This window comes from Dendrobates tinctorius, unplaced genomic scaffold (assembly GCF_039654945.1).
Source record: "Dendrobates tinctorius isolate UK_male_01 unplaced genomic scaffold, ASM3965494v1 ptg000070l, whole genome shotgun sequence".
Lineage (NCBI taxonomy): Eukaryota > Metazoa > Chordata > Amphibia > Anura > Dendrobatidae > Dendrobates > Dendrobates tinctorius.
Window position 1 is genome coordinate 73,962,164 of NW_027361738.1, and position 121,896 is coordinate 74,084,059.

Here is a 121,896-nt window from a genome sequence, read left to right on the forward strand (position 1 = left end):
ACCTTGGGGTTTTCATTTCTTTGCTTTCACTTTATTAGATTGGTGTTGTGTTGGCAGCGGATTATTCAGGATACTCTCCGGGCGTGTGACAACAGAATTAGTGATGAGCGAGTATACTCATTGCACGGGTGTCCTCTGAGTATTTTGGCGTGCTCGGAGATTTAGTTTCTGTAATTGTCCGGCAGCTGCACAATTTGCGGCTGCTGGACAGACTGAATTCAAGCATAGATTCCCTAACAAACAGGCATTCCTCACATTTATTCAGGCTGTCTAGCAGCCACAAATCATGCAGCTGCGTCGACAGAAACTAAATCTCCGAGCACGCCAAAATACTCAAATGACACCCGAGCATGCTCGTGAAAACTCGAGCAACGAGTTATCTCGCCCATCACTAAACAGAACTTGTTTATTCAGGAACAATATACTTAATAAATCAGGAATAAATCATTTGTGTGTCTCTATCTGTGCATCATCTACAGCAGGCTGCTTCTCTCATACACAGACACATAAAAACAGGAAATACAGTCACATGCGCTCCCTGTGTGAGCCTCTGGGAGTTTTTTTTTGTTCTAACTATATGAAAAGCATACAAATCTAGCAATTAAACACTCAGACAGGAATGGAGTCGTTGCAGCAAACATATTCCAACATGTTGATTTGTATTCCATTTGACATCTATTTATTCGTCTGGGACAGCGTCTTGTGGACAGATGAAACCAAGATAGAGCTTTTTGGTAAAGCGCATTCTTCTGTTTACTGAAAATGGAATGAGGCCTACAAAGATGTTTTGCTGCCTCTGGCACTTTGTGCCATGACTGTGTATAAGACCTCATGAATTGTAAAGATTACCAAAGGATTTTGGGTCGCAATCTAGTGTGCAGAGTGTCAGAAAGCTGGAATTTTGTCCTAGGTCATGGGTCTTCCAGCAGGACATTGACCCCAAACATACTTCAAGAAGCACCCAGAAATGGATGGAAACAAAGCGATGGAGAGTTCTGAAGTGGTCAGCTGTTTTGAAAATGTAGCAACTCACTTGGGAAAATGAGTAACACACTAAAAACTGCAACTGACCCTGCCGATTCGTAAAGACTTGAGATCCTGAGCCCACAATCCTTAATGGTTCCTACGTGAGCAGGGATAACCCTAACAAACTAAACTATGGCAATTTGGACCTACGCTGTGAGAAAAGCCGATGAGCGCTTCACTTTCCTCCTAAAGAATCAGAGGGCAGAGCAGAGTGTAAATTACCTACAAAAGGGAAAGTGTGTTGAAATAGAAAGAGATCCCAGAAAGAGTAACGCAAACTACAAAATGCAAAATAAAGTATTAAACTGTGCAGACACCTAGGGCTTCCTAGGCACTGTGTGGTAGTACCTGGGACCTCTCCCATAGAACTTATCTAGTCCACTTGTCCTTCCTGAGATTGTGACTTTTTCACATATCATTAGATCATTTCAAGGAAGAGACATAGGAAGTGGCGTTCTATTGGAGTTTCTGACTGTTCATAGATATGAATAATCATAACAGTGGCGTATTGGCCTTTATTTGAGACTGTTTGTGTGTCATGGTTAGGACATGTTTAATGTCCTGTTTTCTCAGGGTTAATTTTTCTGGCCTCCCTTTGGATCTGGGAGGCATATTTATACTCACTCCAGACTAGGATTCCCTGTCAGCTATACTGTTATTCTGGGTGTGTATCTGACCCCTGGTGTGCTTGTATACTGCATTGCTTGTTTGATTCCCGTGTATCACCCGGTCTGTCCCCTCACTCTGTTCTCTGTCTCACGTTTTGGTACTATTGTCTTCTCCGGTTCTGACCTCCTGGCTTGGCTATTGTTACTCCGTTACCGTTTGCCCCTATTGTACCGTCTATTGCCCGTTCTGGTTTTCTGATCTATTGCTACGTCCTGACTATCCGCTCTGTCTAACCCTCTGGTATTGTCGTGCAATCTCGTGCTTTGACTCTGGCTTGATCTGGTTTACGTCCCTGTCTATGCCCCTTGGTAACTTGTCCCGTAGTTACCTTTCTATGAGTTTTCCTCAGCTCCTAGCTCTGTGGAGCTTAGGCCATGCCCCCAGCAGTCACGTGCTTCAGGTCCTGTTAGTCTGAAGCACGCATCGTCACCGCTGCTGCCCCGCTCCACAGGTATCTTTGAGCACTGTTTTTGTACTCAGGACACGTGCACTGGCTCAGTGAGCAAGTGCAGTGCGGTGTTCCTGACATTGTGTCTATCTAATGTTGCTGTGTGCTTAGACTTTTCCTTTTAGGTGTTTTTTATTATTCATTATTAAACATGTATTTTAACGGTTGTATGTACACACTTGTTGGTCTCTTATAGCCATCCTATACTTATAAAAAATACTATCTATCTATCCTAGCCAGGTGACACGGCATGGTCTAAAATAGAGCAAGCCGTCAGACAAGGCTGCATCCTGTCACCATTTCTCTTCAATTTATATGCAGAAGCTATTTTTAGTAAATAGGAAGAAGGAGTCAAGATTGCCGGACGAATCATCAACAATCCTAAATACACAGACATTACAACATTGATAGCAATGTCAAGGTGAAAATATATTTTCTTATATAACTTTTATACTTTTATACTGTGAAACAATAAGTTTTTCCTAATTGCTTGCTAATGCAAATGTAACTGTATTAAAGATGGCTGCCAGTGTTCACTTTCACTTAAATTCAGTGTCTAAAGAGTTAAGTTAAGTTTCATTTCTCCTAAAAAAAGATAACTCAGGAATGTGAAGAAGAAGTAACCATCGGGAGACTTTTTGACGAATCAGAGAGAGACTGGACACTAGATGTATACTGCATAAACCCCGCCTAATGCACGCCTTCCCCTAACACTCAATATAGTATTGTGTATTTGTAAATAAAGCCAGTTGTTGTACTGCTCCTGACAGGTGTGGATGCGGGACATTAGCTAAGACTGAATCAGCTGCGTGTCTGAGTCATTCTTAATTGGTACCAGATGTTTTGCGCTCGCACAATGATTTGGAATGACTGGTGAATGAGGATTTATTGTCGTTTACGACCCCGACAATTTGGCGCCCAACGTGGGGCGTGGACAGTGATCCGAGGCTCCTCTGGACCCATGCCTGGATGTCTGTGGATGATACCTGTAGTGGCTGACCTCGAGGACTGATCACCCTCCAAAACACGGTAAGTGAGATCATATACACTGTATGTGTCACACTTGCTAGTGTCTCAGCCGTTATTGGTTTGTCTGTGGTCTCCTTGGGTCTGAGGGGTGACCGGTCGAGTGGTGAGACTGAGTGCGATCCTGTGCCACGCTCTGAACCAGCAACTGAGAGACGTCGCATTCTGCGCGTCCTCGTGTACACCACACCTCCTCCACCGGTCATTGTACTCCATTTAACCACCCTACCCGTGACTATTGTCTAGTAGTGAAGTGGAGTGATAAATTGAGCTAGTTGCAGATTGTGGGGCAACTTAGAGGAAGGGATAGGAGACGCAGCCTCTGTGATATTGTACCAACTAGGTAATTAAGACGTCCTGAGAAGGGACCACCTGTATTTCTGTGGAGGGCTCTCACTAGGAGACCGCCTCCCGACTGTTGGAATATCGTGGCAGGATAATCTGTTAATCACTGCTGTTCAAGGTTAGGGAAAGGAAATATTGAGCGCGAGGCTCTTTTCCTAGTACGTCGAACGTGAGGCTCCGTACTGTGGAACATCAGTGTTGATATCGCTACCAGTGGTTTTTCTGCAGAGAACCATAGTATTCTGTAAGAGTCATGCTGCGTATCTTAAAGCAGAAGAAGTCTGTGCCCCACAAGTTAGATGAGGATGCTGTGGAGGTCAAGGCAATAGTAGCGTCACGGGAAGGCAAGAAGGCAGTCAAGAATGTTGAGAGATTGTATAAGCATGTAGGATTGCCCTCGTCAGGGAGATTACAGCCGGCTATGTGGCATAATCTCATAGAGAACAAACGAGGCATGTTGAAAGATAAAGGATTGTTAGAACAAGCACAAGCTCATCTGCGAGTTGCGCGAGGCTTGAAGAATGAAGGATGGAAAGAGATTGATGGGGAAGGAGGATCAGACAATGCGGAACCTGTGTTTGGTTATAAAATGCCTTTGAACTGTGATCTTATAGATTGTAAAATGGCCGCCGTGCCACTGATGATGAAAATGCAGTCCCAACCACCGCCCTATAATGGCGACAAGACGAGCTCTCCAGAAGCGTGGGTGTGTCCTGTTTGTGGCGTGCAGAATCCAACCTGGGTGGAAACCTGCCGTGTGTGTGGGGCGGGCCGTCCTTGGGGTTCCGCCCAGACCATGGACGGAAGTGGGGCATGCCACGCCTCCACCGGCAGCCATCTTGGTGCACCCGGAATTCCTCCCCAGCCACTATGTCCGCTGGTAACACTTTCCAGCGAGTACTATCAGGGACCACCACTTCCTGAGAAACCTCCGGCAGCGACCGATGCTGTTCCCACCTCTAATGTTCCTATTTCTGTTCCGGCCTCTGGGCCTAGTCTCCCGGTGCAACCCACTGTGATATTTGTAAATACACCTGGTCAAGGTCCCTTCACTCTTGATGCCCTGACCGGCAGTACGGCTTTCCGGTCCGTAATGCGTATGAGGCGCCAAGCTATCGGAGATGATGAGGGATCAGAAGATTCTGACAATCAGGTTGCTACAATTCCCCCTGCCCCGCCACTGCTATTAGGTCCGTTCGAATCCCCCCGGCCCGGAAGGAGCCCACTACCTACCCCTCTCAACAAATCCTCTAGGTTGCCCCATGACCCTGAAATCTGGTTCCCCTGTCATTCACGCTATTACATCACACCTCAGGGCTCCCAGGTTCTTTTCTCAGTGGGGTATGGGGACATAGTTACCCACCAGGTAGGAGCCATAGTGAACCCAGCTAACTCTACCCTGTCGCATAGAGGTGGTTTGGCCCAACAGATAGCTAAAAAGGGAGGCCCAGCCATAACCCAAGAGTGTCAGGCCTACCTTACCAATTATGGCCCCTTGCATCCAGGAGACGCTATGTCCACCCAGGGAGGGAATTTGCCCTGTGATATAGTGTTACACACTGCAGGCCCTATATATGATTACAGGACACCCGAGCATTGCCGTACAATATTGCAGACCGCCTTACAGACAGTGCTTATCTTTGCAGGACGGCTAGGGAGAGATACACTTCCTCGTAGAACTTTGGCTATACCATTGATATCTTCAGGACTCTTTGGATACCCACTGGGCCCCTGTATGAAGGAACACGTTGAAGTCATCAAGAATTGTCTCCAATCAACCCCAGATCTCGATTTACAAGAAGTTAGGATCGTCTGTTACCATGAATCCGGATTAGAGGGCATCATGCCCTTGGTAGCTGAATACATGATACCACTGATGCACACAGGTATAAAGCCCCTGGATGAGGTAATACCCACAGCACCCCCAACTGCCCCGAAGGATGAGGCAGTGACACATGACGAAGAAGAAGAAGGGCTGAAGCTGAAATACAAACCCTTCACTCCGGTACAAATTGATGCTATTGTTAACAAGTTACCTGACCCGGACAAATTTCCCATGCAGTATGTAAGGAAACTGGAACAGACTAGGAGCATCTACGGGGCTACATGGTCTGATCTATCAGGCATCACCTCAATCAAAGCCTCCGAATATTTTCTCCCCACCATCATGAAGGAATTGGACCCCACTAAAGCAGGACCTCTCAACAAGTTCAAGTCTGGAAAGGAGTTTATCGCTCAACTCACAAAGTGGGCCCAGGATCGTCTCTGTGACGAAGCAGGATCAATACAGGATATACAACAAGAATCTGGTGAAGCTGTGGAGAAATACGCTGCCAGACTAACTATGCAGTTTGAAGACTTGGGTTATTCAACTCATGTGAAGACGCAGGCAGCCTTGTTGGTCCGTGCTTTTATTGATGGTCTGGAAGATCCACTGAAGGATAAGGTCATGAAGCTTCGTCCCGAATTACCTGATGGTCCCCTAAAACAGGCCCTCACTGTTGTGAAGAGTTATCAGAAAATGCTTCAAAGGGAAGAAAAAGAAGCAGAAAAGGAAGCAGAGAAGGAAGCACAGAAGGACAAAGGCAAGAAGAAACCAGCCATGTATATGGCAGAAGCCTCAGAAGTACCTGTTATGGTGTATCAGGCTCAGGATCGGTATGGATCACCACGCTTGAGGCCGAGAGGGTCCCAGGGCCAAAACTACAGGGACAGACCAGTTCGTGATGACCAAGGGAGACCTCTGTGTTGGGAGTGTGCCAGCCCTGGTCATATGAGAAGAAGTTGTCCTCGCAGGGGGCACCCTCAGAGACCTCTTCCTCCTCCACACTCATGAAGTTCAGGCCAACCGGTGCCCACTTTTCCCGCCACCTGTACTTCCTCGTCTTGTGGTACAGTGACCCTGGAAGTGGACAATCAACCTCTCAAGTTCTTAGTGGACACTGGGGCGGCCACCTCTGTTATCTCGTCATCTCAGCTGCCTCCTACAATCTCCCTGTCTTCAGATTTCCTCACATGTATTGGAGTTGAAGGTCAACAAACCTCATCACCACTCACTGTTCCCGTCCCAGCTGGCCCATTCTCTGGTGTCTTTGCCAAATTTCTGGTGTCTGAAACCTGCCCCGTCAACCTTCTAGGAGCTGACCTCCTTCAAAGGCTTCACGCTACCATCATCTTCGGTGATCAAGGGATGGAATTGCAATTACAAGATCCTGCCTCACAACAAGGCACTGAAGATCGTTGTGTCCTTAAGGCTTTCCCTCTGATGATGATGACTCTGCAAACGACACCTTCCCCGGATTTGCCCAATCTACCTACCACTCTGTGGTCAACTGGACCTGAGGATGTGGGTCTGCTCAATGTGCCTCCAGTAAAAGTCCACCTCAAACCTGGGCACCCATACCCCAGACTACCTCAGTATCCGCTTAAGGCTGCCCAAGAGCGGAGCCTTGGAGTTCAGATTACCTCCCTCTTACATTCTGGAGTGCTAATCAGATGTGTTTCACCCTGTAACACACCCCTGTTTCCAGTGAAGAAGAAGACAGCTCCTGGAGACCCTCCGAAGTACAGACTTGTACAGGACCTCAGAGCAGTCAATTCAGCCACCATCTTGGAAACTCCTGTGGTACCCAACCCAAACACCTTGCTTTCTCAAGTGCCTACTTCAGCAACACTCTTCACCGTTATTGACCTGGCTAATGCTTTCTTCAGTGTCCCGCTTCATGAAGACTCACAGTTTTTATTTGCCTTCACGTTTCAAGGATCTCAGCTGACCTGGACCAGGACACCACAGGGTGCCCAGAACTCCCCTAACCAGTTCACTCATGCTATGAAGATGACCCTGGATCCGTGGGTGTTACAGAATCTTCATGTCACGCTTCTCCAGTATGTTGATGACCTACTCCTCTGTGGAACTGAAGAGAATCTGTTTGCTGCTTCTGAGTCCTTGCTCCTTTTTCTTCATTCTGCCAACTGCAAAGTCTCAAAGGCCAAGGTCCAGTGGTGCAAAGAGAAAGTCGTCTTCCTCGGACACTGCATCTCTCAAGGCTCGAGACACCTCACCGAGGACAGAAAACATGCAATCGAGGATATCCCTTATCCAAAGACATACTCTGCTATGCAGTCTTTCTTAGGACTCATTACCTACTGCAGACAGTGGATTCCGGATGCTTCAAGACTCATGCAACCTTTGTATGATTGCCTCAAGACTGGAGGACCGGACTGGGATCATGCTGAAAATCCGTATATCTATGCTCAGCAAAAGGACTGTCTCCTGGCTCTCAAGGAAGCTGTTGTCAGCGCCCCTGCTCTGGGTCTCCCTGACTACACTCAGCCGTTTCATCTCTTTGTTTCAGAATCTGAAGGACATGCCTCTGGTGTGCTGGCACAGAAACATGCTGATCGTTTCCGTCCTCTGGCCTACTACTCAGCCAGGCTAGACCCTGTTGCCAGAACTGCTGCTTCCTGCCTCAAGGCTGTGCATGCAGCCCATGTTCTTCTGGATAAGTCTGCTGACATAGCACTTGGTCATGACTTGGTCATTCAAGCTGGACATGATCTCTCTGCTGTCCTCCAACAAACATCTCCTAAGCATCTAACGAGCCAAAGACATCTCAGACTTCAGTGCTCTCTACTTCTGCCCTCCAACATCACCTTCCAGAAATGTACTACCATCAACCCAGCCACTTTGCTTCCACATTCTAGGGGGGAGTTCCCTGACGGGTATAAGGATTTACCAGACGGGAGGTCACCTGATGACCCGCATGACTGTGTAAAAGCACTGGAACAAGAAGCCTCTGCACCACAAAATGTGGTAACTCAAGAACTTCTCAACCCTGATTTGCAACTATGGACTGATGGATCTCGATTTGCAGACTCTTATGGCAAGTTCCACACTGGATATGCGGTCACCACTGAAACAGAAGTCCTTCTGGCTGAAGCCTTGCCACCTCACCTTTCGGCTCAAGAAGCCGAACTTGTGGCCCTACAACAAGCATGTTATCTAGCGGAAGGGAAGACGGCCAATGTCTACACTGACTCAAGATACGGCTATGGAATCTGTCACGATTTTGGATTCCTGTGGAAGTCCTGAGGGTTCATTACGGCTACAGGAACCCCTGTTAAACATGCACTAAGGATTAAAGCCCTGATGAAGGCATTGGAGCTACCTGTACAAATTGCGGTGATCAAGGTCAAAGCTCACGGGAAAGTCAATTCGAAGGAGACTAGAGGAAACCATTTAGCAGATCAAGCTGCCAAAGCTGCTGCCATAAAGAATGTCTCAGCAAAGTGGGAAGAAGAAGAAACAGCACCAGAAAAACCCTGTTGGGAAGGCACTGATACACCTGTGATGCCTGTGCTTACCAGAGCACAAACAAGAGAACAGGCAACCAAAGAAGCTACCCAAGCCGAAGAAGAACGAGACTTTGAGAAGTCCGAAGCCCGAAGAAAGAAGAGGGAGTTGATAGAAGACATGGAAATGGAATACCCTGCCACTGGATCTGTCTGGAAGCCAGCCCGACCACCTGAAGAGAGATTGTGGGAAGAACAAAAGTTGACCTCTAAAGAAGAAAAGAAGCAGTGGGAAGCTGCAGGAGCCATTCATGGGAATCGTAGTTCTGCCGGACAATACCAATTTCCTAGACTCTATAAGGTGGATGGGAAACCCTGTCTACCCAAAAGAATGTATCCAGCCGTTGCAGCATGGGCTCATGGATCAACTCATCGAGGAAAGAACCAAGCTCTGGCCTGTATCAAGAAGCTCTACTGGGCCCCAGGAATCTCTACCACTGTCACAGCCTACTCAAGAGCCTGCCCAGTCTGTGCCATCTGTAACCCAACAGCCACCGCCAAGGTTCCACTTCAGCATCTTGCCAAACCAGACTACCCTTGGCAGAGAATCCAGGTTGATCATATTCAGATGCCCAAGTCAGGAAAGTATGAGTACGTCCTAGTGGCTGTGGATATGTTCTCAGGATGGCCCGAAGCCTACTCAGTGACCAACATGACTGCCAAAACTACAGCTAAGAAGCTCATCACTGAAATTTCGTGCAGATTTGGAATTCCCGAAGTTGTTGAATCAGATCAAGGCCCAGCCTTCACTGCCAATGTCTACGAGGAATTGTGGCACATGTTAGGGACAGATTTGGGTCTGCACACCCCCTATCACCCCTCCAGTTCAGCCAAAGTTGAGAGAATGAACTCCACAATTAAGACCCAGTTGCTTAAAATGAGCCAGGACCACCCACTCCCATGGCCAGATTTGCTCCCCGTGGTCCTATACCATATCAGACACACCCCACAGGGAAAACACGGCCTGACTCCCTTTGAGATTCTTTTTGGTGCTCCACCTAAAATAGGAGACATTAGGCCACAAGAGTTGTCTGAGACAAATGATAAAGTTGTACAATTTGTGATTGCATTGTCTAAGGAACTGTCTAACACCCACTCTACAGTTTCTGCTTCTCTTCCAGAATCCACAGGTGACGTGGTCCATGACTTTGTGCCAGGAGATCTGGTGTATGTGAAAAAGTTTGTGCGCAGAGATTGTCTCCAGCCGAGATTTGAAGGACCCCACACGGTGATCCTGGTCACCCCCACTGCAGTAAAACTTGAAGGAAAGAGCACCTGGATTCATGCTTCACACTGTAAAAGAGACCGAACCAGTGTTTAGTCACAGTAGTGACTGAAGGGAAATGTTGCTGTTGTTTTTGACCTTGGGACTGGGGGCCATCCTCGCCCCTACCTCTTCGGCCCCTATTGTAAATAAGAATTCTGGTCCCTTTATTCTCTGGGTAAACCTGACAGCCCCGGTGAATATCTGGCGATTTGATTTCTGTGATGTAGTCAAGTGCCTTGAGACTGAACGGGTGGTAGAGGGGATCATCCAGTTCTATATGTGTGTTACCAGACAAGACAACAATAATTGTCATTATTGGACAGATGCTGCCTGGAGTACGGGGAATGATTGGGGATATAAACCTAGCGAAGCCATGTTCCCCAAGGATGGGACGGGTAGGAGTCTTCGTGAGAGAATGCATTTACAGCCCTTCTGCAACCATTTAGGGGCTGTAAATGGGGTAGAAGCTGTCACCCCCTTCTCCTAAATCTTGAAAGCCCTCAATCTGCTGATCTGCAGACGTTCGTACTAGGAAGGCATTATAATTATGTATTTAGTGCTGGACCTTATGCGTATTTAGGCCATATACGGCTTCAGGATATTAGCTTCAGACCAACCAAGGCCCCCGTTACCAGTACACCTAAAATAGGCCCAGGTGAGCGTTTGCAAAATGTAGTTAATGAAGTGATCCCCATTCCAGGTCTCAGTTGGCAAGAGGTTTTCTCCATAGAAACACAAACAGCCCCAAGGAAAAATTTGTGGTTAGAATGGGTGAGGTACAATGTAAAAGTCCAGAATATCTCTGTAGGATGTATTGCTTGTGCTGCTGCGAATACACACCTATACACACATGCATTGCTTTTCCCTGATGACAACACCACTGCCTGTGTCATGAATTTGTTGAAAGGTTTGAAGCCCACTGATTGCCCAGATTACGTCCCACTAATTCATAAGGAACCCAAACTAAAGGTCCCAGGAGAAGTAACTGTATTAGCTGACAATTACACCTGCTATAATTCCCACGACACCACAGGTACACCAGTAGGGATCTTCGAGACAGGTTTCTGCAAAGAGAATAGTTCTCTAGATACTGACTTGTTAATCAAACATACACAATATATGTATGACATTTATTGGTTATGTGGAGATGGTAAGCTCCGTCCTAGGTTGCCAAATGCCTGGACAGGCCAATGCACCCTTGTTAAACTAGCTATGCAGTTCAAGATTCTACCCTGGGATCCAAAGATACCTGATGAACCTACCAGGAAAAGGAGAAGCCTCGATCAGCTCCATATGAGTTATGAAGAAGATCCACTAGTATATATTGATGCTATTGGAGTGCCAAGGGGGGTGCCTGACCAATTTAAAGCCCAGAACCAGATCTATGCTGGCTTTGCTTCTATAATCCCACAGGTGCAGATTAATAAAAATGTTGAATGGATCAATTACATATATTACAGTGAACAAAGGTTTGTCAATTTCAGCCAAGATGCCTTCCAAGGTATAGTTGAAGAATTGGGCCCTAACACTAGAATGACACTCCAAAATCGACTAGCCCTTGATATGATATTAGCTGAGAAAGGAGGAGTTTGTGGGATGGTGGGAGAGGAGTGTTGTACCTATATCCCTCAGAACTCTGGAGTGAATGGAAATACCATGATAGCCCTTAAAAAGATAACTGGGTTAGCAGCAGAATTGAAAACTAATGCTGGAGTAGACACATCTTTCTTTTCCGGCTGGTTGGGTGGACTCAAGGGATTCCTTCAACAAGCTTGTATAGTACTGATTGCCCTCCTTGTAATTGGATCGATAACTCTTTGTTGTGTTATTCCCTTGTATAAAAAGGTTATTGCCAAAGCAACTCCGACTGGCACCTTCCTCAATCAAGAAGTAGACCCACCAGAGTACAATGGTACTGATCTAGGGGAGATCCCTAAGTATATTCCTCAATCAAGAGAGTAGACAAAAGCCCCCATTCTCAGATGATGTTAAGAGACTTAGTTTAGGGACAGCGGGAGAACTCCATGTGAGGTTAGTGAAGGGTTCAGCTGCCTGGAGGCCTCTCGCTAGGGGAGAGCTTCTGAGGTGTCTGGATGAAGAAATCCACCTCCCCTTTTCCCATCGCATGGACAGTCTCGAAGGATCTTTCATTAAGGGAAAAACTTAGTGTTTAGGGGGGATTGTCAAGGTGAAAATATATTTTCTTATATAACTTTTATACTTTTATACTGTGAAACAATAAGTTTTTCCTAAATGCTTGCTAATGCAAATGTAACTGTATTAAAGATGGCTGCCAGTGTTCACTTTCACTTAAATTCAGTGTCTAAAGAGTTAAGTTAAGTTTCATTTCTCCTAAAAAAAGATAACTCAGGAATGTGAAGAAGAAGTAACCATCGGGAGACTTTTTGACGAATCAGAGAGAGACTGGACACTAGATGTATACTGCATAAACCCCGCCTAATGCACGCCTTCCCCTAACACTCAATATAGTATTGTGTATTTGTAAATAAAGCCAGTTGTTGTACTGCTCCTGACAGGTGTGGATGCGGGACATTAGCTAAGACTGAATCAGCTGCGTGTCTGAGTCATTCTTAATTGGTACCAGATGTTTTGCGCTCGCACAATGATTTGGAATGACTGGTGAATGAGGATTTATTGTCGTTTACGACCCCGACAGCAACAAGTGTAGATAGTATGAAGAACTTATTACAAAGTGTAAAGAAGGAAAGCTCGAATATGGGACTGGTACTCGACACAAAGAAGACAAAGATATTGATTATTGCCAGGTACGACAGGACACATTTGAGGTGAACAGCGACAAACTGGGAGATGTAAAAGAACTTCAAACTACTCGGATCAATGATCACCCAAGATACAGTGATGACACCAGAAGCTATTGGAAAATATGCTATGGGTAAATCAACAATGAAGTCACTGGACAAGGTCTTCAAATCGAGTAGCATTTCACTAGTGATGAAGACACGGCTCTCACATAGTCTGGTCTTTTCTGTAGTAACATACGGATGCAAAACCTGGACGATAAAGGAACAAGATTAGAAGAACTGAGGCTTTGAAAATTTGGTACTGGAGAAGGATGTTATCATTACCTTGGATGGCAAGAACAACCAATAAATCAATTTTGTAACAAATCAAGCCAGACGTCACTCGAAGCAAGGATCACCGAGCTGCAACTTGCCTACTTTGGACACATCACACGAAGAGAGCAATCACTGGAGAAGAACATCATGGTCAGAAGAATAGAAAGAGTGAAGCTAAAAGGAGAACTAGCAACTCGATGGCTTGATACTATCAAGATAGTGGCAGAGAAGACCCTGGTGGACCTATCTAAGCTTACATAAGATTGATCTTCCTACAGATAATTTATCCATGAAGTATCTATGGCTCGAGATCGAGCTGAAGACCACTAAAATAATAATAATAATAATAATAATAATAATAATAATAATAATAATAATAATAATCTGATTGTCTCATACCTATTGTAAGGCTGGAGGGACTCCAAGGGTGAACCCACAGGACCGCGACGACGAACCTACCCCCGGGCGAGCGGGCCAGGTGTACCACCCCCTATACAGGGAGCATTTGGGGCAGGCCCGGAGGAGACTATCGCCGCGGAAGCTGATACCTTGGGGACAACTGGAGGAGTAGACAGTCAGTCACCGGGATGGAATGCAGACAGGACCGTCCGAAGAACACAGGAAGGACAGCTGCAGGGCTAAATGGAGAGGAGGACCGGGGCACAGGAGCAGGCAGGGTCACACAGGAGAGGCACACACGGGAGGAGGCAGGAACGGACTGGACCGGCGGGCTCTGGAAGAGAATGCAAAGGCGGTGAGAGTTCGGCTGGTGAAGCAAGGCGGTATGCTAAAGCAAGGCTGGGTGCTAGGCAGGATTTGGTGGACCCGAGAGTCTGTCATGGAATACCATAGACGATCAGGCAGCGATCAGGAGGAGAGGCTGCCTTTTATAGGGACATGAGTTCCGGGTCGATCAGCAGGGTCATGGAGGCGGAGAGAAGGGCCGGCTAGGCAATGCTAAGACCTGGGGTGTGAGTTTGCGCATGCGCCCCGGGCAGAGCAGTCAGGCTGACTGCGGGGCAGGAGGCTGGAGTGCCGGCGGGCGAGCGCCTGCTGCAGGGGCGCGCTGGAATGGCGGGCGCTCCCGGAGGTCACGGGCAGCGTGGAGCCAGAGAAGGAGGACACGGCAGGAGCTGAGATTGCGCTGGAGGCGGCGCGCATGGGACCAGCGAGAGCGGTAAGTGTGACAGTACCCCCCTCTTACGCCCCCTCCTCTTAAGGTCGGAAAGGAACTTAGCTAAAATTTGAGGGGCTTGAATGTTCTCCCGGGGCTCCCAAGATCTCTCCTCTGGGCCAAAACCCTTCCAGTCCATTAAGAAAAGGGTTTTACCTCGGGACCTTTTCATGGCAAGAATTTCCTTAACCTCAAAAATATCCTGTGCGGAAACGGGTGCGGGGGCACGGCCAGCAGAAGTGTGGAACTGATTAAGTACGACCGGTTTCAAGAGGGACACATGGAACGAGTTAGGAATCCGTAGCGAAGCGGGGAGTTTTAACTTGTAGGCAACATCATTGATACAAGCTAAAATCTCAAAAGGACCGATGTACCGGGGACCCAGTTTATAAGAGGGAATTTTGAGACGGACAAATTTTGAGGATAGCCAAACCTTATCCCCAGGATGGTACAACGGAGAATCTAGGCGTCTTTTGTCGGCATGTCTCTTGAATCTGTCACGTGCTCGTTCAAGTGCAGTTTTGGTCTCCTGCCAGACCCTGGAGAACTCCTCGGTCAGAAGATCGGCCGCCGGCACACCCGAGGCTGGGAGTACCGACAGAGGTACACAGGATGTTGCCCGTAGACAATAAAAAAGGGTGATTTGGTGGAGGATTCGCTGGGATGATTGTTGTAAGCGAACTCAGCCCAAGGGAGCAAGCTGGACCAATCTTTCTGGTGGGCGTTGGAAAAATGTCGGAGATACGTCACGAGAGTTTGGTTCGTACGCTCCGTTTGACCATTAGATTGAGGATGGTAAGCGGAGGAAAAGTCCAGCGTTACTTCCATCATCTTGCATAGGGCCCTCCAGAATCGCGAGGTAAACTGAACCCCTCTGTCCGAGACAATGTGCTTGGGGAAGCCATGGATCCGGAAGATATGAGATAAGAAAATTCTCCCCAGTTCGAGAGCGGAAGGTAATCTGGGTAGAGGGGTGAAGTGGGCCATCTTGGAGAAGCGGTCCACGACCACAAAAATGACGATGTGGCCCGAGGACTGAGGTAGATCCGTAATAAAATCCATGGCAATATGTTGCCACGGGGCCGAGGGAACCGGAAGTGGATGCAAGAGACAGAGGCACAAGATGGGCAAGAGGCGATGAAGCATTGGACATCTTGAGGCAGGGAGGGCCACCAATAAAAGCGAGAGACGAGGGAGAGCGTTTTCTTGAGACCGACTTGGCCTGCTAACTTGGTGGCATGACCTCAATGTAGAACTCGTCTCCTGTCGTTGTCTTGGACAAAAGTCTTACCGGGAGGTAAGGAAGTCAGGTTAATAGGAGCGACTGCGATAAGCTTGCTAGGCTCCACTATGTGTGAAGGTTCCTCCTCTTTATCAGAGACCAGAAATGATCGGGATAAGGCATCCGCTTTGAGGTTCTTATCACCAGGACGAAAATGGAGCTCAAAATCGAACCGGGTAAAAGAATAGCGCCCATCTGGCCTGCCGAGGGTTAAGCCTTTGTGCAGACTGAATATATGCTAGATTCTTGTGGTCAGTGAAGATCTGGAGTGGGTGTACGGCTCCCTCCAGAAGATATCGCCACTCCTCCAAGGCTAGCTTAATGACGAGCAGTTCTCTGTCTCCGATGGTATAGTTTCTCTCTGAAGGGGAGAATGTCTTGGAGAAAAAGCCGCAGGTGACCAACCGTCCGGAAGGAGATTTCTGGGAGAGAACCACACCGGCTCAGGTGGCAGAGGCATCCACCTCGAGGGTGAATGGCTTGTTAGCCTCTGGACGGTGTAGCACGGGAGCTGTGGCAAAGGCTTGCCTCAAGGTTCGGAAGGCGTTCTCGGCCTCGGTAGACCAGTGGTGAGGATCGTCTCCCTTACGGATCAAAGCGGAGATTGGAGCGGTCAGAGCGGAAAAGTGTGGAATAAACTGCCCGTAATAGTTGGCAAATCCTAGGAACCACTGGATTGCCTTGATTCCCTGGGGACGCGGCCAATTGAGTACGGCGGTCACTTTTCCAGGGTCCATGCACAAGCCAGAGTCAGAAATGATGTAACCCAAGAACGGCAGTGACGACTGTTCGAAGGCGCATTTTTCAAGCTTGGCATAGAGACGATGTTTTCTCAGACGAAGTAGGGCTTGGCGTACATCTTTTCTGTGCGTAGACAGATCCGGAGAAAACACCAGGATGTCGTCCAAGTAAACCACCACGCAGACGTAGAGGAGGTCTCGGAATATGTCATTAACAAATTCTTGGAACACTGCGGGGGCATTACACAAGCCGAAGGGCATAACCAGGTACTCATAGTGGCCGTCTCGGGTGTTGAAGACGGTCTTCCATTCATCGCCAGAGCGGATCCGGACCAGATTGTAGGCCTCCCGGAGATCTAATTTCGTGAAGATCCGTGCACCCCGTAGACGGTCAAATAGCTCCGGAATGAGAGGAAGGGGGTATTTGTTCTTAATGGTGATATCGTTGAGACCTCTATAGTCTATACAGGGACGAAGGGACCCATCCTTCTTCTTGACAAAAAAGAACTCGACTCCCGCGGGTGAGGACGACTTGCGAATAAAGCCTTTGGACAGATTTTCCTGGACGTATTCAGACATAGCGTGAGTCTCGGAAGGGGACAGCGGATAGATTCGACCACGAGGCGGCGTGGAACCGGAGACAAGGTAGATGGGGCAGTCATATGGACGATGTGGAGGCAGGGTCTCTGCTTCCTTCTTGTCAAAGACGTCCAAAAAGGCCCAGTAGGCGGAAGGTAGCTCGGTCGACGTCAACCTAGAACGTGAGGAATTTTGCGGCTGTACGGTGAGCAGGCACTTATTTTGGCAAGGTTGGCCCCACCGCAGGACGTCTCCAGAACGCCAGTCCAGGATAGGTTCGTGTGTTCTTAGCCAGGGAAGGCCCAACAGAATGGTATGGGATAAAGAAGGCAGCACATAAAATACTATCTTCTCCCGGTGCAAGGCTCCGACCTGAAGTTCCATTTCTTCTGTGACCTGAGTAACGGACTCCCGGAGGGGTTGGCCATCGACCGACGCAATCTGCCGAGAGGTCTCCAGGGATCTGACAGGAATCCGAAGTCTCCTAACCGCCTCAAGTTGGATAAAGTTACCAACTGCCCCAGAATCAATATAGGCCCATTCAGAAAAACGTTTAGTACCTAGATGCAAAAGGACAGAAAGAGTCAAGGGTAGAGAGAAGTCACAATTACCTAGGGAGGCCTCTCTTACCTGTTCTAGGTGGAGGTGTTTCCCGGACGTATGGGGCAGGAACGAAGAAAGTGAGACGCACTCCCACAATAGAAACAGAGCCTCTGTTCGACCCTTTCTCTCCGGCGCTCCTCTACCGGTTTGAGGCGATCTACTTGCATGGGTTCTGGTACCAGGACTGTGGAGGCTGACATTGGGCGGGAAAGGGGTGGACTACGGGCAGCCGGTGGAGCGCGAGGAGACCTTCTCTCTCTGGCGAGCTCTCGAGATCGTTCCTGAAAGCGTAGGTCGATGCGGGTGGCCAAAGAGATCAGATCCTCCAGAGAGGTTGGAGTATCACGACCCGCCAACTCATCCTTGATTCGACCTGAGAGACCCCGGCAAAAGGCTCCCACCAAGGCCTCATTGTTCCAGCCCAACTCTGAGGACAGGGTGCGAAACCGAATGGCGTACTGACCTACCGAGAGCGTGCCCTGGTGAAGATTGAACAGTGATTCTGTGGAAGAGGCCAGGCGGCCCGGCTCATCAAACACCTTACGAAAGGTGTCCAGGAAAGAAGAGAGTTGAGCAACTAATGGGTCATCTCGTTCCCAGAGGGGGTTAACCCAAGCTAGGGCCTCTCCTTATAAAAGGGACACAATAAACGCCACCTTGGCTCGATCGGTGGGATATTGTTGTGGCAGCAACTCAAAGTGTAGCTGGCACTGATTTAAAAACCCTCTACACGTTTTGGGGTCGCCACTGTATCGCAGGGGTTTAGCCAAATGAGGAGATGGAAGCGGGACCGCAAGCTGTGCCGGGGCTGCGGCCGCAGTCTGAAGGGCAAGCAGGCGGTTATCCACCGAGGCCATGTAATTCAGGATGTGAGCCTGAGTGTCGCGCTGCTGGGCAAGCTCCTGTTGGAGACCGGCGATCTGGGTGGCACTCCCTGGATCCGAGGCCTGCAACGATGAGAGGCGGGACTCCATGGTCTTGAGGAAGGACATGATTCTCGCCTGATTCTCCCCTAGGAACAAAAGTTCCTTCTGGGTCGGGGTCAGGGTACCAGCGGGGTCCATGGCCTGATCGTTCTGTAAGGCTGGAGGGACTCCAAGGGTGAACCCACAGGACCACGACGACGAACCTACCCCCGGGCGAGCGGGCCAGGTATACCACCCCCTATACAGGGAGCATTTGAGGCAGGCCCGGAGGAGACTATCGCCTCGGAAGCTGATACCTTGGGGACAACTGGAGGAGTAGACCGTCAGTCACCGGGATGGAATGCAGACAGGACCGTCCAAAGAACACAGGAAGGACAGCTGCAGGGCTAAATGGAGAGGAGGACCAGGGCACAGGAGCAGGCAGGGTCAGACAGGAGAGGCACACACGGGAGGAGGCAGGAACGGACTGGACCGGCGGGCTCTGGAAGAGAATGCAAAGGCGGTGAGAGTTCGGCTGGTGAAGCAAGGCGGTATGCTAAAGCAAGGCTGGGTGCTAGGCAGGATTAGGTGGACCCGAGAGTCTGTCATGGAATACCATAGACGATCAGGCAGCGATCCAGAGGAGAGGCTGCCTTTTATAGGGACATGAGTTCCGGGTCGATCAGCAGGGTCATGGAGGCGGAGAGAAGGGCCGGCTAGGCAATGCAAAGACCTGGGGTGTGAGTTTGCGCATGCGCCCCGGGCAGAGCAGTCAGGCTGACTGCGGGGCAGGAGGCTGGAGTGCCGGCGGGCGCGCGCCTGCTGCAGGGGCACGCTGGAACGGCGGGCGCACCCGGAGGTCACGGGCAGCGTGGAGCCAGAGAAGGAGGACGCGGCAGGAGCTGAGATCGCGGTGGAGGCGGCGCGCATTGGACCAGCGGGAGCGGTAAGTGTGACACCTATCTACAGTGCCTTGCGAAAGTATTCGGCCCCCTGGAACTTTTCAACCTTTTTCAACATATCATGCTTCAAACATAAAGATACCAAATGTAAATTTTTGGTGAAGAATCAGCAACAAGTGGAACACAATTGTGAAGTTGAATGAAATATATTGCTAATTTTAAAGTTTTGTGGAAATTCAAAAACTGAAAAGTGGGGCATGCAATATTATACGGCCCCTTTAACATAATACTTTGTTGCGCCACCTTTTGCTGCGATTACAGCTGCAAGTCGCTTGGGGCATGTCTCTATCAGTTTTGTACATCGAGAGACTGAAATTCTTGCCCATTCTTCCTTGGCAAATAGCTCGAGCTCAGTGAGGTTGGATGGAGATCGTTTATGAACAGCAGTTTTCAGCTCTTTCCACAGATTCTCGATTGGATTCAGGTCTTGACTTTGACTTGGCCATTCTAACACTTGGATATGTTTATTTGTGAACCATTCCATTGTAGATTTTGCTTTATGTTTGGGATCATTGTCTTGTTGGAAGACAAACCTCCATCCCAGTCTCAGGTCTTTTGCGGACTCCAAAAAGTTTTCTTCAAGAATGGTCCTGTATTTGGCTCCATCCATCTTCCTGTCAATTTTAACCACTTTCCCTGTCCCTGCTGAAGAAAAGCAGGCCCAAACCATGATGCTGCCACCACCATGTTTGACAGTGGGGATGGGGTGTTCAGGGTGATGAGCTGTGCTGCCTTTACGCCAAACATGGTTTGGCATTGTTGCCAAAAAGTTTGATTTTGGTTTCATCTGACCAGAGCACCTTCTTCCACATGTTTGGTGTGTCTCCCAGGTGGCTTGTTGCAAACTTTAAACAAGACTTTTTATGGATATCTTTGAGAAATGGCTTTCTTCTTGCCACTCTTCTGGGTCGCCCTCCCAGGGTCGAGGGGTACTCGGTACCGGGCCGGTGTCAGGGGAATGTGTCACAGCAGCGGTGACCCGGTCCATGGCCCTGGGCGCCCAAGTAATGGGAGAATGTAGTTAATGGAATGGAATAGTTCGTGACGCCACCTGTGGTGTTCGGCAAGGGAGGTGTTAAGCTGACGCTGCAAACAGATCCTCCGGGAAAGATGGTGTAGTGCAGCAATGATGGTATAGCCCTCCACAGGCAGGGCTGTAGTCTCAGGGCAGTGTAGATGTGGGGACATTTAGGTGGTGTAGTGTCCGGTGCAGGGGATGTAGCAGTGTCAGGCAGATGGACGCAGGAAGGAATGGAGGACACCAGGGCATGTAGTTCCAAAGCTTTACTCACAGTCAGTAGTGCCCACTTCTGTGCCGTGTCCTCCGGGTCAGGGACCTAGTTAACCTCCAGGCAAGATGGAAAGCTCCCCTCCAACACTCCGCCAGATTATGTTCCTTTCCTGAACGTCTCCTCTGCAGCGCCTTTAAGTGGTGTGAAGAGCTCCAGTACCGTGGTACGCTGGAGTTCCTCCTGACAGATGTTCCCAAGAACTCTACTTGTACGGCAGACAGCTGTAGCCTGCTTCGGGGACTCCCTTCTCTCTATTCAATTGCTGTTGTGCCCCAATTCTTAGATGGGGTAGTGCATTTACAGCCAACTACTCCACCGGTGTCTGCTGCAGGACCATAAGTGTCCATACAACCTCGGGGACCGGGCCCCGGCCTTGCGCTGAGAACCTATAGGCAGGGTTCCTCTTCTAACCCACGTCCTCTCTGTTTTTTCTACTCCTTCGTTCCGTACTTGTCTTTCTTTCTTATGGAAGCTTAGGTTTCAGTTCTACGTCTTTCTCCTTCGTTTCCTTTCCTGTGCCAGCTGACTCAGATCACTGAGGCAGCTGCAGTACTCCTTCCTCCATCCCTTCTTCCAGGGATCCTCACTCCGGTCTGAGTGACTTCCTACCCGACTGACCTTCTGTCAGACTGAACCTCAAATCCTACACTTTCCCACTCTTTTAAGTATCTTAACTCCACCCACCTCCCAGCATGTACAGTGTTCCAAGCAGGGAACCACCAAAGGTGCTCTGCTACCCTCTGAGCAAGGAGCCGCAATGTGGTTGTGCAGAACTACCCTGTTGTGTGGGGTGCGAGTGTTGGAGTGTGGAAAGGAGCTCCCACCTTACCTGGATGGTGGGGTACCACACCTTTAAGGAGAGAGGAAGGTGCAGTACGTCTGTGGCGACTGAGCCTCAGGGGCGCCACACCTCCATAAAGACCAGATTTGTGCAGAATACGACTGATTGTTGTCCTATGGACAGACTGTCCCACCTCAGCTGTAGATCTTTGCAATTCATCCAGAGTGATCATGGGCCTCTTGGCTGCATCTCTGATCCGTCTTCTCCTTGTTTGAGATGAAAGTTTAGGGTCTTGGTAGATTTGCAGTGGTATGATACTTCTTCCATTTCAATATGATCGCTTGCACAGTGCTCCTTGGGATGTGTAACGTTTTGGAAATCATTTTGTATCCAAATTCGGCTTTAACCTTCTCCACAACAGTATCACGGACCTGCCTGTTGTGCTCCTTGGTCTTCATGATGCTCTCTGTGCTTCAAACAGAACCCTGAGACTATCACAGAGCAGGTGCATTTATACGGAGACTTGATTACACACAGGCGGATTATATTTATCATCATTAGTCATTTAGGACAACATTGGATCATTCAGAGATCCACAATGAACTTCTGGAGTGAGTTTGCTGCACTGAAAGTAAAGGGGCCAAATAATATTGCACGCCCCACTTTTCAGTTTTTGCATTTCCACAGAAATTTAAAATAACCAATAAATTTCATTCAACCTCACAATTGTCTTCCACTTGTTGATTCTTCACCAAAAATTTACATTTTGTATCTTTATGTTTGAAGCATGATATGTGGGAAAAGGTTGAAAAGTTCCAGGGGGCCGAATACTTTTGCAAGGCACTATATCTGCATGATATTTTGTAAGTTTGGTGTAAATCACAATGACAAGGAACTGCCAAAATAAACAGCAAGAATTGTATTTATTTTTGTTACGAAACTGTTGCATTACAAGGTGCCTAATAGCTACCTAAATACATATACATCTTTTTTAAGTGTACATAAAACATGGTTTTTCTACTGCTTTTTCAGGTGTTTTTTTCCTGCATTTTTGGTGTGGGTTTTCTTTTACTTATTGTAGTTTAATGTGCACACATTTTAGTTGTGTTTTTTTTAATACACCGTAGTTGCATTTGGTAGATATCAAATGATTAAAAGATTTCTCTTGGAGTCACATGATATGTAATGTCAAAATCACAACATAAAACAGATCGGAGAAAAAAACAAAAAACGAAGAAAAAAAAAAAAATACACATATTAACACAAGTGGAAAAAAGAAGTCTGTGAGAATAAAATGACCACAACTTGTCTGAAAAAAAAAACCACCATGCGTATGCGATGTGCGCAAACAGAAAAAAAAGGAAGAAGGGTAAAAACAAATAAACAGCCCAAGAACAAATTGCAGTGTATGCAGTGCATTTAAGATTTTCCTATTGATTCACAGCAAGTATCCGGCCGCAGAATTTTTAAACAAAAAAAAGAAGACTTAAAAAATGTTGATTCTGCATTTCTGGCAAGATACATACTGTATGGCTGTACGACAAGGAATTCTTGTAAGACTAGAACTAATGATGTATTGGTTATTATCTAACTGTAATATAATCTTGAAAGAATAGAGCATAGTGGGAGAAATCTGATAATTAGTGGTGTGTGGGGGAAGGGGACTTCGGCCTGAGGAGCTTCGAGAGGGAAAGGTGACCCTAGGACTGCAGGAAGAGTTATGGGAGATGGTAAGGTAGGAAAGGCATAAGGTGGCAATCGGCTGTGTGACGGTGAGCTACTGTCTCCCCATACGATAGGAATTGGAGGTGGGGTGTGAAGGGTTTATTGAGGATGGTCAGATAGAGCGAGAGTCAATACATATTTTTTGCTGCTCGGGGGAGTAAAGTAATTGTGTAAATTAAGCTGCATACTACAATCTGTTTATTTATTGGGGTGCGGCGGTGAGTCTCTACAGGGGTAGTGCGTGTATGGATGGTAGGAAAGCCAATATTATCATCACCCTTACATGCTGGGAGCATAGCTAGAGCGCCTATGGGACTTTAACTTTTAGGGTGTGTGCACATGCAGCGGATTTGGTCCTGCGGATCCGCAGCAGTTTCTGCTGCGGTGTACAGTACCATTATAATCAATGGAAAACAAAAACCGCAGTGCACACGGTGCGGAATTTTCCGAGCGGATTTGCTGCGGTTTCAAAACCCCAGCATGTCACTTCTTTGTGCGGAATCCGCAGCGGTTTTTACACCTACTCCATTGTCCAGGTGTCAAACCTCAGGCTAATCCGCAGATAAACCGCAGGTCTTTTGACCTGCGGATTTTACAAAATCCATGCAGAAAATTCCATAGCAGAATCCGCAACGTGTGCACACACCCTTATTACTTTGATTGCTGGTATATTGCATCAGTAATGCAATGCATTATGCCTGTCAGTGCTGCAAAGAAGCCTACAGAAGCCTCTTAGGGTGAGTGCACACAGTGCGGATTGAGCTGCAGATTTGCAGGTAAAACCGCATGTAAAGTGACCGGCGATTTACCTGCGGTTTTTGCTTGTGGTTTGACACCTGGACAATGGAACAGGTGTCAAACCGCTGCGGAATCCGCAGAAAGAATTGACATGCTGCGGATTTAAAACCGCGGAAAAATCAGCAGCATGTGCACTGCGGTTTTGAAATCCCATTGATTTGCATTGTACTGTACAATGTCTAGGGATCTGCAAAAGAATCCGCAACGTGTGCACATACCCTTAGACAATGCTCTCAGCATGGTGTAACAAGGCCATCGGAGCTGGAAGAGTGGTAATTGGCGGCTACCTGCAGCTCAAACTTGACTCCACCATCAGAAGCTCCAGTGAACACCAGGTAGCCACATAGCTACGCCCCTCCAAGGCAGGCCCGGCCCCGTGGCACAGTGGGTCCAGGTACCACGTTCGCCACCTGCGAACGTGACAACAAGTTAAGTCTTGCTGTGTTTTTATTTATGCTAGAAGCATTAGAGGGGTTGTCCAAGTGTGTGATTAGTCTACAGCCATTCTATGCAGGGCTGCCACTAGGATTTTCGGGGCCCCATACTGGCAAAATTTTTGGGGCCCCCTTGAGACTCCGCCCCAGCCCCGCCTCCTCCTTTCGAACTGTCCACAGTCCCACCACTCTCTCTTGGAAAAACTCCGCTTCTCACCTGTCACACATTAACAGTTCCCATCTCCAGATCACACATATAGCCAGCAGCTCTTGTTCTGGCCAAAAGATTTTTTAAATCCACCACCACAAGGTAGACTCTTTTGGCCGGGCCCTACTCTACTCTAACCTATTAAACATTTCTTACAATATCCAATACAATTTATGTATATTTTTATTTATTTTTCAATTTTTAAAATGACCAATAATATCACATACAAGGAACAAATACCATCGCACCATGACCAGACCACATATTACCACCACATGGTGATTGAATACTATAATACTGATCATTAATGAAAAAAAACATAATACTATCACCATAAGTGCCATTATACACATGAGCTCTGTGCTTAGTATGCAGTGTCTGTGTACAGGTAATACAGTGATCACTGATGACATTATACACAGGAACTCTGTATATAGTGTCAGTGCACAGGTAATACAGTGATCACCAGTGACATTATACACTGGAACTCTGTATATAGTGTATAGTGTACAGGTAATACAGTGATCACTGGTGACATGTACACAGGAACTCTGTATATAGTGTATAGTGTCAGTGTACAGGTAACACACTGACTCACCAGTGACGTCTCTAGGTGAGGTCCTTCAGCTTCGCTTTTCATCTTTCATCCAGCACTGACCGTCTTCCAGCCAGGGCTTGTCTCTGCAGGAAATAACACAGTTATCTAGAGCTCCACTTGCAGAACACATTACTTAATTTTTCCCAACTTCTGCACTACACCAAGATGAAGAAAAAAAACAAAACAGTGTCGCTCTGCACAGTACCAGGACCTCCCCCCATTTAAAACAGCATCCTCAAAAAAATAAAATAAATTCATCATTGCAGTAATAATATCCCTTAATTAGCCCCTATGGTAATAATATTCCCCATCCTGGCCTCCTGTATCTCATTTCTGGCTCCAGCCATATGTTCTCCCGTCCTGCCCTCATGAGTATCCATTATGCCCCATATGATCTCCCAATCCTGCCCCATCTGTCCCATGATTCTGCCGCCCCATCCGTCTGCATTCTGCTCTATGACCCTGCACCATGTGTCTCCCATCCTGCCCCCTCCTGTGTCACACATTCTGCCCCGTGTTGTCCATTCTGCCCCCTGTGTCGTCCATTCTGCCCCCTGTGTCGTCCATTCTGCCCCCTGTGTTGTCCATTCTGCCCCCTGTCGTCCATTCTGCCCCGTGTCATCCATTCTGACCCCTGTGTTGTCCATTCTGCCCCTTTGCCTCCTTTCTGACCCCTGTGTTGTCCATTCTGCCCCTTTGCCTCCTTTCTGACCCCTGTGTTGTCCATTCTGCCCCTGTGCCTCCATTCTGTCCACTGTGTTGTTCATTCTGCCCCCTGTCTCGTCCATTCTGCCCCCGTGTTGTCCATTCTGTCTCAGGCTTGCTGCTTTCAATAATAAAAAAAGAACACTTTCTCCTTACCTGGCCACGGTCCTGCGGTGAAGATCCATGAACTCAGTCTCCATATCGCGCACTGCCGGCTAGCCACTGACAATGACGTCAGACGCCGGCGCCCGCTCACTAACGTCAGCTGCCAGCCTCCGATTGGCTGGCAGCTTTAACTATTGCCATGCGCGGGCCCGCGCACGGCAAGAGAGTAACTGAGCCTGCGTGGCCTTGCCCTGCCCTGATGGTGGCCTTGATTCTATGTGACTGCAGACTTCTGAATTCTCACAGTGCTTTCACGCTGTCAGGATTCCCTGGGGACGATGGTGAGAGTGGGAGGTCAAAAAACTTCAAGTTTGCGATTTGGATACATGCGGTCACATGCCATATAGACATGCATAGCCTTGCTCAATGTGAAAGAATTGAGCGAGACCGGACACGTCTATTTGGAACGTGGCCAGATGTATACAAGTCGCATACTTGTGCTCACATGACCGTCCACTCTTGCCACCGGCAATGGAGAATCCTAAGTGTGCAGTGCATGTGCTGGGAGAATTCAGAACCCTGCAGTCACCTAGCTTTTCTCCCTCTCTCTGTTTTTCACTGAACATTATTAGGAATTAGGAAGCATATGAATGATTGGTCACATGACTACTACTGAAGCGGCCAAATTGAATTCTTGCCCCGGGTGCTGAAAAACCTAGATACATCTTTGAATAACCTATTCTTGGACAATAACATATATTGTAGCTAAAGGGACCTTGATCTTGGTGCTTCACCTTTTTTTCCCTTGGAGATAAGCAGCTCTGGAGATGTCTGGCAGTTGTAGCCATTTATCCTTCTTCATTTTCCACCTTTTCCATTTTTTTTTACATGTTGACTCTGCAGTACCACAATCATTTGATACCCGATTGTAATTTTTTTTTTTTATAAATTTGAAAACAGATGACACTTGGACAACAATCTGATCAAAATAAAGATTTAGTTTTTCTTGCATGGGGAATAATCAAATGTCTGAAAGATCCCTAATAGGCAGTAAATCCAATGGTGTGATTAAAAAACAAAATTATCAATGAGATAAATTTTCACTGGATCCCTTATTGCAGAATTCTCCTTTAAAAAAAAAATGTGCAAAAATATTGGATAGATTTAACTCATTCCCTCCCGGATGATTCTTTGGAGTTTTTTTTTTGTCTGTGTTTGATTTTTCTTCCTCTTTTTCCAAGAGCCATAACTTTGTTTTTCCTTTTGACTTTTTTTTCTTTTGTGGATCGACACTAATGTGACAACGACAATGATTTTGTAAAAAAAATTTAGAAATCATGCAATTCCCACAAAGGTCATTGGGTCTTTTTTAGGCCGAGGTCAGACTTGCGAGAAACTCGCACGAGTCCGCACGTCAATACCTGGCACTTCTGCTGTCACTCTGGACCGGAGTGCTCAGCTGCACAGAAATACATACAGCTGAATGCTCAGATCCGAGTGCAGGGGCGGCAGTGCCGGGTATTGACGTGTGAGACTCGTGCGAGTTTCTCTCAAGTCTGACCCCGGCCTTAGACTAACTTCTTGTTAAGGGATGAGAAAGTATTAAAATTCTCAGGTGCTCATTGCTTGAACCGACCAATTCCTAATACTCGCATGCTCGTTTCAAGTATAATAGGAGTCAATGGAAAATCTGAGCATTTTTCCGGCAGACCCTACAAGGAGGTCTGAAAGACAGTGAAAATGTTGAAATGGATGGAAAAAGTGCTAAATGGATGGAGAACAGCATGGGGACCCATGGAAGCATCTCTGACTCCCAGATCCCTGCTGAGAACAATAGTGTCACACTTTTACTCTGCTTTAAGGTCTGACAAAACATTCAAAATCAACGAGAAATTGGAGTTTACAGGAAAAAAAAAGTTAAGAAACCTTCTTTGCTGTATAATTACTTGCATATAATGCAAAATGTATTTTTTTTTTAATGTAAACCACATTTTAATTTTTTATAAAAAAAGTGGAAGTTTCAGTGTCATTTATGAAGGGAGCAATTACTGCCAAAAATATGATGGAAGAGGGACTCAGATACATCCTCTATTAGACATAAAGCAGGGCCTCATACATATTTTGTTCAAATTGTCATGTAGTGGTACTGCTAGACTCATAAAAATCTATGCTTAAAGTGCAAAGTCTGTCAAAATTTACAAGCAGGGTCATCCATACACCATTGAAGGAGCACCAATTGTAGTACGTCATTCAGATATTGTGAACCTAAATATAGCTGTGGTACTCCTATACGCAATAGTTTTGCACAGTGCAAAGCTAGGAAAAAATTACAAGCAGGCTCATCGATAGACCCTTAAAAGGCAACAACTGGAGGGCCTCATTAAAATATTTTGAAAGTGTAGTTGATGTACTCCTACAATCATAAAGGCTTTGCCCAAAGTGCAAAGCCAGGAAAAAATTATAAGTAGGGTCATCCAGTCATCCATAGACCCTCGAAGGCAACAACTGGCGGGTCTCATTTAAATATTGAAGATTGAAAACACTTTGTGCTGCTGTCATCTGATGGTGTGGAAAAGTTGGGGCTACTTCAAACTTTGTTCATTTTTATTAGAATGAACCTGTCAGCACTTTCTCTTAACAGGCGAAGCTGACTGTCTGTTTTGACCACCCGGAGGTACTAAAACCCCGCTTAGACAAGATGATAGCAGCAGGGCAGCACAATATCTCCCAAGCAAAGGACAGCTCATGCATTGTGTCCAGCTTTGAGACCCAACAGCTGAAGGTAACAGAGGAATTACGGAGGACGCTGGTTTTGCCTGCCAAGTATTGCTTAACCATCTTTAACAACTTTTCCCACCTTGTCAAAAATAACCTGTCATCAGGGCCTTTACGATGGGATGGTGTCATGAAATTGGCCCGGCCTTTTCCCCCCTGCCGCTAGAGTTGTCTGATGGGAATTTTACCAATATATTTTCCACAATGACCTTCAGCTACAGCACCATTTTAGTAGACCTCTCTGCCTCAGGAAGGAGAGATGCAAGGTTCTCCTTGTAGAGTGGGTCTAGCAGGGTGAACAACCATTACTTTTTGGGGGCCAATATGAATGTAACAAAAGGGTCACAGGAAAGGCAGAGATACATAAAGTCTGCCATATGTGTCAAGGTCCCTACAGCCAATACTTCCCTGTCTCTACCATGATGACTACACTCCATCTCGTCCTCCATTTCTTCCTCCTCAGCCCATCCACGTAGAGACGGGACGAAGCTTGTGTGGGTACTAGCCCTCTGTTGCTCAGCCAGCTCCTGTTCCTCCCCCTCCTCAGCCCTCACTGTTACCCAATGAGCAGATTAGATGAGGCTGGGCAGTATCTCCATGTGTCATGTCTTCCTCAATCTCCACCTGGTCCGCATGCAAAGCTTCATGTTTTTCAGCAGCGACTGTATAAGTAGTCACAGGAGCGGGATTGTTGTGCTTATTATGGCATCATTGCTGCTCACCATCTTTGTGGAGTCCTGAAAGTTTTAGAGAACCGCACAAATGTCATACATCCATGCTCACTCTTCAGTTGTTATGTGCGGAGGCTGACCAGAATACCGACAGGCGTGTTGGAGCTGGTATTCCACAACTGGCCTCTGCTGCTCACAAAGCCTTGCCAGCATGTTCAGTGTGGAGTTCCAGCACGTGGTGACGTCGCACATAAGTCTGTCAGCTGGCAGTTGCATGCGCTGTTACAGCACTGCCAGAGCAGCGTCAGTTGTAGCTGACTTTCGGAAATGGCCGCTAACACGGTGTACCCTGCCCAGAAGCTCTGGCAAATATGTATAGGTTTTCAGAAATCACTGAACTACCAAGTTGAGTACGTAAGCCAAGCATGTTACATGTGTGAACTTGCCAAACTTCACAGCTGCCACCAGGTTACGTCTATTATCACACACGACCATGCCTGGTTGCAGGTTCAGTGGCGACAGCCACAGATCTGTCTGGTCTATTATTCCTTTCAATAACTGCTGCGGTGTGCAGTTTTTCTACTAGACAATTTAGCTTCAGAAGAGCCTTTTGCCACTTTTCTGAGGTAGTGCTGCAGAGCTTCCAGCTGATGTGGACGACGTGCTCTGATAGCACGTTGGAGATGGAGGATGAGGAAGTGCAGGGACTGATGTAAGAGGTGGAGGAAACCCTAATGGAAGTAGGGTCAGCAATCCTCAGCATCGCTAGCACATGTACTGTGCCAGGGTGTGACTCCACCTCAGCCTCTACAATGTTCACCCAGTGAGCCGATAGTGAAATGTAGCGTCCCTGGTTACAAGCGCTTGTCCATGTGTCAGTCGTTAAATGGAAAATCAAAGTGCGTTGAAAGAGGCACGGGTGATGTTCCTGGACCCGTGCTGGTACAAGGCATGGACACCACACCGAGAGAAATAGTAGCGGCTAGGGACTGAGTAACGAAGGAACAAATTGGTACACCTGTAGCAGGACAACTTTTTTTTTTTATTTCAAACAAATGAAAATTTAACTCAAAGCAGGTTCTATAGTGTATATAACAATAGTCAATTTTTTAAACAAAAATATTTTATGAACTGTACCAGGCCAAGCGATTTTTAAAAATTTGAACCCAGCATCATTTTACACAAAGCACGTTAAACTGTATGGATAAATAATTGAATCCATAAAAAATGTTTTAAGTGATTTGGGGGTAGTTTTACATACCACCGAAATTTTACACAGAGCATGTAATACTGTTTGGATAAGTAATTGAATCCAGATACATTTTTCAACTCTTTTTTGGAATGTAACATACCAACATAATGTAACAAGAACCACATTAAACTGTATGGATAACTAATTGAATCCAGAAAAAAAAAATTCCACGTAAATATTTTGAAAGTTTAGTTAATGTACTTGTACACTCATAAAGGCTTTGCAGAAAGTGCAGAGGCAGGAAAAATTATAAGGGTTATCCATAGAACCCTGAAAGGCAACTAGCTGGCCTCATTCAAATATTCACTCATAAAAGTTTTGCACAAAGTGTAAAGCCAAGAAAAACATTATAAAAGGAGAGTAATACTCTTCAGGTGTCTGCTTCATTCTCCTCCTTGCTCGGGAGGATGTGGGGGTGTGCCTCCACCTGCTTCCTAGTGCCATATTCCCATGTGCCTGGCCTGCAAGTGAGCCAGCTTCGGGTGGTGCCAGAGCCCCCAACACGTAGAAATGGGCAACAGCCTCCTGTGTCACCTGCAACATTGCCTGCTCCTGCACAGGAGGTGTTGAACCTCATGGACAGTCCAATCTCTTGGGAGTGGTAGTAGCCACGTCTCAAATAACCTCTCCCTGGCCTGTTTATTCCTCAAAAAGGGTTCATCCTGCTCCTTTCCTTCTCAGATCACACACCCCATACCAGCTATGTTGCTCCTCCATGTTGAGTAAAGTGACCCGGGTTCCAGCTGTCAGATCTTTCAGCCTTCGAGGCAAGTGTTCCGTCTCTACTGCCCTCTGGTTGAACAAAATGTGATGAAGAGTCCCAAACTCTTCAATGGATCCCCATTTCTGCTGCCGGTCATATTTAACGGCCTCCCCCCGGGATGCCAACTGTCGGTACCACTGTCAGTACCTTTCGGCCAGGAAGCACAATAGCATTTCTCCAGCCCTGGTCCTGGCTTGTCTCCTTGACTCTTCTGACCAGCCTAGGCCCTGCAATCCGCTCACCAGGTCCTGAATCCCAGCTCTCCCGTCCACAGTCTGCAAGAACCCCAGCAGTAAGTAAAGGCTGTGGCCTTGGTTTGGGCCTTTATGGTTCCGGGAAAGCGTCTGGTTCCGGACCACAAGCTCATGCTACTTCTGCTGTGACGCCACCTTAGTTTGGCTCAAATATTGCTCCGGCCACTCCTTCGAAAGTCTCGCATGATTCTGCCATCTTTGTCTTCCACTAAGAATGTTACACTTTATGGATGACTAATTGAATCCAGAAAATTTTCTCAAAGATTTTTCTTTGAGTGTTATATACCACCAAGCACGTAGTACTGTATGAATGACTAATTAAATCCAGAAAAATTTCACAACACTTTTTTGGAGTGTTATATGCCAATAAACTATACCACAGAGAACATATTACTGTACGGATGAGTAACTGAATCCAGGAAAGAAGAGGGGGTGCATCCTTTCTGAGGAAGAAATCATCAAAACGCACGTCAAGGGGTTACACTGGAACTCTCTTGACCCTGGGTATTTATACATCTACTGGCTTGGATTTATCTGTGCATCTTTAAATTATACTAGTTATCTATTTTCACCTTGAAATAATGTGCATTTTTCGACTCTGGATTCTCCTATGAATCACTTATTTTGTGTTATTTATAATCTACCTATTATACATGCAGTATAACTTTTTTATGGGAGTTACTAGAGAAACCCTAGCACTGTCCATTTAATTTATTTGTGTCCTTTTCTTCACCTTATTTATTTGTACCTTGCACTTTACATTAGAATTGTATTTTCTATTATCTCATGGATTTGCTTACATATGAAGGAAAAAGTTCAAATTTGGTCCGAAGTCCATTGCTTGCAGTGTCGTCACCTAGGTGTGGATTAGGATTGTTAGTTACGGAACAAACAGGTAACGTGGCAGCAAATCCGGAACGTGGCCTGAAACTGTCAATATGCCGATCTAACTATAAGCTCTATCCCAGCGTTGAATATTTTGGCGCCAGAATATAGTGAGGTGCATGCGCGGTTATTTACTGCGGCAGTGCGGTGGGCCTTAGTTTTCGTAATGATCCGGGTCTGCTCCGGACAATCAGTGCATACGTAGGGATGCGGGGCCCCTCCAGCAGGTGAACAGTACCGTTGATAACTCTGGCTTAACTCCTCAGCGACATCCAACACCTCTCACACTAGGTCCTGACCTTCTCCGTCTCTCAGCAGTGTTCCTGGTAGAAATCTCCTCACATCTGGACAGGTTCTGGTCATGGACACGACCAGCTCCAATCCACCGCTGCTCTGGTCTCAATGGGATGCTCCCACAAGAGGATTTTGTTAGATTCCCCTCCAGCATATCCTCTCCCTGTTCTGAATAACTGCAGACTGCCCTCAGGTCAGGATGGCGGCACTTCCTCTTCCTGTGTCTCACATCAGTCTCATGGTGGTCCCACCGCTGACATTTTACAAGCATCTTACCGAATAACATTGCTTTCAAAGAATCTCATCTATTTACACCAAGCACAATATTATACTGATACGGACACAGGTATACACATTTATACCACCCTGGTGAGCCAACACACAACTCACATTATCAGCTGTGTATAGAGGTGTTACCTGTCATTGTACAGGAGGAGGTGAAGGGGAGCTGTGATACCCCCTATTGTGATTGGTGGAATGTGTGTTATCAGCTGTGTATAGAGATTTTCCCTGTCATTGTACATGAGGAGGAGGTGAGCTGCGACATCTCCTATTGTGAAAGGCGGATCCTATGTTATCTACTGTATATGGAGGTGTTATCAGTCGTTTTACAGGAGGAGGAGATAAGCTGACAACTATTGTGAATGGTGGATCCTGTGTTATCTACTGTATAAAGAGGTGTTATCAGTCGTTGTACAGGAGGAGGTGAGCTGTGACATCACCTATTGTGATTGGTGGATCCTGTGTTATCAATTGTGTATAGAGGCATTACATGTGTCATGATCCAGGCTGGATCTGACAAGTTAAATGGACAAAGTAAACGTTTTTTCCTTTGACTTGGTGCCAAAGTGGGTTGATTGCCCCCGGTGGCCATTAGAATTATTGCACGTGGTGTCGTTCATTCTAAGTTGCCCCGGTGGTGGTGAGCGGTAGTGCACTTTAGTTTCTTTGGTTTTATGTGCACTTAATTATATATCAGGTGTGAGGCTCTATAAAAGAGAGCCAGGTGTGTGCAATCATTGTTGGCGATATTGATTGTGTGTTAGTCATTCACAAGGAAGCCTGGGTGAAAGAAGGAGCTGAACATGAATCCTGCGCAGCCCAACCAGAGGGGACGAGTGGCAGCTAGGTGGTCTGCAAGAAGGGCTGGCATGGCGTGGTGGAGTCACAGTTTATGGTGTCGGCAGGAAGTGCTTGCATGGCTTGGTGGAGTGGCGACTATGGAGAGAGTTGCACTCAGCATGCGGGACTTGGTTACTGAGAGCTGGACTCAAGCATGCTTGACTTTTTGGGCAGGAGCTGAACTCATCTGTGGGACTGTTACTGGACTTCTGCAATTGGTGGTGGACTCTGCTCCAAGGCTGCACTATGGTGAAGGATCCAGTTATGGTGATGGATCCGGGTGGAGGAGAAGATGCACGCAGGTGGGGGGCTCTGTTGCTAGGAGCGTACGCTACAGAGCAAAGCTAAGTGGTGTTTCCCCTGTTTTGTCATCTTTCCTCATGTGTTTTAGTGCAGTGGTGGGATTAGTTTCTGCACCGACCAATTCCCTAGTGAGGGTTTAGGTCAGGGCGAGCTAGGGTTTTTAGGTTCCTGAGCGTCGCCCAGTGTGGAACCGGCATAGGGAACGTTAGGAGTGCAGGGACACTGGCTCAGGGGAGTACAGGAGGTCTCCACTTCCCTACACCCTATTGCAGGGCCCACCATTGTTAATGTTTCCCAGGTTTCCCTTATTGTTTAAATTCACCTTACTGGAGGCGGGGTTTCCAGACTTGAATATACGTGTAATGTCTAAATTCGCCAGTTGGAGGCGGTGTATCCAGCTGCACGTGTTTATTATTAAAATTCGCCCCACTGGAGGCGCTGTATCCAGGGTCACGTGTGTCATATGGGTTCGCCTTGCGGTACTTGCTGCGTCCAGACACTCGTGACCGTGACAACATGTCATTGTAATCCTGCCTCTTCTGATGAGACTGCTGAAAGCTCAGGAAGTATTAATTAAAAAAAAAGAAAAAGCCTCAGTGGCCAGTTAGAAAAATACAAGACTACCAATTTTGCTTTCAAATAAATATTGTGCAATGAAAAAACAGAATAAAAAAATTGCCAACATTAAAAAAAAAACTCACAAAAAGCCTGATTAAGGCTAGTTTCACATTAGCGTTCTTGGGCGCAGCGCAGGGCCGCCGCTAAGCCCCGCCCCAGGCCACGCCCCCTCCGGTCAGTTCCTCCTCTGATCGCATGAGGCTGCATGCGATCAGCGTATCCTATATTTAGCGTTGGATACGCTGATGCGCTGGTCTGATTTTGCTGGCACTGCGCCCAGAGCACAAAAATGCAACACAGCGCGTTTTTGTGCGCGGGGATTAGCGGCAGCCCTGCGCCCAAGAACGCTAGTGTGAAACTAGCCTTAAATAATTATTTTCTAATAACACATATAATGACAAAGATTTGATACCACTAAAATAGTTGTTTTATTCTGTAGTGGGAGCGGATTGATAAATATAGTACCTGTTCTTACATGGACGGCCATTATGAGACCGTATGACCCTGACACTGGGATTAGACAGCACAGCTGCATTAATACGGGCTTAGCTTGTATGCGCCTTGTAATATGTATCACATAGGATCTGCGTAAACGTTTCCTGCATCGTGGTGGGACCTTGAAGTCAATGCCTTTAGCACCGGGCCTCGGGGGAGCGCTGAGCGCAGACTGCGGCCACTTACAAATGCGGAAACCAATACATAAACTGAGAGCTGCTGAGTAAGAGGATGTCCAGAGGCAAACATGCACAGCTAAGCTTACCCCGCCATTGATTGAGAGCTGCATTAGGTATCTAATCAATCTGCTGTAATGTGCAGGAAGCCGGTACCATTTTCTTCTTAATGTTTCGTCTCATTTAGTTGGACATCTTTTCTCGTTGTTTTACATCTTTTTTTTTTTTTTCAGTAGCGTTTATAATTTTCTGCAAGAAACCAAAGCACAAAGAAATGTAGGGTCTCTTTTAAAAGTTACACCACACGTATAGAAAGTTGTTTTCTATAGGAATCGATCGGATCACATCCTCAGCGCTATGGGGGCCGGTGTCTGTGCCAGCTCCCGTGAGTGGGCCTTCCCGATTGCTCAAGGCCCCGGCCCTTGCAATACTTCTCGCCTTTCCACTAATGCGGCGTCTTCTGACTTTGCCATTTCAGGTCAGAGGGCGCGATGTCACTACTGTGCACCCTCTGCTATGAGCAGTCACAGAGATGGAAGACGCTGAGGGATCTGGAGCAGAGCAGTCACCAGTGAAAAGAGGTATTTCATTTTTTTTAACGTTTGGAGCAATATATGGGGACTATCAGAAGGGGTCTATTATATATGGAGCATTATATGGGCCCATCATACGCTGGGGCATCATACGGTATATGGAGCCCATTATAAATGGAGCATTATATGAGGCCCATCAGACATCATTATTATGTATGGGGCAATAGATGGGGCTCTTTATTCTCTGTGGAGCATTATGTGGTACCCATAATACTGTATGGAGGACTATGCTGTCCGGTTTCTGAGCTAGTGTAGAATTTACAATAGACATCACTCATGTGAGGTAAGTAGTAAGTGAAATCTTTGGCAGTGTACTATACCTATATTTCTCTGCTGTATCTGTGCAACATGAATTGTGGTATATGTTAAAGGGGGCCCAATGAGATGCTTTCACCCGGGACCCATAAAGACCTGGAGCGGGCCCTGTATAAAAGTTTTTTTTTGAGTTATTCAAGACCTAGTTTTTCCAGCAATAACCACTTCAGGAAATGCTTCTTTTTTGGGAATTTTTTGAAAAACTTTATCTCTGAAGCATTACGTTCCAACAATAAATTTTTGACGCTGCGTATTTTTGGAAAAATGCAAGTAACCCATCTTACTTAATGGGTTAGAAAATCTGCAACAATAGAAACTCGCCAAAAAAGCTTATTGTGGGAACATAGCCTTAAGAGGTTTTAAAGAATTTTTTTTTCTTTCTGGAAGTTTTGTTTTGCAGCAGACTCCATCAGGGTCCACATAAAAAAAAGTGACATGCACTTTTTTTTTTTTTTACTTGAAGGCATTTTGAAAATGCCTTCTGAAAAAAGGAGATTTTTGTGTACTCACCGTAAAATCTCTTTCTCTTAGCCTTTAATTGGGGGACACAGAACCGTGGGTGTTATGCTGCTGTCCACTAGGAGGTGACACTATGCATAATCTGAAAAAGATTAACTTTGGCTCCTCCTCTGCAGTATACACCCCTGGACGGCGTCAGCCTTCTCCAGTTTTGTGCAAAAGCATTAGGAGGAATATACCAGAAACATAACCATGCCTGTAAGAAGGCTACTATAAACGAGCTCAAACAATATGAGAACCCAGCTCAAACAATATGAGAACCCAAACGTAACAACGGCCCGCAAGGGCAACAGGGTGGGAGCTGTGTCCCCCAATTAAAGGCTTAGAGAAAGAGATTTTACGGTGAGTACACAAAAATCTCCTTTACTGTCGCCTTATTGGGGGACACAGAACCGTGGGACGTCCCAAAGCAGTCCCTGGGCAGGAAGCAGTGGACGAATATTGTACTGACAGTTCCCTAAATTTGGGGTACTGCTGCCTGCAGGACCCGTCTACCCAGGCTCGCATACGCTGAAGACTGGGTATGCACTCTGTAGTGTTTTGTAAATGTGTGCAGGCTAGTCCAAGTGGCTGCCTTACACACTTGATGTGCCGAGGCTTGATGCTGAATGGCCCAAGAGGCCCCTACCACCCGCGTAGAGTGAGCCGTGATACCGGCCGGAAGAGCAGAATTGTTAAGGCGGTAAGCTTCTTGAATGGTGGACTTGATCCACCTAGCAAGGGTGGCGTTGGAAGCCGGTAGGCCCTTGCGAACGCCTTCTGGAAGAAGGAAAAGTGAATTAGACTTCCGGAAGGGAGCAGTCCTAGACACGTAAATACGTAATGCCCTGACGAGGTCTAGCGTATGCAGAGCCTTCTCCACTCTATGAACGGGGACCGGGCAAAGAGATGGTAATGAGATTTTCTCATTGAGGTGGAAGGTGGACACAACCTTCGGAAGGAAGGATGGCACTGTACGGAGAACCACCTTGTCCTGATGAAAAACCAGGAAGGGTTGTCTGCAGGAAAGAGCTGAAAGTTCGGACACCCTGCGTAGCGAGGTGATTGCCACCAGGAAAAACCACTTCCTGTGATAGAAAGCGGAGTGAGACCTCCTTTAGGGGTTCAAAAGGAGGTGTCTGTATTGCTGTCAAGACCAGGTTGATGTCCCACGTCTCCGACGGATGTTTGTAGGGGGGAACCAATCGAGAAACCCCTTGGAGAAAAGTCTTCACTTGCGGCTTGTTAGCAAAATGCCTCTGAAAGAGCACTGAAAGCGCTGACACTTGGCTCTTAAGCGAGCCCAGGGATAGCCCGGCGTCCAGGCCTGACTGAAGGAAACCGAGGACCTTTGGAAGAGAATAGGGGAGTGGGATGTGCCCACGAAATTCGCACCATGTGAAGAAAGCCTTCCAGGTACGATAGTAAATTTTGGCTGAAGTTGGCTTTCGAGCCCTGATCATGGTTTTAACAACGTCCAATGAAAAACCTGCTTGGGTCAAAAACCAGGTCTCAATGGCCACGCCGTCAAATTGAGAGCCCCTGATTTCTGGTGGAACAGGCCTTGTGACAGAAGTTCGGGACGTGTGGGGAGACGCCAGGGAGTGTCTGCTGTGAGTTGCACTACGTCGGCGTACCATGTACGCCTGGGCCAGTCTGGAGCGAATAGGATGGTGGGAACACCCTCCTGTTTGATCTTCCTCAGGACTCTGGAAATCAGGGGAAGGGGTGGAAAAATGTACAGAAGCTGGAACTGGGTCCAGTCCTGAACCAGGGCATCTGCTCCGAGCGACTGCGGATCGCGCGTCCTGGCCATGAAATTGGGAACTTTGGCATTGAGATGGGATGCCATCAGAACCACATCCGGGGTCCCCCAACGATGGCAGATCTGATGGAAAACTTCGGGATGGAGAGACCACTCCCCCGAGTCCATTCCTTGACGGCTGAGATAGTCGGCTTCCCAGTTGTCCACACCCGGAATGTGGACCGCAGAGAGTACTGACCTCGCATCCTCCGCCCAGTGTAGGATACGTGTTACTTAGTTCATTGCCTGGATGCTGCAGGTGCCGCCTTGATGGTTCACGTATGCCACCGCCGTGGCATTGTCCGACTGCACTCTGATATGAGAGTCCGCTAGCAAGTGATGGAAGGCTTTCAATGCCAGGAAGATGGCCCGAATTTCCAGGATGTTGATGGGCATGGTTACTTCCATTGGTGACCACTTGCCTTGCGCTCTGTGATGTAGGTGTACCACGCTCCAACCCGTAAGGCTTGCGCCGGTGGTCAAAACCTTTCAGTGACCGGAGAGAAAGGATTTTCCCATTGCAAGAGAGGTTGGCTGGAGCCACCAGTGCAGGGACCTCCTGGTTTTCGCTGATAACCGGAACTCTCTCGAGGGAGAACAGATTCCTGTCCCAGGACTTGAGGATGGGGTCTGAGGTGAAACTGGGCAAATGGTACCGCCTCCATTGCCGCTGCCATCCTGCCCAGTCCGCTCATAGCATACCGGAGAGATCGGGGGAAACCGCGGAGGAGAGTGTGAACTCCCAAACGGAGGGCCAGTGCCTTGTCCCTGGGGAGGATCACCAGACCCCTGGAGGTGTCAAATAGCATCCCCAGGAAGGTCAGAGACTGACTTGGGGTAGTCGAGGACTTCTGTAAATTGACTAACCATCCCAGGCGACTCAGAGTGTCGATCGTGATTGAGACTTTGACCTCGCAGTCCTTGAAGGTGGGGGCCTTGATGAGGAGGTCGTCCAGGTATGGAACGACTCCATGGTAGCTGCCATGTCCTTTGTAAATGTTCTGGGAGCCATGGCGAGACCAAACGGGAGGGCCACAAACTGGTAATGGTCTTGGTTGATTGCGAGTTTGAGAAATCTCTGATGGGCGGAGCAATCGGTATATGCAGGTATGCGTCCTGTATGTCTATGGAGGCGAGATATTCTCCTTCCTCCATGGACTCAACGATTGACCGGAGGGATTCCATGCGAAGGTGACGAACTCGAACATACTTATTCAGTTGCTTGAGGTCTAGTATGGGTCGGACGCTGCCTCCCTTTTTGGGCACCACGAACAGGTTGGAGTAGAACCCTCGTAAGCGCTCGTCTGCTGGAACCGGTATTATGACTCCTGCTTGCAGGAGGGATGAAACCGCTTGATGGAAGGCTCGAGCTTTGAGTGGAGGTTTTGGAGGGACAGAGAGAAAAAACCTGTGCGGTGGGCTGGTAGTAACTCGATCTTGTATCCTGAAGACACTATTTCCTTGACCCACCTGTCTTCTGTAATAGGCAGCCAGACCTGCTGAAAGAGTAGCAGTCGTCCGCCTACAAGTGGGGTGTTTTCCGGAGGGGATGAGTAATGATGAATGAAAAGTCTAAGCTTTCCCTCCCTTGGATTTTGCCTGGCTTTCCTTTGACTGCCAGTTTCTGTCCGGCCTCTGTGCCGCCCGTGTGTTGTCCCTGAGAGGGGAACTGTTATGATTTTATGCCGGGCGCGAGACGGACTAGCCTGAAGAATTCCGAAAGGATCGGAAACGAGATTGATTACGTCTTATAAACGTGCGTTTTGGTTTTAGCTGAGGGAGGGAAGTACTTTTACCCCCGGTAGCATTGGATATCATTGTATCCAGCTTTTCACCGAAAGGACGGCCCCTGAAGTACGGGAGATTTGTTAGGGACTTTTTTAAGGCCGCATCCGCCTTCCATTGTCTTAGCCAGAGAATACGCCGGATTGTGATGGCGTTTGATGCTATTTCCGCTACCCCTCTTGCAGAATCCAACGCTGCATGGACCATGTAATCTGTCACTACTGCAATTTGCACCGCCTGGTCCACCAGCTGAGGATTTGAAGCTTGCAGGCCCTGTTGTAATAGATCAGCCCAGGCCATAATGGCCTTGGCTGCCCAAACTGAAGCAAATGCAGGAGCTAAAGAGGCACCTGCCACCTCGAACATTGAACGAGCCATGCGTTCTACCTGTCTGTCTGCTGCGTCCTTGAGGGTTGAGCTGTCAGGCAGCGAGAGAAGCGTTTGTGCTGTCAGCCTAGAGACTGGAGGATCCACTTTAGGCGGATCTGTCCAATCCTTAGTGTCCTTCTGTGGGAAGGGGTACTTTGCTTTCAAGTATTTGCGATTGGCGTTTTCTCAGACTGCGAAAAATGCTTAGAAAGTTTTTTTTTTTTTTTTGAAATTCCGGGTGATCAGGAAAGACCTCAGATGGTTTCTGAACACTTTCAAAGGAAATCTTGTGTTCTGGTACTTCAGGGGTTGGATCAGAAAAGTCTAGCACCCGAAGGATGGAAGAGATTATATCCTCAACTAGCGCAGTATTGCTAGGGGGACAAGGGAGCAGAGCGTTCCTTGTTTCGTTATCTGAGTTGGAGTCACATATGCCCTCTGAGTCTTGTGTGGTCTGGGATCGTTGTGGAGATCCACATTGTCTCTCTCTATCAGGGGACGGTCTCGGTGACCTGTAGCCACTGTCTCTCCCTGGAGGGGGACGACCTAGTGCTATGTGAGGACGCAGATGAACGCGACCTGTGGGTCCGCTTACGTCTCGAACTGTCGTAAGCGGCCTGTTCCTGATACCGGATGTCCCTTTGCTGGGTAACGTTCATAGTCGAGACATGACCCTGCAGAGCCTGCAGTAGTGAGGTCAGGTTATCTATAGACTTTGTTATAGACTGCGACATCTGAGTCGCCCATTCCGGCGCAGTAGCGGCCGCAGAAGCGTTGCTGTTCTTTGGGTACAGTCCCAGCAGTGCGGGTACGTGCTGCCGCTGGGGAGAGTGGCCTTGCAGGCTGTGCAGACTGCGTAAAAGCAGTATTGCCTGGTCCTTTTTTGAGCCCGACATAGTACCTATTCGCAGAGGCCCTACAGGTGTATCTACGCAGAGGAAAGGAGTAGGAGAGCGTTATAGGTTACAGGAACTCACAGCTGAGTACAAAGAACCCAGCTGTGATCTTACCCCACCGGTGCTCCCCCTAGGTCCAGCGCTGATAAATCCTCTTGTGCCCCCCAGAGACTGCTGTGCTGCCTTCAGTTTCTTCAGGTGCAGCAAGATGGCCAACGGATTCTGAGCTGGAGGGGGAAGGGGGCGGAGAGCTGAAAAGGGCGCGTGGAGCTATGTAAAAGCGTGCCCTTCCTGTCTCGATCCGCCCCTTCTATGACACTGTAGTGTCATTTTTTCATCATCCGGGGGGCGGGAATAAGGCGGCGACTTCGGCTAGGCCGAAGCCGCGGCCTAAATTTGATAGCTCATGCCCAGAAGGGCTCCAGGACGGCGCGGTTGTCCGGGGGAGGGTCGGATTCCAACCAGACCCCCCCGGATTGAACGGTAGGCTAGCGGTGGGGACATGAGCGCCACCTGGGCCCTGTGGGGGGTCCCTTTGAGGCGCTATGCAGCTGATGCTGCCGCAGAGACAGGAGTGCCGGGAGCCCTGTCTCTGACAAGTGCCATGCCTGCCTGCACCTCCCCCGGTCCAAACAGGAGCCCGCAGCTGGGCTGGGGTCCCTGGACATGTAAGTGGCCGAATGGTGCCTGGTACAGGCCCTACCTGCGGTGTCTCGACCTAATGCCCCCAGAGGGGGATTAGGGAGGGTGCTGCTGTCACCGTCAGGGGGCTTCGTCCTACCCTCGACCTCAACCCAGAGCCCAAGGAACTGGGGAAGGAGGGGGGGCCTCAACTTCGAACCTGTACCCGAGGGACTGGGGAAGGAGCAACATGGGGAAGAGCCATCTCGACCTCAACCGGGTACCCCTTAATAGGGGACCGAGGAGGGAGCCATGCCAGGGGTCTCACTGGAGACCCGCTTTTCTTCATCTGTAATCCGTTGAAAAAAATTAAGGAAAAAAACGGAAGAGAAAAAAATCTTAGGTGTGCCTCCTTGCGACACTAAGCAAAAACTGGAGAAGGCTGACGCCGTCCAGGGGTGTATACTGCAGAGGAGGAGCCAAAGTTAATCTTTTTCAGATTATGCATAGTGTCGCCTCCTAGTGGACAGCAGCATAACACCCACGGTTCTGTGTCCCCCAATAAGGCGACAGAGTAAGAAGAAACTCAAAGGATAAACATTTGCCCAGCAAAGCAAATAGAACAGAATCTGTAGGCGTTTTCCAAGATTTTTGAGAATTTTGGGTAGATCAGCACCACAAACTGCTAAAAACAATCCTTCTGCACATTGCCTAGGGGCAGATAATGGCCCCCGATACATCCAGATAGGCTTTGTTCACACCTGTGATGATGAGATTAGCTGGAGTTAGACGCTGCTGATTCATGTAGTTGTACACTTCGCCACAAATTCTACTCCAGTCCATTGTCGAGTAATATTTGTGATGCAGTGAACACTGCAGCTCGTCATGAATTTGATGAGCGGCGGTCGCCATGTCCCGATCCCTACCCAGGTCCGTCCACTTTGTCGGAGCTGGGTGAAAATGTCATGAGAACCCCCAAAAGTTGCATAATTTTAGCGCAGCCACTAGTAATGAGCGACCATGCTCAGATAAGGTGTTATCTGTGTGCTCGGGTGCTGTCAAGAGTATCTTGGGCGTACTCGAATAGTATATTCGAGTTCCAGCGGCTGCATGTCTCGCGACTGTTAGACCGCTGCAACACATGCAGGGATTGCCTGTTTGTTAACGGGCTGTTTGTGTTGCAGCTGTTGGATCTCAAATATATTATTCGCGCCCACCCAAGATACCCTGCTAGCACCAGAGCGTGCTCCGGTACCACCTAATCCGAACACGTTCCCTCATCACTAGAAGTCACTAGTTGCAACAAAATTATGCGACTTTTCAAAGTTTTTTACGCCAGAATACTAGTGTGAAACCTGTGATGAATCGGTCCCAAGGTCACCAACTGTGGTGTAATGCACGCACTCCGCGCATGCCCCCATACCCCCCCACATGCACTAACCCTGCTCATTTTGGTCGAGTTGACCAGAACTGGGGTAAAATGCCAAAAGTTGCAAAAATTGTTGGACAATTTCTTATTGTGCAAAAGCGTAACAATAACAACTTCTCTAAGTGTTTTATGCACACGAGCGCATACCAAGATTGGTCCCATTCTCATCCAGAAGTGGGATTTTTTTTTCCACTTGTCATCTGAATGCAATCAGTTTTTTTTACTCCGCAGTTGTTAATCTTTTACAAGACCATTTACAGTTTTCTATGCTGCAGAATTGTAATTTATCTGTACCAATCAGATGCCATACTGATACTGACGGTCCATATGGCATTCGACTGCAGATGTAATGACCTCTGAGATGACAGCTTTTTAGGCCATGTGCACACGATGCAGATTTCCAGCGGATCCGCAGCGGATTTTACCGCGCAGAAACGCTGCATATCCGCATTGTGATGTACAGTAGCATGTTAATCAATAGAAAAAAAAACGCTGCGGATTTTTCCGCGCGGTTTTCTTGTGATTCAAAATATGCAGCATGTCACTTCTTTTGTGCGCTTTTCCACCTGCTCCATTATCCAAATCCACAGGGGAAAACCGTACAAAAACCGCAAGAAAAAAGGAAGAAATCCACAGGAAAAATGCAGGTCATTTGCGTAAAAATCCGCAGGGCAAAAAAGTACGTGTGCACTTAGAGGTAGTTGTAAGGTGGTCCCTAAGCATCCTTTAAGACTGTGGAAATGGTGCTTGTGTTTGACATCACATATGACACTATTACTCTTCTTATGTACAAACTAAGCCCCTAAAGGGTTGGGTGGCGCCTTTTTTTCTGTAAACTATGGATACATACATGGATCTCATTTCTCAATCTTTATGACTGGAGAAGGATCAGGTGAGGTTCCGGTTAAAATACTAGAGGGGAGATATGTGTTACTCAGGATATTCAGTGATGGGAATCTGGAAAAATGCTCCGGCACAGTATGTGCTGAAAGGGGATAATTGGCCATTTTAAGGGCTAGGTTTAATGAACAGCTGAAGAGTGTGGTGGGAGGCTGTTCACCATATCTCCACTCCAGGGGGAGGTTCAGAAGCTAAGTGTGGAGCCTTCGGATTCATTCAGTATTCGGTGTGTCTGAGATGAGAACTCCAGAGAGGTGGTTTTTTTTTTCCTTGAGTGGATGGATCCTCACAGCCACACAGACTGTACCGTTTGTTTTGCCCGTTATGCCAGAAGGGTCGTTTTTATTTACTTAACTTTGCACCGGTTTATGCAGTATGTTTTTTTTTTTTTTTTTAAATAAACCAGTTGAAAACTTAAATGAAAAGTGTTCCTGTGCCGAGCACCTGAGTGAACCGATCTACCACAATCCATAGGGTCTGAGACAATCTTACATAATTATTCTTTATATATATTGAAAACACACAAACTGCATTATTAAACAAGCAAAAAAAAAAAGGTTCTATGAAAAAAATTGTGCACCAGTTTGATTAGTTCGCTAGATTTTTGCACGTCAATCAAATGTGCAAGGACTAGTCTAGAAGTTCAAACCTGTATCAAACTAGCAAAACCCAAAAAGGTCCAAAAAAAAAAACAGACGAACACTATTAAAAAAAAATTGAAATTTAGAGTCCAAACATATACATGATCCAGGCACAAAACTCCGACACCTTGATGACTGCCTGACATGATTCAGACAATCAGTCCTTTCTCAAATCCTCAGATGGTTACATATTACAAAATGCAAAACATAGGGGGGTTTATCATCAATTTTGCACCAATTTTTGATATTCTGTGTGCTTTTTTTTTACAAGTGCAAATAAGTTTTCTGGCAGATCAAGTGTGCAAAATTGCAAATTCTTTCCAGTAGTGGGAGGAGAAAATGTGAAAAATCAGTTGGAGACAGAAGTATTAAAGAAGCGTCAAAGTTATCAGACTTTATTTCAACACTATTGGGTGCAAATAACGGCAATGCAACCACAGGCAAAATTTAGTTCTTCTTTTGATGAATTTCCTCCATTGTAAAAAAAAACCATCAATGATACTAAATGGGTAAGGATGTTATCCAAAATCATTGGGAAGGGCACAACTCTTTGTAAAATCGGCACGTCCTTCAGCTGCCAGAGCACCAGCGTAAGAAAATGTATTCCAATTATGTACTGAAGTACATTGCAGCTATAATGCCACTTTTTGATATAAATGATAGTCAGTCTGCCTGGCTTGGCCACCCTTCTCCTGCTATACTCAACCCACTTTAAAAAAAAAAAAAAAAAAAAAAAAAGGCCGGGGATGGTGTAAAAGAAAAAAAAAAAAGTTGCAAGTTTTTTGGAGTAAAACAAAATCATAATTAATCCTATTTGCGTAGCTAACCGCGTACACTTTTTTGTTGGAGTGTACAACAACTGCAGGCTTATACTGTTGAGGGACTGTGTTAAGCACAGCAAAGAGCAGATGGCGCTGATAATTCTGCTGAAAGCAGAAAGTCTGCAACTTTAATCACACATTAAAAGTTGCAAATTTGAAGTAAAAAAAGCTAAAATTCACAAACACTTGCAGAAAACGGAGGCGTGAAGAAACGTGCAACTTTTTAATGAAAAAAAAAAAAATATGGTGCAGCTGTATCTAACCAGCTGAGGCTGTGAGTAAGGACTGACTGTCCGGAATGTGAGCCAAGCATCGACATTCTCTATACAGATCCTTTTTGTGTTTATGATTAGATCATGGATCTGTTGTGGTTTCATAATATGGATGCAGAATTATTAGCAGAAGCAATGGTGGATCTGGTGCTGGGCATACTGTAGATCAGGGCACTTGTCACCTCGCTAATTTATCGGTGATGTGTATTGGTTCCTTAGCAAGGTGTTCTTGGCCGGCTCTCCTTCTGAGTGATGAACACTAGGGAGAGGTGTCTTAGTTTGCAGTTTTGCTCAAAAGTCAATGGATCAGCATTATTTTAATGTTTGTTTATTTAATAAAAGCCGTGTGCTGGACCGTATAAAACAAACTTTGGAAAGAAAGCTCCCTGGATGCATTTTTTCCAAAATGTATACATTCACATTTTTCTCATGCACATTATTTATGCTACTTTACCAAATATTTTCTTTGATAACTATGCACCAAAGATCGTCACGATGGGAGTTGTACGACAGTTTGGTGGTGGTTGTGTTCTGCCCCTTTAAACAAAATATACGTTGTAGTGGCCATTGGTCGAGCTTACAATGATTTTCATGAAACTTTGCCCACAGGACGGGATATGTAAAAAAAAAAAAAAAAAAAAATCACTCAGCCACTCTCGCCTACAGAGACTGACCCACCTGGATCCATAGGAGGCCACTACGTGGTCTGTGCAGAAACAAGAACCATTGTGGTCACCTTTTCACCAGACCACTGTGGTCTGTGAATGGCAGCAGCGGTTAGCTGTGCGTCATCATAAAACATTAAATGATGCACTGCTCAAGTCATTTGACCGCTGCAGCCGCTCACAGGCCACAGATGGTGGAATGGTGACATTCATGTCTTTTTGCACAGACCACAGAGCGGCCCACTTTGGATCCAGGTGGGTAAATATGGCCGATTTTATTTTTTACATATCCTGTCCCCCGGGCAAAGTTTTATTTTGCTTGGATAATTCTTTTAATGGTTACACTGTTTTATATCATGGTTTAAACAATCTCACAAGAGGTGGATTTGTATAGCGATAAACTGTCACTTGCCACTAGAGATGATTGAATAAGTTCACGGGACCTTACTAATGGCTAATTCCATGGCTGCTGGACGACAGCGCTTCCAACCGCCTCCTGCCTTTCCGTATCCCAAGCTCCTCTTTTCATTAGCTGGCCTGACGCGATGTTGTATATGCACAACACAGTAAATACCACGTTGGAAGGCTGGCTAATAGAAAGAGGAGCTGGCTGTTGTAGGTAGGCTGACATTCACACCTAGAACAAATTATACTGACTGTATCATATTAGAATGGGCCACAGAAGGTCATATAAGCCCAGGGTTAATGCACCATTATAGCAAGCACTACTCACTCCCACTTGAAAACTAGCTATGGTACAGGCCTCTCCACTGTGCTGCAATATACAACCTGAGCAAAGTACATTGCTGGAGATAGACGGCAAGCATAACACTGCATTTGGGCACACTTACTGCATATGTAAGGGGGGTAGGGATTCGCTGCGCCACAAAACAAAGGTCTTTTCCATGTTTATGCTGCTGAGGACCAGGCACTATTTTCTGCTCCTCTGATGAATCTTTTATGAGGAAATGCGTAGAGATCTTTTTGGACCCTTGCCTACTGGGAAAGTTTGAACATCCCCTCCTTTACCCATATATGATGGATCCTTAGGGAATGATTACGGATTTATCATCACACTCTGGTGGTTATTCTTCTAGCTTATTTTGCATTACGTTTTGATGCCAACACCACAATCTATAACGCTGGGAGCGTCACTCTGTCCGAAGCCTTTATAGACTGCGCAAGCACGACGCGCCTACGCAGTCTGGCTCCAGACAAAGGCACCCAGCGTATGGCACCGGAGATGGTGGTATGTGAGACACTGAATGCATACTGCGATCTCCAGCACGATGCTTACATACTTACTTGACCGGGAGGAACGTTGCCGCGGCGCTTCTCGCCAGAGACCGGGGCAGGAGTTCGCTGTCGGAATTGCGCGTGCGCATAGCACTATCTGACGCCATTTTACTGAAAACACATTCGCAGTGTGTCTTCAGACAGCACGGTATGGGCATGCGCATACTCCGGCGCCACACTCCTCCCCAGGCAGAACGGGACAGCGCTGGAGCACAGGGAAGAAAGGTAAGTATAAATGTTTTTTTTTGTATGTGTGCAGTTTAATAGTGGTGAGGGGGACCATGCATACCAGGATGGAGGGGGGGGGGTGAGGGGACCATGCATATCAGGATAGGGAGGGGGTGAGGGACCATGCATACCAGGATTGGGGGGTGAGTGGACCATGTATACCAGAATAGGGATGAAGGGGTACCATGCATACCAGGATAGGGATGAAGGGGTACCATGCATACCAGGATAGGGATGAAGGGGCAATGCATACCAGGATAGGAGGGGGTAAGCACATACCAGGATGGGAGACCATATACCAATAAAAATGCTCGCCACCTGCGTGTAGAACAGGTTCATAGCTAGTACATTATAAACATGAAATTACTATAGGATTGGAAAAAGAATATAGGCAGAGCCCTGGATGTCTGGTCTTTTTTGTGCAGAGCCTTCCAACAGTATCAGACACTCAGCTAATGTAGCCTATTGCTAGGACCCCAGTCTGTACTAAGAGCGGGACACTGCAGTGCATGGGTGATAACTTACCTGGTACAATGGATTTTCAGTGACCCACTTCTTAAGGAAATGGACTCCATTTCAAAAGTGGCCTTTTTCGTCAGCAGGTTCCACCTTACGTTCTGCTTTTGTGGCATCTTTGGTCATCAAGGGTTGCTTGACCTAAAATGGATCAGTTTGACTATTGTGGAAAAACCTACAAGGCCAAGGAAAAATTCCCAGTGTCAAACGCCTCATTTGCCATTAGTAGAGCCATCTTGAAAGTTAAAGTGCTGTGATAGGAACTAGCACGCAGATCCGGAGCTTAGCTGAGTATAACAGCAGTCTTCTGCTGGTTGGGGGGCAAAAGTAAAACTTCTGTGCCATTCCAGTGATGTAACTATATGGCGGATTGCAGAACAGCACTTGCAATCTGGACATAAAATTTGCATCATTTTGTAGGAAAGGGTTTAAAACAAACTATGTAATCATTTTTCTCTGACTAGCAATGTTACAATTAATTACAGGTTTAATTAATTTTTTTTTTTTAAAGACTTTCATAGGCAAAATACATATCCAAAAAACCTATAAAATCATAAAAACCACATTAAAAACCATAAAATGTAGCTGCTGAAGAACTAGTGTGTGAAAACAATGAACAGAGAATATGTCCGTGAGAGGACGGCTGCTCCTCCTTGTCTTCTACACACTGCAGACCGTCCACGGAGTTAGAAGAGAAGCCGTAAAACTCAGACTGCGAGTCGCTGCTCTGAAATAAACTCTCCAGTCTGTCTTTGGATGCGCAGACAGCACATTCATCCAATGGAACTGAAACTTTACGGGAAGAATTACAGGGAAGCTCCTCTTGCTTTCTTGCCTTACGCTCCAAATGTTCAACTTTTCTGTGCAATTTGCTGGTAGGCGAGGTGGGAGGTAGGTGGCATAATGTGTCTGGCTGCTGCAAAGGAGAAAAGTTTTCCAAATCCTTGCATGGTTCGGTTGTACCCATTGGTGGTGGCTCAGACACATGGTCAGCCTCCACCGTGAAGTCGTCCAGTTTAAGTCTTTTACCAGGGCAGAAATTTACAGGATCAGATAAATAGTTCAGATCATTTGGAGCAATTTCTGACAGTTTCCTTTCATTCTCCTTTGGATGCAAGTCTTTTTGGGTGAACTCATTGTGATCCGGTGAAATGTTTGTGGGTTCTGGCAGTATGGTGGGGGACACGTTCTCATTAGTGGGTGTAATGACTTGAGAACTAGGTGGTTTGGAGAAGGAGTCAGTCACACAGGTGACACTGCATACGGACTGCGGTGTGCAGGGAATGGTAAAGATTGGTTCAGAATGACAAACCAAATTATTCCCTGAAGGACAGGCTGCCTCCAGCGCTGTTGCCGTTTCCATTACCTTTACAGGGACACCAATCTTCAGGAATTTGACAGAAAAGAATTTTGGGGAATCAATGCCAGCGGTAATATGTAATCTAGGCCTGTAGAGAAGGAAAAAAAAAAAAATTGAAGCACGCTTTTTCAAATCTGCAGCATGTCAATTCTTTCAGTGATTTTGCAGCAATTTTGACCCAAGTTAGTGGGGAAGGGTTGGGGATTCGGTGAAAATGTTTATTGCAAATACTCTTTACAGATATCATTGTACAGGAGGAGGAGGTGAGCTGTGACATCACCTATTGTGAATGGTGGATCCTATGGTATCTACTGTATATAGAGGTATCATCAGTCATACAGGAGGAAGAGGTGAGCTGTGACATCACCTATTGTGAATGGTGGATCCTATGTTATCTACTGTATATAGAGGTGTTATCAGTCATTATACAGGAGGAGGTGAGCTGTAACATCACCTATTGTGGATCCTGTGTTATCTACTGTATAGAGGTGTTATCAGTCATTATATAATCATGACTGTGATGATAGAGATGTTGGCCGAGAAATCTACAGGAATTACCAGCCTAATATAATGTTTAATGGGAGGAGTGAAAATGGCAAAATTGCATGAATTTTTACTTTTTTATTAATTCGCATGATGTGAAAAATCAATGAACTACCAAAAACTTTTAACAATGTTTAAACTTAAATTTCTTTAAAAATATACTCCACTCCAGCAATCAGCTGCCTGCAGGACGGGCTTTATAAACTCTGGCAGATAAAAATGTTATATTACGTGCCAGCCATTGTAATACAATGATGAGCTGGGAAAACCACTTTGCTGATCTAGAAGCGGTTCCTTAAAGGGAGCATGGAGTATATCATCATCATCACGACCCAACTCCGGCTCCTTTATGTTTCACACTAATCCATTATGCCTAGCACTGATAAGTCACAGTGTAATGTGTGAAAAACCTCAAAATAAAATAAAAAAAAAAAAAAAATACCCTTGTAACTCTGGTCTTAATGTGGACCAGTCAATAAAGTCAAACTCGAAGGAGGTAATGATATTGTCCACATCTTGATAGTAGGGTCCTAGACCATAGTTCACATGCTGCTGACTCCCAAGGTGCTGCAATATGGAAAAACACAGTAGTTAGGACAGAATTCTTTATTCAGTTTAACCCTTTCCTGACCAGGTATATATCTGTGGCTGCATTTTTCTTTCCTCCTCCCAAGAATCACCTATTTTCACCATTGCAGTCATATGGACATTTTGCTTTGTTTTTGTTTGCAAGAGAAGTTGTAGTTTTGAACAGGGCTGTGGAGTCGGTAAGCCAAACCTGCGACCCCCGACTCAGACATTTCCCCCGACTCCACGACTCCGACTCCCACACATATTGCTTATATTTAAGTGAAAAATTTATTGTAGTACAATGTGAACCTCAGACATTTAATCATTTTTATGATCCAATAATCAAGATATTTAGATAGAACAGAATATATATTGGTGTACTACCCGGTTTTCATTCTTTTTGGTACAGATACGATATGGATAGACAGATATGGATAAATGGATAGATAGAGCAGATTTCTAATCTGCTTTTGCTATTGAAAACATTATCTATAAGCTCAAAAACCTTTCAGGTGATGCAGTTTTTTAAAAAGATGATCAGCTTTTGCAGCTGAAAAACGTATCCTCAAAAAACACAGGAAAAACGCTGTGTGTGAATGTAGCCTTAGATCAGGAATATAACAGCCATTTATAGGACATTTCATAACTTTCCCAAACTCCTATGAAAAAATATTCAGCACATCCTGCATTGAATTAATGTACCCAATTTATATATTTTAGGAGTCGGAGTCGGTCCATTTTATACCGACTCCAACTCCACCAAAATGAGCTCCGACTCCGACTCCACGACTCCGACTCCACAGCCCTGGTTTTGAATAACACAATTTTATCATATAATGTACTGAAAACCAGGAGAGAATTCCAAATGGGGAGAAATGGTCAAAAACAAAACGCAAGTTTGCTATTGTTTTCCAAGTTTTTTTTTTTTTCCCCCAGCATTCAATTTGCTGTAAAAATGGTGCGCCCCCAATTCTTCAGCTTTTCCTTTTAGCACGGTGTTGCGCTCTATTGCAAAGATATTCACATTAGTATCTTATGGAGTGCAATATGTGAAATCTCTGTCTTACAGTCCAACCGCTGCGCTTCTTCAGATTCTTCTCTGGTGGCGTGTGCTTTCCACCCTCCCTCTCAGATGCTGCCAATCACAGCTCAGCAGCATGTAAAACTGCTAGATCAGCTGGCGATCTGTGAAATGTTATTTCGTCTTATTTTGCTTTAATTATTGTATTGTTAACGTTGTTACTTATGACTTATGTTTTGAAACTGTTAAACTGTAAAGCGCTGCAGAATATGATGGCGCTATATAAAGATTATTATTATTACTAAAAGTGTTCACCCTCAGAGTTGGACTGCACAGCAGAAATTTCACATGCTACGCTCCAGAAGAAACAAATGTGAATATCTGCACTGGAGCAATACACTACTAAACAGAAAATAGAGATAGAATCAGGAAAGCACATGGATTTGATTTACAAGACATTTAACTGAATTTTTTACTAACTTTTTTTGCGGCACAAAAAAAATGCAGCATCTTACAGTTACAGCTAAGTGGATATAATTTTTAGAAATCTCATGCACATAGTTTTTTTATGTTATATAAACTGATTTAAAAAAAAAAAAAAAAAAAAAAATTAAAAAAAATCCACAACATGAAATATTTTTTTTTACCACCTAGTTGTGTGTGTGAACTTTCCCCTCAAAACTGCATTAGATGTCGAAAATACACAGGCTAGAATAAAAAAAAATAAATTAAAAAAAAACACGCATGTAAACTATCAAAGTTTTGACAAAGCAAAAAACCAGTAAGTATCAGAACACTGCAGTTTAAATTTCAAACATGACATACCAAAAATGTTCAAAAACCGCAGCATTAAAAACGCTTATAAAAAAAAAAAAAAAAAACACCAGCAAAAAACCTAGCTCTTAAACAGTCGCAAGGAAAATAGAAATATAAAATGCAGTAACCCAGTAAGGTGCAGAAAATCTGCAAGATATGGTGGAATAACAAAACTGCAGGTCTGGAGTGTCAATATTTTCTCTTTTCAGTGTTTAAGTGTACAAATTTTATATTTTGATAAATTAAATGCTCATGCCAAATATGTTTATTTTTAGACTGAGAGGAAAAAATTCAAACTCAAATTTTAGGATTTATTTTATCGCCCATTCAAATTGGAATTGAACTGGTCATTGCTTCCTTTATATATTGTAATGAAAAGATATGTATAGCTACCGTATATACTAGAGTATAAGCCGACCCGAGTATAAGCAGAGGCCCCTAATTTTACCAAAAAAAAAAAAAAAAAGGGAGATTTTTGTGTACTCACCGTAAAATCTCTTAGCCTCTAATTGGGGGACACAGAACCATGAGTGTTATGCTGCTGTCCACTAGGAGGCGACACTATGCATAATCTGAAAAAGATTAACTATGGCTCCTCCTCTGCAGTATACACCCCTGGACGGCGTTAGCCTTCACCAGTTTTGTGCAAAAGCATTAGGAGGAACGTAACAAAAATAACAACCATGCCTGTAAGAAGGCTACTATGTACGAGCTCAAAGAACAATATGAGAACTCAACCGTAACAATGGCCCGTAAGGGCAACAGGGTGGGAGCTGTGTCCCCCAATTAGAGGCTAAGAGAAAGATTTTACGGTGAGTACACAAAAACCTCCTTTACTCTGTCGCCTCATTGGGGGACACAGAACCATGGGACGTCCCTAAGCAGTCCCTTTGATCCACCTGGAAAGGGTAGCTTTGGAAGCCGGCAGACCCTTGCGAACACCTTCCGGAAGAAGGAAAAGGGAATCAGACCTCCGGAAAGGTGCAGTCCAAGACACGTATATACGAAATGCCCTGACGAGGTCAAGCGTATGCAGGGCCTTCCCCACTCTATGAACCGGGCAAAGGGATGGCAGTGAAATTTCCTCATTGAGGTGGAAGCTGGACACAACCTTCGGAAGGAAGGATGGGACTGTACGGAGAACCACCTTGTACTGGTGTCTGCAGGAGAGTGCCGACAGTTCAGACACCCTGCATAGAGAGGTGATTGCCACCAGAAAGGCCACCTTCTGGGATAGAAGGCGGAGTGGGACTTCCTTAAGGGGTTCGAAAGGTGGTCCCTGCAATGCCGTCAGGACCAGGTTGATGACCCACGTTTCCAGTGGACGTCTGTAGGGGAGAACCAATCTGGAAACCCCTTGGAGAAAAGTCCTTACTTGCGGCTTGTTAGCAATGCGTCTCTGAAAAAGCACTGAGAGCGCTGACACCTGGCTCTTAAGCGAGCTCAGGGACAGCCTGGCGTCCAGGCCCGATTGGGGAAAACCAAGTACTTTGGGGTGGGAATAAGGGAGAGGGATCTGGCCGCGAGATTCGCACCAGGTAAAGAAAGCTCTCCAGGTACGGTAATAAATCTTGGCGGAGGCTGGTTTCCGTGCCCTGATCATGGTTCTAATGACGTCTGGTGAGAGCCCTGCCTGGGTTAGAACCCAGGTCTCAAGGGCCACACTGTCAAATTAAGAGCCCCTGAGTTCTGGTGGCAGAACGGGCCTTGTGACAGAAGATCGGGACGTCGGGGAGACGCCAGGGGGCGTCTGCTGTAAGTTGTACGATGTCTGCGTACCATGTACGTCTGGGCCAGTCCGGCGCGATTAGGATGGTTGGAACTCCCTCTTGCTTGATTTTCCTCACTACTCTGGATATCAGGGGGAGAGGTGGAAAAATGTACAGAAGCTGGAACTGAGTCCAGTCCTGAACCAGGGCATCTGCTCCGAGCAACAGCGGATCACGCGTCCTGGCCATGAAATTGGAGACCTTGGCATTGAGATGGGATGCCATTAGGTCCACGTCCGGGGTCCCCCAGCGATGGCAGATCTGGTGAAAAACTTCGGGATGGAGAGACCACTCTCCCGAGTCCATCCCTTGTCTGCTGAGGAAGTCGGCTTCCCAGTTGTCCACTCTCGGAATGTGGACCGCAGAGAGTACCGACCCCATGTCTTCCGCCAAGTTGAGGATATATGTGTCACTTCTCTCATCACCTGGGTACTGGGGGTCCTGCCTTGATGGTTCACATACGCCACCGCCGTGGCATTGTCCGACTGTACTCTGATATGAGAGGCTGCCAGTAAGTGACAAAAAGCTCTCAACGCTAGGAAGATGGCCCGAATTTCCACGATGTTGATGGGCATGTTCGCTTCCACTGGTGACCACTTGCCCTGTGATGTAGGTGCACCGCACCCCAACTTGTCAGGCTCGCGTCGGTGGTCAGGACCTTCCATTGACCTGTGAGAAAGGATTTTCCCGTTGCAAGCGAGGTTGGCTTGAGCCACCAGTGCAGAGACCTCCTGGTTGACGATGTTAGCTGGAACTCCCTGTCGAGGGAAAACGGATTCCTGTCCCAGGACTTGAGGATGGCTAGTTGAAGAGGCCTGAGGTGAAACTGGGCAAATGGCACCGCCTCCATTGCTGCTGCAATCCTGCCGAGGACTCTCATGACAAACCGGAGAGATTGGGGGGGATTGCGGAGGAGTATGCGAACTCCTAGATGGAGAGCCAGTGTCTTGTCCTTGGGAAAAAGCACCAGACCCCTGGAGGTGTCGAATAGCATTCCCAGGAAGGTCAGAGACTGACTTGGGGTAGTCGATGACTTTTGTAGGTTGACTAACCAGCCCAGGCGACTCAGAGTGTTGATTGTGATTGAGACGCTGAGCTCGCAGTCCTTGAAGGTGGAAGCCTTGATGAGAAGGTCGTCCAGGTATGGAATGACTACTATGCCTCTGGAGTGTAGAACGTCCATGGTGGCTGCCATGATCTTGGTAAACGTTCTGGGAGCCGTGGCGAGTCCAAACGGTAGAGCCACGAACTGGTAGTGATCCTGGTTGATTGCAAACCTGAGAAATATCTGATGGGCGGGAGCAATCGGTAAATGCAGGTATGCGTCTTGTATGTTCATGGAGGCGAGATATTCTCCCTGCTCCATGGACGCAATGATGGACCGAAGGGACTCCATGCGAAAATGACGAACCCGTACATACTTGTTGAGTTGTTTTAGTTCCAGTATGGGCCGCATGCTGCCTCCTTTCTTGGGGACTACGAATAGATTGGGAGTAGAACCCTTGGAAGCGCTCGGCCGCAGGAACCTGTACTACGACTCCTGCTTGAAGGAGAGAAGAAACCGCTTGGTGAAAGGCGAGAGTCTTGTCTGGCGGTTTTGGAGGAACAGAGAGGGAGAACCTGTTTGGTGGGCTGGAAGTGAACTCTATCTTGTATCTGGAAGACACTATTTCCCTGACCCACCTGTCTTCTGTAATAGGCAGCCAGACTTGCTGAAAGAGTAAAAGTCGACCGCCTACGGGTGGGGTGTCTTCTGGAGTTCGTGAGTTATGATGTGGAGAACGTCTGAGGTTTTCCTCTTTTGGGCTTCGGCTGACCTGTTTTCGACTGCCAGGTCCTGTCCGGCCTCTGCGCCGCCCTTGGGTTGTCTGTGCGTGGAGAACGGTTACGATTTTGTGCTGGACGTGAGACGGACCAGCCCGAAGAATTCCGAAAGGATCGGAATCGAGTTTGGTTACGCCTCTTGAAAGTGCGTTTAGGTTTTACTTGAGGGAGAGCGGTACTCTTACCCCCGGTGGCGTTGGATATCATTGTGTCCAACCTTTCACCGAAAAGCCGCCCACTGAGGTACGGGAGATGCGTGAGGGACTTCTTTGAGGCCGCGTCCGCTTTCCATTCCCGCAGCCAGAGGATACGCCGAATCGTGATGTGTTTGATGCTATCCCCGCTACCCCCCTTGCAGAATCCAGAGCTGCATGAAGCATGTAATCTGCTACCACTGCTATTTGAACCGCTTGGTCTGACAGCTCAGGAGTTGAAGCTTGGAGGCCAGCCTGTAATTTTTTTGGCCCAAGCCAGAATGGCCTTGGCCGCCCAGACTGAAGCGAACGCGGGAGCCAAGGAGGCCCCTGCAGCTTCGAAAATTGAACGAGCCATGCGTTCTACCTGACGGTCTGCTGCTTCCCCGAGGGTTGAACTATCTGGCAGTGAGAGGAGGGTCTGTGCTGCTAGTCTAGAGACTGGGGGGTCCACTTCGGGTGGATCTGTCCATTCCTTGGTGTCCTTCTGCGGGAAGGGCTACCTTGCCTCCAAATATTTGCTATTGGTGAATTTCTTCTCAGGCTGCGAAAACTGCTGGTTAAGGATCGCCTTAAATTCTGGGTGTTTAGCAGTGTCAGAACACCCTCAAAACAAATCTTGTGTTCTGGGGCTTCCGGGGGTGGATCAGAAATATCCAGCACCCGATGGATGGAAGAGATTACGTCCTCAACTAGGGCTGTATTGCTAGGGGGACAAGGGATCAGGGACCCCTCCATTTCGTTATTTGAGTCAGAGTCACAGATGCCTTCCGAATCCTGTGTATCGCTGAAGTGTTCCCTGGTGGGTGAACTGGGGCGGGGGTTTGCTGTGGTCGGGGATCGCTGTGGAGATCTGCGTTGGCTGTCCCTGGTAGGAGACGGTCTAGGTGACCTGGAACTATGATGTCTCTCCCTAGAGGGGGATGACCGTGTGCTATGTGGTGACACAGATGAACGCGACCTGTGGGTCCGCTTATGTCTGGGTGTGCCTGAAACGGCATGTCCCTGAGAGGAGCTGTCCCTTTGCTGGGTAACGCTCATAGCCGAGGCATGACCCTGCAGAGCCTGAAGCAATGTGGAGGTTAGGCTATCTATGGATTGCGTCAGACTGCGACATTTGAGTAGCCCATTCCGGCGTGGTAGCAGACGTTGAGGCATTGGTAGGGGCTTCTTGGGGTTCTGACACAGTATTCTGGATACAATCCCGGCAGTGCGGGTACGTGCTGCCACTGGGGAGAGTGGCTTTGCAGGCTGTGCAGAATGCATAAAAGTAGTCCTGCCTGGTTCTCTTGGACCTTGAGCCTGGCATAGTGTCCAGAGTGCAGAAGGGCTGGCTATGCAGAGGGCCCTACAGTGGTGGCTATGCAGAGGAACCTATAGAAGAGCCTTATAGGGAATATGGATTCACAGCCAAGTAAAAAATCCAGCTGTGATCTTACCCCACCAGTTTGCCCCTATGTCCAGCGCCGAAGATCCACAGTCCTGTGCCCCCCTGAGACTGGCTGACGTGGTGCTGCTGATGTCCTGCAGCAGAAATGGCCGCCAAGAAGAAGAGGAAGAAGGGGGCGGAGAGCTGAAGAGCGCGCAAAGCTGTGTAAAAACACGCCCTTTCTGTCTCGATCCGCCCCTTCTATGACACTGTAGAGTGTCATATTCGTCATCCGGGGGGGGGGGGGGGGGCGGAGAGGAGGCAGCGGCCTCAGCTAGGCCGAAGCCGCGGCCTAAATTAGATGGCTGATGCCCAGAAAGGCTCCAGGCCGGCGCTGAAGTCCGGGAGGGGGTCGGATCTGAACCGGACCCCCCCCCGGATTTAAAGGCAGTATGGCGGTGGGGTTATAAGCGGAAGGGGGGCCCTATGAGGGGTCCCTCCGAGGCACCCTAGATCTGGTGCTGCCGCAGAGACATGGGTGCAGGGAGCCCTTGTCTCTATTGTGCCATGCCTGCTTACACTCCCCCCCGGCCCCGACAGGAGCCCGCAGCTGGGCTGGGGTCCATGGCTGCTGTGAGCTGCAGAGTGTTGTCATACAGACCCTACCTGAGGCGTCTCAACCTAATGTCCCCAGAGGGGGATTAGGGAGGGTGCTGCTGTCACCATCAGGGGGCTTCATCCTCACCTCGACCTCAACCCAAAGACCAAAAGGAATTGGGGAAGGAGGGGGGCCTCGACTTCGAACCAGCACCCGAGGGACTGGGGAAGGAGCGACATGGGGAAAAGCCATCTCAACTTCAACCGGGCACCCCATAACAGGGGACCGAGGAAGGAGCCATCCCGGGAGTTTCACAGGAGACCCACTTCTCTTCATCTGTATCCCGTTGGGAAGAAAAAAAATAAATAAATTTTTAGGTGTGCCTCCTTGCGACACTAAGCAAAAACTGGAGAAGTCTAACGCCGTCCAGGGGTGTATACTGCAAAGGAGGAGCCATAGTTAATCTTTTTCAGATTATGCATAGTGTCGCCTCCTAGTGGGCAGCAGCATTTACCCATTGTTCTGTGTCCCCCAATGAGGCGACAGAGTAAAAACTGGAAAAACATTGACTCAAGACTAGGGTGGGAAATGCAGCAGGTGCTCCATACAAAATATGCCCCATATAATGCTCCATAAAGTTGATTATGGGCCCCATAAGATGCTCCATACAAAATATGCCCTATAAAATATGCTCCATAAAGTTCATGATGGGCTCCATAAGATGCCCATATAACGCATAATGCGGCTGCTGCAAACAAAATGACATACTCACCTGTCGTCACTGGGGGGCCAGGTGCCGGTGTCCTGATCAGGTGGGGACACTGGCGTGCTATGGGGGCCAGGTACCGGTGTCGCTGCTGGCTCAGGCCCCCGGCACTTGCGATATTCACCTGTCCCTGTTCTACCGCCGCTTGCCGCTGTGTCTTCAGCTTCAGTCTCTCTGCAGTAACTGTTCAGGCACAGGGCGAGCACTAAACACATCATTGCGCCCACTGACCTGAACGTCACAACCAGAGGATGCGGAAGACAAGTGGCGCGCGACGGTGGAACGGGGACAGGTGAATATAGCAAGTTCCGGGGGCCTGAGCCAGCGGCAGACACTGGCACTTGGCCCCTATAGCGCGCCGGTGTCCCAGCATGCTCAGGACATCGGCAACTTGTCCCCCCGGTGGTGCCGACCGCAGGCCCCTTCTCAGGGACCTTCACACTGGGACCTTGACTAGTTTATAAGCCGAGTGAGGTCTTTTTCAGCAGAAAAAAAAAAAAAAAAAGTCTCAAAACCTCGGCTTATAAACGAGTATATACAATATATACATACATACATATACACACCTATCTATATCCTCTGTCAGGTATGTTGCAGGCTCATATGGGACCCAACGTAAGAGATACTATTATGTCCCATATCAGGAAGGGGTAAATCAGAAACCGATTATAAAAGAAACCCCAAAAGCTTCTGTCACACAGTTCACAAGAAAAAGCTCTTTAGAAAAAAAAAAAAAAGTCATGTTGATATTCACTGTGACTCATTTGAAAGTACTTACAGTGGTCAGATCCTCATATTTCTGAAGGCAGCATTCACAGTATCCTTGCCTTTTTCGTTCATCCAGTTTTGGAGAAATATTTCCTTCATTCTGACCCTGACCATGCCAAGTCTTATTTAAGCTGGGGAAAAAAAAAAAAAAAAGAAATATGTAAAGGAAGGGGTGGTGTCAGAGTGGGGGAAAAAGGCATTTTGTGTGTGGTATTGCACCCAAGCGACATTTTTAATTCAATGGAGCATAGTAAGATTTTGACATCTATTGCAGTTTTTGTATTGTTGCATAAAATTCTGCAACATTTCAACAGAACGAGCATGCTGCATATATGAGAATCCACAGCATGCTTGTATTTGTAAGCTGTATGACAATGAAGTTTGTTTTTAATGCTCCGTTCACAGACATTACCTACAATTTGCTGCCATAGTTTGGTGTTGTAGAACTTGCACTATAAACTTGCCATGTCTGATACTACCCTATTTCTAGTTTTGGCTGTAAAGCCAGCAGATGGTGACCAGGCAATCACATGCGAGGAATGGCGAAGGATTGGTAGGACAGCAAATATCAATTTTTAACTAATTTTAGCCAATGCTGCAGTATTTTTGGCAACTAGAACAAACGTTACGAAATATCATAAAATAATTTAATATTTTTACATGTTTTATGACATTAGATAAATGCATTTTTGTCATAGTTATTAAATTTGCCTTTGTTTTTCAGGTCAGGAAAGGGTTTTATTAAGCACCGTGTATCTTGATCCAACAACGTACTTTTGCTTTGTTTCTGTCTCTTTTGGAGCAGCGACAGGTTTCTTAGCCACAGGACGACAGTGCTTGGAGGTGGACTGGAATGACTGAAAAAGGGGCAACACCAAGAAGATGGGTCTGTACTGGCTGGAAAAGATTGATAATTTTAGAATAGATTACACAGGTATGCAAAATTTGGGTTTGCTATGGGCTACAGGCCAGGGTGCTGCAAATCCTTTTGCAAGTCTCCATTTGTAAGTAGTTGTATCTGTATTTTTCTTCTCTGTGCATAATAATATATTATTTATTATGCACAAAGAAGAAAAATACAGATACAACTACTTACTTAGCACATATACATGAAACACGGTGGCTCAGTGGTTAGCACTGTTTATTTTGCAGCACTGGGGGTCCTGGGTTCAGGTTCCACCAAGACAACATCTGCAATGAGTTTGTATGTAGTCTCCCCGTGTTTGCGTGGGTTTCCTCCAGGTTCTCCCACATTCCAAAGACATACTGATAGGAAATCTAGACTGTGAGTCCCAATGGGGGACAAAAATAATGTCTGTAAAGCGCTGAGAATGATAGCATTATATAAGCAATGCATAATAAAAACCCTTGGATAGGTTCATATCCTTTAATGCTATGGTAACACTTGAGATGTGGTTTCCATTCTAAAACAAATCATGGTGAATAGACGTTTGCATTGCACGACCCATACAATGAACAATAGGCACCATTGAGGGACACTGTGGTTCTTGTTCAATCTGTTACCTCTAGAGCAGTAGCGTGAATAAAATATTAACACTACAATACAGTGGTTTGGAAGGCATCTCTAAGGACAAAAACACAAGAAACCTGTACAGAACAAAAGGAGAGAACGCACCAGCTGCTGTCTTCCACCTTGATAAATGGACTTTTCAGTTTCTGTACTACAATATAAAAAAAATAAATTCACTCAAAAATGGCTGTCATTTTCGTCTACAAAAAAAGTTTTAAAAATAAATACAGAAATCACTGACCTTTTGTTTGCCGCCTTCTTAAACGTTTATCCTGCTTAAAATATAAAAATTAGAACGTAAATTTTAACCCGAATGAACATTTTTTTTTTTTTTTTAATTCCATTCATGTGCTGCCAAAGAAATCTGCACAAGTTTCCAAATCAGCGACACACTCGTTATAATGTGGGATTGGTGAGGATTTGTTTTTCAAAGGGTTAAATCCTTTGTTAAAGAAAAAAAAAAAAAAAAATTGAAAACCTGGTAGATCACAGCTGCGGGCTGAATGGGCCGGGCTGGTCTCACGGAGCAAGCATGCCACTCACACCATCCCCAAGGGAGGCAGGCGAGCAGTGCACTCCTGAAGACCAACCCTTTTACCACATATTAATGACACGTTTCAGAAAAAAAAAAAAAAAAAAAAAAAAAAAAAGGAAAATAAATATAAAGAAACTGAACTTACCACTGACTTTGCGGGAGCATCTGTTTTTTCAGTTTGCTGAATTGGTTGCAATAATCTTTTCTTTTGGTCTATGTAGATTTTAGCATCTAAAAAATACAAATAGAAATGATTAAATAAAAATACAATTATAAGTTTGATGTGATCATTTCAGAGGAGCAATAATTGATATACCGTACTGCTCACCGTGCACCTGGCAAGTCAGAAAACCTCTTGTGCCAACAAAGAAACAAAAATTAGTATGGCTCGGATTATAATCCAAAATGGTTATTATCTGAAGATTTGTCAAGTGTGAAAAAAACAGGATTTTTGGGTTGCTTACCGTATGCTGCTGCCACTAGGAGGCTGACACTATGCACAAAAAAAGGTTAGCTCCTCCTCCGCAGTGTACACCCCACCGACCAGCAAGGAATTCCTAAGTTAATGAGAAAGCAGTAGGAGAAGTAACAGAATAGATTGAAAACAGAACAAACAACTCAACTGTAACCAATCAACCAAAGGAAGAACAGGAGCTGAAGAACATGGGAGGGTGCTGTGTCCCCCAATGAAGGCTCCGAGAAGCAGATTTTATGGTAAGCAACCCAAAAATCCTGTTTTCTCGTTCGCCTTATTGGGGGACACAGAGACCATGGGACGTCCCAAAGCAGTCCCTGGGGTGGGAAACAAACTTCCATCAGGCCAGCGGACTCACCACCGCAGCCTGCAAAATCCTTCTACCTAGGCTGGCGTCCGCCGAAGCCATGATCTCTGTGTCCCCCAATAAGGCGAACGAGAAACAGGATTTTTAGTTGCTTACCGTAAAATCTGTTTCTCGGAGCCTTCATTGGGGGACACAGCACCCTCCCATGTTCTTCAGCTCCTGTTCTTCCTTTGGTTGATTGGTTACAGTTGAGTTGTTTGTTCTGTTTTCAATCTATTCTGTTACTTCTGTTAGCTCCTCCTCCGCAGTATACACCCCACCAACAGAAAGTAGGATGTTCAGTTAGTGAGAAAGCAGTAGGAGAAGCAATCTGTAAAGGAGAAAAACCACAGAAACACAAATCCATATTGTAACAATATTATACAGTAAACTGAGCTGTTCAACTTGGGAGGGTGCTGTGTCCCCCAATGAAGGCTCAGAGAAACAGATTTTACAGTAAGCAACTAAAAATCCTGTTTTCTCCATCGCTTCATTGGGGGACACAGGAACCATGGGACGTCCCAAAGCAGTCCTCAAGGGGAGGGAACAGCAAATAACTCCATCAGGACGAGGAAGTCACCCTCGTCACCTGCAAGATCACCTTCGAGGTCTTTTTTACCCCGATCGGCACTTGCCGAAGCTAGGCATGGGCTCTGAAGAAAACCTCATGGACCTGTGGAGGACATATTATCGCACTGCAGATGTGCCAGACGAAGGCCCAAAGAGTACCGCCAGGAGGACACACACTGCCCGGGCAGAGTGCGTCGTACTCAAGAGAACGCAGTCCTTCCTGAGCTGGCAACCCTACTAATGCCGACCAGTTTCCGCGAACAGAACTCTAACCTGAAGGCCAGAGGACCTCTACACTTCAAGCCTGAGCTTGAGAAGTACCGTTGCTGTGGCCAAGTAGCCTGATGAAAGGGCGTCAGAAAGGAAATGTCTGAGGCGGACGAAAGAAAGGGAATTCAGAATGATGGAGAGTGGACCCTTGATCCACAGGAAGAGCACCACAGCTGCTACAGGCTCTGTAAGACCCCAGGAATGGATGAGAGTCTAAAAGGGAAGATACCAACTGAAAAGGAAAATGAACCCGTTCGTTGCAAAGGCAGACATCGCCAAAGCCCTGAAGAAACCAGGACCTGGATAAGAGCTTCATGGAACAAGGAAAAAAGCCGGATTACTTACCGGTAATGCTCTTTTAATGAGTCCACGACAGCACCCACTGGAGGTATCGGATCCGCCCATTTGGAACAGGAAACCCTACAGGAAAGATAAAAGGGGCGGTCCGCCTTTCCTCCTCAGTTTTACGTTTCAGAGTACCAGAAGGACCGCCAAGGATTAGGCAATGTTCTCTTATTTTAACATCTTTCTTATCCATTATTTGGTTGATATACTTTAACTATTAATATCTTTAGGGAGGGAAGTGAGCGGGTGCTGTCGTGGACTCATTAAAAGAGCATTACCGGTAAGTAATCCGGCTTTTTACTCTTCGCCACGACAGCACCCACTGGAGAGATTCCAGAGACCATCACCTGGGTGAGACCACTGTGCCAAGGACAGTCCTGCCAAAGCTTAAGTCAGAGGCTGATGAAAGATCAAGTCTATAGTGGTTATAGAAGGTAGAAGGGGATGACCAAACTGCCGCCTTACATATAGTTTCAATCGGAACATCTCCCTTTTCCGCCCAAGAAGTTGCCATTGCCCTGGTGGAATGCGCCCTGATGTTCCCTGGAGGATCTTCGTTTTTTGCGGAGTAGGCTAAACGAATGGCCTCTCTGATCCACCGGGAAATGGTGCTCTTCGTGACTCCATACCCCTTCTTACAGCCCTGAAATGAAACAAATAGGGCCCTACTCTGCCTCCAACTGTTGGACCTCAATATATTTTAGGACAGTTCTTTTGACGTCCAGAGTATGGAACTTCCGCTCTTCCGGAGTAGAGGGATTTATATAGAAGGTTGGGAGGAGTATCTCCTGAGATCTATGGTATTTTGTTGCCACTTTTGGCAGGTAGGCAGGGTCTGGTTTTAATACCAATCTGTCTTGGTATTCTTGAAAAAAAGGTGGATCTAATGACAAGGCCTGGATATCACCCACTCTTCTAGCTGAGGTCAGTGCTACCAAGAGGGCCATTTTAAGTGCTAAGTGTTTGAAGGGTATTGTGTCGATCGGCTCAAAGGGGTCTACCGTTAGGGCGTCTAAGACCAGATTTAGATCCCATGTAGGGACGGAGGGTATGTGGATTGGAGCTATTCGTTCACATGCTGTAATGAATCGAGTTATCCACTTGTTGCCTGCTATATTATGGCCATATAGTGCTCCTAATGCCGATATTTGTACTCTTAGCGTATTTACTGCTAAGCCTAAGTCTTTCCCTTTCTGCAGAAATTCTAAGATTGGGATTATCAGAACTTCTGCTGTATGAGGTACTGTATGGAATTGAAGAAATTTTTTCCATATTCTAGTGTAAATTTGGGTTGTGGACTGTTTTCTACTTTGTAGTAGTGTAGTAATTAAAGACTCAGAGAATCCCTTGTCCTCAATAACTGCCTCTCAAATTCCACGCCGTCAAGTGCAAGCTGAGCACTTGAGGGTGGAAAAAGGGGCCTTGGGAGAGTAGGTTGGGAGTCGAAGGAAGGACCCAAGGATCTGTTATTGACATAATTTGCAGCCACGAAAACCACGGTCTTTTTGGCCAGAACGGTGCTATTAAGATTATCCTTGCTTTGTCGTCTCTGATCTTCCGAATTACTTGAGGTAGGAGGATCAATGGAGGGAACGCATACGCCAGGTTGAAATTCCATGGAGCTAGAAGGGCGTCTAGTATGTCTGGGTGGTCTGATGGAGATAGGGAGGCAAATGTTTTTATCTGCCTGTTCTCCTTTGTGGCGAAAAGGTCCACCTCGGGTTGTCCCCATAGGGCTACTATGTCCCTGAAGACCTTCTGATTGAGGCACCACTCTCCTTGCCGCAGAGTGTGTCGGCTTAGGAAGTCTGCCTTTTGATTGCTCTCGCCTCTGATCTGAAGGGCCGAGAGGGACAAAAAATAGTTTTCTGCTAAGTTTAAAATTCTTGCCGCTGAAGACATCAGAGTCTCTGATCGAGTTCCTCCTTGTCTGTTTATATAGGCCACGGTGGTGGTATTGTCCGATAGGATCCTGACATGCTTCTGTTGGAGCTGCGGAAGGAAGTTGTATAGAGCATAGAACACTGCAGTCAGTTCTTTTAAATTGGATGAGTATTCGCATTCCTCTCTATTCCACCTTCCCTGATGAAACTCATTCTCCATGTGGGCTCCCCAGCCCTGGGGACTGGCATCGGTGGTTACGATACAGGATGGAACTATAACCCATGGAACTCCTGAACATAAATGGTCATCATCTAACCACCACTCTAGAGAAGTCAAGACTTCTTGTGACAGGGGTTATTTTGCTCTGTAAATGCCCACTATGTCGCTTATCCTCCTGGAGGATCTGGTGTTGTAGTGTACGGACATGGTACTGGGCCCACCGGATTGCTGGGGTGCAAGAATTTAGTGATCCTAATAGTGACATTGCTCCTCTCAAGGACACCCGTGGTCTATCTATAGCTGCTTGTATTTTTTGTTTCGTGAGGGTGATTTTTACCTGAGGTAGTAGACATCTCTGGGTCAAGGAATCTAGTTGAAATCCTAGAAATGTCTGGAGAGATTGTGGATCGAGTCTGGACTTTTGGATATTGATGATCCAGCCAAGGCTCTGAAAAGACGAGATTGCGTCAGTCACGCGTTCGGTACATTGTTTGACTGAATTCACAATTATTAGGAAGTCGTCTAAATACGGCACGATCAGTGTGTCCTTTTGGCGAAGGTAGGCCATCACTTCTGCCATCACCTTGGTAAATATTCTTGGTGCCGTGGAAAGCCCGAAGGGCATGGCCGCGTATTGGAAATGACGAATCCTGCCCTCGACTTCCACTGCGACTCTTAGGTATTTCTGGAATCTATTGTGAATAGGGAGATGATAATAAGCATCTTTTAAATCAATCCCTGCCATTACGCAATTTGGGAACAGAAGCTTTATAGTGGATCTAATTGATTCCATTTTGAAGTTATAATTTTTTATAAATGAATTAAGCTTCTTTAAATTAATAATGGTTCTAAACGTACCGTCTGGTTTAGAAACCAAAAACAGGGGAGAGTAAAAGCCTCTACCCTCTTGTCCCTCAGGGACGTCAACTAAAACTTTTTTAGCTAGTAGGACTCGAATCTCGTCTTCGAGAGCCTTTTGCTGAACTGAGGAATTAAGGTGAGTTATAACAAAGAATTCATAAGGGATCTGAAGGAATTCAATCTTTATTCCTTCCCTGATTATGTTCAAAATCCATGGGCTTAACGTAATTTGTTCCCATTTGGTAACAAAAATTTTTAATCTACCCCCAACTGGTGGGTCTAAACTCTTAATTTTTATCTCTCCTATATGTTGGCCCTCTGAAGATGGTACCCTTCTGCTTTTCGTCTTTCGTGGCCCATCTATTCGTTCTGTCCGACTGTCTTCTCCCGAATGGCCGTCTCTTAAAGGTTTTCCTATAAAACGGAATGGGAGAATCACTGAAGGCCTTTTTCCTCTCTTTTGCCTTGGCGAGAATTTCGTCTAAGGCTTTTCCAAAGAGGAACTCACCCTCGCATGGGGTTGCACTAATTTTGGATTTTGATTGTGCGTCCCCTTTCCAGCTTTTTATCCACAGCGCGCGTCTGGCGTTATTCACCAGGGCTGCCGACCTCGCTGCCAGTCTTAGGGTGTCCGCTGAAGCCATAAAGGCAGCTGCACCTCTTATCAACGGGATGGCTGCACGCAGTTTCTCCCTTGACATTCTTTGTTCGATCTGCTGATCTAATTGATCTAGCCATACCAGCATTGATCTAGCAGTACATGTGCTGGCTATTGCGGGTTTGAATACCCCGGTGGTGGACTCCCAGGACCTTTTGAGCGAAGATTCTGCCTTTCGGTCTAATGGGTCTGCTAACAATCCTGCGTCCTCGACCGGGATCGAGGTCTGTTTGGAAGTGGAGGCTATGACGGCATCCACCTTTGGTATTTTAGTCCATTTCAATAGGTCTTCATCAGTGAACGGATACTTCCGTTTTGAGGCTGATGGGAGAAAACCCCTCTGGTCGTGCTTTTCCCACTCTCTTTTGAGGAGGTCCTTAATTGCCGGTATCACCGGAAATGATCTCCTCTTTTTTTCTGCCAATCCCGCAAACATAATGTCCTGCGTGGTTTGGGCTCCCCTTTCCTCTTCACACCCCATAGTATTTCTAACCGCTTTTACTAGGTTATCTACGCTGTCCAGTGGAAAACATGCGCGTCCTTCCATCTCCGAGGATGACGATGAGGACGTGAATGCGGAGCCCGAGTTTAACTCCTGTTCTTCCTCTGACTCTGAACTAACAACGACCTGTTTCTTATGACTGGACTCTGAGGGAGTGTTGGCGCGGTTGATGGCTTGTATCTCTTCCCTAATTATGGCTCGGATATCTTTAGAAGATATCGTCGACCCCTGCCTGGTCTCTTTCATGCATTGTTTGCAGAGTTTTTTGGGGTAGGAGTCAGGGAGAGGCTCTGAACATAATGCGCATTCTTTGTGTTTAATTTGTTCTCTCTTTGACTGAAGTGGGAGGTCAAAGGAAAAGAGAGGGGGGGGGGGGGGGGGAAGAGGCTAGCTTAATAGGTAGAGTATATACTTTGCACACTCACCCAGTGAAGCTTAATACCGGGTCGGATGGCTGAGACGGTCTGGATCTGGTTTCTGCTGCCTCGCTCCTGCGGGCAGTCTCTGTCCTGGCGCTGCGGTCCCTGGTGGAATTGCCCCCAGCTGAATCCCCTGCTGGGGCCTGCGGCTCCGTGGGGGACGACATGGTTCCATCGTTGCAGCGCTGTTTTATTTTCACTCCTGTCGTGCCCCCGGAAGTCGCCCTGTGTCGGGGCGCATGCGCCACGTCATCGCCATCCTACCCCGGAAGTTCAACCATTACTTCCGGGGTATAGGAGCGTCGGGCGCCGGCCGGCTCCTGCGCCACCGCTACTCACACGCGCGGTTCGCGCGCTCATGGCTTCACCTCCCACGCTGTATCACCACCGAAAGGGGGGGGGTGTTCTGCCTCCGGATGCCAGACCGGTCCGCTCCCTGGTAAGACCGGGCGGCCCTCCCCGGTCATCACCATTATGCCACCAGACGAGGGGGGAACCGTCAAACGGAATCTCCCCCGACGCTGCTTCCGGACCGCAGCCCCTGCCGTTCCCGAGGAGACCGCACAGGCGGATGCATGGCCCAGGTAAGATCCTGCAGGATCCTGCTCCATTTGGAACAGGAAACCAAAACTGAGGAGGAAAGGCGGACCGCCCCTTTTATCTTTCCTGTAGGGTTTCCTGTCCCAAATGGGCGGATCCGATACCTCCAGTGGGTGCTGTCGTGGCGAAGAGTAAAAAATCATGCGATTCACAGAAGGAAAATGTTGAACGAAGAAAATTTCTTCCTGAAAAAAAAAAAAAAAAAAAAAAAAAAAAAAAAAAAACCATGAATGACTCAATCCTAGATCCCCAATCGTCATGCTGAGGAAAAAGCACTGAATAACGACGAGGCTTAGCCTGAGGAAGGGGAATGCTTGTCCTTCCGGTGAGCACCTTAACAATTTGGCCTATTGGAGCCACCCGGAAGGAACGGAAAGTTGGTGAGGGACCTCTTTGGGGATAATTTCTCTCGTGAAACTGAAAGCCAAATGGACCCTTAGATGGGAACAATTAGGCGAAAAACTATGTCTCCATGCAAGAAAAATTTTTGGACAGTGAGGACGGTCAAATCTTCCGACCGGTCCCCAGAAAGAATGCTCTGAGCAAGCTAGGCCACGCTTCTATAGAACTTTGCAACACGAGTGGGGACTAAGGCAGGACACGCTATAGCGGCGAGTACTTTCAAGGTTGACCCTGCTAACTACTGTGTGAATTCGACGTTGGTATCCCTGAGGGATGCAAGTCTGGGCGAGGAAGGACTGTAGTGGTGGAGAGCTTGGAACCGGAGAGTTCGTAGTCGCAGAAGTAGTCTAATTTGTGAAGCGCTCAGGAGAAAAAAAAAAAAAAAGATATACCGAGGCACCCTCTTGTTTGGAAACGGCTGAAGTCCGTTCTATGAGTAAATGACAAGACCTGGGAGCAGGCCCTGAGAGCCTGCTAAAGAACCGAACACTGAAAACGTACTGAATGAAACCTGGGGATAACCTGGATCTCATTGCTGCAATGTAGGCACAGGATGGCTATGAAGAGACAACTGATTACTCGATTAAGCAGGTAGACTGAAGACTACTGGATGACTTTTCAGACTGAGATCAAGAGGAAGATAAACCCAGCATACAGGAATGAGGGTGAATATGGGAAAAAATAGCCCAGCTGGACTTATAAAAGTGAATAGTCGAGCAAGGAAAGTCCATGGCAAAACATGGAGTATGTCAACTGCAAAGAAAGTTGGCTCTAGGTAGATCAAATAGACCCCAGAAAGACAACGAGGCTGAGGAAAGGAAGGTCAATCCTTATGACGATGTAAACGACCGAATCCATCCTGGACCCTCTGGGGCAGGGAGGGGATTGCAGTGTGTAGATCCGCGAGCGTACATCCAAGACAACACGCGCCCGAAGATCACAGTGAAAAATACAATTCTAGCTGAAATTAACGTGTTATCACCAGACTCATCCTTAGATCCAAGACTGGAGCAGCTTTCTACCCTGGTCGATACTTGCGCAGAATGAGATCCCACTCCTGTCTGAGGTGGGGTACTTGTCCCAGTCACGGTCAGAAGTCACATCTGTGAGCTGCTGGAGGCTTTATCAGGTGTCTGTAAGAAAGAATAGGTAAGTTCCGACAAATAAGGAGCTTAGGTATTGTGGTAGCTCGAAGGCCCTTAGTAGTTTATAAGTTCTAGTATGTCCTATTAGCCAAACATTAATAATAGGCGTAACACACCGGGCAGTAAAGATAGCCTGCAGACGGTACTGTAAACTGATCAGAAGGTGGGACAAAAACTCTTGTGGAGCAACTCACACTTAGGGTCCAGATCATGCCACTGTAAACCTCGACCATCCGTACCTGACACGAGAGTGTCTGACCTACCTGAAGGTGGAGAATCCAGTTATGTTGCTACTGAGATCTGCTGTGGTACAGAGACCCACTCCGTTTGGACATGGTAGCCTTTTACGTTTAACTGTTAACAAACCACAGATGTTATTGGCTATGAAATATGCAGCTGAAAGATAGACTCACATGAAAGAGGCTTGAAATCGCAGCTGTAGCCCGCCAGACGTAATAAATGCCGGAACCTTACCTCGAGTGGTGATTAGACGGGAGCTAGGCAAAGGCTGCAAAGAACCCTGAGGAACGTGAGAGAGGACGCTCCTGACAATGGGACAGTAGAGCCGGGCCGGTGTAGTCGATGGACTTCGGGTACGTTTGAGTTACCGGAAAGATGGCGTGTATTGACTAAACTTGTCTGGTAGAGGACTATCCAAGTGCTCGATAAGGGATAGAATACTGCTGCAATAGGACGCAAGGAACCTGAATACGAGGGCGTCTGACTCACCTGAATACGGTACTGAACACCAGTACCGTTGAACCAGTCAACCCCCGACACGTCTCCACAGTAATACGGCCATTTCAACCACTGTACCTGGTAGGTGGTGCGTCTGAAGCCTGGATAGCGGATATAGTACAGCTGCAATTGGCTCTAAGTATCCTGTGAGCAAATCAGCGGAGAGAACCCGGAGAAGGATATAGGAGACAGCCCTTTCTGTGTTGCAGTGCGGTCTAGGCCTGGATACCTGACGACCTTAGGCAGAATAACAGCTTCTGTGTTGCGGTCTGGGTACCGGACGACCTTAGGCAGAATAACGGCTTCACGTGTAGTAAGCCGTACCCTGAAGTCTGTATTAAAGTAGATTCTGACCTGTCAATTCTCTTGATGGTAGAACAGTAGGTCTGGGATCAGAAAGACTAAACTCTCTCTGTTGTGCGCCAGGGTTTCAACTCCTGGACCTGCGAGTTGTGGACAGCTTCCTTATCCACTGAGCCACAGCAGACAATTACCAGGTAACACAGACTTCTATCCAGCTGGAAGTCCGGCCCAAAACACTGCAGGCGTGAAGAGATAGAAGCAGCTCATTATTCTGCTTAGGGCAGTGTGAAGCCAGCGTCCGGAGGGGGCTGCAGAAAAATTAAGGGCGAGTGCCTGTGAGCTATGGAAGCAGTTGCTATGCCAGGGCTCCAGCATCAATATGTGTGAGGCAATGATCGAGTCTTGCTCTACTGAAAATTAAGGCACATATCTGCAATTGCGGTGGAACTTTCTACCAGACAAACGCCATGCAGCAATTACAGTAGATAGCAGCGTGGCTCTCCATGGCTCTGTGTGCTATGACACCAGACATACTGATGCACTAGAGACTGCGCAGCAGATTATCACGCCAGTGAATTGCACGCCTCTAGAGTACTATTACGTCAGTGACTGTATGGCTCTAGAGTACTGTAACGTCTGTGACTGCACGACTCCAGAGTACCATTACGTCAGACTGTACGGCTCCAGAGAACCATTACGTCAGAGACCATACAACTCCAGAAAACCCATTACGTTAGTGACTGTACGGCTCCAGAAAACCATTACGTCCGGGACTGTACGGCTGCAGGGTGCTATTCCGGTAATGACTGTCCCTATACCACTTGATTGTACGGTACGACTATAGCGCATATCACATGAGACACTAGCAAAGATGGATTCTCTGCTCCTTCACTGGACCCGCGGAAAGTGTGGCCCTGCTTAGTTTTCCTATGAGGTGCTTATACTCCGCCGTACCTGATTAGGCTGAGCGGAGATAGGCAGGAAAGAGTTGGTCCTGCCAGGTGAAGGCACTAACCGGGTCCCACGCTGGGAGAATGTGACCGCTGGGAGGATGCCAAGGAAGACGCTTCTCGCCGTAATAGAATGAGCGCGCTGTGAAAAACACCGCTCTGCACAGCCCGCAAGGGGACAGAGCTAAACGTCAGCTCTAGGTGCAGGAAGATGGCGGTGATGGCTACTATCTCTGCGCCGCATGTGAGGTTGGGTAGAGGGCGGAGCTTGCGCCGGGGAAGTGAGGGGAGATGGTCGGGAAAAAAGCCCGCCCGAATACAGAGAAGACGGGGGGCGGAGCTACCGAGGACTAGGCCGCAAATGAAGCCGGGGCCTAGATTAGTCCCCGGAAATCGCCGACGGAGCAGGGGCGGCATGGAGGCCCCCGGATCCTATCAGATGCGGGGGGAAAACGGTGGGGCGGGGGCACCGCGCTGAGGAGAGCAGGCTGCTGCCCACCGTCACCTATTCTGAGGGAAGGCACTAACTGAGGAAAGCCTGAAGCGCACAGCGCCTGGCGAAAGGAGGGAGAATGATCCGCCGACCCTCAGCCAGGAAGTGAGCTCCCCACAAGTGCGGCAGGAGAGCGGCAAGTGGAAAGGGAGGTCTAGGCCCGAATATAAGCTGGGGCCTAAATTACCAGTGACCGTCTACACCTGACAAGGGGTCTCCTCTTCTTTACCTATCTTCTTAAGGTGAAGTGATCTGACAGTTGCCGGGCGTCACGTCTCATCCAACTAACAGGCTCTGGTGGGCCAGGAACACCTAAGCAGGCTTCCGTGCTAGGGGATGGGGTCCTGCCGTCCAGACATATGAGGATACGGGGTGGCAGTACACGCCGTACTCAGTCTGTGTGGGAGTACAGTAGTGACCATTCACACTGTATCCCTCCGGAAAACCTGAAAAGAAACTACGCACATTGAGGTAGATAAGGGTCTAGTGAAAGACCCGTGTCCACCTCCTACTGACACTAAGCTAAATTGAACATCCTACTTCCTGTCGGTGGGGTGTACACTGCGGAGGAGGAGCTAACTTTTTTTCTGCATAGTGTCAGCCTCCTAGTGGCAGCAGCATACACCCCATGGTTCCTGCGTCCCCCAATGAAGCGACAGAAAGAAAAATGTTAAAATGATTGTTTGATTCACAATACAAACTGCACGGACTGTTACACAGATGTCTTACAACTGATGAGTCTGGCAGTATAATCCATTTCATAGAGTTTTTGATTTTACTTAAATGCTCATTTTAGTAACTAAAATATTCTGCCATATGTCACAGATTTTCAAAGGAAGCACACCAGAATCATCAGGTCTATCCATTCTATACAATAGGGTAGGCAAAGGGTTTTTTTGTGTGAAAATTGCTATGGTGTTTACAACAAGGTGTGGCTTACAGAATCCTCTGCATTATTACCCTGTGAGTACTGCCCCTTTGTATAGACCATAAAAATTAGCACAAAGTAACAAGTCCCATATGTTGAACCATATGGCTTATTAAATAAAAACAAAAAACTTGGGACCAGTGGGAGTAAAAAATAAAAAAGGAAAACTGACCAGTGATGGAGCAAGATTACCAAAAGTTAATTCAGTCTTGCACATTTATAGGTTTTTACAGCAGTTCTGCCAATGACTATTTAATGGACCCCCCTTTAAAAAGAAAGCCTAACATCTGGTTGCAACCCAGAAACACACCACAAAAAAAAATTACCATTTTACCCCAACAGCGCAAATAAGGGCTTATTCACATGTAGTGTATTTGATGTTTGTTTTTCCAGTACAAGTTTGTGTAGAAAAAAAAAAGCAGCAAAACAAATTAGATTTCTAAAATTTCAGGCCCATGTTGCGCTTCTTGATCTGCAGCACATTTTTTCAAAGCAAAGCATTGCAATTTTTTCATTATTTTTTATACTCATTGAGATCAATGAGGGTCTTTTAACGACCGCCGATAGAAATTAAAACGGCAACCGGTACGGGGCCTTTTTCATTTGATTGGAAAGAAGTCTATAGCGCCCCTCAGAGTCACAACATCTTCGAACCTGGAGACCACGATCATGGCCGTTTTTTTTTTCAGTCCTAGTTCTTCAAATTTCATAATGTCCCCAAGCACCCCCATCGGTACCTCCACCATCTCCCAGGCCCTCCTGCTCAGTCTTCCCACCGTAAAAAAAAAAAAAAAAAGAATGATTTGTCAACTAGCACAGAGCGCAAGCGCTCAATATTCGAGTTTGCATCAGGTGCACGGTCATGCACAGAGGATCACGGGTGCTCGAATAACATGCTCAAGTCCCCGCCTTGAATATTCTAAAGCTGTAAGCCACACCAAAAAACATGCAGGGATTGCCTGACATACACAGGCAATCCCCGCACGTTTTTTTGGGGGTGTCCAACAGCCGCGAAACATGTGGGGTGGGGACTCGAGAACCCACAGTACTCAGTGCATACACAAGCACCTGGTGCAAACTCAAGTAATGAGCACTTGCATTCATCACTAATGACTGGTAAAAAAAAAAAATTCCTGACAGCAGTTTTGAAATATTTGAGGGGTGTGCTTTTTAAAATGGCACCACTTTTGCAGAGTTTCCCTAAAGAAACAGTTTCCATAAATTTGCTAAAAAGAAAAAAAAGCAAAGAAAAAATATTGCTGCTAAACTTAACCCCTCTGACAGCCTATCAAAATAAAATGACGTTTGAAAAAAATGATGCAGATGTAAAGTAGACACTTTGTAAATGTTATTTATTAATTATTTTGTACAGTGTGACTAACTGGTTTAAGTGCATAGAGATTCAAAGTCTGAAAATTGTGATTATTTTTAAAATATTTTGCCCAAATTGCGATTATTTCACAAATAAAGGCAAGTCACATCAAACACATTTTACCACCATCATGATGTACAATAGGTCACGAAAAAGTAATCTCAGAATCACTGGGATATATTGAAGCGTTCCAGAGTTATTACCACATATAGTGACACTGGTGGGTAGGTGTGGGGAGCAGGGAGACAGTACGGCCTCCGTAGCAAGAGGAAAATTCTGCATCCTCTGGACAGATTAAACAGAAATGCATCTTCCTTACCATCCAAGTGCAATATACGAACTCCCCAGTTCAGTGCGTTGGCCAATATGCTGTTTTTCGAAATAATTTCCTGTTAAGATGAAACCCTATTAGAATATTGGTAATTCTTGAAAATAAACATTCAGCCATTGGAGTGATACAAGTTGTCATATTGTAACTCTAAACTTTTGCATTTGATCATGGGTTAAAAGAAATAAATGGCAGTTCCTGACTCACCTGCTCTTTTATCACTTTTTTCAGTAATGACTTCCCTCTGCTTACATCTTCCTGCAAATAGAATGTCATTAGAAATACCACAAGTAATTAGCAATGTATCACCTCCGGGAGAATCCGGTATTATCTGCACTATTCTACATTGAATGCTCCGTATGAAAAAGAAATATATTTTTCCCCATCTACACAGCCGTAAGAACTTGTCTTTTTTCAGGAAGAGTTGTAGTTTTGAATGACATCACTCACTTTACCATACAATGTATTGGAATAAAAAAAATTGGGGTTCATGTCGCCATTTTGTGAGATGCACAACTTTTTTTCATCAATTGACCTGTGCGAGGGCTTTCTTTTTTTGCATGGCGAGCTGCCTGTTTTTAGTATTATTGTGTTGAGGTAAATAAAAAACGGTATTTTGATGGATTTTAGTAGCATTTTGTGAAGGAGGTGCAGAGACGGAAAGTGGTACGGTAATTTTGGCTTTTTGTTATTTTCCCCCCCTTTTTCAGGGAATTAACGTTCCAGTAACTAATACCATTGATACTAATACCAAGATGATATTTTAGTCTTCTGAAAGTGGTGATAAAAAGCTTTTTCTTTATTTTTGAACTTGGAAAAAAGGAGGAGGGGTGAATTCACACTTTTTGCTTTTGTTTTTTTTCCTTTAATACTTATAGGATACTTGAATCTATGAACACTTGTTCAATGTACTGCAATACCATAGTGGTATTGCAGTTTGTGAAGGAAAGCAAGAATTTGGTTAGTTTTTGATGTTTCAGCATTTCTGAGTCTATTAGCTAAATTAGGATGCTTGTATTTTTTTCTACACCATTTTCATAGCTGCTGTTTTTACTATGTCATGTATTAAATAAAGAAGCTTTGTTTTTGATGTTTCCCGGTATTAGGCTTTATTGATAGTCCTAGGCTAGTTTCACATTAGCGTTTGGAGGCGCAGCGGACGCTCGCCGTGAAGCTCCGGCGACCACACCAAAATGCAACACGTTGCGTTTGGCGCAGGTCGCCGTACCGTCAAAAGGACGCATGCGGCGGCAAAAGCATGCCTGCGCACCCAATGCTAAAGATAGGGTACGCAGGCCGCATGCAGCGACATGCGCAAATAGGCGGAGCTGACCGGAGGAGGCGGAGCTTCACGGCAAGCGTCCGCTGCGCCTCCAAACGCAAATGTGAAACCAGCCTTAGTTTTTTTTTTTACGTGACGATTTTCCGCATCTAGTTGAGTTCTATGGGCAGAGTCCGCACATAAATCAGTGTACCCGCAAGAAACATTGACATGTTGCGAAATTCACACTCTCAAAGAGCCGAGTTGAGAAGTGGCCACAACCGAATAATGAGAAAGGGATCAACCTAAGAGCATGCTTGTTAATTGCATAAGGCAAGAAAAAAGATGCATACTATACAAAAGGGACCACCAATAAATGAACATAATTTTAACGAGAAAACCAATAACATGCAAAAAGATTAAAAATAACACAAAAAACAAAAGATGTCATGAAGTACAAAACATGCCCACAATATGACGCTGTTGAGAGACTAATTGCCTCCAATTTGGAAAAAGCTGGTAAAAAAGTCCATGTAACTAACTTATGCACACAATCAATGAATGCATGTGGTGAACACTAGATAAAACCAACAACCATGGCAAAGAGTAACAATCAAAGAAAGACTGGTTAAGTATCCCTGATGCATTCTCGGCACTGTGCACAAGGTCACCAAAAAAATGATTATAATATATATATATATATATATATATATATATATATATATATATATATATATATATATATCTCCATAAAGATGGGGGAAAAAAAAAAATCAAAAAAAAAAAATCACTGCTTGAAACATATGCATGTAGGAATATAAAGTGCACTAGTGCATACAAGGATGTGCAAAATCAGACACACACCATTGAACCGGACCGCAACAACATATTATACAAAAGTAGTAATGCAAAAGCATGAATCTATTGAAGGTAGCCGGAATCAAACTTAAATATATCAAGTTTGGCAGTGTAAATGGCACCATGTCAGCAAATAAGTCACACGGAGGAAGAACGGAGGACAAGCAATCCCCACGTGTATCGTCACCGGCACATGTGGCTTCCTCAGGGGAAGAATATCAGTTCTATGGGGAGAGTCTGCACATAAAACAGTAACTGCAAGAGAAATGGACACATTGCAGAATTCACTCATCGCAGGTCAATTACACAGATAAAAAGAAAAATATCACATCCATTTTGCTATAAATGTAAGGCTTTTTTCTCAGCGAAAATACACAGCATTAAAAACTCATTGATGAGCCTCATGTTAGCAGCGCCTCTTCGGCATCTGGCAGTCTACAGACTTAAAGGAATTATAACCAGATTTATATACGAGTCTTACTTACCAACACCAGGTCATGATATCAATGCACTGCAGGATGCAGCAGGCGCTTATGATAAAGAAGGCAGCACAGGTGCAAAATGCTGGTAAAAAACAACCACTCACATGCCGACCCATTCATGAGGGGGTATAACAAATGCACCCAGATAAGGCTTGTATACGGCGTCAGTCACATAGATATGTGTAGTACACAGTGCCACCTTACAACCTATTGGTCTCACCCATGCTATTGGTTCAGGCACGCTGCACAGCACTATGTAAGTTTTTTTTTTTACCCCATCTTTGCAAGATCCAGCCAGATGCTGTATGGAAAGTGGGGTGCACTTATAGTGCTGGGCAGCCAGACTGATATAATAGTTTGGGAGTCATCAATAGGAATAGGCTGTAAGCCGACCGATGCGTCTGTGTGACTGATGCCCGATACAAAGGCTTATCCATGTGCATTTGTATTAATAATGCAATCTCCTCTCCACAAATCAATGGTTGTTGTATCAGTATTTTGCACCTGTGCTGTCTCTACATTTTATCATGCGGGCTGCGGCATCCTGCAATGCTTTTGCATTGTGAACAGGTATTGGTAAATATGTCTTTTGTGAGGGAAACTTATGTTATTGCAGCGGTCCACCTATGCCTCTTCATAAATCAGTAGCATCTGACGAGTGGAGTGAGATTTCTAGCATATGGATCACCACATCTCATCATTTATTAGACAACCTGTGGCATTGCACCCCCTGCCATGCCCCCATCCAAAACATTTTGACAGAGCTGGAATAAACTGGTATGAAAACACCAATAGTCGCAACTCCAAGATTGACTTTTCAAAGCTTTTACGCCAGAATTCTGGAACAAAATCTTTGATGAATCTGGCCCATAGACTTCAGCAGGTCCCATGAAGTGGACTGCATTGCAGTAATTTATGCACCTATCTGCCACATTAGAACATACCTTTGTAGTTCTGACAGTACAAAACCCTGTCAAACACAGCATAACCTATAGCCATCAAATACGTAAATTCATCAGTAACATACTCTCAAGGTGACGGAAAACTTCAAACAGAAGTTGCTCATGTACCAAAACTGAAAAGGAGATTTTTGTGTACTCACCGTAAAATCTCTCTCTTAGCCTTTAATTGGGGGACACAGAACCGTGGGTGTTATGCTGCTGTCCACTAGGAGGCGACACTATGCATAATCTGAAAAAGATTAACTTTGTCTCCTCCTCTGCAGTATACACCCCTGGACGGCTCCAGTTTTGTGCAAAAGCATTAGGAGAAAAATACCAGAAACATAACCATGCCTGTAAGAAGGCTACTATAAACGAGCTCAAACAACAATATGAGAACCCAACCGTAACAACGGCCCGCAAGGGCAACAGGGTGGGAGCTGTGTCCCCCAATTAAAGGCTAAGAGAAAGATTTTACGGTGAGTACACAAAAATCTCCTTTACTCTGTCGCCTTATTGGGGGACAAAGAACCGTGGGACGTCCCAAAGCAGTCCCTGGGTGGGAAGCAGTGGACGAATATTGTGCTGACAGTCCCCTAGACTTGGGATATTGCCGCCTGCAGGACCCGTCTACCCAGGCTCGCATCCGCTGAGGACTGGGTATTCACTCGGTAGTGTTTTGTAAATGTGTGCAGGCTAGTCCAAGTGGCCGCCTTCCTTACTTGATGTGCCGAGGCCTGATGCCGAATGGCCCAAGAGGCCCCTACCGCCCGCGTAGAGTGTGCCGTGATACCGGCCGGAAGAGGAGAATTGTTGAGGCGGTAAGCCTCTTGAATGGTGGACTTGATCCACCTAGCAAGGGTGGCTTTGGAAGCCGGTAGGCCCTTGCGAACGCCTTCTGGAAGAAGGAAAAGTGAATCAAACTTCCGGAAAGGAGCAGTTCTAGACACGTAAACACGCAATGCCCTGACAAGGTCAAGCGTATGCAGAGCCTTCTCTACCCTATGAACGGGAGCCGGGCAAAGGGACGGTAGTGAGATTTCCTCATTGAGGTGGAAGCTGGACACAACCTTCGGAAGGATGGGACTGTACGTAGAACCACCTTGTCCTGATGAAAAACCAGGAAGGGTTGTCTGCAGGAAAGAGCTGAAAGTTCAGACACCCTGCGTAGCGAGGTGATTGCCACCAGGAAAACCACTTTCTGTGATAGAAAGCGGAGTGAGACCTCCTTAAGGGGTTCAAAAGGAGGTGACTGTAGTGCTGTCAAGACCAGGTTGAGGTCCCACGTCTCAAACGGACGTTTGTAGGGGGGAACCAATCGGGAAACCCCTTGGAGAAAAGTCTTCACTTGCGGCTTGTTAGCAATACGCCTCTGAAAGAGCACTGAAAGCGCTGACACCTGGCTCTTCAGCGAGCCCAGGGATAGCCCAGCGTCCAGGCCTGACTGAAGGAAACCGAGGACCCTTGGAAAAGAATAGGGGAGTGGGATCTGCCCACGAGATTCGCACCATGTGAAGAAAACCTTCCAGGTACGATAGTAAATCCTGGCTGAAGTTGGCTTTCGAGCCCTGATCATGGTTTTAACGACTTCCGGTGAAAAACCTGCTTGGGTCAAAACCCAGGTCTCAATGGCCACGCCGTCAAATTGAGAGCTCCTGAGTTCTGGTGGAAGAACGGGCCTTGTGACAGAAGGTCGGGACGTGTGGGGAGACGCCAGGGAGCGTCTGCTGTGAGTTGCACGACGTCGGCGTACCATGTACGCCTGGGCCAGTCTGGAGCGATCAGGATGGTGGGAACTCCCTCTTGCTTGATCTTCCTCAGGACTCTGGAGATCAGGGGAAGAGGTGGAAAAATGTACAGAAGCTGGAACTGGGTCCAGTCCTGAACCAGGGCATCTGCTCCGAGCGACCGCGGATCGCGTGTCCTGGCCATGAAATTGGGAACCTTGGCATTGAGATGGGATGCCATTAGATCCACGTCCGGGGTGCCCCAACGATGACAGATCTGACAGAAAACTTCGGGATGGAGAGACCACTCCCCCGAGTCCATTCCTTGTCGGCTGAGATAGTCGGCTTCCCAGTTGTCCACACCCGGAATGTGGACCGCAGAGAGTACCGACCTCGCATTCTCCGCCCATTGTAGGATACGTGTTACTTCGGTCATCGCCTGGATGCTGCGGGTGCCGCCTTGATGGTTCACGTATGCCACTGCCGTGGCATTGTCCGACTGCACTCTGATATGAGAGTCTGCTAGAAAGTGATGGAAGGCTTTCAACGCCAGGAAGATGGCCCGGATTTCCAGGATGTTGATGGGCATGGTCGCTTCCATTGGTGACCACCTGCCTTGCGCTCTGTGATGCAGGTGCACCGCGCCCCAACCTATAAGGCTTGCGTCGGTGGTCAAAACCTTCCATTGACCGGAGAGAAAGGATTTTCCCCTTGCAAGCAAGGTTGGCTCGAGCCACCAGTGCAGGGACCTCCTGGTTTTTGCTGATAACCGGAACTCCCTGTCGAGGGAGAACGGATTTCTGTCCCAGGACTTGAGGATGGCCAGTTGAAGGGGTCTGAGGTGAAACTGGGCAAACGGTACCGCCTCCATTGCTGCTGCCATCCTGCCAAGTACTCTCATGGCATACCGGAGAGATCTGGGGGACTTGCAGAGGAGTGTGTGAACTCCCAGACGGAGAGCCAGTGCCTTGTCTCTGGGGAGAATCACCAGACCCTTGGAGGTGTCGAATAACATCCCCAGGAAGGTCAGAGACTGACTCGGGGTAGTCGAAGACTTCTGTAAATTGACTAACCACCCCAGGCGCCTCAGTGTCGATCGTGATCGAGACGTTGACCTCGCAGTCCTTGAGGGTGGGGGCCTTGATGAGAAGGTCGTCCAGGTATGGAACGACTACTATGCCTCTGGAGCGCAGAACGTCCATGGTAGCTGCCATGACCTTTGTAAATGCTCTGGGAGCCATGGCGAGACCGAACGGGAGGGCCACAAACTGGTAATGGTCTTGGTTGATTGCGAATCTGAGGAACCTCTGATGGGCGGGAGCAATCGGTATATGCAGGTATGCGTCCTGTATGTCTATGGAGGCGAGATATTCTCCTTTTTCCATGGACGCAACGATTGACCGGAGGGATTCCATGCGAAAGTGACGAACTCGAACATACTTGAGTTGCTTGAGGTCTAGTATGGGTCGGACGCTGCCTCCTTTCTTGGGCACCACGAACAGGTTGGAGTAGAACCCTCGGAAGCGCTCGTCTGCTGGGACCGGCACTATGACTCCTGCTTGCCGGAGGGAAGAAACCGCTTGACGGAAGGCCTGAGCTTTGAGCGGGGATTTTGGAAGGACAGATGGAAAAAACCTGTGCGGTGGGCTGGTAGTAAACTCGATTTTGTATCCTGAAGACACCATTTCCTTGACCCACTTGTCGTCTGTAATAGGCAGCCAGACCTGATCTTACCCCACCGCTGCTCCCCTTAGGTCCAGCGCTGATAAGCCCCACGTCCTGTGCCCCCCGGAGACACTGTGCTGCCTTCCTCCAGGTGCAGCAAGATGGCCACCGGATTCTGAGGTGGAGAGGGAAGGGGGCGGAGAGCTGGAAAAGGGCGCGCTGGGCCATGTAAAAGCGCACCCTTCCTGCCTCGATCCGCCCCTTCTATGACACTGCAGTGTCATTTTCGTCATCTGGGGGGCGGGGAAAAGGCGGCGGCTTCGGCTAGGCCGAAGCCGTGGTCTAAATTAGAGGCCCGATGCCCAGGAAGGCTCCAGAGCGGCGCGGTAGTCCGGGAGGGGGTCGGATTTGCACCGAACCCCCCCTGAATGGGCGACTGGCTAGCGGTGGGGGCAGCAGGGCTAGTGGTTCCTGTGTGGGGGTCCCTGGAGCACCATGGAGCCACTGCTGCTGCAGAGGCAGGGGCGCAGAAAGCCCTGTCTCTGCTGTGCCACGTCTGCCTGCGCCCTCCCCCGGCCCCAGCAGGATCCCACAGCTGGTCTGGGGTCCCTGGTGCAGAATGCTGTCGGTACTCCGACCCTACCTGCGGCGTCTCAACCTAATGCCCCCTGCGGGGGATTAGGGAGGGTGCGTCTGTCACCGTCAGGGGGTCTTCATCCTTGCCTCAACCTCAACCCAGACCCTGAAGGGGGTTGGGGAAGGAGGGGGGGGTCTCAACTTCGGACCAGTACCCAAGGGACTGGGGAAGGAGCGACATGGGAAACCGCCATCTCCACTTCAACTGGGCACCCCTAAAAAGGGGGCCAAGGAAGGAGCCATGCCGGGAGTCTCGCAGGAGACCCACTTTTCTTCATCTGTTCCGACGAAAGGAAAAAAAAAAGGAAAAAAAGGTGTGCCTCCTTGCGACACTAAGCAAAAACTGGAGAAGGCTGAACCGTCCAGGGGTGTATACTGCAGAGGAGGAGACAAAGTTAATCTTTTTCAGATTATGCATAGTGTCGCCTCCTAGTGGACAGCAGCATAACACCCACGGTTCTGTGTCCCCCAATAAGGCGACAGAGTAACATTAGTGATATAAAACGCATATTTGATACTGCACTCATACGAAAGTCCTGTGCAATGTTTGCATAAAATTCAGAGTGCAAAAAAGTACTCCCTTACTCTGACGCTGACTTGCCCAATGGTCAGAGCATAATGGTGTTAGGTCTCATTCAGATGTCTGCTTTTTTGTGGACCGAGTTGTCTGCGCAAAATCATGGCGACATGACTGATCTTGATCTGAGTGTCAGATCAAAATCAGCAATGCAAGTCTATGGAATGGTGGGGTGGAAAATCAGAAAGAACTCTGATGACATCTGTTTTACCCAGACTGCTAGATAGAAAGTTAAAAAAAAACAAAAAAAACTTTTTTTGATCTTCGATAATGAAACTTGTACCAAACTCGTAAAGAGATCTGAACAAATGTATCAATGAAACTCCCAGTGTATAAATCAACACATCCACAGGAATCGCTTCAGCCGGAAAAAAAAAGTTGACTATGTTTTAGCATCAAAAGTTGTAAAAACAGTGGATGATAGGAAGAAAGCCCCTTTTTTCCCCACTTTGCTCTAAATTTATGAATCACATGTACTATTTTGATCAACTAGACATCAAAAATGGCAACTAATACCGCAATAAAAAAAATGTGAGGGGCTTAAAAAAGAAAAAAGAAAATTATGACTCGGGGCCATGCTGATCAATCATACAGATGTGCACATATATAAATTCATGTACATATACACAGATTTGTCTGGTCCCATGCATTTGTAGCAGCTTCTATTTCTCTCTCCAGCTCACCAGTAGTATTACACCACACACCGATACTGCAGGCACGGTCTGGACTACATGTCTTGTTCTAGTAAGACAGTAAGTGGGCTGACCGGGAATCGCTAGGTTGCTGGGAGAAGTCCACAGGACCATGAGTCTGTGGATTACAGATGACCCAAGCAGTGGAGATATATATGCACCTAGGTTTCCTCCTCTTTGTCCTGGCACCATGGGCAATCTGCCTTATTCCAGAAACCATTTTGAATCCATAGGAAAAACAAGCCGATTGGTAGGAACTAAGTTGTGCTGGACATTTTCAGCACACAAACAGAAGAACATCTTACCTTTGCTGGTTTCATACTAGTGCCCCCATCCTGGCAGTCTCCTCTCTGGCCGCTTGGTCTAGCAGAGCTGCTTCCTGAGGCTGGTTCAGGACTTGGTATTGAACATTGATATTTCAGCGATTTTGCACACTTTGCTTCCTTTTTACTGGTGATGAGACAACTTATTTCTTTACTAAGAAATCCTTCAACAGTCTAAACCAGATAGGAGAAAAACAAAGCACGTTTACCTTCATCGACAGCACAATCCAAAGCTGACCATATAAATAGGCGACCATTTAACTCATGCACATACTACTGGTCATTGAGTCGCTCTCCTCTCGACTCATCAGAGAAGGGAACATCCCTCACCCCTCTGCGATGTGAAAATGACCAAATACACAATATGGAAATAATGGTCACAAGACCAAATAACTACACAAATTCACGTGGACAGAACATATCACCGGTGAGCACACTTACCCCTCCGAGCTCCTTTATGTCTTTTTCCAGTTTTTCAGCTACCAGTCTTGAGGCGATGTCCAGGTAAAACACTCTACCAGTAAAAGGTTTCTGTGTTGGTCCTTTGTCTGGAAGTTTTTTTGTCATCAGCTGGCCCGGCTTCATCTTCACCCCTCTCCCTTGTGTTCCTCCTTCTGCGCAGGGTATTAAAGAAACATCCTTAATTCAGGCGAAAATAAAAATGTCTCATCCCTACCATCCCCAGGAGAAACAGCGAAACTCATGCCCATGGGCTTTGCCCAGTTTTGCTCCTCCGCTCCATTCAAGTGAACAGAGTTACAATATCAGATGCATCCCAAGAACATCAATTACTTGAGAGCCTCCACTTATGGACACGTGCTGAACATTATGACCACTACAAGCCTCATTCTATCCTTTTCCAACTCTTGGCTACATTATTTTTCTATAAAATCACAAAATATTCATTGAAAGCACAGCTTCTCATGACATCATATGGAGAGATTTAGGGTATGTGCACACGTTGCGGAATTGGCTGCGGATCCACAGCGGATTTGGCCGCGGAGCCACAGCGGATTTGACCCTGCGGATCCGCAGCAGTTTTCCATGCAGTGTACAGTACCATGTAAACCTATGGAAAACAAAAACCGCTGTGCACATGTTGCGGAAAAATCCACGCAGAAACACCGGTTTATTTTCCGCAGCATGTCAATCCTTTGTGCAGATTCCGCAGCGTTTTTACACCTATTCCATTATAGGAATCCACAGGTGTAAAAACGCAGGCAAAATCCGCACAAAGTCTGCAGAAAATCCACAGGTAAAAAGCAGGTCAATTTTACCTGCGGATCCTGCGCGGAAAAATCCGCACACGAATCCGCAACGTGTGCACATAGTGCGGATTTCAAACAGTAAAACATATGCCTGTCAGGAAAAGTTTGCAGCACTCTTATAACCTGCCCTCTAGATAAATGTCACCTTCCAAAAAGAGTTCAGCAAAAAGATTCACAGGACCCTGGACAGCTGCTAAGTTCCTTGTCCATGGCTATTCTACTGCTGGCCAGCATCCCTGGCTCCTCTTCTGATTAGTGAGCTGCCGTGATATTGTGATGATGGAGCACCATCCATACTAATGAGAGGAGGCATCGGGGATGCAGTTAGGTAGCTTTGCAGGGCTCTGATCCAGCAGCCATGTGCTACTAATGTGGTCGCTGGACCAGGGTCCTGAGAATCTTTTTGTTTAACTCTATACGCTCAAATATTTTTTAATTGAAGCCTATGATGAAGTTGTGGAATCCATGCTGAGTGATGGATAGAAAGCTTTTTGCAGCAGTGATCTTCGTTCAATAATGCAGCCAGGTTCACACCTTAAAGCTGTGTACCCACGTTGCAAATTTTATGCGCTTTTGCCATGCTGTGCTAATGCTGCATTTTTTCCCGTGGTGGAATAGCATCGCGGAAAAAAACGCAGCATACTCATTCTTTTTGCGGAATCGCGGCGATTCCGCACCTATAGGAATGCATTGATCCACTTACTTTCCGCATGTGGCTATGACCAGCATGAGCAAAGTGAGCGAATCATGTGCGGATGGTACCCACAGTCTGGAGGAGAGGAGACTGTCCTCCAGGCCCTGGTACCGTATCCCTTTTTTTTTTTTTTTTTTTTTAAAAACATCGGGTTATATTCTGGTGTCTCGCGCAGCCTTCCCGTCCTCAGCGATGCTCCCGGCGAGTCCCGTTCCCAGTAATGCCTTGCGGCAAGGACCTGTGATGATGTAGCAGTCTCGCGAGACCACTACATCAAAGGTCTCGCAAGGCATCGCTGGGAATGGGAGCATCGCGACGATCGGGAACGCTGCGTGGGATGTCGAAAGGTGAGAACAACATGATTAATTTTTTTAAATTATTTTTAACATTCTGACTTTTACTATTGATGCCGCATAGGCAGCCTCAATATTAAAAAGTTGGTCACACTTGTCAAACACTATGTTTGACAAGTGTGACCAACCTGTCAATCACATTCCAAGCGATGCTTCAAATCGCTTGGAAAGTGCTTGAATTCCGCAAGCGAAAATCGCGTGAAAAATGCTTGTTTTTCACGGGAAAACGCATGCGAATTCGTATGCGTTTTCCCGCGGCAGGAGTTGCGGAAATGCTGCGGAATTTCCGCAGCATCTCTGCAACGTGGGTACATTGCCTAAGAGTAGGTGCACATGACTTTTCTATCCAGTCGAAAAAAAGGTACGATTATTCAGAGTTTGATCAGAGCGGCATCAATTTTTCTCGGTGCTGAAGGGAAAAAAATAAATTATCCACCAACTTCATTATGTCAGTCCATGAAAATCAGATCATGCAGATGTCAACCAAGCGCTGTCCAATGTTTTTTACGGACCCATAGACTTGCATGGCCTATTTTGATTTGACACTCAAATCAAAATCCTACATGTCTCAGTTTTTGTTTTATTTTTTTACGCGACTCAGTCCAATGTAAAAAAAAAAAAAACAAAAAAAAACAACTCAGGTATGCACAGCCTCTTAGAATATAATGGGTACGAGTAATATCCATGAAAACCACAGATAGCACTTGTCTGATATAATTGTTCATGTGCACGAGCCCTTACACTGCAAAGTGAGAAATGTGTCTAAAGTGATGGGATAACACATGCACGAGATCACCCCGCACACATACTCACTGCTTTTCTGCATCTTGGATCCCAGGTTCACGGCATTTGCTTTGGGTATTGCAGGTGGTGGCAACTGAAGAACAGAAATGGTGGAGGCAGGTTGTCAGTTTTAAACCATAATAGTAAAGTACAATCCAACCAATACTAACCTCTGTCCAAAAATTGTAAATAAAAAAAAAAAATGTGGCAAATTCATCAATTTGTCAAATTTGACCTAAAGTCCACAGACAAGTGATGAAACTGCGCCTCGGTCCCTAATGAGACAAAATGTGAAATTCCGCTATTGTGTCTGGTTAAAAAGACAAAATTTAAGTCACAAAGTCTAAAGGTTTAGATTTTGGATTCTGTTTGCCTCATTGCAGTTAATGGCAACATCAGGGTCACGTCTGAATACTTTTTTTTTTTCTGGTGTTCCACTGGAAAGTTTCACAACAAGGTAACTTATGGGGACCAAGCTTTGCTTTAAAGAGGTTCTCCAGCGCCTCCCAATGCCAAGGTGATAGGCGCTGATGACGGGGTGTCTGCAAAAGACAATCGATGTATAAGAAAGAGGCACCGGAGGACCCTTTTGATGCTAAATGACATGTTTTTGCACTACTTTTTTTTTGTGTTTTTTTACACCAAAAGTTGTTTTTTTCCTTAAAAAAATGGATGGAAATTGTAAAACATGTCGCCGTTCCATTTGGAACAACCACTTTTTTTTTTTTGTAGCCGCATGCCTGATATGCAGCTGATGTGATTTATCTGTACTTTCTAATTCATTTGATAGTGCACCACATAAAGCAAGGACTGAAGGAAACTATATGCAGATCCATAAGGAACTGGCTAAAATACAGGAAACAGTTGTCATAAATGGCACATTCTCTAAATGGGAATTCGGGAGCAGAGGGGGCCATAGGGATCTGCACTGGGAGCAGTGGGGTCTGCAAGGATCTGTACTAGGACCGATTCTTATTAACCTCTTTATTAATGACCTGATGGATGGGATTGAGAGTAAAGTGTCAGTCTTTACTGACGACACCAGACTACGAAGGACATTAAAATCTGACCTTGACATTAGAATACGATCCGGATAAGATACCTGAATGGGCAAACGCTTGGCAAATGAGATTTAATGGACAACATCTGCAAGGAGTTTGTATGGGTTTCCTCCGGGTTCTCCAGTTTCCTCCCACATGAAAAGGACGTACTGATAGGGAATCTACATTGCGAGACCCAATGGGGTCAATGACGATGATGCTGTCTGTAAAGCGCTGAAGAATTAGTGGCATATATAAGTGAGTAAAATAAATAAAATAGATAAATGTAGACTGATGCACCTGGGGCGGAGTAATCCTATTGCTGCATATACATTAGATGGGAGTATACTGGGGATACAGAACAGGAGAAGGACGGGGAATTCTGGCTATAAGTAAGCTGAGCAGCAGCATTCAATGTCAGGCAGCAGCCGCAAAAGCAAACAAGATTTTAGGGTGCATAAAAAGAGAGATAAAATCCTGTGATCCCAACGTATTATTACCCCTCTATAAATCACTTGTGAGGCCACATCTAGAACATGGGAGACAGTTTTGGGCTCTATATTGTAAAAAAGATATACTAAGTTAGAATCAGTTCAAAGACGGCAACTAGATTATTACAAGGGATGGAAGGCTTCTCATATGATGGGTGGGTGGAAAAGTTGGGCTTATTTGGCTTAGAAAAAGACCATTCTTAGGACCAGGGGGCACTCATTACGGGTGGAAGAAAGGGGATTCCGGCAGCTAAATAGGAAAGGGTTCTTTACCGTTAGAGCAGTCAGACTGTGGAAAGCCGACCACAAGAGGTAGGGTACTGTTACACATAGCGACGCTCCAGCGATCTCGACAACGACGCGACCTGGTAAGGATCGTTGGGACCTTGTCACACAGCAGCTGTTCTGACGACTCCCGCCTGCGTCCATGAGTTCTGAGTCGCCAACGAGGTCGCTCGTCGGTGTCAAACACAGCGATGCACGCTGCCCAGCGGGACGCCGACAAGGAAAAAATGGCCCAGGACATTTGAGCACGATCAGCGATATCGCAGCGGGGGGGGGGGGGGGGCGGTCGCCGCTATGTGTCACATGTAGCGAGATCGCTGGCGAGGTCGCTGTTGCATCACAAAACCGGTGACTTTCCAGCGATCTCGCTAACGGTCTCGCTATGTGAGACATGACTGGTAGGAATGGCGGACACTGTACCAGCTTTTATACAAGGGTCGGATGGTTTCGTGGACCGTGGTCTATTTTTCCCCCTACGATAGGTTTTGTAAACCCATTAGCCGCCTACGCCCCACAGAAGCACAAACCCCAGAAGTTGCTGAATTCACACAACCAGGACAGGTTTCCATTCACTGACAGCAAGCAGCTAAGAGGCGCCGGAATCTGGGGGTAGTTGCACAGACTGAGGCACAACTACAACTCCCAGCAGGTACTTGGGAGTGTAAATTACAGGCGGCCCCTTTAAAAGCTCCTGCCCGCACCCGTCGTCACATCTCCGGGCCCAGACTCCAGCGCCGCACTCACCGGGCGCCCGCTCTGCCCCACCCCCGGGCGGCTCTCCGGTTTCCCGGTGGACTCCGGCCGCGGCTGCGCCACTTCTGGTGTTTCCCGGTGACTCCGGGATTAGATTTCCCGCCTCTAACCAGAGGCTCCACCCCTCTCAGAATAAGTAAACGCAGCGCCGTGACGTCATGTGGCAGATTCCACACGCGCAGACGTGAGGAGAAAATCATAAATAAAAGAATCCTAATAATGGCACAATTCTGCCACACAGTGCACAGAAAAGTGCGCATAGTTACAGGCACCAACCTGTTTATGTGATTTATAGCTTTCATGATTTATTACGTTTAGTCTGGGGTTACACGAGACCGGTCAAGCGGTCAAAGATGGCGGTATAGCTCAAAATGCAGGTCAATGCCATCACAGTGCCATCCACAAGGATGTTGCCTAATGTCCTGCTGGTTCTGACTTTCTGTCACTTGCGGCTCCCAGTCACACCCTGTGCACCCTCACTAGGCCTCATTCAGGCGCCCGTTTTCCACAGAACCTGTACCCATTATAGTCTATGGGGCTTTAAGCATTTCTGCTGCTTTTCCATTATTTAGCCGACACCAGGAATGTCCCCAACAGACGCTCGTCCCTCTCTTACCCCTTGAAGACTTCACAAAGTGGGTCTGTGGGCCGGACTGTCCATACGGGTACGAGTTTGGCGAGGCTAGGCAAAAGAAAAGGCCAAAGGCTTCTTACTCAATCTCTACGGACAAGTGCTGCCAAAATTGTAGTAGACCCTAATGGCAAGTCACCTTGCTTTCTACCACCCTCCTATCCAGCACCCGGTGGGTCACAGCAGGGTGTCATAGAAACATGGAGACAGGCTGAGGGTGCTTTCACACTGCATTCGTCGCCACGTTCAGTGGTCTCGGAGCTAACGTCCGAAGCCCCCGAAAACCGGGATTCGGGCGTATGTGCCAACGGGGCCAGTGACTATAACGATGCCTGATGGAGTCACCGTGTGTTCTGGGCGTATACACCGTCTAGAGACAGACACCGAGACCCAGTCTACTACATCCGGGTGTCTGCCTCCAGTGTGCTTATACGCCCGAAAATGCTGCAAGACAGAGCACAGGGTGACTCCGTCTGCACCATTATAGTGCATACGCCCGAAATCCAATTTGAGGGGAGTTTAGACATAAGCCGTAATGCAGGGGCATAACGTCAGTAGCTGATAATGGTCCTGAGGTGGAGGGGGGACCGCCGATGTCAGTGCCAAATTCAGCTGGATGTGCGCCCTTAGACCTTAGACGCACATCCAGCTGAAGTGTACTGCAGCGCAGAGACCCCTCGGCTTCCTACGCTGCAATACACGTTGGCGGCCAATCAGAGGCCAGCAGCTGATATCAGCATGCCTGGCAATGACATCGCCATAGCAGGTGCACCCATGTCAGCTGCTGGACTCTGCACCGGCTACAGAAGAGGAAATCGCACGTCAAGGAATCAGAGGAAAGGATAGTAGAATGTTTTCTTTTTTTTTCCTTTTTATGCAGAAGCAGAACAGGGAACATATATACCAGGAAGGTGCCCAGGACTGGGGATGTACATACCAGGATGAGGAACATATTTATACCAGGATGGGCCAAGGATGGGAACATATATATCAGGATGGGAGACATATTTACCAGGATTGGGGACACATATACCAAAAAGGGGGACATATATACCAGAATTGGGGACATATATACAAAGAAGGGGGACATCTATACCAGGATTGGAGTCATATATACCAAGAAGGGGGACATATATGCTAGGATGGGGAATATACTGTATATCATGAAGAGGCCCAGGACTGGGGATGTATATACCGGTATGATGAACATATATACCAGAAAGGGAGACATTTATACCACGATTGGGGACATATATACCAAGAAGGCTACCAGGATGGGAAACATTAGTTTAGAATGGAGGAAATTACTACATAATGAACGGTGGGGAAAACATGTATGCATTTATAGGATTTAGAACGTTACATGGGCCCATACATCTGACCAACTTGGCGGGGGGCCCAGGTCCAAATTTTGGACTAGGGCCCATCGGACTCTAGATACACCACTGCCCCGATTAAACCACTGAACGTTTGGAAGAACGCAGTGGGAAAGGGGCCTAACCCAAGATGGGGAGGGGAAAATCAACATGGCAGTGGGGTCCAGATCGATCACTGGCCAACACACATTTTGGTGCCTCAAATGTTAGAGCTTTTTCTGGGAATATTAACCTGCTGATTCCAAAAATGGAACCATTCGGCCCACATTAGCTCTTGTATTTGAGATACAGAACATGTGCCAGATACCACTCTTCATGATATTTTAATGTAGTGTTTAAATTAATATATTGTATAACAAAGTATCTGAAGAAACACAAATGTATGCACAAAAACATGACATATGCAACTATGTGAATGCTCTCACTATATCCGTTAACTTGTACAGTATGTAAAAAAACAAACCAGGGACCTGAAGAAAATAATGAAAAAAACGCGTTAAAATTTACATCTACGCGCAACTGTTCTAAGCAGATCAGGATAAAGAAAACCATAATTTACCATCTACACACTTTGGATGTAATTATGTAATAGAAAAGAATAAAAGTGATTTTTGTCATTTGAGTCTTACACTTTTATGCAAGTGTGCAATTTAGGAAAGCAAGCAAATGAATAGTTGTGGAGCAAAAAAAAAAAAGTGGGTAATTTAAATAAGCTTCCCATTGTAATAAGAAGGCTGAGGCATGCTACCTGAGACACGAGCAGTAAGGCCTCTTTTACACTTCAGTTTTTTTTACAATCAGTCACAATCCGCCAGGTTTTGAAAAAAACGGATCCTCAATTTTCTTTTGAGGATCCGTTTTTTTTCCCCATTGACTTCCATTAATGGCGGATTGTGACGGATTGCCGTCCGTTGCATCCGTTTTTTTTGAGGATCCGCCAAAAGTTGCTGTCCGTCACCATCCTCAAAGATTTCAAAACGGAGCTTGCAACGTTTTTTTTCTCTGGCGGATCCTCCAGACACTCATTTAACCCGAAATTCTCTCTCTCTCTCTCCTCTCTCTCTCGTCGGGGAAATCTGCCTGTCCGACAAGTTTCCCATGCGGCTCCGTTTCTGGCGGCTTTTAAACTTCGCTCTACTCTGACACGCCACCGAGTTTCAGAGTCAAACATACCTGACTGCAATCATACAGCCGGTGCCTGATACAAGCTGTCCGTTGATCGGGCAGCTTATATCAGCTTTCAGGCTTCCTTTAGGCTGTGTGCCCATAATGAGTTTTTTTTTCTCAAGATTTTCGCTGCATTAAAAACACAGCATCTTCCACTTCCAGCAAAGCAGATGGGATCATCCATTTGCGCTTTCTTTGCGCAATTTAAACAGATGTAGTTTGTGTGTTTTAAATTCGCACGTCAATTTTTTGTGTGGGTACGCTGAGTTTTATGTATGGATTTTCCCCATAGACTTGTATTAGAGGTGGAAAATCCACAGTAAGGGCAGAGTCACACTGCCATATTTCTCGTGCGATAATCGCATCGCACTGAACGGACTGGCCGGCACCTCTCCTGACCTGAGCATGACAGCATGATGGATTACTATGCAGCTGTCAAGCTCAGGTCAGGAGAGGTGCCGGCCAGTGCGAGTTTTACAATGCGATTCTCGGACGAAAAATACGGCAGTGTGTCTCTGCCCTAAGGCTGTGTGCCCAAGATGAGTTTTTGGTGTTGCGTCTTTTTGCCGCTATGTATAAGGATATAAGTAATTGGCAGTGCTTTGGACGCAGCACATGTCCGATACGTCCAAAGTGCTGCTGACTATTGAATGCAGGTGAATCCGCATGTGTTCATTAATCCATGCGGAATCACCGTGCCCTATACATTGTATGGGTGAAATTTATCTTGCAGAGTCTGGCGTCTCTGCAAGATAGACATGCTGCGGTCTGGAAAGATGCACCGCATGTCCATCTCGGCAGGTGAGCAGCGGGTGTCTGTGCACGTATAGTGGGCATGAGAGTTATTGAAATCTCATCCACTATGCTGTAACATCTGGACGCTGCTGGTTGGACGCTGCACAATGTTAACTGATTGTGTGCACATAGCCTTACAGTTCCAGCAAAGTGGATGAGATTTAGGCTAGTTTCACACTAGCGTTTATTCGACACAGCGCAAGGCGCCGCTAAGCCCCACCCCCTGCCGGCTCCCTGCCCGCCCCATCCGGTCATCGCCGCCTACTATCGCACATGAACGCTTGCGATCTGCGCACCCTATCTTTAGCATAGGGAGCGCAGATCGTGCTCTGGCCGTGCGCTAGTAGGATTTTGGCGTGCGCTGCGCACTTTTGAAGGTGCGCCGAAATGCAACATGCTGCGTTCGGCATGCACGGGCGCACCTTCAAAAGTGAGCAGCGCACGCCAAAATCCTACTAGCGCACGGCCAGCGCACCCTATGCTAAAGATAGGGTGTGCAGATCGCAAGCGTCCATGTGCGATAGTAGGCGGCGATGACCGGATGGGGCGGGCAGGGAGCCGGCAGAGGGCGGGGCTTAGCGGCGCCGTGCGCTGAGTGGAATAAACGCTAGTGTGAAACTAGCCTTACAGAAATCTCATGTCTGCTTTGCTTTTTTTTTTAAGCTACGTTCCACGATGAGCTTTAGGTGACTTTGGTGATGTTGCTGATTTTCTGCACCTGCTAAAGGAATTAGATTACTTGCGTTTTCTTTTTCATTGCGTTTTTTTTTTAATCTATTCGCACCTAATGCAATTCTATGGGGAAAACTCCACATAACACTCAGATCAACCGCAAGAGAAACTGACATGTTGCAGATTTAAAACCCGCACCGCAGGTCAGTTTATACAGCGTACAAAAAAAAAAATCACTGTGCTCTCACAGCCTTAAATTTGTTGCAAATTTGCAATAAAAAAATCAGCCGCGTGCGCCACATTTTTGCAGAGGTTTTTCTATAAGGTTTCAGAAATATTTGAAAAAATAAAAAACGCGTTAAAAATTGCAAGAATAAAAAAATCAAAATGCCCCCCCCCAAGAAATCTTCAACAAAACCTCATTAGGTCACTGAGGCCTTAAAACAGTATTTTTTAAGTCATTTATCTTTTTTTTTGTTTCCTGTAGAAAATGTGTTTAGAGCAAAATACAAACCGCATTATTTTATTTGTTGTTGTTATTATTATTGTGCCTTATTTTTTTTGTGCACTTTCAAAATTCAGCAACTTTTTTTTTTTTTGGCGGGGGGTGGCTTTTACATGGGATAATAGGATGTTAAAAATGTGTGAAAAAATCACATGAAACTAAAGGAAAGGATATTCATGGTGTAAAAAAAATAAAACCAAAACAATACAACAGACACCCCCAAAACTTTGTCTGAAACTTTGGTATGATGGAAATCTATGAGAATCTTCCGCACCGAATCTGCTTGATAGAAAATGCTGACTGATAATATATACCGGAGCAAATGTCAAGTGATCAGCCAATGAGGAGCCTTCCTCGCGTCATGTGACCGGTCTGATGACAGCTGCGCGGCCATATTTGTGTCGGGCAGAGCGATCTTTCTATTGGAGCAGAGCCGAGCCTTTTTCTTGCCGACAGGCGCTCCGGTCTTTTCGATCAGTCGGAGACAGGTGAGGTGAGAACGCGTGTGGGCTCTTCGATCACATGGACGTTATGGTGGCTGAACGCTACAATGTGTGCCCATTTCAAACATGGCGGCTCACGTGCTGCTCCTAGGTGGGTGTGCGCGTGTCGTGTTGCAGTGCATTACAGCAGGCGGCGTGTCCTGACTGCTCCACATGCTGCAGAGGGGTCATCCACAGGGCGAGTGAGCGGTGTCTGAGCCCTGCAGCCGATAAGCCCAGGTGCCGCAGCTGACTGCAAGAGGTGGAAGGTACAGTGCATGCAACATGTGGCAGGACAGCATGCTGGGAGTTGTAGTGCTATGCTGCCATTCCATCTGGTGACATGTAATGTGGGCCAGACAAAGCCCAGTAATGGCAGCTGTATGCGATAGAGAACCATAGGTTCCCACTCCGATCTCAATGTTTCCTCCTCGTCTTCCAAAAACTATTTATATATATATATATATTCTCAAAAGAATCGAATCCTACTAAATCATTAATATCCTTTTCTAAATGGTGCACTGCTTCCATTATTTTATGAAAAAAAGCAGAAATTTGGCAAAAAATGTTGAAAACTTTGCAATTTTCAAACTTAATTTTTTTTGTGCCCTTAAATCAGAGATGTCACACAAAATGGTTAATAAATAACCTTTCCCACGTGTCTACTTTACATCAGCACAATTTTGGAAATATATATATATATATATATATATATATATAATATATAATTTTTTTTTTATTTTTTTTTTTTTGTTAGGACCTTATAACGGTTAAAAGTTGACCAGCGATTTATTTGTTTATTTTTTTCCAACAAAATTTACAAAACCATTTTCTTTAGGGGCCACCTCACATTTGAAGTGCGTTTGGGGGGGGGGGGGGGGTAAATAAAACGGAAAATACCCAAAAGTGACACCAGTCTAAAAACTGCACCTCTCCATGTGCCCAAAACCACATTCAAGAAGTTTATTAACCCTTCCGGTGCTTTACAAGAACTAAAGCAGTGTGGAAGGAAAAAATTAACATTTTACCTTTTTCACTTTGGAACCAATGTTTTTTCTTTTATTTTCACAAGGCTATCAGGAGCAAATGGACCACAAAATTTGTTGTGCAATTTCTCCTGAGTACGCTGATACGTGGGGGAAAGCCACTGTTTGGGTGCAGGGCAGGGCTCAGAAGGGAGGAAGCACCGTTTGACTTTTGGAACGCAAAATTGGCTGGAATCAGTGGTGGCGCCATGTCTCATTTGGAGACCCCTGGATGTACCTAAACAGTGGAAACCCCCAATTCTAACTCCAACTCTAACCCCAACACACACCCTTAACCGTAGTCCCATCCCTAAGTTTAACCCAACCCTAACCCCAAAGGAAAAATGGAAATAGATACATTTTTATTATTATTTTCACCTAAGGGGGTGATAAAGGGGGATTTGATTTACATTTTTTTTATTTTGATCTCTGTGATAGGGTCTATCATGGTAATCAAAATGAACTAATAGGAAAATTCTCCTATCGGTGCCGGCCGGCAGACCTCAACGGGTGCACTGCGCATGCGCTTGCAGTTTTCTTCGTGGAAGAAGACGCCGGCAGCAGGGGGACATCACAGGGGGATGCAGGGACATCAGAAGTACTGTGGAGGGAATCTGGGGGGGGACCCCAATACTCTCTCTGATGTGCGATCACAGAAGAGAGAGAAATTAAATGGAGAATTGGACCTTTTTTTTTTTTTTGCGGTTGCAGTTATTCCGTGCCATATGGCGTGCTCTGGTAACCGCCTGGCGCATGCACACAACCCAGCACTCCAGGCAGGTTTCATAGGCTTGACACTTGTGATCTGGTCAGGTGACATATAGGAGGAGATCTCGCCGGTGGAGGCAGGAAGACGTTGAGGTGCCACATTAAGAGAGGGGCAAGCGGAGGTGGAGGTTGTGATGCTCCAGCTCTCTTCTATGATGGAGGAACAACAGCAGGATCCACAGCAGCAGCGTCATCTGCATGATCAAGGGAGTGATCACAGTGGTGGCAGATGCACAAGTAACAGCAGCAGTAAAACCAGCTAGAGGTCCAGAGACTTCTGTAAGAAACAACCTTGCGACCCAATACAGCCTCCAGATCTGGTATCCTTGAGTAACAGGGGTGGTGAGTGACCTTCATGAACGTTCACTTTGCTATTCGGGCACCCTTGTTTATCTTTCCAAATAGGAGATGCCTAGGAAATCTGTTGACAAGTGCAAAAATAAAGACTGTGCAAATCCCCGTTACCATCCGACTTGCAGAAAAGTATGTGTACATCTGACATTCAGAAGACAAACTTTGAGGAGGCCCCTGATTTTGCATTAAATCTAAAATCAATCATTAAAGCAGAGGTTAAAGAGTCCCTCAAATCCCTGATGCAGACAGGCACAAATATAGAGAAAACGACACCTAGACAAATATTGCTGGATTCAAATAACTCCCCAGAGTAAAGAACGATTCTGACTTGGGATCCTCCTCTTCGTCATTGGAGGATGATGTCGGTGGTAGACCATGCTTTCTTGTGGGAGACACGAGCAGGTTAATTAAAGCAGTAAGAAGCAGCATGGGGCTGGTAGAAAGAAAAGACCCTAAATCAATTAAGAATATCCTGTTTGGGGGGCCTGGAACATAGAAGGAAACGTACATTCCTGGTAAATGAGAAAAAAAAAAAATACTCCTTAGGGAACAGTGGAAGAGAGCTGATAGGAAGGCCTCATTGACCTCAGGCCTTGTCTGTAAAGCCCTCATACACTCAGGCATGTGCTTAAAGATAGAGTGGTCTTGAGATGTGACCCGGTCAACCTTCTAAAGGTGGCTAAGAACTAGGACTCAGGAGATTGGTCTTCCCTTTTTTGTAGCACACCAAAAATCCCAAAGAAGAACAGTTCCATACACTAGCCGTCAGAAGAGCCCTAATTAAATATATAGAAGAAACTAAAGGGTGGCAGAAGACCCAATAGTTTTCAAGGGGCTAGGAAGAGGCTTAAAGTCTCCGAGTGCCTTAGCAAGCTAGATTAGGGAGGCCGTGAGTATAGCTTTTTTGGCCAGTAATTTGTCAATTCCAGAAGGCATTTAAAGCTAATTCCACTAGAGCGATTGTGATTTCTTGGGCAGAGAAGGTGGAGGTACCCATCGAACAGATATGCAAGGCAGCATTTTGGTCCTCTCCTTCAACCTTCTACAAACACTACAGGCTGGACTTATCCTCCACAACTAATCCATCTTTTGGTAGAAGGGCTCTACAAGCGGTGGTCGCTCCTAAGGTGGATTGTTGTTCTATATAAATCTCTCATCAGGTGGTGTTGTCATGGGTGAAGGGAAAAATCTTAGTTACTTCCCGGTAATGGGATGTTACAGAACCCATGACGGCACCCTTATATTCAAATCACTGGTTTTGGGTGTACTTTAAGGTGGAGTAAGGGTGGTTTCACATTTGCGTTTAAGGCCGCAGCGTCGGCCTGCGTACGGCTGCTGCTAAGCCCCACCCCCTGCCGTGCCTCCGCCAGTAGCTCCGCCTACGGACGCATGACGTTGCATGCGTCCTGCGTCCCATATCTTTAGCACTGGGGACGCAGGCCGTGCGCAGGCATGCGTTTGGCGGCGCATGCGTCCTTTTGACGCTGCGCCGACCAGCGCCAAACGCAACAGGTTGCAATTTGGTGTGCTCGGCGCAGCGTCAAAAGGACGCATGCGCCACCAAACGCATGCCTGCGTCCCCAGTGCTAAAGATAGGGGACGCATGCAGCGTCATGCGTCTGTAGGCGGAGGCACGGCAGGGGGCGGGGCTTAGCGGCGGCCGTGCGCAGGCCGACGCTGCGGCCTTAAACGCAAATGTGAAACCACCCTAAGTAGAATTGGAGTGTGAAGATGAATTAGTTTAGGTATGAGGTCCCCTCATGCTCTGTAAACCAACAGATGTGGAGGAGAGGTGCTGCCCTTTATTTCGGTCTGTTTTCTGTCCTGGATGGGCAGATCCTCTCTCGGGTGGTGCAGTCATGGGTGATGTCATCTTAACAGTTATACTCAGATGCGGGCTGTACAGCACAGTTGTCAACCACGTAGCTTTTGAGTCTGCTCCATACAGGCACATCACACAGAGCCAAATAGGTTGAGTGGGCCCCGGCACTTGGCTGGGTTAGTCGGGTGCTGGCACCAGCTCTGTTGAGTAGTAGTTCCTTTACCGCTAGATTGATGTGTTGGGGAACACTTTTATAATGCATGACAACTGAGAGATCCTGAGCTGTGACTGACCCCAGCACAAGTTCTATATTTGTGACATTTATCAGGGTTGTGGTAGGAATTTAAAAAATGGCTGGGCAGGCAGATTGGATCGCACCAGGAGCAATCGAGCTGGAGGAAGCATCTAGCTCTGTGTGCCTGGATATTATGTGCCTTTTTGATTTGAAGTGGTTTGGTTTATTTGCAGAACTCGTGCTATAAAGATTACTTTCCTTACGTGAACTTTCCTCCTGCCTGCTTCTTGCCAAAAAAAGTTATTGAGCAATTCTACACTGTAACCAGTTGTCAATAGATGACTTGTATAACAAGGACCATTAAGGCTGGTTTCACATTAGCGCTTTTTAAGCGCACGCACGGCCGGGGGTAGCTCCGCCCCCGAGCCGGCTCTCTGCCCGGCGTGCCCGCCCCTTGCTTGTAGCGCCGCCTCCTAGCGCACAGCGGCGCCTGTGATCGGCGCACCCTATCTTTAGCATAGGGTGCGCAGGCCGTGCGCTAGTTGCGCTTTGACCTGCGCTGCGCACTTTTGACGGTGCGCCGTGCGCGCCAAAATCAAACTTTTCGGATTTTGGCGCGCACGGCGCACCGTCAAAAGTGCGCAGCGCAGGTCAAAGCGCAACTAGCGCACGGCCTGCGCACCCTATGCTAAAGATAGGGTGCGCCGATCGCAGGCGCCGCTGTGTGCTAGGAGGCGGCGCTACAAGCAAGGGGCGGGCACGCCGGGCAGAGAGCCGGCTCGGGGGCGGAGCTACCCCCGGCCGTGCGTGCGCTTAAAAAGCGCTAATGTGAAACCACCCTAACAGAGATACTTGGGATTTTGATTAAACTGTGCCACACATCTACTGCTAGAAAGGCTGGGCGACAATCGGTTGTGCCACCATTCAGGCAGCGCAGCAGCATTTGCAGCAATGCCTTGTTATGCAGCTGTTCTCCAGATATCCTCTTTAGAGCTGCACGAAAGCTGGGTGACAACCTTAGTGACATCTGTGGTGGTGGCCTCTATGGGTTGTCACCCAGCTCTGACAGGTAAAAAGGAGAAATGAGTTAAAGGGGATTTCTCTCTTCTGCATCGGGTACTGAGATGCTGCTGACCTGTGACCTGGCGAACATAAACCTCGGCATGGTCGTATACGTCTGACAGGTAATTAACGAGACTGGTTTGTGTGCACGATTCCTGATGAGTGCCCTGAGGTAGATGTAGAAGTGAAATCCCCTTTATTAGGGCTTAGTCCATTGCAGAGAGATTGACTAGTAAATGTTAGGTTATAATTTCGTGAGAAGTCCTAGGTGGGCGTTTGCAGAGATTCTTCACTGGGGGTGGTCACTTTATTCCCTGTATGCCATTAACCAATCAGAGGCAGGAGACTTCATGTAGTGGAGAGAAAAAAAAACATCCTAAGAGAAGGTTAGAACTATCTTTCTCCTATACGGCATGTAATGACAGCCCTGCTTTCCTCCATGATCTGATTGCTGGCAGCTATTTTGAAGAGCAGATCTATGTGTTGTTACAAACACCTCTTGCAGCTCTCGGTACTTTCAGTGAGGGAGAAGGGAGGGTATAGAACAGCTGACCGCTAACAGAAGAGCTGCATGTGGTGTTTGTAATGACACACAGTCTTTCTGCATTCTACAAATTAGATGTCAACAGTGAGATTAAACTGTCTGTTATTGCATATCTCACAGGAGAAAACCAGAAAACCTATTCTGACCTTCCTGGGGTTGTTCTTTCGCCCCCTGCATGATTGTCTTCTGCCTTTGATTGTTCAACGTTGTGTTTGTTTTTTGTTTTTTTTTAAACTTCTCACAGTCTGTATCTAAAAATAAATAAGCAATTAGAAATCTTCACACTGCTCCCTGGTTTGTTTTTTTTTTTTTTTTTTTTTTTTTTTTCTTTTTTACTCCTTATTGTTTCAGGAAACAACATGTGCACATAGCCACAATTGTCAGATTTTGACCTTTATCTTTTGCATTGAAGCCTCTAATGAGCATGTGCAGTGGTCATTGTGAAGGGAGGAGGAGGAGCAGACGAGCTGTGACATCACCTATAGTGTCTGGTGGAACTTGTGTTATCAGTGTTGTATAAAGGTGTCACCAGTCATTGCATTGCTGCCTTTGATGATAATGAGCCTGCTGAAAACATTTCCTGAAAGGACAGGAAGCAGGAGTCTAAAAAGAGGAAAAAAAGCTCCACTGGCAAGTGTGACAATTGAAAGATTTTTAATTAAAAATTGCAGTATGAATTTTTTTTTTTTTTTTTTTTAAAGATGCATGTAAATTAAAACCTGATGTAAACCATTTTCTGATGACTGCTTCCCTTTACATTCAAATGAATTCCCTGAGGGCGCCGGAACTGGAGCTTTTTACTTGTTGACGTCTCGCACATATATAAATATTTTTTTTTTTTTTTTATATTACTCTTTCATAGATAAAATGAAGGCTGAGGATGCACCAGCGCTGGCGTCTACCAACATCACGCCTTTCCAGCAGATGATGGCTTCCTCTGCAGGCGCTTTGCTTACATCGCTCTTTGGTAAGTATTCAGTCCAAGCATTTTCTCCTGTCTGAGTGTCCTGCGTCATTTCCATATTATATCTCCGTTGTCGCGGAAATATGCAAGAAATGATAAAATCAGTTACGATAGATCACCCCGGGGTTGAGCAGCGCTCCTCGCGTAATATGTACCGTATGTAACCTTATTTCATTTCCTTTCCTAGTAACGCCTTTGGATGTCGTAAAGATTCGTCTTCAAGCTCAAAGCAAACCTTTCACAAAAGGTAATTGTTACACCCGTGCACGTAGGGACCCTGAAGAGATTCTGTCGCCTCCGAAAACCCTCCAATATTCTACTTATTCTGCATAGTCTCTCCTGTGCATTGAATGTTAATGAATGAGAACTATATAAGTGGCGCCCATCATACCCACTGCAACGCCATTGTTTGCCGATGGGTTACCACCATGGCAGCGGGGGTCCGACTGAAAGCCTCTGTCACTGCTATGTCACTGTCACTCCATGTACTCCTATGAAGCCTGGAAGATTCCGATTTAAAAAAAAAAAAAACCCCAACTCAGAATTCTATTTCAGAGCTGTTTTCTAAGCCTGTTCTGACCTTCCTGGGGTCGTTCTTTTACCCCCTGCAGGATGACTCATTATTGTTTCAGGAAACAACGTTTGTACATAGCCAACATTTCTTTCCTCTTGTCCTCTATAGGTAAATGCTTTGTCTATTGCAATGGACTGATGGATCACCTGTGCGTGTGTCTGAACGGGAACAGCAAAGCGTGGTACAAAGCGCCGGGGCGATTCTCAGGAACCGCGGTGAGATTCAGGTTTCTGCTGTTCTGTTACTGACATGGGTTGCAATAATTGACTGTACCCTACTTGTCCACTTTTCATTATGTGAGGATTTGTCTTGATCCCACTTGGCTACACGCTGAGTTTAAATACCACAGTCACATTTTGATGCACACGCCAGTGAAGGTAAGATAGGGGTTGCCTGGACTTGGGATAAAACTGTGTTGTTGCTCTGATTGCCATCATAGCGCTATGCACACAATCGCGATTCTCTTGCAGAAGGGCAGTCGCATGCCAACTAGTCTCATTCTGTTTCTCTCAATATAAGAGAATTTACAGAAGCCGGATGCTGCTAGTCGGCTTGTGACTTCAAATATGCATATCTCAAACATAGTATCTTGACTGTGGCTCACTGCACACTGTAATCATTCTGCAGTCACAAAGACTGACTTCAGACTTTTTTTTTTTTTTTACTAATTGTTAATTCAATGTAAGAAGTCGTAATGGTAAAGAAAAACCCCAATTGGGAGATACTTCAGAAATATCAGTAAATAACCATAGCCTGAGAGAAGATACTGCTCAGGACAAAAGTGAACACTTACACTATTAATGTAGTCCCATTTGTAATGTTTGTAACAGTGAAAGGACTTAAATTAATCAATCATTAGTAACCTAATCGTACTGCTAAGAATATTAGATGCAATCTCAAAATTTGAGTTGCGTCCAGCAGTGCAGTTGAATATTAACAAGTAATACCTTATATCTACTAAGTGTAAGCTAGAGGACAACCGATTCACAAAGCATCACATCCCTCCACCTCGACGCGCGTTTTGCCCTGCTTCACAGGGCGAGGTGGGGAAACTTTTGTGGTGTCTTTAATTCAGTGATTTTTCGATAATTAAGCAGTCTGTACAAGTGTCTGCATGTTCTTATATTTTCCACACTATTTTATTTTTTTTCCTATTTTATCTACAGGATGAATATCCTATTAACATTTCTTTTGTGATGTGTGTTTTCTTATTTTATTTATTTTTTTTTAGGATGCTTTCCTACAAATTGTCAGAAATGAAGGCATTCGATCTCTTTGGAGTGGGCTCCCACCCACATTGTAAGTGCCGCTCCAAAAAAAACCAAAAAAAAAACATCCATGACCTAAGTAAATACTTATTAAACCCTTCACCCCCAAGCCTGTTTTCACCTTCCTGTACAGGTCAATCTTCTACAATTCTGACCACTGTCACTTTGTGGTAATAACTCTAGAATGCTTCAACGAATCCCAGTGATTGAGATTTTTGGGACACCTTGTGCTTTACAATACTGGTAAATTTAGGTCAAAATTTTTTGAGTTTATTTGTGAAAATATTGAAATTGTGGCTATTTTTGAAAATTTAGCCATTTTTCAAAATTTCAATTTTTATATCCTTAAGTCAAGCTGCACAAAATCTAATATATACTTACCTATTAATGTTTTCACATCCTGTTCCGTCCAGATGTGTCCGGATCCCAGAATTCCAAGCGGCAGAAGTTCACCGACCGCCATATTGGGACACAATATACAGTGGGGCACACTGTATATGCCATATGCACCACACACACTGTATACGTCGTACGCAACACACATACTGTTTACGCTGTACACACACACTCTGTGTATGCAACACACACTGTATACGCCATATGCAGCCTCTTGTGTGGTATCACCAGAAAGAGAGGGTGGATAGGTGGGTGAGCACGTGGGGGGGGGGGGGGGAAAGAGATTCTCAACGCTGTCAAGCCTGCCCCCATAGTGACATTACCGCCCTCCCTTACTGCAACAGTAAGGCTAGTTTCACACTAGCATTTGAAGGCGCAGAGGACGCTCGCCGTGTAGCTCTGCTCCCTGCCGTGCCTCCTGCGGTCAGCTCCGCCTATGTGCGCATGACGCTGCATGCGACCTGCGTACCCTATCTTTAGCATTGGGTACCCGGGCCATGCGCAGGTATGCTTTTCTTGCCGCATGCGTCCTTTTGACGGTGCGCCGACCTGCGCCAAACGCACAGTGTTGCGTTAAAAGGACGCATGCGGCCGCAAAAGCATACCTGCACACGGCCTGCATACACAATGCTAAAGATTGGGTACGCAGGTCGCATGCAGCGTCATGCGCCCATAGGCGGAGCTGACCGCAGGGGGCGGAGCTTCAGCTCGAGCTTCCGCTGCGCCTCCAAACTCTAGTGTGAATCTTGCCTTACAGGAGAAATTGAAGCGTGCAATTTCTCCTGAGTACACCGACACCATATGTGGTGGAAAACTACCGTTTGAGCGTAGGGCTTGGAAGGGAACGCCATTAGAATTTTAGCCGTTAGGAGCGCAAAATTGGCTGGAATAGATAGCAGGTGCCATGTCACTTTTGCGGAGCCTTTATGCTACCAGCAATGTGGAAGCCCCGTATACTTCTGTTAACAGGTGACGAACCCAAGTGGGGACTTGTTTTTTGTGGGTTGATTAGAAGTTTTTATTGACATTTTTATGTAGAGATTTTGTATTAGTTCACATTTATCCGGCGCTCTACGCTGAGCGCTTGCATCTGGATTTCCATCTTAATACCTGAAATGCATGATTCAGATGAAACCCCCCGGCCCCAAGGGATCCATTCACTATAATGAGGCAGCAGAGTTACTCTGGACTCAGTTTGACCGCTGTTCAGCGTTATCCTTTTCAGAGGTGCACAAAACTGTGACAGACCGCACTTTTATGCTCTATTAAAAAGACGAACACTGCCGGATCACAGGTCATATGGCATCTACAGTGCCTCCAACTACCTCATTATAGAGAATCTTCCGCTGGGAATTCCGCCTGAATCGCCTATTTCAGAAAATTGCACGGAGACTCCGATGTAAGCGCTCAGCGTAGAGCGCAGGATAAATGTGAGCATATTTACTACAAGTCAAGACAGATCTTTTTTTGTTCTGTTGTTTTAATGATGTTCACCGTGTGATAAATGTGAAAAGGCAGCTTTATTCTTCGGGTGAGTACGATTACAGCTATACCCGATTTGTATAATATTTTTTTTTTTTTTTCTCTCATTCGTCTTTTTGATTGAATTTTATTAAACTTTCTTTGGCAATTTGAAAAAGCTTTTTTTATTTAAATTTTTATTCCCCCCCCCCTCCCCCTACGATGTTCACTGAAGGGGTTAACTAGTGTGACCGTTTTATAGAGCAGAATGTTCCGGACTCGGCTTAATTTTTATATAAACGTACATATTTATTGGTATAATTTTTTTTTTTTTTTCTTTTTTGTTTTGTACGTATTTGAGACTATAACTTTTATTACTCTGATCACTGGCATTTTACCTGTTGGTTTTAAGGGTTTTGCTCACACTTGCATATAAAACAGAAAAAACATCAGATTAAAAACACGTGTAATATGCACAAAAGGGAACAGGTCGGTTGGACAGTATTCACACCACCCAAAGACTGAAACACAAAGAAAAAAACACAGTATGACAAACGTGCAAAAATACTCTTGTAAAAAATATATAACAGTAGGCAGCAAGTGCTAGTAAAAAGATAACAAAAACAGGGTATTTAGTTGCTACGTTTTTTTAAAAAATGTATACTAAGCCACTCCACCGTCGTCACGGTATACCCATCTCGGAGCAGTCCTATCTAATGCATTTAAAACCTTTAGTTTCTTGCTTATGCAAGTTTTGGGAGATTCCCGCTCCTCTCTTGTGTGACATGCACATAAAGAGCCATTTTGCACAGCGTGCCCACATCAGGAAGCACCTTTCTGAATCCTGCTCATATAGGTACTGTTCACATGATCATTAGATAGGACTGCTCCAAGAAGGGTATACCGTGATGTGGTGGAGTGGCTTAGTATACATTTTTTGCAAAAAACGAATCAACTAAATACCCTGTTTTTGTTATCTTTTTACTAGCACTTGCTGCTTACTGTTGTATATTTTTTACAACAGAGTATTCATGCACGTTTGTCATACTGTGTTTTTTCTTTGTGTTTCAGAAAAAAAAAATCAGATTGCAGTCTGACCAATTTTTTTTTTCAATGAGGCCGTGCAGATCTTTGTGTTTTTTTTTTTTTTTGTTTGTTTTTCTCTGCTGTATTCAGCATGCTGCGGTTTCGCTCCGAAATCGGATGGGTGCGAGAAAAAAAATCGCGTGGCATCCGATTTTTACAGAGACATTACAATTCTGTAAGATGGGAAACTGTAAAAGATTAATAGCTGCTGAGGAATAAAAAATGGATTGTATACGGATGAGAAGTGAGGAAGAAAAAATCCTCCCACTCTCCTGGATGACAGCGGGACCGATTTTTGCAAGTGTGAATGAAGCCTCTCAGACCATGCTCCGGGCACGGCAGATCAGAAGGTCATCATGTCATGGCAACTGCTGTCGGGGCAATTGGATGAGAAAAGTTGCCCCCTCCCTCTCCCAGCCTTCTGAATGCTGTGATCACAGCATTTAGAGGGTTAAAGAGGCCGGGGCGGTGCAGGCACCGCTCCTGGTAGCGACAGACAGATCTCAGCTATCATTGAAGCCAAGCTTCTGTCGACAATCGCGCCGGCACATCTCCAGTACGTCATATGTTGTGAAGGGGTTAAAAGGTGCATAAACGTCACCGCGCAGACTCTGCTTTCTTGGCTAAGATTACAGAGGTATTCCCTTCTCTAAAATCCTATTCAATTATGTAGGTGTAGTAGTAATAATAATATTGACAAAAACCTCCAATTAGAAAAGTATAGTTCTTTTGATTAGCTATGTCGCTTAACCCATGTGTAGGGCATTGCAGTAGCTTGGAGTAGCACATGAGGTAAACGACGTAGCTAATCAAAAGAAGAATACTACAGAGCTAGTCAGAAGGACAATATATTTCTAATTGGAGGTTTTTGCTGATATTACTATTACACCTACTACATGTTGGGATAGGATCTTGGAGCTGTGAATGCCCCTTTCATGTTTTCTCCAGTTCTTCTCCTAATTTTCCCAGTCACATCTGTGTCCTCCTGTTACTGTAACTTAGATTCTATGAATATAACTTTTTAATAATTTGTATCCACAGAGTAATGGCGATACCAGCGACTGCTATCTACTTCACCTGCTATGACCAAATACGAGACCTTCTGATCCACCGTGTGAACAGTGCAGAGACGGCGTGCCTCATCGCCGGGGCCACAGCCAGATGTAAGTCCTGCCGTCCACTGGACGGTCACCTCCCGACCTCACAGTCTGTTTTACTAAATGGCTGTATTCTCCATCTAATATATTTTACTTGTATTTTTTTTTTTTTTAATTTTGTTCCTCCTGAAATGAATTGATTGACGACTTTGCGTGGATATTTCCTTTTTGTCATTGGAGTCTGTCCCTACATGGTCACACTGTAGATGCCTATCCTTTTTACAAGGGCAATGCCCAGTACCAATTTTTTTCATGAATTTCCAGGAGGAATACCACAATTCAGGGCGCGTCAATTATCACATGTCAGTGTGAACAGTAAGAGTCAGAAGCTCAAATTTAGTACATTTGGTGCATGTTGCGACGTCCACGCTCTTCTACTACAATTGATGCAGCGTTTGGCTCCACCAGTCACCACAAGCATCTTTTTATTTTTTAGAAACCATTGCAAAGACAAAATAGTAATAATAAAGACTTGTGCTCTCTGCCTGTTTTTCAGTGGGCTCAGCCACTCTCATCAGCCCATTAGAGCTGATCCGGACGAACATGCAATCTCGACCGCTGTCCTACAAAGAGCTGACGTCGTGTATCCGGACTTCTGTGGCCAATGAAGGCTGGCTGTCCCTGTGGAAAGGATGGGGCCCCACCATCCTGCGAGATGTTCCCTTCTCAGGTAGGTGTATGTGTAAAATGGAGAAAACAAATGTATTTATTTTTAAACAGCCTGTTAGCATATTACTGTGTTGGTAAATTGCTTGTATTGTTTGTTCTTTTATATCATCTAGAAGATTTAAGTACCAGACCCAACATGCGTACCTACTGATGAATTACATTACTGATCCTGAGTTACGTCCTGTAATATACTCCAGAGCTGCACTCGCTATTCTGCTGGTGCAGTCACTGTGTACATACATTACATTACTGATCCTGAGTTACATCCTGTATTAGACTCCAGAGCTGCACTCACTATTCTGCTGGTGCAGTCACTGTGTACATACATTACTGATCCTGAGTTACATCCTATATTATACCCCAGAGCTGCACTCACTATTCTGCTGGTGCAGTCACTGTGTACATACATTACTGATCCTGAGTTACATCCTGTATTATACTCCAGAGCTGCACTCACTATTCTGCTCTTGCAGTCACTGTGTACATACATTACTGATCCTGAGTTACATCCTGTATTATACTCCAGAGCTGCACTCACTATTCTGCTCTTGCAGTCACTGTGTACATACATTACTGATCCTGAGTTACATCCTATATTATACCCTAGAGCTGCACTCACTATTCTGGTGCAGTCACTGTGTACATACATTACATTACTGATCCTGAGTTACATCCTGTATTATACTCCAGAGCTGCACTCACTATTCTGCTGGTGGAGTCACTGTGTACATACATTACTGATCCTGAGTTACATCCTGTATTATACTCCAGAGCTGCACTCACTATTCTGCTCTTGCAGTCACTGTGTACATACATTACTGATCCTGAGTTACATCCTGTATTATACTCCAGAGCTGCACTCACTATTCTGCTCTTGCAGTCACTGTGTACATACATTACTGATCCTGAGTTACATCCTATATTATACCCTAGAGCTGCACTCACTATTCTGGTGCAGTCACTGTGTACATACATTACATTACTGATCCTGAGTTACATCCTGTATTAGACTCCAGAGCTGCACTCACTATTCTGCTGGTGGAGTCACTGTGTACATACATTACTGATCCTGAGTTACATCCTGTATTATACCCCAGAGCTGCACTCACTATTCTGCTGCAGTCACTGTGTACATACATTACATTACTGATCCTGAGTTACATCCTGTATTATACTCCAGAGCTGCACTCACTATTCTGCTGGTGCAGTCACTGTGTACATACATTACTGATCCTGAGTTACATCCTGTATTATACCCCAGAGCTGCACTCACTATTCTGCTGGTGCAGTCACTGTGTACATACATTACTGATCCTGAGTTACCTCCTGTATTATACTCCAGAGCTGCACTCACTGTTCTGCTGCACATTACGTTATTTATACTGGGTCACAGTACATTTCTGTTCTTTCCCTTGCAGCAATGTACTGGTATAACTACGAGCTTGGAAGAAAATTGCTTTGCCAGAGATATAACAAAACAGAACCAACGTTGACAATTTGTTTTGCATCAGGGGCCATATCTGGATCCGTAAGTTACCGTATATAGTATTATATGAATTCTACACTCCAAATTAGAGTATAAGCTCCATTGGGGATATATGTGGAATTTGTGCTGCTATACAGTATAGGAAACAAAAGTAAGTGTGCGTCTATAGACTTATCCACTTTTAAAAGGTTTTCCAGTCTTGTTCCTCCTATATGTAAAAATAACACTTTCACCTGTGCTTACTCACTGGAAGGAACAGGAAGCCTCTGCCACAGGAAAAAAGAATTTAAACCCCTTTTAGAGCTTATTTCTAATATAGAGCGCCAAATGCTCTCACGGAAGAGGCGAAAAAGTGACGAGAGACATAGGGAGTGAAAAAAGTTAAATTTTCAAACATTTTGACTACAATTTTTACTGTATAAAAAAAAAAAAAAAAAACCTTCACCAATGAATATATGAGACTTGTATTGTATCTCAGGATCAGGGAAAAAAACAGAATTCCAATCTATAAAATGGATACGAGTTATCAGAGTTTTGAACTTTGCATAATAATTATTACGTATAACACATTGCGTCGTTCTCTTGTACTTTACCAGAAGGAGAGCTGACCTATATACAAGTTAATCCAAAGGGGCAAAGTAATAGCCGTTTGAAGGGAATCTGTCAGCAGTGTTTTGCTATGTAATCTGACAACAGCATGATGTAGGGGCAGAGACCCTGATTCTAACAATGTGTCACTTACTGGGCTGCTTGGTGCAGTTTTGATAGAGTCCCTGCAGCAGTTATCAGAATGCTGAGCTCTGTATAACACCCCCCCCCCCCCCCCCCCCAACACCACTGATTGGCAGCTTTCTATGTACACAGCCAATCAGTGGTGGGGAGCAGGGCTAGACATATTGGCTGGACTGCCTGACGCATGAGGCCTAGTCCTGCTGTGATAATCTCCTGCTGATAAAACACTGTATTGAAATTAAAGCACATAGCCTAGTAAGTGACACAGAGCTGCAATCGGGCTCCCTTGCCCTTTATTGGACTGCTATCAGGCTATCAAAAACCTGCAGACAGATTCCCTTTTAATTCTTGTAATTAGTGTGAGTCTTCGCTAATCTCAACCTTCCCTTCCCTGACGCCTCTGTGAACTGTCAGCAGGCGACTGATTCACAATGGGTTCTGTTTTGTATCTTAGTTTGCCGCTATCGTAACTTTACCATTTGATGTTGTGAAGACTAGAAGACAAATTGAAGTTGGAGAATTAGAAGTGTTAGAAAGTAAGTGCCGGAGTTTTGTCTACTGCTTCAGGTGGTATGAAGTGACCCCTTTATTTTTTTTTTTTTTTTTTTGTTTGCTTTTTAATAAAGGTGCACAGAAAAGATCTACCTCGACTTGGAAGATAATGCATACGATAATATCCGAGAACGGCTTTCGAGGTCTTTTTGCAGGTGAGTTTTACTGGAATTTTTTTTTTTTAGTTGTTGTTCCATGTGTTGCGTACTAGTAATTCACACGTTTGCCAGTAGGTGGTGCCGCAGTCACTTAGCACTGTGCATATGTGTCATGGCTTCTCTCTGCGGTGCAGTGTCGGACTTATCATATTGCAGACTCCAACAACAGGATCTCACTGTCTTATCAGGGAGTTTAGGGTGGGAGTTCATGTTGTTTTTGCCCATCGGAGACTTTGAAGTGTCTGCAATTAAGAATAAAATAGTGGAATTGAATCCTATCGGTTGTCAATCTGTATACGCCCGGAATTAACCCACCCGCATACAGCGCCAAGGAGCGAAACCAAAAATGAGCATTTCTAGTCTCAACCTAATGGCCTCACAGGGTGAATGTTCTCATGATGGAATATGAACACCAGGGAGCGCCAAAAATTGTACGTTCAAATAACTGCACAAACTTTAGGCACGTTTTTTTGTTTTCTATAGTGGAACAGTGATTTCAACTTGTCTCAGTGAACCTTGCATGTTCACATATGTGGTGCTGTATAGATTTCTTAAAGGGGTATCCAGATTTATGAAAATAAAGAATAATGGTGGAAAAGTTATTGAACTCTTTAAAGGTAGGTTGTGACATGATTACTCACTGTGCGTGAGATTTCGGCTTACTGTGATTGCAAGCACTTTAGTTTAGAATAGCCATTAGCTGGTATGAGAAGGCATATAACCTTTTAAGGCATTTTTATATATTTGGTACATTTGCATAACTACTTGTTCCTTTTAAGGGTGAGTGCACACGCTGCGGTTCACCTGCGGATTTTTCCGTGTGGATTTGCAGGTAAAACCGCAGGTAAAGTGACCTGCCGTTTTCCTGCGGATTTGCCAGCATCTTTTCCCTGCGGATTGACACCTGGACAATGGAACACAGGTGTCAAACCGCTGCGGAATCCGCAGAAAGAATTGGTATGCTGCGGATTTAAAACCGCAGCAAATCCGCAGTATGTGCACTGTGGATTTGAAATCCCATTGGCTAGCATTGTACTGTACAATGTCTGCGGAACTGCTGCGGATGCACAGCAGAATCCACAGCGTGGGCACATACCCTTACAATTCTGGATGAAACATTTAAAGGGGTTGCCCAGTCATGTTATATTTATGACATGTCTCTCTGGGGCTGCAGCAGATGCTACGCATTAAGCAGAGCTGTGCAGTGCAGCAGGGCTCAGCGTTTACATTCGGCCATTGCTGGAACTAATAGCAGCTGAACGGTGGGGCCGTCAGGTGTTGGACCCCCATCTAATCTTTCATTATCAAGATGTGAATGGAGAAACCCCTTGAATGATTTGTGCTGTTCTGCATATGTCTGATATTGAGTCTCTTTCCCTTTTGCAGGTTTGAGTCCTCGCTTAATCAAGGTTGCACCCGCCTGTGCCATAATGATCAGTACTTACGAATTTGGAAAGTCCTTTTTTCGCAAGTTAAATAGTGAGCAGTAAGGAGTTAAAAACTTTCGATTGGGTTTTCATCTGACGCCTCACCGATGTCCTGTTTTGTAGCTGCCGGTGAACCACTGATTGGCAGCGGTCATGATTGAGTACATGGAGGTGATGTAAAGTGCAGGACTGTATGCTAAACTGTACGCAATAAAAAGCCGTACAGGGAATGTGCGCACTACTGTGGGTGACTATAGTGGTCTTCAGTGGAACGTGGATGTCTCGAATGGTCACGATCTGGCTGTTACAAGGTAACCGCTGACTATTGGAAGATGTCTACAAGATGGAAAGTATTTTTTGTGAATGTCTAGGTCTGTGATTGTTCAGTAGCCCAGTTCTACACAGTGACGTGGGATTATAGGTCCGTTTAGAGAACATTTCTAAAAGTATTTCTGGTGTTATAAAACTTCTAAAAGGCAACTGAACTTTTTGTGTTGATGGGACATGACACAGGTTTTGTCTTCACCCCCTCAGTAAAAAAAAACAAACAAACTGGCATGCATAACTTTCAGTACATTTATATGTTTTAGGGACATCTTGCACCCTCGCCCGATAACAAGCTGTGTCTGGGGGGTGAAAGAGGTATGGCTTAAAATGCATCAATATATTCATGCAAAGTAAGACAAAGTACATAAGTGTCTAATATTTCTAGCAAGATGCACCAAGTCTATCATCCAGCCTGCACCGCTGTGATGACCATGGCATATTGTTAGTCTAGTCTAGGTTAAATGGGTCTAACATAGACATTAAATAAACTTTTAAGGAACACAAAGAGATATTTCCAAGATGGTAAATTAAACTCCCCCACCCATAGGATAGGGAATAACTTGCTGATCGCTGGAGGTCTGACTGCTGGTACCATCAGTGACTGCAGGGATGGGGCTATGGGAACTGGACTGTGCAGAGTGCCATCCTCAGCGGAGCGATGGGGAAGACCGCTCCACATCAGCTTCATTTATTGTCAATGGGACGGCTGGAAATAGCTGAACGGCGCCGTTCTCTGGTTTCTCTGGCACTCCCAAAGACAATGATGCAGATTTTACCCCATTATATTTGAAGGTGTAAAATCTCCCAACAAAAATTGACAAGTGGTGCAGATGTAGAAAGCTGCGCTGCTGGTCAGTTTCCATCCCGAAAAACCGCATTCTGTTGATGACAATTTGTTCAGATCGAATGTGTATGGATTGTACTGTCATTTGCTCGGATGCATGTTTGGGTATATTCACACATTGCGGTTTATTATGGATTTTCATTACGTGCAGAGATTTCTTTGCGTAATAACGAAGTCCCATCTGTCTGTAAAGCTTTTTTTTTTTTTTCTTCTCAGGTCTAGAGACCTGCGGCTGGTCCTTAGATCATAGTCTGTACATAGACAGTTTTTCCCAGATGTCTTGAGTTCTGCCTTAGGCTGGTTTCACATTAGCGTTTTTTAGCACAGCGCTTCGTGCGCGTCCATGCGCTTCCTATGTTTAACATGGCGAGCGCATGGTCTAGCGTTTGCCACGCGTTCGTATGCGTTTAAAATCACATGCGTTTTAAGAGTTATCATGGCTAGAAACTGGTTAAATCACATGCGCCTAAATGCAATTGCATGCAAAATGCATGATGCGGTTTATTGCATGAGTTTCTATTGCGCACGAAGCGCAGCGCTAAAAAACACTAATGTGAAAGTAGCCTTACTCCCATCTGCACGCTACTGAAAATGTTTGCTCAGAAATTGTGCTGGAATTCAATGCAAATTTTACACTTTACAATACAGAGCATCAAATAAAAAAATATATATATATATTTTTTTTAAATATCTTTATTTTTTTGGGTGTTACCTGCAACTTGCTGAATAATCTGTGCCATTCAGTAGCCATACATCCAGTGTATGTGTGTATATATTGCGCATAATTTTTGCAAAACTTGAAAAAATTGTGTTTAACGCTCCTGTATAAGAGTGTTTGTTTTGTTTTTGTGCATTCATCTTGTTGGCCTCCTCTTTATCATCAGTATATATTCATTCATCTTATATGGCATCACTGACAAAAAACACACACACCTGTTCACTTTTGTAACAATGCTCCAATGTAGTAGTAAAACTAAAACTTGTACATATTTTTTTTTTTCTTGTCTGCAGCTCTTGCTCGGACCAAATGTGTCTATAGACTGCAAACAAGTCCTGTGTCTGATCCTGCACTCACTCTGCTTTCTGTCTTGTTTGACTTGTCTGTATGTGTTTTTTTTTTTTTGTGTTGTGTTTTTTTTTTTTTTTTTGTTTTTTTTATTTGTGGAAAAGGCATCTCCCTTCTTTAAGAAAAGTGGACCCGAAATGCTTTTATGCACCCAGCAGGTGCTCTCCCGCCCAAAATACAGCGCCTGCTCTCCGATCTGCGGTTATTTTGCGTCGAGCGCTCACATCAGCGCTGCAGCCATTCACTGAGCGTAGCGTCTTGTGCTGTCTACATAATCGGAGCCCATGAACTCAGCGATTGGTTGCAGCGGTGAGGTCCGCTATTAACGTGATGTCACACATCCAGCAAAGAAGAAAAAAACAAAAAAAAACTCGAGACCAGAGCAATGTTGGTGATCAAGGCCTGGACCTGGGGAGGGTGACCTGCTCATGTAGTTATGTATATAAAAGCATTGTTCATGAAAAAGAACATACACTTTAGACTTATTTTTTTTTTTTGTAAATGTTGCATTTTAGACTAAATACAAAAAAAAATATATATTTCAGATGAGTAATGAAGAAAAAATGTTGTATTTTCCTCTTCGCCACGACAGCACCCACTGAGAGAGGGGATCCGCCCCTGGAACAGGAAACCTACAGAGAGATAAATGGGGCGGTCCCCCTCGCTCCCTCAGTTTGGTTTCCTGTTCCTGGAAAGGAACCCACAGAAGAGGATTCCTGGTCTGGTAGCCGCCTGCGTGCAGAATATGAGCAGCAGGGGCCCCAGGACCGGAGGCAGCGTCGGGTGGAGAGGTATATTCCCCCCCCCCCCCCCCCCCCAGAGCTGGTAATGCAGGTGAGGCCGGAGGTGAGATTGGTGCCAAGGCTCACTGGGGAGGACGGTGAAATACCCCCCCCCCCCCCCCGAGGGGGGCGCATTACAGGTAACAATAACCGGCCGGGCAATTTCAGTGGTGCCCCCGCCCCCCCCCCCAGCGAAGGGCTCGAGCGTTTGTGCTGGGCAGCGCTTCCGGGGGTCATACCTGTGGAGGGGAGAAGGACCCCGTGTGTTGGTGGCGGGGTGCAGATACCCGGGAGGCACAGCGGGACAGCCGCCGCATCAGTGCTCTGCTGTGAGCGAGCGCTTCACCAGCAGAGGCAACCCGGAAGTGAAGAGAACTTCCGGGGTCAGACAGGAGGCAAAGATCGCGGGAGAACGCCCGCGCATGCGCAGAAGCGCAAAAAAAAAAATGGTGGACGAAAAAAAAAAAAGAGAGGAAGAGGAGCAGCTATAGCAGCGGCTATAAAAAGAAGCCACAAACGCAGCGGGGGTGCGCAGTCATGTCGTCTTTAGATGACCCAGCTTCGCTCCCGTTAGGTCAGCCAGTGCAATCCCCACATGGCAGTAGACAGAGCAGTGCTACTAGGAGAAGTAGTAGCACCAGGAAAAGTGGCAGCTCCAGGAAGGAATCTAGTGGACCTTCCAGGCAAGATGAGCCCTTGGAGAAAAAACGCAAAGAAAAGAAGTCGTCCCATGCCTCGCCTCAGCCTGGGTCGCGGACCCCGCAGCCGGTAGTTTACTGACGAAACTCACGGGTGAGTGTTTTGTGGTCAGAATATATAATTGATGGCCTTCTCTTTCTGGTCCATACCCCCTTTAGGCTAAAAGAACGGAGAAGGCAAAACATAGACAGTGTGCCTTATGTTCTCAGCCCCTCCCGGATGGCCACCCAAAGAGATTATGCCAATCATGTATTGAGGAGGCCTTACAGGAGGAGTCCTCACGAAAGAAGGAGGATATCCGGGCAATTATAAGAGAGGAGCTACGGGCCTTAGGCGGTTCCAGTAGTTTGGGGGGTCACTCCTCCGCAAGAGAAATATGTTCGCCAAGAGGAGGAGCCTCGCTGGCGTCAAAATCGCCATCTGAAACCGGGGAACTAGATTCCGACAAATCCCAGGAATACCTTTCCTCAGAGGACAAGGACCAAACGTGTTTCCCCACGGACAGTGTCAGTAATTTAGTGAAGTCTGTCCGAAATACCATGGGGTTGCCAGAAAGTAAGGACCCCAAGACCCCACAGGACATAATGTTTGCAGGCATTTCCCGTAGAAAGGTCCGGGCTTTCCCAGTGGTACCAGCTGTTAAAGAGCTAGTTAAAAGGGAGTGGGAAAAACAAGGTCAAAGAACCTTCCTCCCCTTAACGTCAAAGCGTAAGTACCCCTTTGACGATGAGGAGTTAATAGCCTGGTCAAGAGCCCCCAAGGTGGATGCGGCAGTAGCCTCTACCTCCCGTAGATCCTCTCTGCCGGTAGAGGATTCGGGAACCTTGGCTGATTCTTTGGATCGGAAAACCGATACATTTCTTAAAAGATCTTGGGAGGCATGTACGGCAGCCTTTAAGCCCGCAATAGCAGCCACATGTACGGCAAGATCATTGTTGGTGTGGCTGAATGACTTAGAGGACAATATTAAGAATGGAGTAGCTAGGAATAGACTCCTTTCCTCTATGCCCCTCATTAAGGGAGCAGCGGCCTTCCTCTCCGACTCCTCTGCGGACTCTCTCTGGTTATCGGCTAGAGCGGCAGGACTGACCAATGCAGGCAGGCGGGCCTTATGGTTGAAGGGGTGGAAAGGAGACACACAAACAAAAACTAGATTGTGTGCTATACCCTGCCAGGGTAAGTACTTGTTTGGCACGGAACTGGATGAGATTTTGACAAAAGCGGGGGAGAGGAAGAAGGGTTTCCCTAACCCGTATGTTCCGTTCAATAGGAGGGCCTACAGGAAGCCGCCGTTTGGTAAAAAGAAGGACTTTAGACCCCAGGACTGCCGGGGAAATAAGGACCCCAAACAAAGGGGCAACCTATTCGGGAAGCGTCCCTTCAGGGGAGACAGATCACGATAAAATCATTATACCGGTAGGTGGCAGGCTATTAAAATTTAGCCGCCAATGGGAGAAGGTGACATCAAATCCATGGGCCATGAATATCGTGTCATCAGGCCTGAAATTAGAATTTGTTCGGTATCCACCGAACTCCTTCCTATTGACTTCCATGAAGTCCCTGACACAGCAGGAAGCGCTGGAGATGGAGATTGCAGTACTGCTAACTAAACAGGTCCTAGTAGAGGTCCCAGACGACGAAATAGGGATGGGCTTTTATTCTCCTCTATTCTTAGTCCCAAAACCAGATGGCTCTTACAGGACTATAATAAATTTAAAGAAACTTAATACCTTCCTAAGACTGAGGTTGTTTAAAATGGAGTCGATTAAGTCTGCAATAAAGGTTTTGTTTCCCAGGTGTTATATGGCAGTCTTGGACCTAAAGGACGCCTACTACCATCTCCCCATATATCGAGGGCACCAGAGGTTCCTGCGGGTAGCAGTCTGGTTCAAAGGTCGGATTCAGCATTTCCAGTTTGCGGCAATGCCATTCGGGCTATCCATGGCTCCTCCGGGTATTTACAAAATTGATGCTGGAAGTAATGTCGTATGTAAGGCTGAATGACACCCTAGTTGTCCCTTACTTAGACGACCTACTCATAGTGGGGAATTCTGTTTCACAGTGTGAAGCGAGAATAGCTAGGATTATCTCATCCCTACAAACACTGGGTTGGCTAATTTAACTGGGAGAAGTCCAGACTAGAGCCAGTGACCTGTCAAAGGTTTTTGGGCCTGCAAGTGGACTCCGTAACTGAGGAGTGCTTTCTGCCGAACGCCAAAGTAATGGCCATAATCGATAAGATACAGGAAGACCCGTAATATCATTGAGACAGGGCATGTCCTTGCTGGGGTCTCTGATATCGTGCATTCCAGCGGTGCAATGGGCTCAGTTCCACTCCAGAGAACTGCAGTGGGCTATTCTGCAGGAGACAGACTGCAGGGGCGGCTGGAAGGGAAGATGTCCCTATCGCCCGAGGTGGTTGAATCCCTAGAATGGTGGTTAAATCCTTCCAATCTATCGAAGGGAGTACAGTGGTGGGTGACTCCCTCCAAAATACTCACCACGGATGCCAGCCCCTTAGGTTGGGGAGCCCATCTAGAGGAGCACATGGTACAAGGCTGGTGGCGTGAGGATGAAATAGAGGCCTCCTCTAATGTAAAGGAGCTAACAGCGATTTTTTTTTTTTTTTTTTTTTTTTTTTTTTGTGCGATATCTCACTTTCTCCCGCAGTTAAGGGGCACCCACGTAAAGATCCAGACAGACAATACCACCGCAGTGGCCTATATAAACCGGCAAGGAGGCACGCGGTCAATGCCACTGATGTCTATCGCGGGAAAGATCCTGGAAATGGCCGAGGTCCATCTTCTCTCCTTGTCAGCTCTCCATATAAGAGGAGTAGACAACTCCCGAGCAGACTATCTCAGTCGCCAGGCCCTATACCAGGGCGAGTGGGTCCTCAGCAGACACGTCTTTGAAATGATAGCGTCAGAATGGGGCAGACCAGAGAGAGACCTATTCGCAACCAGAGCCAACAGGCGCGTAAAAAGGTTTGCTTCACTCTACAGGTCGGACAACCCAGACATTCTAGATGCCCTCCAAGCACCCTGGGCATTCCAACTAGCCTATGCCTTCCCTCCAATGGTGCTACTACCAACAGTAGTCAGGAAAATAAGACAGGAGAGGGCGAGGG

General features: G+C 46.3%; 2 protein-coding genes across 7 annotated transcripts; one reads left to right on the plus strand and one right to left on the minus strand.

The window, feature by feature from the left end:
- Window positions 1–49,848: 49,848 nt before the first annotated feature.
- Window positions 49,849–91,828, minus strand: DBF4 (DBF4-CDC7 kinase regulatory subunit). Of its 3 annotated transcripts, none has more exons than XM_073581913.1 (13): window positions 91,672–91,828; window positions 89,142–89,205; window positions 86,455–86,627; window positions 85,996–86,187; window positions 77,059–77,109; window positions 76,843–76,912; window positions 63,189–63,274; window positions 62,750–62,783; window positions 62,614–62,659; window positions 61,752–61,874; window positions 60,988–61,108; window positions 51,725–51,849; window positions 49,849–50,827 (listed from the first exon to the last, which is right to left on the minus strand). In XM_073581913.1, the coding sequence occupies exons 2-13, from the start codon at window positions 89,152–89,154 to the stop codon at window positions 49,945–49,947; spliced, it is 1,917 nt and encodes a 638-aa protein (XP_073438014.1). In that variant the 5' UTR covers window positions 89,155–89,205; window positions 91,672–91,828; the 3' UTR covers window positions 49,849–49,944. The 3 variants fall into 3 exon arrangements, with proteins under 3 accessions (XP_073438014.1, XP_073438013.1, XP_073438012.1); XM_073581912.1 differs by lacking the exon at window positions 91,672–91,828 and adding an exon at window positions 91,455–91,583 and having other exon boundaries at window positions 62,750–62,780; XM_073581911.1 differs by lacking the exon at window positions 91,672–91,828 and adding an exon at window positions 91,455–91,575.
- Window positions 91,829–97,174: 5,346 nt separating this feature from the next.
- On the plus strand, window positions 97,175–116,894 carry SLC25A40 (solute carrier family 25 member 40). 4 transcript variants are annotated; one of them, XM_073581916.1, is made up of 11 exons: window positions 97,175–97,314; window positions 103,981–104,085; window positions 104,270–104,329; window positions 104,765–104,871; window positions 105,888–105,955; window positions 109,909–110,030; window positions 110,521–110,694; window positions 112,112–112,221; window positions 113,366–113,447; window positions 113,538–113,618; window positions 115,008–116,894. In XM_073581916.1, exons 2-11 carry the CDS (start codon window positions 103,986–103,988, stop codon window positions 115,109–115,111), a joined length of 1,008 nt encoding a protein of 335 aa, XP_073438017.1. In that variant the 5' UTR covers window positions 97,175–97,314; window positions 103,981–103,985; the 3' UTR covers window positions 115,112–116,894. The 4 variants fall into 4 exon arrangements, with proteins under 4 accessions (XP_073438017.1, XP_073438018.1, XP_073438015.1 ...); XM_073581917.1 differs by having other exon boundaries at window positions 97,206–97,319; XM_073581914.1 differs by lacking the exon at window positions 97,175–97,314 and adding an exon at window positions 97,381–97,420.
- The last annotated feature ends 5,002 nt before the right edge of the window (window positions 116,895–121,896 follow it).

What these genes read in the sequence shown, in the direction of transcription:
- SLC25A40 (XM_073581914.1), top strand. Translation starts at nt 97,396, where the DNA reads ATGGCGGCTCACGTGCTGCTCCTAG. An exon ending in TTTGCTTACATCGCTCTTTG is followed by an intron (nt 104,086 to 104,269) that starts GTAAGTATTCAG and finishes TTCCTTTCCTAG; the next exon opens with TAACGCCTTTGGATGTCGTA. An exon ending in AGTGGGCTCCCACCCACATT is followed by an intron (nt 105,956 to 109,908) that starts GTAAGTGCCGCT and finishes TTGTATCCACAG; the next exon opens with AGTAATGGCGATACCAGCGA.
- DBF4 (XM_073581911.1), bottom strand. Translation starts at nt 91,496, where the DNA reads ATGGAAACCTGTCCTGGTTGTGTGAATTCAGCAACTTCTGGG. An exon ending in ATCCAAGATGCAGAAAAGCA is followed by an intron (nt 86,628 to 89,141) that starts GTGAGTATGTGT and finishes TACCCTGCGCAG; the next exon opens with AAGGAGGAACACAAGGGAGA. An exon ending in GAGACAGAAACAAAGCAAAA is followed by an intron (nt 61,109 to 61,751) that starts GTACGTTGTTGG and finishes TTTTTTCCCCAG; the next exon opens with CTTAAATAAGACTTGGCATG.